General features: G+C 43.5%; 2 protein-coding genes across 7 annotated transcripts; one reads left to right on the top strand and one right to left on the bottom strand.

The window, feature by feature from the left end:
- Positions 1 to 3,942: 3,942 nt before the first annotated feature.
- On the bottom strand, positions 3,943 to 87,282 carry TASOR2 (transcription activation suppressor family member 2). 4 transcript variants are annotated; one of them, XM_089527443.1, is made up of 20 exons: positions 87,201 to 87,282; positions 81,582 to 81,692; positions 58,690 to 58,812; positions 58,557 to 58,576; positions 58,345 to 58,444; positions 55,238 to 55,338; positions 53,465 to 53,568; positions 40,500 to 40,572; positions 40,307 to 40,381; positions 37,286 to 38,056; positions 32,941 to 33,114; positions 29,876 to 30,761; positions 25,837 to 26,278; positions 19,399 to 22,575; positions 13,921 to 14,046; positions 10,749 to 10,902; positions 9,601 to 9,706; positions 7,577 to 7,758; positions 6,563 to 6,683; positions 3,943 to 4,838 (listed from the first exon to the last, which is right to left on the bottom strand). In XM_089527443.1, coding segments are annotated over exons 3-20 (6,639 nt in total). In that variant the 5' UTR covers positions 58,716 to 58,812; positions 81,582 to 81,692; positions 87,201 to 87,282; the 3' UTR covers positions 3,943 to 4,837. The 4 variants fall into 4 exon arrangements, with proteins under 4 accessions (XP_089383569.1, XP_089383566.1, XP_089383567.1 ...); XM_089527440.1 differs by lacking the exon at positions 3,943 to 4,838 and having other exon boundaries at positions 6,559 to 6,683; XM_089527441.1 differs by lacking the exons at positions 3,943 to 4,838; positions 87,201 to 87,282 and adding an exon at positions 84,585 to 84,707 and having other exon boundaries at positions 6,559 to 6,683.
- Positions 84,364 to 101,930, top strand: ASB13 (ankyrin repeat and SOCS box containing 13). 3 transcript variants are annotated; one of them, XM_089527444.1, is made up of 7 exons: positions 84,820 to 84,880; positions 87,310 to 87,537; positions 93,561 to 93,748; positions 96,269 to 96,419; positions 96,991 to 97,125; positions 98,822 to 99,013; positions 99,896 to 101,930. In XM_089527444.1, exons 1-7 carry the CDS (start codon positions 84,865 to 84,867, stop codon positions 100,021 to 100,023), a joined length of 1,038 nt encoding a protein of 345 aa, XP_089383570.1. In that variant the 5' UTR covers positions 84,820 to 84,864; the 3' UTR covers positions 100,024 to 101,930. The 3 variants fall into 3 exon arrangements, with proteins under 3 accessions (XP_089383572.1, XP_089383570.1, XP_089383571.1); XM_089527446.1 differs by lacking the exons at positions 84,820 to 84,880; positions 87,310 to 87,537 and adding an exon at positions 84,364 to 84,418; XM_089527445.1 differs by lacking the exon at positions 84,820 to 84,880 and having other exon boundaries at positions 87,416 to 87,537.
- Positions 101,931 to 102,551: the final 621 nt, after the last annotated feature.

The raw sequence follows: 102,551 nt of genomic DNA, 5'->3' as shown, positions 1-102,551 counted from the left end.
GGACAGAATATTTGTTAATATTAATCAATTAAATAATTAATATTTAATTAAGACCTATATGCGGCCCAAAGAAGTTAACCTATTTTAATTTTGGCCCCTTACTGCCAAGTGCGGGTCTGCTGTAGACCCTTTGAGACTGACTGAAAAAAGAGGTTGGTAGTATGAGCTTTCTTAGACTTCATCCTTGTTGTTATGTGCCTTCAGGTTGCTTCTGACTTAACGGCAACTCTTAAGGTGAACCTATCATGGGGTTTTCTGAGGCAGAGAGTCACCCAGTGGGTTTCCATAGCTGAGTGGGGATTTGATCCCTAGTCTCCAGAATCTTCCTCAGATGCATCTGAGGAAGTAGACTTAAGTCTATGAAAGCTCATGCTAGCAGCTTCTTTCTCTCAGGAGCTCATCATCGCACTACACTCTTAAAAGTGTTGCTGTTCCACTTTTAAGTGCTCTGACTGCCTCCTGTTGCCTTCTGGGATTTGCAATTTAGGAAGAGGCATTTAGCATGTTCAGCAAGAGAGCTCTTAAGCCTCACTGAATTACAAACTCCAGAATGCAACAGGAGATGGCCAGAGCATTAAAAGTGGAGTAGCAATGCTTTAAGAGTGGTGCAATAATCTCTTCAGTCTCAGAGGTGCTACTAGATCTCTCTGCATACTTCCTGAGATGCGTAAGTCTACAAAACCTCATGCTACCAGCTTTTCTCTCGTCTCAAAGGTGTGACAGGATCCCTTTGCATACTCATTTTCCAGCCAAACACGTCTTTGAATTCTATCACTAGAGAATAGCCTTGGCAGAGCTTGTACAAGTTACTTTTTGAGACTACAGCTTCCTAGAACTTTCCATCCAGTACTGGCCCTGCTCTTCTGGGAATTATAGTCTGGCAGAGTAGCTTTTTCCAAGTTCTGACTTTGGGCACTCATTGAAAACGTAATCATCTCCTGTCTTGGTGCATTACCATTACCAGATGGATAAAGTGTAATAATGAAAAACACCTCCCTGTATAATCATTTATCTTGGGGGTGAAGGGGGGATAAATATGAGATGATAGTGAGAGGTGAAAGCACTTTCTCTGCTGCTCTCAAAAGCTACGGAAATGGAAATGGTAGGAAGAGCAAACTGAACTGGGCAGGTTGTGCCCACACACCAGCATCTTCTAAATTGTCAAGCCTGAAGCAGATGATTCCTTCAGTATTGGTGTGTTGCTTTTCTAATGATTCTCAAAACAGCTTATTGCAACTTGCCTAACACTCAGTATTTCTAAATCAGACTTAAAAATTATTTAGGATTTTGTGTATTTACTTGTCAGCCACAAAGGAGCTTACAAATGGTTCATTTGACAGTTCCCTGCCTTGAGCGTACAATCTAAACAAGATACGATACGTAAGGAAAAGGGAATGGCGGTCAGGAAGGGACTTAAGTGCAGCAGATACCTCTCCCTCGGAGGCCAGGACAACCGAGAGCGTTTAATCTGTTTTTGCATACAAAAGTAGTATTTCTGAGTATTTGAGCAGTAGTATACAAAACCTCCTGCTCTGCTTCCCTATTGAGGAGAAGCCTTGCATTTTAGTTTCCAGTTAGTATTCTCTTCTGTTCTTGCTATAGTGGGCATCTTAGCCTGCCTTCCAGCAGTCTGCTCTTCCCGATTTCTCCTGTCTGCTGCATTTCTAGAAGCATTTCAAAGTGGCATCTGCATTGCCTCTCCACTGGCAAAGAGGACCCACAAAGTGACTAAGGAATTTTGAGGACTTAATGGAGTGTCAGTGTCCCTGGACACAACCACGTGTGGCCTAAACCCATTTTAACGGTTCGTCACAAATGATGGTTCCTTTTCTGTAACCAGAGGTTCAGCTAGCATGTTTGGTGAGAATTATGTAGCCCTTGAGATGATGTTGCTGGACTGCAGCTCCCAGCACTCTTCACCACAAGCAGATGGGAGCATCTGGGGAGCTATACAGTTCCCAGCCTATTCAAGAAATGATGGAAAATGGGAGTATTGAACAGTCGTGCAGCTATACCAGAGCCACTTGCAAGAGTAGTATTTTCTTGGCAAAATCTAGGCTGCCATTCAGTCTTCTGTGGATTGTGCCAGGGTTCTTCACACACTGGCACTAAAGGCTGATATGTACAGGTGCCGGACACATTTTGTGGGTTTTAGTCTTGCTCTGTGCCCTCAAGTGGTTTTTGACTTACGACAACCTTAATGCAAGACTTTGCTGGCAACATTCATTCAGAGGATATTTGTCATTGCCTTCATCTGAAACTGAGAGAGTGTGGCTTGCCCAAGGCCACCCAGAGGGTTTCCATGGCCAAACAGATTTGAATCCAGGTCTCCAGAGTCACAGTCCAATGCTCAAGCCACTTTGCAGCCCCTGAAATGGTCTCTAGACGACAGACATCCTAACTTAATAATAATAAATAATAATAATAATAATAATAAATAATAAAAATTTTATTTATATACCGCCCTTCTATAAAATCAGGGCGGTGCATATTTCATACAATACAATACAAGTTATACAAACAAAATTAAAATCCAATAAACACACAATAAAAACTCTCCAGCCAGCTTGCCACTGCTGACATAGAGGAGGGGGAGAGGTTAATCGGGGCTCATATCAGGGAATGCCTGTTTAAATAAAAAGGTCTTCAGCCCCTTTTTGAAATGGGCCAGGGAGGTGGCCGAGCACTTAAAAGTTTCCATCACTCCTGTTGCACCCAAAACAGTGATCTGATACTAAGGAGAGTGATGGGGAAATGCCAGGTTAGCAGGCAGGGAATTGTTGGAGGTCGCTACCTGGGCAGACCAATTGCCCATGCTGACTGGGACAGATGGGAGCTGTGGTCCAGTATAGAGAGTGCAACAAAGTTTGGGAACGATGTAGAAGATGGCTTGCTAGTCAAAGTAATGGAGTGTATATGACGTTACCCCTGTCTAAAGCTTTTTTATAGCACTCTCAGCCTAAAGGAATTACTCTTTTGACAGTTGGGTTGGGGGACTAAGGATAAATGTGCACCCAAAGGCAGTTTTTGTTTTGGAAAAATGGGCCGTCAGCAGAAGGCAAGGTTGGAGCACACCTTCCCACTGTGCCTTTACCACAGGCTGTGGTTTGATTTGGGCTTCATCTACTCTGCAAAATTCATGCAGTTTGACACCATTTTAACCACCAAGGCTCAACGGTATAAAATTCTGGGGTTTGTAGTTTTGGGAGATATGTAGCCTTCTCTAACATAAAAGCTCTGGTGCCACCACAAACTACAAATCCTGGGACTCCATAGAATGGAGCTGTGACAGTTAACGCAGTGTCAAACTTCATTAATTCTGCAGTGTGGCAGCAGCCTTTGAAGGAGGACTGAAACACCTTTCACTAAATCTGGCAAAGAAACCTTAGGACAGAGTTGCCAGAATTAGTCTCAACCTGAAGGTATATATAGCCTCAGTGAAGCAATAAACCAAATAATTGGCACAGAATTCATGAGTGCTGTGTGCAAGTTCAACATTTTCACTGAAGCAGTTAGGAACATCCCAACATCTTTTGCCCAACCAAGTATTGTTCCTGTCAATGCACATGTAAAATGTATATTTCTCTTTTGTTTTTATTAATCTGACTTACTGTAGTGTGGAGCTAGCATGGTGTAGTGGTTTGAGTGTTGGGGTTTGAATTGCCACTCAGTCATGGAAACTCACTGGATAACCTTGGCCAAGTCACACTCTCTCAGCCTCTGAGGTAAGGCAAGGCAAATCTCTGTCTGAACAAGTCTTGCCAAGAATACTCCACCTTAGGGTCACCCCAAGTTGGAAATGAAGTCACACAACACACATTTCTACTCCCCCCCCCCCCATTATATTCTGACATTGTCTGTCTGTCTTTTTTTTTTGCCCAGGCTTTTAGACTCTGCAGAGACTTTTCACCATCCTAAATAAGTCAAGCCATTTCTACATCGTCAGGCTAAAAAAACGTGTTGAGTCAGTTTTATTTATAAAGGTTAGTTACAAAAAAAAATCTCCAAAGAGGATACACCTTTCTTACAATGTTTATTAATGCAGTAATTTTACTTTAAACTCTTCACTGCAAATAACATAGACCATTAAAAAGACAGGAGGTCTTATTCCAGGATTCAAACCATGCTATCTACAAAGGGGACGGGGGTAAATAATTCTACTCATTCATTAATAGTAGACTTCTGCAAAACAAGGAAATAAAGTAAAATTCATTTCACAGTAACCTCAGATGGCTATACAAAAACGCCAGACCCTAAGATGCTTATGATTCAAGTACCCTATTCAAGTCCATTGAGGCGTCATCCTGCCCAAACTCTGCTCAGAGGAACGGGGAGCTATACAATAGTTTGGTGGTGAATGCTTCAGCAGGAAAAAGCCCAGCCTCAGTAGGCCCAAGAAGTACTGTCTCTGAAAAACAAAACTCAGCTTAAATGGACTGATGCCTAAAACCTTCAAGTAAACAGGCTTTTTCTTCCTATGATAGTTCTAATGTAACTGTGCAATTGGATAGTTAAAATGCATACTTCTATGCAAAGACAAGTGATAACAAACCAAATCTATCAATCTATATAATTAACATTTTCCTTGTGAGGTTCCACATGGTGGTTAAATAATGAGAACGCTTCTCTGCAGCTCTTAAACAAAATGGTTGCCGTTCCATTCAAGGAAAGAGGGGATTTTAAAAGAAACACATCCCATGGGGGGCTGCGTGCGCAGCCTTTATTGTGCATATTTGGGAAATGGTGTGTCTCCAAGGATTTTAAGAAAAAAGGAACAGAAAAGCAGTTTGTTGTACCCCAGGATCACGGAGAGTTCAAACGCCATCCATCCTGGGTATCTGAAATGAGAATAATCGTGGTTAGGCCCACTCAAGGAGTATTGCAGCTGGCAAAAAAAGCAAGTCCATAGGACTCGGAGGAAGCCTATCGTACTGTACAGATCTGTTTCAACAGCAGGCCTTTTGTTCAATCTCCCCTCTTTCATTCCACTTTTCAGTCTTTTAAGACCCACTTTCAAGGTAAGCCCTGGCAAACTCAAAAATATCAGCATGCTGCTTTGAAATGCTTAGGACCAAAAGTATTTTGCATTTCAGGTTTTGGAATTTTTGCATATACAATTGGCTCTCCACATTTGCAGCTTAAGACTTTTGTGGCTTTAAGCTTGTTTTCTGCTGCGCTAGACAATAGGACATGGAGCAATGGATGCAAACTACAGGAAAAGAGATTCCACCTCAACATTAGGAGGAACTACCTGATAGTCAAAGCTGGTCAACAGTGGAAGGCACTCCTTCCTCGGAGTGTAGTGGAGTCTCCCTCTTTGGAGGTCTTTAAACAGATGCTCAACGGCCATCTGTCAAGGGAAGGGTTTTGATTGTATCTTCCTGCATGGCAGAAGAAGGTTGGACTGGATGGCCCTTGGAGTCTCTTCCAACTCTGATTCTATTCTATCCATATGTCTAAGTTTCCCCTACATGTGTTGATGTCCTTTTGGGGGCACCACATGGATTGGTATGCCCTTCTTCTCTGCATGATGTCCAGTATTCCCCCTCCTAAATAATTCTACATGGCGGCTGAGGTCATCACTGTGTCTCTGGCTATGTGGGGATAGCCAGACCTTCTCCAATCCCTGCTTGCCATGAAGCACAGAATGCCTGTGCAAAGTGGCTTTAGGGATGGGAGAGGTGCATAAGGCTCAGTGCAGCAATGAATAAAGTATTGGTCCTTGGGCAAGTCACATTCACTCAGAGTAAGGCAAGGGCAAACCTTCTCTGAAGAAATCTTGCCAAGAAAACCCTGGGAGAGGATCACTCCGAGTCGGAGTTGACCAGATATATATGCAACACTCTTGGAATGTTGAACTGAGACCCTCATTTGTTTCCTGTTTCAACTAAGGCCCACACAGAGATGAGCAGCAGTTCCAAATACCCAACAGCCTGGAGCTGGATCTTTTGTGGGGCTAAGATCATAGGTCCCTTCAGCTGTAGGTCACTAGCCAGGCTCGGAGTGTCTACCCCTCCCCTCCCTCAAAATGCCATCATAATCTCTTGGGAGTAAGAGAAGTGAAACTGATAAGACGGTTCTGAAGAGAACAGAAAAATAGAAGAAGCAGGAAGAGGTGATGAAGTAGTGAATTACAATTGCTCCTCTCTCACACACCACCAGGTGGTGCCCTTTTAGTAAATGTACATGGCAAGGGCACCAAGGCTGATCTTGGAAGCTAAGTAGGGTCAGCTTCGGTTAGTACTTATACAAGAGTCCACCAACCAATACCAAGGGCTGTAGGATATCTTTCAGAGGAAGGAACTGGCAAAACCACCTCCTTGCCTTAAAAACTCTATGAAATTCATAAGATCACCATAAGCCAACAGGTGACTTGGAGGCACACACATGCACATATATGCTGCAGTGTGTGTGTATGGGAGGGTCCAATGAATTCGCCTCACTAGGCATGTAGTGTCCCCACACAACCCAAAATTTTCTGACGTTAGCAAGCATCCAAGCTTTGTGTTCAACTGATTACCACAACCCACCCACCCCAGGCACTCCATGAGGCTTTCCTTACCAATAGCTGCTGCTGCTTCTAAACGGCGCTGCTATATCTTCTGCTGTTGTAAGGAAAGTATTTACATCCAGTGCCAGGATCCCCTTGTTCTCCAAGGCCTCTCGGTTAGTGCTGAGCTTTTCTGGAAGAGGGGAAACAAAAAAGAAACAGCTAGAAGAAACCCCCAAGGGCCACTCCAGTCCAACCCCATTTGACAGTGGAACATACTCCTTCCTCGGAGTGTAGTGCAGTCTCCTTCCTTGGAGGTCTTTAAGCAGAGGCTGGATGGTCATCTGTCAGGGATGCATTGATTGAGAGTTCCTGCATGGCAGATGGGGTTGGACTGGATGGCCCTTGGGGTCTCTTCCAACTCTATGATTCTATGACTGCCATGCAGGAAGACACAATCAAAGCACTCCTGACAGATGGCCATTCAGGCTCTGCTTAAAAACTTCCACAGATGATGCTGACATAATGAAGACTTTTGCTGGACTTTTATTTTTTGTTGTATCAGTGTGTTTTAACTAGTTTCATTTTTATGATGGTTTAATTGCTTTTTAACTTTTAGCAAGTTAATTTTATAACTTCCGCATGTTTAAATATAAATAATTTTTAACTACAGTGGGCCCTTGGTATCTGCTGGGTTTATTTCCAGGACACCTCCCCCCCCTCCATAGATACCAAAATCCATGGATGCTCAAGTCCCATTAAATACAATGGCACAGTGAAACAATGTCCCTTAAATACAATGGCAAAAATCAAGGTCTCTTTTTTGGAATTTGTATTTTTAAAAATATTTTCAAGCCACAGATGGCTGACTATGTGGATAAAAGAACTGTTTGTTTCAACTGCTGTAAGCTACCTTAATTCCCAAACTGGGAAAAAGGCAAAATACTACTACTACAAAGACAACTATTTTATTGTTCTTGTTATTTCAAGGGTCAGAACATAGGAAATATGTAGCTCCAGTAAAGACAGGCAAAGCTAAATTCAAGGGTATAACAAGAAGCAAAAGCCCACATGGCTTTTTCTTACCTGTGATAAACACAGCAAACCTCTGGCTGATGTGCTGAACCTGTAAATTCAACAAGCAATTCAAATGCTCAGATCTCAAGACAGCCTTGGAGTCACACTGATGATAGTGAAGAGCTTCAGTAATATTGGCCCCCTGGCAGGATTTCAGGAGTGATTCCTTGGCGTGGGCAGCAGAATTTTCTCTGTGGGACAGAAACAACAAAAGGTCAGTCCAGAGCTTAGAAAACTTCCCTTTTTGGACTACAGCTCCCTCCCCTTCAATTCCTCATCCACCGTGGCCACTGGGGAAATCAACTTGTTCATGCAATTCACTTGTTCATGCAACTGTCATCAGTAACCAGGTGGAGAGGGCCCAATGTCTGCTGCTGCAAGGATTTCTTCTGAAGCACAACAACCATGTTAACTGGGGATGATGGGAATTGTAGACAAACCTATTTAGAGGACATCAGGTTGTAGAAGGCTGTATTAGAAAAAAAGATGGGAGGGGGTTTTTCATAGAATCATACAATCTTAGAGCTGGAAGGAGCTGCAAGAGCCATTTAGCCTAACTCCCTGACATGCAGGAATATACAGCTACAACTCTCCCTATGCATTACTCCCTCTCTCTATGTGTATTATATAGCTTGTTTGGGGGTTTTTCCCTTTAATGTTATACCCAGATGTGTCACTAGGGTTGGCGTCACCCGGTGCAGCAACTCATGGTGTCACCCACATTGACCTCTTTCTATACCACACCATACAGAATTCTTAGTAATGTTTTTTATACTAATGTTATTCATAAATCATAATTCCCATAAATCACTGAATGTAACTGTGACATAAACTTGCAAAATTAAAATTTCCAGTGTTTTAAAAGGACTCAGGCAAATGTCACAACCTGTTTCTGCCCAAAGGCAGATGTTTGGAGAGCAGTGGTGTCACCCTCCTCCCATGTTGTCACCTAATGCAGCCTGCATCCCCCCACACACACCTCCTGTGACACTCATGGTTATTCCCAATAATATGCAGTATTTTTACATTTCTACCATTTACTGGGATATAAATAAAATAAATAGAAATAAATAAAATAATTGAGAGAAATCACAGCATCATAGAGTTAGAAACTCTCTACTCAGTGCAGAAACTCCAGCTAAAGCATCCCCAGCAGAGAGCTGTCCAGCCTCTTTTTGAAGACATTCAGAGAAGCAGACCCCACCACTTCCCTAGACAATTGGACCCATTGCCAAATCGCTCTTACTGTCAAGAAGTTATTTCTAATGTTCAATCAAAATCTAGCCTCCTGTAACTTCAAACCAGTAGCCCAAATTCTATCCTCTGAGACGGGAGAGAACAAACCTGCTCCTTCCTCTTTTTGGCAGTCTCTGAGGTATTTAAAAAGTGTGATCATGTCACTACCTCAATCTTATTATTATTATTATTATTATTATTAACCTTTATTTATAAAGTGCTGTAAATTTACACAGTGCTGTACATACAATCTTTTTAATTGGACGGTTCCCTGCCCTCAGGCTTACAATCTAAAAAGACACAACACAAAAGGAGAAGGGAGTTCTCTTCACCAAGATGAACACGCTCAGCTCCTTCAACTTCTTCTATGTTTTCTTCTCCATACCTCTTACCCTCCTCATTGCCCTTCTCCAAACCTCCCCAATTTGTCAATATCCTCCTTAAAATGAGGCACCCAGAACTGAACAAAGGACTCCAGATGAGACCTGACCAGCACAGAATACAGTGGGACTATTGCTTGCCTTGATTTGGGAACTATGCTTCTATTAATGCAGGCTAAAATAACAATTGCCTTCTTTGCTGTAGCTTAGTTTATTTCACTAATTAGTAACCACCATAGTTACACAGCTTCACAGTCTTACCATCCAATAGAATTACAGAATTGGAAGAAGTGCTTTGGGGCCTACAACCAACAAACCAGTGTCTGAAAACCAAATCCTTTAGGCACCTGGGAGGGCTGTTCCCATATGACGAATCAAGGAGAGCTGCAAGTGGTCACAAACCACAGTAGTCCTCACCTTGCATCCTCTCTGAGTTTCTTCACCTCTTTGTAGTGAAGGAGCCATCTCCACCTCCCATGTCCATTGAGCGTCTCTAAGGTTTTGACCATTTCCTTCAGCTCCCCTGCATGGAGAAAAACAACAGCACAAAGCAATGGTAAAGGTGGTGACGTTTGTGTGACCTGAGTTGGCTCTGAGTTATGAAGGCCTGACTATGCACACTACTAGTACAGGTAAACTTCAGTTTAACCAAGTATAGTGGGCCCTCCATATTTACTGGAGATTGGGGCACAGGACCCTGGTGAATGTGGAAAAAACTTCTTTAACCTGAAAAGCACCTCTCTAGGAATCACTAGGTCCTCCAGTGCACCTCTATGCTCAACATTCACCAGAACTTGATTACAGAATCATTGGATGACCTATAAATGCCAAGACAAGTGTTTTCTCTAGGGATCTCTAGGTCCTCCATTGCAACTCTATGGCCAACTGCCAGCAGAGTTGCGCTGGGGAACCTAGAAATTCCTAGAGAACATATTACTCTAATCTGTGAATAACCAAATCCCCAAAGTTGAAGCCACAAATGTGGAGGGCTGACTGTACACTTTGAGTCTCCCTTATTCAAAACACTTGGGATCAAAAGTGTTTTGGATTTTGGATTTTTTAAATTTTTTTAGATTTTGGAATATCTGTATTCGTGCATACATATATCATGAGGTTATCTGGGAGATGGGACCCATCTCTAAACACAAAAAATTGTCACGCTTCATGTATACCTTATACACATATAGTTTGAAGATAGTTTTAGACAATATTTTAAAATAATTTTGTTCATAAAACAAAGTTTGTATACAATGAACCATCAGAAAGCAAAGATATCACTATCTCAGCAATGCTGAAAAAAGTTTTGGTTTGTGGAGTATTTTGGATTTTGAAATTCCAGATAAAGATGACTCAACCTGTAGATGTTTTCCTGGCCGTTCCTCCATTTACAGGAAATTTGGGACCAGAAGCAGAAATAAAATGGAAAAAATAGGGATGGGACAGAGTACCATAGAAAAGATAGGAGTAGAGTACTACACAAAAAAGAGAGCAGTTCAGCATGTTTCAGTGGACTGTCCTTTTAGTCTGAAGAGTGGCCCGTGACGATAGAAGGCACAACCACTCACCGATAGTCATCATCTCAAGCACTTTGTCATCAGACACCACAAAGCCTCCTCCTTGGAAGAGCTCTTGGTAGGTGTGCTCCAGGATGTCCTCAGGACTGTCAACTCCCGCAAAAGTCACATTGGGAAAGCGCTTCAGCCTCAGTAAGCAAGGAATCTGCTCAAAACACAAATGTGTCATTTATATGACATCTCTCGAACCATTAAAAATTGCCTACACGTGATTTACAGACATAGGGGCACAAAGAGCTGCTGGAAATCTTTATGCAGCCCCCCTCATTTGCTTCTAAGATTTTTACAAAGAAATTTAATTTCAGGGCAACTGGGCTAGAAACTTGCTTGGGGTTTCTACTAAAAAGTGCAAATGGAAGTTCAAGGCACACTGAGGGGGTGTTCCCACTCGCTTATACACCGGTTTACAAATCGAATCCAAGGTGTATCGTTCCCACTCAATCCCGAATTAACTCTAGAACTGTTCTAGATTAACCCGCAATCGTTCCCACGGCGATTCGAATCTGATTCAAATCATAACATTTAACCTGGATTAGAAGCCTATAAACCGGCGTAAAAAAATACTAGGGCCTACCCTAGTATTATCCCTTGATCCGAGATAGGAATCGCTGTATTTAAATGGGAACGTTTCGGCGTCTGATTCGGGTTCCACAGGATGGGAGGAGCAGCACTCAAGGGGCTGCCCGGGGGGTGTCACCCTCTTTGGTTTCTTTCTGCATTGCCGGTGCCATTTTCTTCCATTCGCATAATAGCCTTTCCTCCGGTGGATTGCAACCTCCCCTCTGCTCCTCATTCATAGACCGATGTGTGAGGAGAGCCACTGAACACCATTTTTAACTATTCTTTCTTTTTCACCTCTGCCTGAGCAGCAGATGGGCTTTGGAGGACAGCCCAGAAATCAATGGGGCAGGCAAAGCGAATTTGGGGAACCAAGCTTCATGGCTCTCCAGACAGCCCTGGGAGCAATCTTCCCCAAAGATTCTTTCCCCAATGAAGCCCTCTGCCTTCTCCTCCTTGATCTGATTTGGCAAAAACACAGGCATACACACTATATAGATAGATAGGTAGGTGTGTGTGTGTGTATTTATACACACACATGTTTATATATGAATGCTCTCACACACATGCATATATATATATTATGGGAATTATGGGAACTGTTGTGTTTGTGAGACATTTATCCTCCTCTGCCAGAGAATGCTGGTGCCATAATAAACTACCATTCCCAGGATTCCCTAGCACTGAGTTATGACAGTTAATATGGGGAGACACAGAAGAGGATGAATAAGCGCCTCCTGATTGGCTCTTTTAAAAAAAAAGCGAAATTTATAACGAATTAAAAACAGCCAGGTAGTGGGAACGCAGGTACAGGCTACATCAGTGTATGTTACTCCGAATTAATGTGACGTCATGATGACGTCACTTTGATTGACAGCCGAAACAAGTGAATGTGAACGAAAAAGTAACAAAAGCGGTTTAACTATACACCGATTCATCCTTGAATGGGAACGAAACGGTCAATTACAGCAAATTAAAATAAAACGTTATGTAAATGGGAACGATACAAATAAAGAGATTTGAAAAGCGGGATAACACTCGCTTTATTTTGAGTTGCTTTAAAACAAACCTCTGTATTAAAAAGCATTTCAAATCGCAAGTGGGAACACCCCCTGAGTCTCAGTCTTGGGGGGAAAGCCAGGGTATAAGTGAAATTACTGACTCACTGATTTAAGATTATCAAAAACAACAACAAAAACTGGACTCTGGACCCAATTAACACTCTGTGGTCTACTTCCTACTGTTCATCCCAACTGGAGTAGAGTCACTGAAACAACTGGATTTACTTACGTGTGATTTTTATTATTTATTGGACTTATGTCCCGTCTTTCTCCCAAAATGGGATCCAAAGCAGATCCAAGGAGCTGATTCACCACTCAACAATAGATTCAAAGGGTGTACTGAAGTTGGGACTAACCAACAGGATTCGAGCCTAGGCCTTTTTTAGAGGTACTCTGGCACACAAAGAGGTTTTAACACAACTTACTATCAAAATGAAATTAGTAAACTGGAAAAAATCTAAGGATATAAGCAATGAATATTGTCTGTTGTTTGTCCTCATGAAAAGTTTATATGAAAAGATACACACTGCCCAAGATATGAAGGCTCTATTTTGCTCTCAAGGCTGATACATATAGATAGATGTCTCCTTCATGCATTTTTCTAATCTCAGAATGGGAATGTGTAACCTTCCAGAACAGACTGCAACTCCCATGACCTCCTGCTACTGACCACACCATCTACAACTGACAAGAGCTGCAGTCCAACTCCAATCTTGTCTAATTCTTTTCAAAGCCAGCTATGGAAATTTTTATCAGCTCAGTGGCAGAATGCTTGACTTTCATTAATAGTTCACAATATTGTCCCATTATTTCTCTCTCTAGAGCTACTTCTATACAGCACACAAACAATTATTTAACAGGGTTGGCTGGTTTAAACCAGGTTGGTTTAAACCAAATGACTTAAAAAAAAAAAAAAAGCAAAACACCCCTGGATTTTAAAATATATTATTAATACAGACACATGTGTATAGAGACAGACAGACAGACAGACAGACAGACAGACAGACCGGCTCCTATTACTATTTCCCAACCTTCTTACTGGAACAATAATTGTTTGGATTTAAACATTTGTACTTTAATACTTTATTGGCAGTTGTTGATTGTTACACCAGTATCCAGGGTCAGCTGTTTCACTTTAATCACTTTATTTTACAGTGCAAAGAAATGCCACTCAGAAACAAATCCTTCAACTAGCAAAAATTCAACCAAAACAACTTGCATTAAAAGAACACTTTTTAAAGAACAATTATTATTTAAGCTAGTGGCCATAACATCTGAACTGCATTTTGCTACTTAATTTTCTATCCTATAGATTTAGTCCAATATTGGTGTCGTCCTATACATTAATGCAAAAAAGCTGGCTTAAACAAACAAACAAACAAACAAACCAAAAAGGTGTCTTTTCCCCAACCCTGCTATATATAATGTCCAAAAGGAGAGGCAAGATTAGAAGAATTCAAAAGTGGATGAAAGAAGAAACTCTCTACCTAGGATTTTAATAACTGGAAGTTTCTGTAGTGCAGGAAAGATGTGTTTGAACATACCTTATGAATGTGTGGAAATATGTCCTCGTTTCTAATTATGACCATCAGCCTCTCTGTTTCCAAGTGGTTCGCCTTACAAAAAAGCAGAGGCTCTGTTTCTGTATGTCCCGCTTTTTTCAGCAAATTCTGAAACACACATTTTTCTTTTTAAAAAAATCATCATTGCAATAGAATTGCGCTTTGGCATGAACAGTAAATGATCCCAATGATCTTTCCCCAGCTTCACCTATAAGGAGTACTAGTTCTTTTGGGACTGGCTAGGTTTCACAATGTCCACACCTGCCTTTTCCTTTTAAGGGGCTCAAGATTTTACCAGTTGTCTTTTTCAGCTAGTTAGATATCGCTGTTTTATTTTTAAAGGTAGGAAAAAAGTGCTTTGCTAAACTCCACCTTTCCTAACTTTATTATAGTCTCCTCCAGTGAGCTGTGTCTTCTCATGATGTGGCTGAAATATGACAGCCTCACTTTGGTCATCTTGGCTTCCAGAGAGATCTCAGGCCTGATCTGATCTATTACTCATGTGTTTGACTTTCTGGCTGTCCACAGTATTCTCAGCACTCCGCTTCAGTGCCACATTTTGAACGAGTTGATCGTCTTTCTATCGTCTTTCTTCACTGTCCAGCTCTTGCATCCGTACATGGTGGTGGGACATACGATGGCTCAGACTATCCTTACTTTAGTGTTCAGCTTTGTATCTTTGCACTTTAGGATTTTATCTAGTTCTTTCATAGCTGCCCTTCCCAGTCCTAACCTTCTGATTTCTTGACTGTAATCTCTGTTTTGATAAGCAGTATGGGAAATCTTTGACTAATTCTTTTTCTTCATTGTCTAGATTGAATTTATGTAAACATTACCAACTATAAATTGTCAGCATGATGTAATAGTTTAAGAGTTGGACTATGACTCTAGAGACCAGGGTGCAAATCCCCGCTCAGCCATGGAAACCCACTGGGTGATCTGATATTGGGCAAGTCATACTCTCTCAGACTCAGTAGATTGCAACGGCTAATCCCTTCTGAACAAATCTTGCCAAGAAAACCCCAAGATAGGGTCGCCTTAAGTCAGAAATTACTTGAAGGCACAGAACAACAACAGCAATAATGTACTCTACATGGGTCTGCCTTAGAGAAGACTTGGAAGAAGCAGCTTGTGCAAAATGTGGCAGCCCAACTGCTGACTGGAATACCATACAGTCAGTATATAATACTAGAATAACCTATAGACAGTATATTGTGCCAGTTTTAAAAGAACTACATTGGTGTTATGGTTTTCTGTGTCCCCCTCCACTCCAGCTGAACTGGATGGGACCCCCTGAAACCACTTTTTTAAATCTAAAACAAACCTTGCTGTTGCCACCACCTGACGAATTAATCCCTCTCCCCTTAGCAATACATCAGGACTTTACTGGGTAATTCCACATATACTTTCCCTTGCCAACTTAGGCCCAATACAAACTGGTGCAAAGCACTGGCCTGAGGTTGATTTAAGGGCTGCGGAGGACTGGGCGTCCATACGCGCCCAGCCCTACTAGAGCTGCCCGTGCACCACCTTGCCACGGCCCCGCCAACACGGGGCACACAATGATGACACACCAGCGTCCGTGCGCCCAAACGGCACTCACCAGAAGCGGCGGCATCAAGGTGTGTGAGTGCCATTATGGCTCTCCTAAAAACAAGCTGCTCTAGGCGGCTTCTTTTTAGGGAGTGTGTCAGTGCCATGTGGTGCGGTTGGTGTGGAGCCAGTGAGGGGTAAAGACAGGCAGCATGGAGCCACCCATCTGTATCCCCCCTTAGTAAAGAACTAGCTGAGCACATGAAAACAAGTGCAAAAGGCAGAGTACTTTAAAGAAAAGCTTTATTCTAACTAAAGAGTTCTAGAGCTAAAGGATATCACTACATGCAAGACGCACTTGTCCTACAGGCACAGAGAGGACAGGTTCTTTTTTGTGGTCTCTGCGAATGATACAAATGGGTTATGCCTGCGCTGTTAGCTTCAGAAATATCTAGAATCACTAGGGAAGACTTTTTGGCAGTAGCTCCACCCATCCCCTATATAAGCTCTGCATCTTCCTGCTCTTTCTCAGTTCCTTTCATCTGCCATGCTAGCTGCTTAGAAGGAACTTCGCTTGTTGGAATCGCTCTGATATAACATTTGGCCTACAGATTGTTTGACCATTCTATACAGATTTCAGACTAAACACTTCTTTGTTCATCAATCGACTTAGGTCTGTTTGACTCCGCTTTTTCGCTATGGACTGAAAGACCCTAAACTGGCTTGAAATGGCCTCCCGGTCTACCACTTTCAAATGCTGTGTTACATGAGGCAGGGGGGGGATCCTGGGACAGGACCTGCATAACAGCTAAGGCTACTTGTGGTGTGTGAAATAGCCACATGGAAATAGGCAAGGAGGGGGGATTCAACTTTTTTACTTTTAAGGGGGCAAGTGTGATGGACGTTTGGCTGTTTCCAATGGCTACATGAGTAGGGATGTTTTTAGACTTGCTGGAAACCATCAGGATGTGACAATCAATTTCTCTTCCCAGCACTGTGAATGAAAAGATATGATTTTGTGGGATCTTCTGGGTTAAGGTGGGCCATATCAAGGCTGTTTCAGCAATCCCCAGTCATTCCAGAAACTGCACTACTGAATGTGACTAAAGCGAGCAGGAAATGTCACTAAAGTGGGTAGAAAATACTGGCCTTAAATCATTTTTGTGGCTCGTTGTTAAAAATTCCGAGGCAAACCAGGAACACCCATTAAGACAAGTATTTTCCTGTTTTCTTTAACAGCATTAAACTCGGCAGAGAGCATCATAAAGCACCAAAATTCACCCCTGAAGCTGTCAGTTGCTCATGGCTACCTATCTCTCAGGTAATAAAGAATTAATAAGGGGTAGGTGGTCAAAGAACTCAAATTAGTAATAAACTCTTCTAGAACATGGCCGCATAGCCTGAAAACCCACAAAAAAACCCTCAAAATAGATTTGGTCAATTGGGCTAACGCAAAAACAATGATGGCTTATAAACATATGTGCTACTGTTATCTACAGATGTGGTGGAAATCCTGTCTTAGAAAGGATACTTGGAAAGAAGCACTGAATTATTCAGACTGGAGTCAGGACATTGCAAAAGAACAAAACTGACCAAACTGTTATTTGATTGTGATTGTTGAAAAGCTAAATGTAAACTGGAGAGGGCACTGGTTAAGATGAAAGACAGTAGGGTATCCCAAAATCTAGAAGGATACAAATAACAGCAAAAGAAAACATTGACTGAAATGCAACTAATAGAGATATTATTGTGCTTTAACAGTCTATTGTGCATCATTCTTGGGACAGTGACAAATAGGGGCTGGGTGGGGAAACGAGGGATTGCAAACAAGCTTGTAAAATGTTGGCTAGACAAGGTAACATGTGAAAGGGATCTGGAAGTCCAAGTAGACCACAAGTTGAACATGAGTTAACAGTTAACAGTGCGATGCGGCAGCTAAAAAGGCCAATGCAATTTTAGGCTGCATCAATAAAAGTATAGTGTCTAGATCAAGAGAAGTAATAGTGCCACTGTATTCTGCTCTGGTCAGGCTCCACCTGGAGTATTGTGTCCAATTCTGAGCACTACAATTCAAAAGGGACACTGAGAAACTGGAGCGTGTCCAAAGGAGGGCGACTAAAATGGTGAAGGGTCTGGAAACCATGCCCTATGAGGAACGACTCAGGGAGCTGGGGATGTTTAGCCTGGAGAAGAGAAGGTTAAGAGGTGATATGATAGCTCTGTTTAAATATTTGAAAGGATGTCATATTGAGGAGGGAGCAAGCTTGTTTCTGCTGCTCCAGAGAACAGGACCCGGAACAATGGATGCAAGATGAAGGAAAAGAGATTCCACCTCAACATTAGGAAGAACTTCCTGACAGTAAGGGCTGTTCAACAGTGGAACACACTCATTCCTTGGAGTGTAGTGAAGTCTCCTTCCTTGGAGGTCTTTCAGCAGAGGCTAGATGGCCATCTATTGGGGATGCTTTGATTGGATTTCCTGTGTGGCAGGGGGTTGGACTGGATGGCCCGTGCGATCTCTTCCAACTCTATGATTCTATGAAGGATATTTAATGAAGATCTAAATCATAGACTCATGGAATTGGCCCCCTAGGCCATTTAATCCAATCCCCCATTCAGTTCAAGATAGAGCATCCCCAGCAGGTAGCTTTTTGAAGACTTCTAGAGACAGAGACACACCCAGGCAACTGATTCCATTGCCAAACCAGTATTACTGTCAAGATGTTCTTTCTAATGTTCAGTCATAATCTACCCTCCTGTAACTTAAAACCATTAGACATGGTTCTACTCTCTGGGGCAGCAGAGAACAGGCCTACCCCCTCCTTTCTGTGACAGTTCTTGAGATATTTAAAGAGGACAACCATATCACCCTTCAGTCATCTCTTTACCAGACTGAACATGGCCAACTCCTTCACCCTTTCCTCGTATGCTTTGTTCTCCATATTACTATCATCCTTGGCAGAAATACCAGTAAATTCTATGGAAGCCCCATAATTTATTTGAAAGCTGGTTATCTTTGTCTGTCAAGCAAATGGAATAACCGATGCCTCACTTGAACAACACAAAGGCTCTAGGAAACAATTCTATTTCACCATAGCTTTTTAAGTCTTCTGCTAGTTGGTGGGCTGAAATGTTAGCTGCCTAGTCTATTCTGAGAAATGAGACAGGGCAGTTACCTTCCCAGATAAATTAACGATAAGCAAAGAGAAATCTTCAGAATAACTTCTCTGAGTGTTTATTTATTTATTAAAAGAAAGGTCCAGTAAGATAAAGTCTGTGGCTCACATCTCATCATTTTTGTCCTATCAATCCCAGAAATCATCCATCTGGTGCATCCTCCAGTGTTGTATTTCCTTGCCCTCCCTTTAATCATCCCATGGATAAACCATGAGAACATGAGCGCAAATGGTGGAGAGAAGTACAACAATGTGTAACCAAGGGTGATTCACTGTGGAAAGTACTCAAGCTCACATACTGATGTTGTCATATCAACATTGAGATCTAGGGTAGATGAATGTCCTGAGCTGCAAGTCCAGTCATAATTTTAAAAATGCATGCTCCTCCCTCTAGACTGAAGCCCTTCCATTTCCTTTGTTTAACCACAAGTTACTGCTACATATATGCAGACTGAAATCTGGCTCCTTAGCCTCACCCTCCAACCAGAATGTGAAAGCAAGTTCTTAAACCAGTTTGCACATTCTGATTACGAGGGGGTTCCTTATTAGCATTATTCCTCACCCAACACTGATCCACAGTTAAGAAGAGGAAGGTGGAAACCCACAGATGAGAGAGACAGTGTTGCAATGCAGAAGCTGCCTCCTGATTTGCAAGTGAAAATTTGTGGGGCGCCAGAGTTACATCTGCACTAGACAAAGCAAGAATTAACTTTCAGCTGTCGCCTGATATTTTTCAAAGCCACATTTTTACCTTTACTCTCCCAAAGAAAGGATCGTCATCTGTTTCCATCAGGTAAAATGCATAAGTTTTTTTGCAAGCCTCCTGGACAACATTTTTAAGTCTGGTATGTACGGTGCTCCACAGTTCAGTGAAGAGATGTTCATAGGAAGCTGTCCTCCTGGGCAAAGAAGGGACTCTGTTCTCTGGAGCGTCTTCTGAGGTAGTATTTGGTTCTCGTCCTTGGTTACTTGGCCTGTCATCCAACGTCATCACCCTGCTTAACTCTGCAAATTCATCCATGATGACAGAGATATCCCCTTGGGAATCTTTTAGCTTATTCTTGTAATTTAGTTTGTTGAGGTGAAAAGGAACAACTGGGTCTTGCCCATGATTTCTGTATCTAGCAGCTCTGGCAAGTGACTCCTGTGAGGAAGTGAGAGGAGGTGGTTCAAAGGTGTCACTGTATCGGCTTCTTCTTGGGTATTCATGTAAGATGCCATGCCTTGGGCCTGGGTTCACAATAGTTATCAGAAGTGGACTTCTGCTCTTGAGTGGTGGGTTTAAAAGAGGCATTTCAGGTACCTTTCTCAATGGTAACGCTTCACCTTTTACCGGGAGTGACAACTCTTTTGCAGAGGAGGTAGGAGGTTGTGGTTTTCTGAGGACTTCTTTTACTCTATAATAAAAACGTAAACACTCCATATCTAGAGTGCTTTGGGTGGGGCCACTCCAAGTCTTATTCAAGGAGTTTATTAGTCCCAACCCTCCTCTAAAACTTTCATGCCTGTGGGAAGAGTGAAAAGTCCTCGTACAACAAAGATCCCTAGCTTTAGCAAATGCCTCACTGAGCTGGTCTTGCCCTTCAGACATGGATGCTCTGTGGCTAGTTTGTCCTACTTCTGTTTCACACAACACAGAAGCAATGGAATTATCATCTCTTGGGTTAGCTAAACTGACCGAAGGGGATTTGTACAGTAAGCTTGTTGTGTTTGTTGTTGGCCAATCTATGCAAGAAGAACTTGGAAGAGCATCTAGTGCAGAAGAAGCAGTCTCATTCTCTTGAGGAGTCCTTTTTTCAAATGTATTCATTTGATCATACCTCATGTTTTCATGCAGTGCTGAATGACACACCTCTTGTTCTTGTGAAGTAGCTGTATCCTGGTGAGCAAAGATCCTACACTGCTCTAAATTTTCATTAACCATCCATCTTTGGTCAGTTCGAGCAAACTGGTCAGTTGTAGTATTCTCTTCCTCACTGTCAAGAGGAGTCACATACTCCAGAGTTGAAGAACTAATCCCATTTAAGCTTGAGGTCTCTTGAGCACAGGTTTCCTCACTCTCTTCACTCCTGGCACTCACAGCATCTATCAACTCACAAAGGACAGATTTGACATCTTCAGAAATGGTAAGAGATATCTGGTTTATTTTCTCATCAGATGTGACATCTCGAATGGCCGAAGTCGCTCCAATATTCTCATTTTTAACACAGCATTTTTGATCTTCAGAGTTCAAGTGAAATTTCCAGTTATCTGCCTTGAAGCGTTGCCTGGTATTCTGTTTCTCTAAGATGTCTGTACTCTGCTGTATTTGAATGGCTTCATTAGCTTTCAGTGGAACTGTGTCAGCCAGGTGGCATGCTTTCTTCTCCTGGGAAATGCAGGTGTTTTCAGCCAAATCCATTGGCTCTGGAAGTGCTGTTGTTCTGGCAGAGGTAGAAGAGTCTTCCTGGTTCCTTACCAAGTCTGTTGTTTCATGAGATGTTTGATGCACAGGACCATCTGGAAATTGAGCTGTACTAACTAAGGGGGTTCCTTCCTCTTTCTGGGGAGCACAGGAACCTTGTATCAAAACCATTTCTTTTGCAGGTGCAAGATTTTGAACTAATAGAAGAGACCTGTCTTGGTTTCCTGTAGCTTCTCTTTGAGTTAATAGGCTGTTCTGTACTTGGCACCCTTCGGAGGTTTGGAAGGCAACTGAATCTGCAAGGTGAATGTCATCCTGGGAAATATCTTCAATCAAATCCATTCGATTTAGGAATATGTGATGCTTGGTTGGCTCTGTTGAGACTTCCTGGTCCCCTAGGAACTCTACAGCTGCATCAAGAGTAGCCTGTAGTGAAACTGAATTAGACTGACTGAGATCTTTCTCTTCCATGGAATCACAGGAAATATCAGTTAAATCATCTGGGTTTGGAAACAAGGCTTTTCTCTCCAACTCCCCTTGAGTTGCCAAATCCTTTTCTGCTTGGAGCAATTCAGAATCATGCGTAGAAGCAGAATATGCTGACTTAATCCCTTTATTTTCCCATGAAATAAAGGAGTTTTCACCCACATCCATTTGACTGGCAGATATAGCAGTGTCTTCAGTTGTTGATAATTCCACTTTTTCATCTTGAACAGAGCTAGCCTGGGGAGGAACTGAATCCACTCTGTCTTGTGCTATATCTTCCTGTAATAGGCAGAAACCCTCAACCAAATTCTTTTGATGTAGAGATGTTGAATTTGCTGGTGATACTACAGAATCGTCTTTAGTGTTGGGCAAGTCTATCTGATACTCAGAAACTGTAGCTGATGTTATTACAGGAAAAAGTAGGCTCTCAGCTGGTAATGCCATGCCACCCATGCGGCCTGTTTCTCCTTCTTCTACCATACCAATTTCCTCAGTTCCCTCTTGATCCAGGTCTACATCACGGGATTCCTCGTCTGTATCATTGCTGTCTGAAAGAGCTAGATCAATTGATTCCCACTCCACACTCTCTTCATTTCCATCTTCCTCATCCATGGGAAGATCCTGTGACTTTATCACTTCTTCACAATGTAGACCACCATCTTCTTGAGCACTGGCTTCTAACCATGCTGTTTCAGAAGTACGTAGCAACTCAACTCCACCAATCCGGTGGCTCTCCCCCCTCTCCTCTGCAAGAGAAGCACTGCTTGTTTCCCGACTCTCCGCTGAAGCTGAAGCTGCAGTGTTTTTCACGTGCTGTTTGCCTGAATTGTCTGGGAGTTTGGTGTTTACAGGAGTAGCATCACTTTGAGAAATTTCACTTAAGTTAACCGCTTCACTTGATTCTGTTTTTGCATCTGCTCTCAACTTCCAATGCTTTGCACTGTCATCACTGGATTCACCCAATGCGTTTCCATGTAGGGTCTCAACAGGGATGCCAGGATCCAGCCGAAACTCTCCTTCATGTTTTCCATCAGCCACCTGACGAGGAAAAGGCACAATGTTTATGTTTCAAATCTTCAGTAGATAAAAGCAGGCACAGGCAAAATGCCTACAGAGTTTAAAATCAGCCTAGCAAACAAACAAACAAACAAGCCTAACAAACAAATAAACAAAAAAATGTGTTTTTAGCAGGCATTTTTGGAATATATTGAACCAGCGCAACCTCTTCTACACTTTAGTACAATTCTTTTTTAAGCAGGGTGACACAACTTGTCACTCGCCACACAAATACCTCACACACACTCCCATTAGCCACGCATTGTGGCTTGCAAGACACTTGTCAACTCTCCCTGCCTTTTCCATTTCCAAACTCGGTATTTGATTGGACACTGTGGGAAACCAGTCGCTGGATTAAAGGGAACTCCGGCCTCAGAGGGAGAGAGAGGTACACCAGCTCCATCTTGCCTCCCTGCAGTCCATCTGCCATCCCTCAGAGGGAGAGAAGAACCACGATAATCTTCCTCATTGCCATTCCCTTCTCCTTTTGTGTCTTGTCTTTTTAGATTGTATGCCTGAGGGCAGGGAAATGCCAAATTAACCATTTGTAAGCCACTCAAGAGACTTTGTGGCTGAAGAGTGGGGTAGAAATACTCCAAATAAATAAATAAATAACTTTGGGCTGATCCTGCAGGGTCCTTCCCATGTAATCAAATTCATTTCTGCCTTGGGAAGCACCTAAGGTTGCCTCCAAGAATTCACCACTATCTTCTCTGCCAGCTCCTTCTTAACATCTCCAGAGGCTGAAGTGAGAAGACAAGATCATTCTAATAATAATAATAATAATAATAATAAAATTTATTTGTATCCCACCCCTCTGAGAACAATCGGGGTGGCTAACAAAGTTAAAAATACAAAACATATAAAATCCCTGGTACCCTCCCCTCCTTAAAAAAGTATTAAATTCAATGCAATATTTAAAAAACAGAACAAAAAACAATAACAAACAAACAAACATACAAGTTGAAAACTGACCACAAGGTCAACAACATCTTACCAACAAGCAATCAGTGGGAGCAGCAGTATCTTTCCCAGACGTTTTTCTAAGGCTGGGTTCTCTATTCTGGGAAGGCCTGCTGGAAGAGATCCGACTTAACAGCCTTTTTAAAGCTGTCTAAGGATGTAAGTAGACGGATCTCATCCGGAGGCCGTTCCAGTCTGGGGGTGACGATGGAAAATGCCCTATGGGAGGTAGTCGAAAGCCTAGATTTTTGTGGCTGAAGTAGGCCTCTCCCAGAGGAGCAGAGTGCGCAGGGAGGATTGTAGGAGAGAAGGCTGTCCCGAAGATAGTTTGGTCCCAAGCCATTTAGGGCTTTAAAGGTGATAACCAACACCTTGTACTGGGTCCGGAAGCTAATGGGTAGCCAGTGGAGGGACCTTAGAACTGGGGTAATATGGTCCCTCCTGGATGTTCCAGAAATTACTCTGGCTGCCATATTCTGTACTAGTTGCAGTTTCCGGACCAAGCACGAGGGTAGCCCCATGTAGAGCGCATTACAGAAGTCTAGACATGAGGTTACCAGTGCGTGCACAACAGTCTCAAGATCCCTTACTTCCAGAAAAGGGCACAGCGGCGTATCAGCCGAAGCTGATAACAGGCGCTCCTGACTGTCGCATTTACCTGGTTCAACATCAGGAGCGACGAGTCAAGGAGCACCCCCAGACTGCGAACGCAGTCCTTGACGGAGAGTGTGACCCCGTCCAGGACCGGAGGTTGCAACCCAATTCTTGGTTTCTGGGGCCGCTACCATGAGCACTTCCGTTTTGTCTGGATTCAGCCTCAATCTGTTTTTCCTCATCCAGCCCATTACTGCCCGAAGACATTGATTGAGAGAGGAGATGCCATCAGAATTCAAGGCCGACGAATGAGACATGGAGAAATAGATTTGGGTGTCATTGGCATACTGATAACACCCAGTTCCATAACTCCGAATGATCTCACCCAGCAGCTTCATATAGATGTTAAATAAATCGGGGACAGAATAGCACCCTGTGGGACACCACAGGTGAGCTCTCTGTTACTGGAGCAACCGTCCCCGAGCAGCACCCTCTATGATCCACCTGAGAGAAAGGAACGGAACCACTGCAATGCAGTGCCTCCAATTCCCAGCCCCCTCAGGCGATCCTGGGCTCTCTCTAAATTATTTGTTTTCTGCAAGCAGCATGTCTGTTTGTCCTCTTGTCCTCATGTAGCCTAGGGCTAGGCCAAGCATAATTGCAACTGGTAGCATGTAACCCAGATTTAGCCCCTCCTAAAGTAAGAGTAGGAACCAATGTGTCCTTTGGACTGTATGCAAACTGTGAAAGAGGTTGCACAGAGGTTCTCAGCTCCCATCACCACTTTTTTCATCCCCTATTGTTTTAAAAAACAAAAACAGGAGCATGCCTCCGGAACACTCCCAACAGGTCAATGTGTTAGAATCTTCATTCAAAGCTTCCTTCATGAGAAGCACTGTTCTTAAAAAGCAGAAAAGGGTCCAGGTGGTTTACACTGTGTTTTGTATGATATAAATCAGTTTTGCTGAAGTCCACTACATACACATGCCTGAGAATTAGATCTGTTGGAGAGGTGCTCTTCTATGTGTCGGGGTGACAGTCTCTAGGAAGACATGGGAGAGGGCCTTCTTTGCTGTGGCACCCGGTATGAATTCTCTTCCCTAAGACACCCAAGTAGCACCAGTGTCATTTCACTGCCAGCTCAAAAGAAGGTTTTATTTTCTAAAATCCTTCAGGACCTAAGTATCCAGAAGCCCTGATGGCATAGTGGTTAAATGCCAGTACTACAGCCACAAGGTTGTGAGTTCGATCCCAGGCAGGGCTCCAAGGTCCACTTGGCCTTCCATCCTTTCGTAAGTCAGTAAAATGCGTGCCCAGCTTGTTGGCGGCAATTGGCTGACACACAGTGTCAACCACTTAGGGAGTGCTAGTTCACAGATAAACAGTGCAGAAATGTACTTGCAATTGCTATTGCTACCCCACTGGCCCATATGCTAATGTTTACATTATTTTAAACTGCTTTAACTGGTTTTAGATATTTGCACTTAAAGTTTTCTAATATTCTTAAACTGGTATAAATATTTTAATAAACAAACAAATAAATAAAACATGATATTGATGCCTTCATTGCTACACGGCACCAAGTTTATTGTGGTGTCTGACCACCCAGATACAACTTCTGTCATTCAATATCTGCCTATCTGATAAGCATGACAGATGGCCGTAGAATAAATACCCAAATCTTACCTCAACCAAAGGAGGAACTGCATCCTCACAACTACTGGCAATGGTCTGGAGAACTTCTCTTTTAGGAAGCAGATCATTGGGTTCCTTGGGATTCGTGGGCTGAAGCTCATCCTCTATGCAATTTGTTGAAGACAGTTCGTTACAAGAGAGGGGTTTGTCAGAGAGAGAAATTGCTCTCTCTTCAACTCTGCTGGATATCTGGGTAGCCTCAGAAATAGAATCTGCAGGGCATTTCTCCAAACTGTATGCACCCTCGGAATTGTCCACAAGTTCCAAAGGATCTATAATACGGTTCAGAGAGACGTATTTGGCAGGGTTGCTGTGCTCGACCACTGTCCTTACAGTAGGGGATTTAAACAGCTTGCTGTGAAACAGAGCTACCCACATGTGAAGTATGAGCTTCATTTCTTCGATGCCATCGGACAGACTGACATCCCAGGGCCTAGAGAAAGCACAAAGAATATTTCTTTGTTTTTAAGTGTGTTTTTAAGTGAGTAAGCAAAACCACAAAACAGTTTAGTTAAATAAGCAAGACCACAAAAACGCATCTCAATCCTATGAATCTCAGTACCCACATTTTTTCAGTAAGTAATCATCTTCCATATGTACCTTACCATTTGTTAGGTCCCAGAAATGGGAAGAGTCAGTGTGGTGCAGTGGTTGAGTGTCGGACTAGGATTCTGGGAGACCAGGGTTCAAATTCCTGCTAAGTCCTGGAAACCCACTGGTTGACCTTGGGCAAGTTGACAATCTCAGCCTCAGAGGATGGCAATGGTAAAACACCCCTCAACAAATCTTGCCACAACACCCCAATGGTTCACCTTAAGGTTGCCATTATCTAGCAATAACTTGAAGGCACACAACAACATCAATATCCATTCTAGAGGTTCAAATTGCAGCTGTCTGCAAAAAGGTCTTCCCAGGAATGGTACAATTGTTGCTGTGAATAAAGAAAAAAATCTTAAGGCGTATAAAACTTTTACAGGCAGAGCAATGGAATAGATGAGCCTTAAGATCCTTTCCAACCCTACAGTTCTTGTTGTGTGATATTGAGTTGGCTTCAATTTATGGCAACCTTATGAATGAGGGACCTCAATAACCCCCAGTCATCAAGAGCCTGCATCAGCTCTTGCAAACTCAGAGTTGTAACTTCCTCAATTGAGTGAATCCACCTGTAATGGGCTCTTCTTCTTCTCCTATTGCCTTCAATTTTTACCAGCATTATCAACTTTAGTACAAATCTATTATTATTACAAGTCTTCCAAATCTTGAACAACTTGGGCTCTATTTCACAGCTTACCGTTCCTCCAGCATGTATGTATATTTACATAATATGTGTGTATACACAGACACATATGCATACACTTTTAAAATCTGGTTCAGCCTTTGTGGCAATTTACAATAAACTCTAGCAAATCTTGGTGGAAGAATCCACAGTTTCATCAGTTTCCAGAGGAGGGTCTGTCTGGCACACTGACGATTAAGCCTCTGTGGAACTGGTTCCAGAGGTGCAAAGCAGAGCTCAGCTCCAAACGACAGTATCCTGGGCTCTAACCAGCCTCAAATTTTGAGGTTAAAAAAAAAGGCTATGGACTAGATAGAAAAACCTACAAGCCAAGGCCGCAGCATCTTCCATATCAAAGGCGCTCCACAGGGACCATCCCCAAAACAGGCTACACACAGAAAGCAGGAAACATAAGAGAAATGGCACAGGCCATCCACCAGAGAAGTTCATCTTGGACCTGTTAGGAAAAAGGTTGTCCCCATGGATATCAAGACAGTTGCAACTCAGTTCTGAAGAACTTCTAGAAAACCCAGATCTAAGGACTATCCCTTAAAGACCCCATACTTCCTGAAGACAAGGCCATGCCAAAGACAGAGAGTTAAAACCAGAGAGAAGGGGGTTTTCCTCCTTCTCTCATGATACAAGAACCTGAATGGTAGGGACTGAGAGATTAGCTCTACTCAGGCTTGCATCCTTCCGAGGTCACTAAAATGAGTACCCTGACTGTTGGGGGCAAATTAGCTTACTTGCTAATTAGTTTACTTGCTGTTCACCGCTATGATCTTTGGAATAGCGGTATATAAATAAAACTTATTATTATTATTATTATTATTAAAAGAAGGGCTTCCTCACACAGGACAAGTCAGAATGGTTACCTATCATCTCTAATATCAGATGCACTATGCCCTTGTGTTATTACAGAATCATAGAGTTGGAAGAAAGGCCATCCAGTCCAACCCCCTTCTGTGACATAGGAAGACACAATCAAAGTGTTTCCTCTGACAGATGGCTATACAGCCTCTGTTTAAAAAACCTCCAAAGAAGGAGACTCCACCACCCTCCGAGGGATTGTGTTCCGGTGGAATCTCTTTTCCTGTAGCATGCATCCATTGTACCGTGTCCTAGTCTCTGGAGCAGCAGAAAACAAGCTTGCTCCATCCTCAATATGACATCCCTTCAAATATTTTAACAGAGCTATCATGTTTAACCTCTTAACGTTATCTTCCCCAGGTAAATATGCCCAGTTCCCAAAGCTGCTCCTCATAGGACATGATTTCCAGACTTTTCACCATTCTGGTCGCCCTCCTCTGAGCACACTCTCTAGTTTGTCCACATCCTTCTTGAACTCTGGTACCCAAAACTGGATATTCCAAAACACAATATTCCAGGTGAGGTCTGACCAGAGAATAGAGTGATACCATTACTTCTCTCCATCTAGACACTCTATTCCTATTAATGCAGCCTAGAATTGTATTAGCTTTCTTAGCTGCTGCATTACATTGCTAGTCATGTTCAGCCTTTGATTCACTAAGACATCTAGATCTTTTTTGCATATACTGCCATCAAACCAGGTATCACCCATCCTATATGCATTTAATTTTTTTCTAAGTGTAGTACCTTACATTTCTCCCTGGTGAAATTAATTTGGTTAGTTTTGGCCCAATTCTATAATCTTTTAAGGTCGTTTTGAATTCTGATCCTGTCCTCTGGAATATCAGTAACCCCTCCTAATTTGGTGTCATCCGTAAATTTGATAAGCATGCCCTCTATTCCACCATCCAAGTCACTGATAAAAGTGTTGAATAGCATTGAGCCCAGGACAGAACCCTGTGCATCCCACAAGTCACTTCTCTCCAGGATAAAGAGAAGCCATTGGTGAGCATCCTTTAGGTTTGGCCAGTTAGCCAATTAAAAATCTACCTAATAGTAGCATTGTCTAGCCCACATTTTACTAGCTTTGCAAGAAGATCATGGTAGATTTTGTTGAAGGCCTTACTGAAATCAAGACAGACTACATCCACAGCACTCCCTTAATCTACCAAGCTTCTGACTCAATGAAAAAAAAAGAGGTAAGATTAGTCTGGTGTGATTTGTGTTTGAGAAACCCATGCTGGCTTTTAGTAATCACGGCATTCCTTTGTAAGTGCTTACAAATTGTCTGTTTAGCGGTCTGCTTTAGAATCTTTCCTGGCATTGATGTCAGGCTGACAGGGCAGTAATTATTTGTGTCCTCTCTTTTTCCTTTTTTGAAGAGGGGGAACATTTGCCCTCTTCCAATCTGCTGGGACCTCTCCTGTTGTCCAGGAATTCCCCAAGATGATTGCCAGTGGTTCTGAGGTTACTTCTGCCAGTTTTTAAAATACCCTTACATGTAGTTCATCTGGACCTGGAGATCTGAATTCATTTAGAGTTGCCAAGTATTCCTGTAGTACCTCTTTACTTGTTTTATGCTGCATTTCCCCTACTGGATCATCTGCTCTATTTTCCCCAAGAAATGGGGAAAATCAGTTGCCCAAGAGTGCACAATTGACAGTGCTGCTGCTCTCACGCTCCACTTGTGGTGGGTTTCCTACAGGCAACTGATCTTCCATTCCATGAATCCTGACCCTGAATGGGACACACACAGCCCTTATTTATATATTTCCTCTCTCCAGGCTCAGTTTTTGACAAGAGAGGACAAATGAAGACAAGGCACAATCAGTTTGGTCCAAAACACAAACAAGGCTTCCCTTCCCAAACCCGAGAATCACTTACCCATGCACAGCTCGAACAACTGTTTTCTCTAAGGAATTGTTTGTATATTTGCTATCTAAAGTGAAAAGGTAGTCTGGCTCCCACTGGAAAGTCACTTTAACAGTTCTGTCACGAAGGGTCACTTTGTGGGATTTCGAGAAGTCTTCCTTTAACCTTCCAGTCATAATCTGCACATTGTTCTTCAACTGTTTCTGCTGATGGCAAACGGTCAGCTGATGCCGGAAAGGTAACACTTTTCCGGGAGGCAATAAGGGCCCAGATTTCACATACTTCACCCCATTCTTTAAATCAGGAGAATGTGGCACTCCTTTTTTTGATGAATCTAATGCTGAAGAGGCGTATGAATGTTCTGCAGAAATGTCATGAGTGTGAATGTTTGGATCCAAAATATCAGCAGCTTCTCCTGGAAGCACTGCCTGGGACTTTGCTGAACCAGGTTTCTTGTTCCCCTTTTGTCTTGAATTTGTGCAGGTTCTCTCTTGAGAACTTGAAGGTAATTCTGGGCTTAGATCACCTTTTCCAGAAGACAAAAGAGAATATTGGGAAACTTTGCCAGAAAGGGAAGCACTTTTCAGTTTTTTCATGGCTCTGTGATATTCGTGGTCTGAAGTCTTGGGCAAAATCTTCCCATCTTGCGGATGACAGCATTCCTGTAATGGAATGCCAGTTGAAGAGGCTTGACTGCCATCGCTGGACATTGGAGAATCAGCCAGTGCAAGATCAGCCAACATGTTCAAGGCATGGGAGTCGCATTTATCCTTTTTCTCCAAAGATTCAGAATCCTGAATAGTGGTTTTCTCACTCTCAAGGTCACTCTTCTCACTAGCCTCCTTCTGGGCTTCCAAGGCATTTTCACTCATACTACGCTGGGTGCTTTGTCTTGTGACTGTTCAAGAAAAAGAAGTATCAGTAAAGCATTAGAAAAGGCACCATCAAATGCTAATTTCCAAGAGCTGCTCTGGGTTACCAGAACTGGACTGTCAGGTAAAGATCATGGTCCAACCATGAATGTCACTGGAGCTATTCATTCTATCTAACCTAACTAAGGATAAAATAGAAAGATAAAATGGTGGGCGAAGCCCTGTAGTCAGGGCTGTGAAGTCAAAGCCATGGAGTCAGAGTCAGAAGCAATTCTGAGAAGACTTGGGGTTGGAGTTGGTAGATTCCAGTTACAAAATAAAAATGTATAATAAAATATATATGGAAAATATATCATTTTATACCTATATTTTATATTTTTTCAGGAAGAAAGTTGTCTTTTTGATAGACAAAATTTCTTAAATATAAATTTAGCACACCAGAGAGGCTTCCAATGAAGCCGGCTGCATTTGAGCATTTCACCATGCCTTAAGGTGGAAAACATTAAGCACACTGACCATTCATGTGCTGCTGCTGAAATGACTTTTACGATCATTTCACTGCAGTAAATTTGTTATTATAGGTTGAGTCTCCCTTATCTGAAATTCTGAAATACTCCAAAATCCAAAATGTTTTTCATGGGCAGTTGAATTAGTGATACCTTTGCTTTTTGATGGTTCACAATGTACACCAACTTGGTTTTATGCAGTGGCATCACCTGGAGCAGTAACGCATGGAATCACACACCCCTTGACTTCCTCCCATACCACACCATACAATATCCTTAGGAATGCTTTTTGTACTAATGTTATTCATAAATCATAATTCCCATTTTACTGAATGCAATGGTAATAGTTGTGACACAAAGAGCTAGTAAATTTAAAACTGTACCATTAAATTACAATACCATAAAGACAACCTAAACATATTTACATGTACATAGTTTCATGTAGTTAAAGATGTTATGTAAAAAACAATTTATTTATTTTAAAATATATATTTAATTTTAAAAACAAAATAAAACATGGGGCCTCTCCTTTCTCTTTCCTCTGAGGTTTGCCCCTCTCACACCATCTCTTCAGCATTTTCAAAGGAGACAGACGAATGCCACAGCTAGTTTCTGCCAAAAGGCCAATTTCTGAGGAGCAGCAATATCACCCCTCTTTAGGTGTCACCTGGTGCGGTCCGCATCCCCTGCACCTCCTTAGTTACGCCTCTGGTTTCATGCACAAAATTGTTAAAAATATTATGTATAAAATTACTTTTAGGCTATATATGTAAGGTGTATAAAAAACATAATTGAATTTCACGTTTGAGTCTCATCTCCAAGATATCTCATTATGTATATGAAAATATTCCAAAATCCAAAACACTTCTAGTCCCAAGCATTTTGGATAAGATAGACTCAACTGGCACTAATTAATATATATCTGCCATTTATGAAGGAGTTGGAGCTGGACAGTAAAAAACAGAGGATAAAGAGCTGGAGCTGAATGACCGATTCCAGAATGTTTGTGGACTACTCTAATTTCTTTAGAGGAAGAGTGGGATTAAAAAGCAAGTATCAATCAATCAATCCAAATCAATTCATATAAGCTTAGGTGCCCCTCATTTACATCAACCCCTTCACTATCGCAGACAATTTGTACTGGTGTCCTAATTCTGAATTCAGAAAGTGCTAGAGATTTAAAAAAAAAAACTGGTTATGCCCTTTGGCTCACTTCAGACTATAAATAATGTAGTCTGACACTGCTTTAACTGCCATGGCTCTATCCTACAGAATACAGTGGTACCTCGGGATACGAATTACCCAGGTTACGAAATTTTCAGGATACGAAAAAAATTAATTTAAAAAAACTGTTTCGGGTTAAGAAAGTTTTTTCGGGTTACGAAAAAACTTTTGGTGCTTTTCGGCGCGATTTCGCACCAAAAAGCGGCTTTTCCCCATTAGCGCCTATGGGGATTCGGCTTGCGAAAGCCTTTCGGGTTACGAAATTGACAGCGGAACGAATTAATTTCGTAACCCGAGGCACCACTGTACTGGAATTTGTAGTTTAGAGAAAGGCAATGGCAACACCCCTTCTGAAGAAGTCGCGCCAAGAAAACCCTGTAATAGGTTTGCCTTAGGGTCGCCAAAAGTCGGAAACGACTTGAAAGCATGCAACAATTCCACAACAATTTCCAAGCCAGAAGCCTTATGATCTTACTGGGCCTCCTCGTCTCCACTTGATCCTCAGTTTTGGCCTTTTCTTCATCCTTTCTGGGTCTCAAGAGCCGCTGCTTTTTTCCCATCACAGCAAGACTTTCCGAAGGGGATGTGGCTTTGACAGGTGACTCACACCTTGCTCCTTGCACAAATTCTGCTGACAAAACTTCAGCACCTTGGTGAAAGACAGTCCTTTTTAGAGGAGGCAATTAGTCTCAATGTATTACCATAATAAATGGTGATCTATTATAAACCAAACAGAGCATGTGAACTGATATAAAGAAATGATACAGACTGCCCCATGACACATATATATCAGAAGTGAAGAAAGTGCAGCCTACAGACTACATATGGCCCCAACCTCATTTTTGCTGTCTCTTTCCCCCCAGCCCCAGACCACCCCCCACAAAAATCTTTTAAAATATTCTAGCAAATACCACCCCTAAAATGTCTCTATTATGTTGCCTTGCATCACAACACTTCCTCCTTCCCCTCAAAAGCATACAGATTGAGTCTCTCTTATCCAGAATCTCTAAATCCAAAATATTCCAAAATTGTCCATATGGGTGGTTGACATAGTGACACCCTTATTTTCTGATGGTTCAATGTACACAAATTGTGCTTCATGTACAAAATTATTACAAATATTGAATTTAAAATTACCTTCAGGCTACATGTGTGTAAGGTGTATACAACATATAAATGAATTTTGTGTTAGACTTCTGTACCTTATTATGTATATGTGATATTTCAAAATCCAGAAAACTTTGAAAGCCAAAACATGTCTGCTCCCAAACATTTCAGGTAAGGGAGACTCAACCTGTACTTTAAATATGGAAAATTAGCCAGGGGGGACCCCAGAAGTGCAAATCAAAAGTGACTTCCAGTCACATCTGGATTCGATTTTCAACATGATGGCTCTCTGCCTGTACCACACTCCTCCCACCATTAATCTGCATTAATGTTGGCCAAATGCAAATGTTATGTACCATGCGTTCACAACACTGAAGAACCCTTACTTCAAGGGTGGGTAATAGGGCAATTTTATGGCCTGTGACTAGGGTTGCCATAAGTCAGGACCTCCAAACCGGGACAAATGTAGGACAGGATTTTCAAATGTAGGACACATTTTTATAAAAAATGGAAGACACGCAAAAAAAATGATGATTTTTTTAAAAAATGTTAATATAAATGCATGGGCATTGAACATGGCTTTACTTAACATGGCCTCTTGCATCAGAGGCTTATCCCATAACCAAACCCCTTGGGTTTAACACTTAGCATGGTTTAACATGGCTATGCATATTGAACATGTCAAGGTGGTTTCACAGTTCTTGCACCAAGTGTACTTCTCAGAATTGTGTGTCAAGGGACTTTGGTTTTTCTTCACTGCACATGACTTTGTAAAAATCACAGTAATTTACATTGACCATGCCTCAGAACCAAAAACACACAGAAAAGGCACTTTGGAAAGTCACACTCTCTCGGCTTCTGAAACAGTGCCTGCATGCCTCTCAAGCTGACTCATATCATCATCATCATCATCATCATCATCATCATCACCACACTATCATTGTCAAAGCAAGGGAGATTTGTTAGCATTAAAAGCACCCAAAACACACTTTGGACGGTGACACACTCTCGGCTTCAGAAACAGTGCCTGCATGCCTCTCAAGCTGACTCATATCATCATCATCATCATCATCATCATCACACTATCATTGTCAAAGCAAGGGAGACTTGTTAGAATCATGGAATCAATCATAGAATCATAGAGTTGGAAGAGACTGCAAGGGCCATCCAGTCCAACCCCCTGTAAAATAACATTTAAAAAACTCTTGAGGCCTCTGGCCACTCACCACCTCCTCCTTCTGCTCCCCCTCCTTCTGCTCCTTCTGCTCCCTCCTCCTCTTCCTCCTCCTCCTCCTTCTCCTCCTCCTCTTCCTTCTTCTCCTCCCCCCTCCTCCATGCACCGCGCGGCCTGGGGGCGGGGCGGAGGAGGCAGAGGAGAAGAAGGTGGGTGGCACAGGGCCGTGCGAGGAGGCCACGCGGGGAGGCAGGGAGGGCCGCACAGGGCCGCGCTGGGAGGCAGGGAGGGTGGTGCGGGGAGGCGTGGGGGGCATGCAGGGTCGCACAGGGAGGCAAGGAGGGCCGCGCAGGGCCGCGCTGGGAGGCAGGGAGGGCAGCGTGGGGCCGCGCGGGGAGGGCAGCGTGGGGCTACCCCCTTTGCCTCCTCCGCCCCAGGCCACGCGGCCCTCCTTTTCCTCCTCTGCGCAGTGGAGGAGGAGGAGGGCAGCGCAGTCAAGCGCCACAACCCGGCTGCAACCGGGGTTGTCCCGGTTTTTGGCGGCACCCAGGATGGGAGGGACCAGGGGCCGCCAGAACCGGGATAATCCCGGTTGCAGCCGGGTTATGGCAACCCTACCTGTGACCCTTCCAGAGTTTGACCTATAAGCCTCCAGGAGCTGCACTTTCCATCCATCCCTCACCACACACTGCTAGTGTCTATCAAAAAATAACTAATTTTTCAAACCCCAAAAAGGCATTTTTCCCCCCAGGGGCTGCAGCATGGTACAGTGGTTTGAGCATTAACTACAACTCTGGAGACCAGGGTTCGAATCCCCACTCAGCCATAAAAACCCATTGGGTGACCTTGGGCAAGTCATACTCTCTCAGACCCAGAGAATGGCAATGGCAAACCCCCTCTGTTGAAACAGGTCAAGAAAACCTTTGATAGGCTTACTTTAATGGTAGGAAATGACTTGAAGGCACACAACACGCGCACACACACATGGTGGCTAAAGTTCTTACTCAGAAAATTGCCCCCCAGATCCTACATTGTTGCTTTCCATTGACTTACGTACACTAATACTGCTGATTTATTTCCTTTTACTGATTTTATTTGTATGCCACTTTTCTCCCCATAGGGACCCAAGGCAGCTATCAGACAAAAGCCTCCTCTGCACATCCCATCCCTATTTCACGTTATCACATTTTCACTTCCCCCCTATTTGATGCTTTTCTTGTAATGTTTTATGTTTTTAACTGACTTTATTTTTTTTAGGAGTTTAATTGTGTTTTAACTTTTGTATGAATATTTAGCTATTTTTAAAGCTATTTTTTTTCTTACAAGCAGCCTTGAATCCTGAATTGGGAAAAGGATGGGATACAAATAAATTCAGGGTGATTCAAAAAGAATGGTGCAAAACCAAGTAAAAACAGCTTTACTTTTGCACCATTTGAATTAATACCAGCTGTTATGATGGCACGGATAAATGTAGTATATGGACTACAACTCTGGGGACCAGGGTCCAATTCCCTGCTCTGTGCTGCAAACCCGCTGCGTGACCTTGGGCAAGTCACACTCTCTCAGCCTCAAAGGAAGGTAATGGCAAACATCCTCTGAACAAACCTTGCCAAGAAAACCACATGACACATTTGCCTTAGGATTATCCTAAGTCAGAAATGGCTTGAAGGCACACAACAGCAACAACGCCTACCAGTGCAGTACATTTCTGGCAAGGGAGACAAACCAGGGGCTCTGTGCATAATAAGCCTAGCCCCTGAGAAAGCTGAAAGGCCCTCCCTCCATCTTAACTGCTACTATCCTGGTCTCAGAGGGAGAGAAGGAGAGGCAGGCCCAGCTCCACCATGCCTAGCCCCAGGAGAAATTGAAAGGCCCTCCCTCCATCTTCATTGCTACCAGCCTGGCCTTGTAGGGAGAGAAGAACCAACAGGATCTGCTGGACATCATCGCCTTCCCCACTACCATTACCTTTTCCTTTTGTAGCATGTTTTTTTAGATTGTAAGCCTTAGGGCAGGGAACTGTCGGATTAACAATCTGTAGGCTGCTTTGCACTTTTGTGGCTGAAGAGTAGGTATAAATACTCTAAATAAAATAAAATAAATAATAAGCCAAGGCATTTTTGAAAAATGTGCTTTCCAAAGGCACATCAGCATGCAAAAGGGCTTCTTTCCCATACTCTGTGTCTTAGCCAGGTGATCTTTAAAGAATAGATTCTAGCCACCACAGATGTCTGTGCGTTAAAGCAGAGGTAGGCACCATGGGTCTGCAAGTGATCAATTCAAAGGACTGGCAAAGCATAATCTGTCCTTTTCCCATCAACCTGCTTGGAGGGAAGGAAGAGAGACAGGGAGAAGAGGAGAGAAGGAGGTGAAAGAGAAAGAGATAGAGAGATGAAGGAAGGACTGTATAGGGCATGGTAGAAACAGAGAGTCTGACTCTGTCCACCACTGGCTTTGGCCCTACCCAAGGCCGGATTATCTCCAAAAGCAACCCAACAAGAAAGAAAAGGTTCCCCATGCCAGGTTAGACTGCACTCACCCCTCTTCCTCCTTAGTGGATATTGGAGGTTTTTTAATTGAAGTGTGAGTTGGTTTGAATCTTCTGGAGGTTCTGGTGTGTTAGAAGAAGAGGGAGAAGGACTCTTTTTCCTCTTCTTGGACAACCTCCTAGTTTTGCTCTTCTCCAAGATGTTCACAGGCTTCATGGGGGACCACATCTTTCGTGTGCTTGCCCCCAGGAGCCTGCTGGATTTCCTCTTCCACCGTTGCAGAGGGCGGTCACTCGCCTGGCTGGTCTTTGCTGCAGCATTTTTGCTGTGTAGATTCAACTGCACAGCACGGCGAGGCCTGGTAGAAGGTTCAGAAGCCTCAGGAGGCAATGGGTCCACATTTAATCCAGAAGAACTGTCAGGATCCTGTGCATTACTTCTGCAGCTGGGAGACTGAGAACTGGGATCCAAGGAAGCGACAGCTGCTGACATTTCCAATGAATAGTTTTGAGGGTGCAACAAATAAAACTGCAAGTGGGCAAAGGAGTTCTGGGGAAACTTTTCAGAAAGAGTGTCAAGGTCAGACTTCTTTGAAAAGATATCAAAAGAGACAGGTAGGCTGTCAAGATGGTCAGAAACCGAATGCAAGTTCTTACATCGCTTTGCAAATTCTCGCATCTGCCGCTTAACCCAAGCGCCACGAGGAGGTCCTCTGTCTGGATGTTTAGCAGCTTCCAGCAAGGCATGGCGAAGGCCTGGCAGAACCAAAGTGACTTGCAAAGATCTTTCATTGTCCCTGTGTTCACATTTCTGGTCTTTTGCTACCAAGAAGACATACAATGCTTCAATAAAAGGTACATAAATTACTGCAAAAAGCAAGCACAACAACACAGGCTATGTACATTCAGTGTTCTGAAAGATGCAGGAAGAGCAATTCAGTGTAAATCTCTCATTCCTCTAGAGAGAAAACTCATGCTAAAAATAACACTTTATGTATATCATGCTCCCCCTCACAAAAAAAGATCTACATAAAAGCAGAATGCTGCTTTTTTATCATGATGCATGTGCCACAAATACACTTCTTAACACCCACCTAACTGAATCCTAGGACTAAGAATCAGGTCACATAACAAGCCAATAGGGGTCAGGTCAATTGTTCCTAAAGCTGCTTGCATGACAAAGTGGACATCCAGTGGCTCTGCAAGTTATCATACTACTGCACAGTGTAAAGTGAAGGTTGTGTACGTATGTGTGCACATGCCTGCAAAACTGTACAGCTCACTTCAGATGGTCCGCCAATTCTTGGGGAGCCATGTACGAGCTATGGGCTTGCATACTCCTCCTACCATCTATGGTAACACTTTGATTCACTTCGCTACCTCTTTTCAGTTTTGGTTTAGGAGAGGGGTGTCAAGGTGTAATTACAGGCCTCCCAAAGAGTCCTTTTGGTGCCAGACACTGACACACTTCACTGCTAAATCATACACTTTATTGATGGTAAATAAAGCAGCAGTTGGTACACAAGAGAGAAGGCTTCCAGTCCTTTTACTCATGGAATCCAACATCCCCTTACAGCCAATGACAGAACTGGGCCCTTAAACTACTTTTAACCAGACTGTCCCCATCACTATATCAGGAGCCCATGGATTGGGGTGACACACACACACATACATCCTTCCCTCAGTGAGCTCAACAGAAGATGGGATCACAAGAGATAGATAGTGCAGAAGCAAACAAAGAAAATCAAAATGTGCAAGCATGACCCACCTTCCCCCACACCACATTAATTAAGTTAGCAACAGAGAGAAAAATCACTCCCCTAGTCCATTATCGGGCTTCACCCATTTTCTAACCAGATTCAGGTTGCAAAAGGAATGCTAACAGCATCTAACAAGATCACTAATACCTTTCTGTCTTTTCCTTAAATATCTAAGTGTCTTCTTTTTGTCTATAAGGAAACAGCAGTGGAGAACAAAGGTGATGCAGTCTTGGTTTCACTTGCAGTATTCCCAACCCTGCTTGCAAAAAGGCAAAGTTTCTTTCTTTTTCTTTTTCTACTTTCATTTTTGGCTCTCCATTGGTGCTAACACAAGTTAACTCTTCCACACCACTGGACAGCTGTTAATGTTTGGCCAGGATGCTAAAAAGGATTCCAAAAACCCAGATGGCCAGTTCCCACTCATTACAGAGGTCAAGAGGCATCTAGAATGGTGGTGGGCAACTGGGCAAGGCTAGGGGACTCCCTAAGGAGATCTTGAAAGGCTGCACCCCCAGCGTTTCTACTCCTGCCTGCTCCAAACAAATGTTTTTGCTCTCGGGGGGGGGGGGGGGGATTTCACCACATTTTTGTGTCTCTCTGGGCTCCTATAGGGTGTTTGGGGTCAGCGGCGTCACGGGGGGGGGGAGGTGCAGTGGTGCTGACTGCAGCAGATGACACCCAAGAAGGGGGTGGGGCAGTTCACTATGGAGGCGGATGACACTTCTGGTGGAGACACCACTGTTTAGGGTCATCTTGAGGCAAAAAAAATTAATTGTTTTTGAACAAGTTTGCAAAGACATTGTTTTGACCCCTGGGGGGGCAGCAAAGCTCCAAACATAGTTAGAAATGCCCTCCATGTCTCATAGAGGACATTTTGGAGCAAAGATGACCCTGACAGGTTACATGCAACCTCCAGGGTGCACTTTACCCACCCTTGACCTGGAATCAGGGGCGGCACTATGAGGCATGGGGAGAATGGACTGCACTGGGTGGCACCTCAGAGAAGGGTGTCATCTTGTGTGCTGGTGGGAATGGACTGCCTTTCGGGTCCAGCTGCTCATCTGATGGTAAAGAGAGTCTCCTCCTCTCCCACCTGGTCAGCAGCTCTCACACCTGGAAACGGCTGTTCAAGAGAGGGGCATTATTAAAAAATTATCCACATTGGGAGTCTTCTAATTCACTGGAGACTGAAAGGTTAGGCATGTAGGATAGAGAAGAATGGCCTCAGGAGGGGATGGAAGAGTCAGCGAGTAGTCTGCTCTATGTTACTAAGCCTTTGAAAGATTGAGCCTGCTGGGTAAAGCAAATCTACCTGTGGAACACTGTGGCCCTGCTGAGGAAATTAGAAACAAGGCCTGAAGACATGAAGGTTCATCTAGGGCAGCATCTATGGAAAGAAGAGACAGAGTGATAAGTATTACAAATCTGATTCTTCCACAAAGAGCATTAGAAAAATTGGGTATCATTTGTTAATTTCGTGCAAGTTTCAAACCTTACGTTCTTACCTTTTTCATTTACAAAGGAAGATGAGGGGAGTAAGATGAGAGCCCCCTGGTCATTTAGATATTTCACAAGTGCCTGCAACAAACAGATAAGGTGAACATAACCTTTTCAGTTTCTTTGGTTAAGAACATTGCATTTGTTTTGATTCACCTCAGTGTTGCTTATGCTTCCTATTCATTTTAAAGGTTTATTATGTAATATTCAGGCAATTCAGATCGGCACCTTTCTTTTTTTAATCTCCAAAGAGCTGAAAGCACCATATTTGAGGGTTGTTTGAATATATTCCTGCAACTGCCCAAGGAAGAATGTAGGAATAACAGTATGTGCAGAGATCAGGGTGGGCAAAGTGTGGACCCTTCACTGTCAAAGAAATCTGAGACTGAATTTTGGATTGAGAAAAGGCCAAAGACACCAAAACCCTTGGGTGCATCTACACTGTAGAAATAATGCAGCTTGATACATGCCATGGCTCCATCCAACAAAATCCTGGGATCTGTAGTTTTGTGAGGCATCAGTAGTCCTTGGCAGAAGAGGACAGAACCCCTGTGAAATTACAAATCCTATGATACCATAACATGGAACTACAGCACTTAAAATGGTGTCAAACCATTTGTACAGTATAGATGCGCCCTTGGCCCAACCCACCTTCTTTTTGAGTTCAAACCAGGTTCTCCTTAGGCCAGGTCTGATTTCAACCCACTACACAAATGGTTCCCAAACTTTGGTCCTCCAGTTGTTTTTGACTTCCAATCCCAGAATTCCTGGCTGTTGGCCAAGCTGGGTGTTGAAGTCCAAAACACCTGGAGGACCAAATTTTGAGAATCACACACCATATAGGCATTCTCTTCTTAATGGTGGAGTGTGCTTTTCTATGATTCTCAAAACATCTCATCAACACTTGGAGTAAAGTCATTATCATCTAGCATGTACTAAACATTACCCTGTTTCAAGCTTCCCACTGACATTGTAAAGAAAGTTAGTGTTGTTATCCTCACATTGCAGATGTCACTTCATGGGTTCACACCAAGTTGATGTTTGAATCAATGACAACAGCAGTTGTGTTGCCTATTCTGGGAAGGCAGATCTCTTCCAGCAGGCTTTCCCGGAATAGATCCTGGCCATGTAATGCTCCCCCCACAGATATATACAAATTAAGACTCTGCCCACCATTATTTTATTATTGTAATATTGTTTTTAGATTTTTATCTGTAATTTTAATGGATGGAATTGTTTAATCCTTTTTTAAGGGGGAGAATTGTATATACAGTGGTACCCCAGGTTACGAATGTAATCCGTTCCGCGGCGCCGTTCGTAACCCGAAAAGCCTTCGCAAGCCGAAATGCCATAGGTGCTAGCGCTAAAAGCCGCGATTTCGTGCGAAATAGCGCCGAAAAGCACCAAAAAATTTTTTCGTAAGCCGAAAAAAAAAACGTAACCCGGAACAGTTTTTTTCTTTGGGATTTTTTCGTATCCCGGGAATTTCGTAAGGCGGTGCTTTCGTATCCCGGGGTACCACTGTACTGTATTTTTTAAAGGTTGTACGCCGCTTTGATTGTGGAAACAAAAAGCGGGATATAAATTAAAGTTTTATTTATTTATTTATTTATTTGTTTATTTATTATCCACAGAATGCTTGCATGTAAAAGAATGCCTGCCTTTTGCCTAAAAAGACACGCAAGCAAACAGATCTGGTTTCGCTTTCAATATTCACAACAGTGCTTGGGAGGAGAGTGTTTATTTTTTACTTTCACTTTTGCCTGTCCACTAGAAAATCCACATCAGTCTGCTATGCTAATCTGTTATATTTTCCTTGAAGTTCTTTGATTCTTCTTTTGACTTCCTCTTCTACTGATGTTTGTTTGGGTTTTTTACAACAGCTCTGACTGCAGACTGCATTGCATTTGCAACAATATGCCTATTCTGCCAATCCAAGTAATTTAGACAAAACGTAAATTCTGGTGTAGCTCTGGCAGAAGTGATAAATAAAGCACTGGTTCACAAACTCTGACCCTCCATTTTCAACATGCTAACTTGAGTATTACAGTAGTTACCCAAGTCCCATATTAATTCATAATCTGCTCAGTTATCCATGAGGGCAACCTCAAAAAGATCAAATGTTTGGAAGCCCAAATTGTATGAGAAGCAACTGGGGAAGTTGGGAACATTTAGCTTGGAGAAAAGAAGACTAAAACTGCATTTGCAGCGCAGAAATAACTCAATTTCACGCCACTTTAACTGCAATGGCTCTAAGCTATGGAATTCTGGGATTTTTAGTTGTATGGGATCTTTAGCCTTCTCTTTCAGAAAGTTCTGGTGCTATAACAAACTACACATGCAACCAGAAAGGTGACATAGTAGCTATCTTTAAATATCTGGAGATTTCAAAGAGAAGATGGAAAGAGCTTGCTTTCTGATGCACCTAGGGGTTCATCTACTTTGAGGAAATAATGCAGTTTGACACCACTTCAGTCTGTTGTCCAAACTTCCTTCTGTTTTTAAAGTACAGTGGCTCCTTGGTATCTGCTGGGGATTGGTTCCAGGACCCTGCCCCTCCAATACCAAAAATCTGTAATTGGCTAAGTCCCATTATATACAATGGCACAGTAAAATGGTGTCCCACTTGGATGCCAGAAAAAGCAGTCCTGAGAAAAATAATTTGAACTAATGAATTCACACATTACATTAAATTGGGTATTTAGATATAAATCTAATCACCAGCATAATGTAGTGGTTTGAGTGCTGGACTATGGAGACCAGGGTTAGAATCGATGCTCGGCCTTTGGAAACCCACTGGGTGATCTTGGACAAGTCACATTCTTCTTCGTGGTCTCTGCGAATCATACAAATGGGTTTCACTGCGCCTGCGCAGTGCTGTTCGGAAACTTCTGGAATCACTGGGCAAAGTTTACTTTGCAACATATAGAAACTTTTTGGCGGTAACTCCGCCCACCCGTTATAAGGCCCCTACCTTCCCGCTCTTTTCCCCAGTTCCGCAATTTTTCCGCCACGCTTGCTGCTTTAGGGAACTTCATTCTTGCTTCTGTTATTGGATCACTGGCTATTTGACTTCGGACCGTCCTTGACCACTCTCTTCGACGACTGCCCCCACTGTACTTTGACCTCGGACTGCTTTTGACTTCGACTTCGTCTCCTCTCCATCGCCCCGTCACGATGTCGCCTCCTTTTAAGAAGTGTGATGTCTGCGGAGGCAAACTCCCGGTCCAAGACCCTCACTCTTCGTGTCTTCTCTGTCTTGGCGGCGACCATGACATGAAATCCTGCTCGCTCTGCAAATCTATGACGTTGCAGGCACGTAAAAACCGGGAATCCCGCTTGACTTCGGCGATCGCCCAGGATAAGGTCCATGGGGAGACTTCCCGCCCGGCTTCGGCTCCTTCCCTCCCGGCTGCCGCTCCTGTCCCAGCCCCGCGCGAGAGTCCTACAAGCGCCGCTTCGGCCCCTCCGGCGCTAGCAACCCCCGCCAAAGTGGACCGCGGCTCTAACAAGCCCAGTGCCACTACCAAGTCGGCTTCTGTGGTCAGCGGCCCAGATAGGTCCAGTACCACCACCAAACCCTCAAAGAGCCCCTGCACACTGTCGGGGACCGAGGGTTCGAAGGCTTCGGTGTCGGCTGCTGGCTCCGCCTCCAAGGTCGGGACCGACCGGTCAACCTCGGCTCCGTCCCGTTAGCCCAAGCATTCCAAAAAGGCTAAGGGAGGAGACCTCACCACTCCGACGGCTGCAGTCTCCAGCCCGTCCACCTCTCTATGTCATCAGCCGGTTCATCTCGGATGAGAGAACTCCAGGAGAACCCTTTCTTTCCCCCGGAGGCGCCCAGGCCCGCCAAAAAGGCCAAACACTCTGCTTCTTCCGAGCCACCCAAGAAGAAGCCGCGCAAGGAGTCCTCCAAGTCCTCGGACGGACACAGGCAACATAAGGATGCTGAACCCCTTACTCCACAGCGTTCGGTACCAGCACCGGCCCTCCAAACTCCCACTCCGTTGCCACAGGACTCTTCCGTGCACGATGATGTCCCACACTTAGCCCCGACGCTCTCCGGGCTGGCCACCGTCCAGTTCGTGGGTTCAGACGATGATGACCTCGCTCCACCTCAGCGTTCTCTGATTGCTGCCCGCTCTCCGATTCCGGTACCATGCCCGGTGGTTGTGCCATCCGAAGATGTCGGCCAGGATGACCTCGATGTCTTCTATGATTCGGAGGTGGACCGTTATTACATGGCGGTCCCGCGAGAGACGGCACTTCGCAAGTTTGATGAGGGTCGCCATCACCGGGCCCCAAAGGACAAGGCCACATCGGTTACCTCCAAGCCTTCCACCTCATTTGCAGCTAAGCCGTCTTCATCAAGGCTTGAGCCTGGACCACGCTCCCACGGGCCCGGCCGGGACCGTCCCGAACTGGAGCACCTGGTGATCCACTCCGATACCGAGTCGGATCTTGTACCGGTACCGTCGCCAGCCTCACCTGACTCGGCCTCTGACGACGACCTGTCACCACAGGACTCCCCACAAGTCATGCACCACCCTGAGCCAGCGTCGCCTACTGACGACCGCTGATCCTTCAGCGAGCACGTCATTAAAATGTCCAGGGCTCTGGACATTGAGCTAGCTTATCCTGAGGAGGCGGCCCGGGATCTGGTCGAACAAAGGGTCCATGCTCGGGTTCTAACCCCACCCTGCATTCCTCTCCTCCCATCCCTGGAGACCATCATCAAGCGGTCTTGGGACAACCCTGCGGCTTTGGTCAGCACTTCGCGGAAGGTGGAAACCCTCTACCGAGTCTCCCAGGCCTCCTGTCCATGGCTGTCAACTCATCCAAGACAGAACTCGGCCATCGTAGAGGGCTCGCAGCTCACCTCCACCCACAAACAGGCCACCTCTCCAGTAGACCGGGAGGCTCGCAAGATCGATGGGCTGGCAAAGAAGGCCTATTCAGCTTCTTGCCTAGCTGTCAAAGCCACCAACTACACTGCATGCATGGGGGCCTATGTGCAGTCCTTGATGGAGACTATCTCCCCTCTGATTCCCGACGTCCCAGATGATGTCCAGAGGAAGCTGGTCGAGGTCAGAGACGAGGCCCATTCCATAGGTGGATGGCTCATCACCGCGTGCCGCAACATCACTGACTGTGTGGGAAGGGCGATGTCGGCGTCGATGGCGCTCCGTTGACACGCCTGGCTGCGGGGCACAGATCTCACTCCTGGAGTCAAGTCGGCTATCGAAGAGATGCCTCTCAATGAGTCTGGGCTCTTCAACACCGACACCGACGACCGCCTCAATCGCAAGTTTAAGATGAAGGCAGCCGCAAAGAAACATGGCATGTCATCCTCGGTGTCAGCCCCGTTTCGCAAGAGACAGCGCCCATGGCAATCCCAGGGCCAGTCCTACAGGCCATTTGGTCAAGACCGCCAATTCCACCAGCAGGGCTCTCAACGATCCAGGCACGCGTCCCAGTCATCCTCCTCCCCTGGCCGTCGGAATTTTCCTACCCAGCACCGAAAGCCCCACCGGCAGGATGGTGACCAGGGTAAGAAGAGAGACTGATGGGGTCTAGCGCGCTTCGTCCCTTCTCCCCCATTTTTCCTGGACATGCTCAGGCCATTTGCTACCACCTGGGCTTCCATCACAACAGACTCATGGGTGCTCAACGTCGTCCGTAGGGGATATGCCCTCGAGTTCCAAGAGCTCCCCAAGACCGGAGTCTTCATGTCCACCCCCCCCCCTCGGACACCCTTCTCGACGAAGTGCGCACTTTGCTTAGCAAGGGGGCAATCTCCCCTTTACCGCCCGGCCTGATTGCCAGGGCTTTTTTCTCCAGGTACTTTACGGTACCGAAGTCGGATGGAGGCATCAGACCCATCCTGGACTTGAGGGACCTGAATTTGTCTCTTGAATACTGGCGTTTCCGAATGGTAACCCTAGCTTCCATTCTCCCCTTGCTTCATCAGGGTCTCTGGTTTGCAATGATCGACCTGAAGGACGCTTATTTCCACATCGGGATTCGGGAGTCGCACCAGAGATTCCTCGCATTCGCCGTCGGTTCCGCTTCTTACCACTACAACGTGCTCCCCTTCGGTTTGGCCACGGCGCCCAGAGTTTTCACGAAGTGCATGGCACCGGTGGTGGCGTACCTCCATCAGAGGGGCTTCATGGTCTTCCCGTACCTGGACGACTGGCTGTTCGCCGCCGAGTCCCAACAGGAACTGCGGGAAGCAGTCTCGTTCGCCTTGCACCTCTTAGGCTCCCTGGGACTGGTCGTCAACCGAGAGAAGTCCCACTTCACACCGACCAGGCAGGTCAAATTCATCGGGGCCATTCTCGACTCCGAAAGATGCTCCGCCTTTCTCCCTCCAGACCGTTTCCAGGCCCTGACGGCGTCACTCAAACCTTTCATCTCCCACAGAAGGGTAAAGGCCAGAGACGTTCAGGTCACCCTAGGACACATGGCATCGACAACGTCGGTCACACCTTGGTCACGGCTTCGCCTCCGACCTCTACAGTCCTGGTTCCTCTCGGTCTTCTCCCCGATGGAAGACCCCCCGTCCAAGTGGCTCACGGTACCGAGACCTGTGGCGGCTTCTCTCAGATGGTGGTTGGACTGCCGCAACGTGTGTATCGGAATGCCTTTCCTTCAGCCTCAGCCCCAACTAACTCTGACAACAGATGCTTCCCTGAAAGGTTGGGGCGCTCACCTGCTTGACCTGGTCGTCAAGGACAAGTGGTCAGCCCAAGACAAGCTCCTCCACATCAACGCTTTGGAGATGCTGGCGGTAGAGAAGGCGCTGAGGGCATTCGAATCCGCTGTTGCAGGCAAGGTGGTCCTCCTGAGGACGGACAACACCACCGTGATGTACTACATCAACAAACAGGGAGGCACCAGGTCCAGAACCCTGCTTGACCTCACTCTCCGCATTTGGAATTGGTGCATCCAGAGACAGATCCTCCTCCAGGCGATTCATCTTCCCGGAGAGGACAACGAGTTGGCAGATCGCCTCAGCAGATCTCCGTCGGTGTGCCACGAATGGAGGCTCCATCCCGAGACGGTCAGCGACCTCTTCGACCGGTGGGGAAATCCCCGGATCGACCTCTTCGCGACCAGGTTGAACAGCCACTGTCCCCAGTTCTGCTCCAAGAAGCGAATGGTCGGATCCCTCGGAGACGCGTTCGCTTTCCTCTGGACAGAAGAGCTCCTCTACGCCTTCCCTCCGTTCCCTCTCATCATCAGGGTGGTGTCCAAGATGACAACGGACCGGTCGCATGCGATCCTGATCACGCCATGGTGGCCGAGACAACCTTGGTTCGCATCCCTTCTCCACCTCTCCAAGAGATGCTTCCTCCGCCTCGATCCTCGACCAGACCTGCTGTCGATCCAGGACGGACGGATTCTCCATCCGGACATCGAGAGTCTACCACTGGTAGCCTGGAGGATACGGCCCTGACTGCCCTGCCGGAGGCAGTGAGAAAGGTGATCCTGGCTGCAAGGAAACCTTCCACCCAGCGGTCCTATGCCCTGAAATGGAGGAGGTTTAGCCTCTTTCTTGATCGAAAGGGCTTGTCTCCTGCTCAGGTGTCCACTCCGGTGGTGCTGGAGTTTTTGATGGCGCTTTTGGATGAGGGGCTGTGCCTCGCATCCATTAAGTGCTATTTGTCTGCCATTTGTGCTAAGTACCATTTCGGGGGGAGGGCTTCCTTTTTCAGGGATCCTTTGGTAAAAGGGTTCCTTAAGGGATGTGCCAACTTGTACCCTCCTGTGTCGGTACCAGCACCGGCTTGGAACCTGGAGGCAGTGCTGTCTGCACTCCAATCCAAGCCCTTCGAACCGATGGCCACAGCGGACTTGAGACTATTGACTTGGAAAACCGCTTTTCTTGTGGCCATCACCTCTGCCCGCCGTGCGGGGGAACTCTGTGCCTTGCGGAGGGACCAGCCCTTCCTGAGGTTCCACAAGGACAAGGTGGTCCTCCGGACAGACATCACTTTCTTGCCTAAGGTGGTGTCTGCTTTCCACATGTGTCAGGACATTGTGTTGCCGACCCTCGCTTCCAATCCGACTTCGGAAGTGGAGCGCAGCCTGCACTCCCTTGACGTCAGGAGAGCGCTGGCGTTTTACCTGGACAGAACTGCTGCCTCCAGTCAGTCCGAGAGACTTTTCCAATGCTACTCGGAACCGAAAAAGGGGTTGCCTGTGTCTGCGCAGAGGTTTTCCAAATGGGTGGCCGGTACCATCCACCTCTGCTATGAACTGTTGGGCAAACCTCTCCCTGCCAGGGTTCAGTCCCATTCTACAAGGGCAATGTCAGCATCCTCGGCATTCCTGTCGGGGATTCCCTTGGAGGATGTCTGCAAGGCTGCTGTCTGGTCCCAACCTCTGACTTTTATTAAACATTACAGGTTGGACACCAGAGCCATCCGGGACGCAGCTTTCGGGAGGGCTGTGTTGGTTTCAGGTTTGCACTGATTGCACTACTGATGGTTTGTGTTTCAGCACTTATGTACATATGTCACTGTTTCCAATTTGTTCAATGTTGGTTTGCACAATTTCTATGGGACTGGTCTTGCACGACCTCTTATTCCCTTCTCAGGTTTAGCAATGTTATTGCTCTGTTTGGTCTGTTGATCAACAAAAAGGCTGACTCTTTTTATGGTTCAAGGTGTTTATTGTTCCAATAAATATGCCTTTGGTTTACCATAGCTTTGGTTTCAGGACACTCCCTCCGCCGCATACCTAAGCTTGTCAGTCTAAACCCATTTGTATGATTCGCAGAGACCACGAAGAAGAAGGACAGGTTGCTTACCTGTAACAGTATTTCTTCGAGTGGTCATCTGCGAATACATACAAATCCCACCCGTCCATCCCCTCAGTGTCCTGCTCTTATTGGCTCTTTCCATTGCCTGCTTGGCGGAAAAATTGCGGAACTGGGGAAAAGAGCGGGAAGGCAGGGGCCTTATAACGGGTGGGCGGAGTTACCGCCAAAAAGTTTCTATATGTTGCAAAGTAAACTTTGCCCAGTGATTCCAGAAGTTTCCGAACAGCACTGCGCAGGCGCAGTGAAACCCATTTGTATGTATTCGCAGATGACCACTCGAAGAAATACTGTTACAGGTAAGCAACCTGTCCTTCTCTCAGCTCACAGGAATGCAAGAGCAAACCCCCTCTAAACAAATCTTGCCAAGAAAACCTTGTGATAGCCTGTTTCTCCCCTTGCTCATACTTGTATGATACCAAAAGAAAACTGACAAAACTAATTTGTGGTACACTCTTCGGTTGTAGTATATGCATCGCTATGGCTGGTTGGGACTCTATACTAACAGCACTGTAACACCATAATTCTGCCTTTTCTCTGTCCCCTGTTAGTATTTTGCCATCTTCTCCAACAGCAGTCCTACCATTTCCTCCTTCTCCTTTCTGTTCCAAACATACCCCCCCCCCAAAAAAAACCCTTTTTATTGTTCTTAACCTCTCCAGCAAGCCTGAGCTCATTCTTTACTTTAGCTTTTCTGACTTTACCCTATATGTGCTTGCTTTTTGTTTGAATTCTTCTTTGGTGATTTCCCCCTTTCCCCATTTCTTATACATGCCCCGTTTAAAACTTAGCTCTGGTGAAAGTTCTTTAGTCATCCATCGTGGTTTCTTGAGACACCTCCCATTTTTCCTCCTCATTGGAACAGTTTGAAATTGTGCCTTCAGTATCTCTCCTTTGAGAAACTCCCATCCATCCTGAACTCCCTTCTCTTTTAGTATTTCTGACCATGAGATCATCCCCCAGTATTTCCCTAGGCTTACTAAAATCAGCTTTCCTAAAGTCTAGGATGCATGTCTGACTATGCCTGGCTTCTCCTTTCCATTGTATAACAAACTCCAGGAGAACATGGTCACTTCCACCTAAGGATCCCACCACTTGCACCCCATTAACCAAGTCATACCTGTTGGTTAGGATCAGATCTAAAATAGCTGACCCCCTTGTTGCCTCTTCCACCTTTTGGACCATGAATTGTCTTCCAGGCAAGTGAGAAATTTGCTAGACCTTGAGGATTTTGCTGAGTTTGACTTCCAGCAAATATCAGGATAGTTGAAGTCACCCATCTACTACATCTCTCCTTTTTGAATGTGTGGTCATCCGTTCTAGAAAGGCACCATCCAATTCCTCTTTTTGACTTGGAGGTCTGTAGTAGACTCCAACAATAACATCCCTGTTGTTTCCCTCCCCTTTCATTTTTGTCCAGAAGCTCTACACCGGCTTGCAGAATTGATGTCCTGGATCTCTTCACTAGTGTAAACATTTCTGACATATAATGCTATTCCTCCTCCTTTTTTTGTTTGGTCTATTTCTCTTAAAAAGGTTATACCCCTCTATTTCTACATTCCAATCATGACACTCATCCCACCAGGTTTCAGTGATGCCTATTACTCAAGCCGCGGGGCGTGCACGGGGTGGAAGGGGTGGCGCGTCTCATTCAATTGAATGGGTGTGCTCGCCCGTTGCGCCCCGTGCCGCCGCGCACGAGCCCCATTATTTACAATGGGGATTGAGCATAGGCGGAATTCGCCTTACGCGGAGTAGTCCGGAACGGATCCCCCGCGTAAGGAGAGGGCGGACTGTATATCATATTTGCTTAGTTTTGCTAGGAGTTCAAGTTCATCCTGTTTATTTCCCATGCTCTGTGCATTAGTGTAGAGATGTCTAAGACCATGGGTCCTCCCCACCTACAACCTGTGTAAGGTTTTTTGCCTCTCACCATTGGATCCTTGCACTACTTGACTTGTTCCCTCTATAACAGTTTGACTATTATCTCCAGCCTTTGATGAACTCCTCCCCTCCAAAATAATGTCTTCCTCCCCCACATAACTCAGTTTAAAGCCCTCCTGATCAAATTTTTGAGACTATTGGCAGAACCATTTCTGCCAACTGGTGTGAGTTGCAAACCATCTCCTGAGATATCATTAGACCCACACACCACTGTATCCCTCAGCAACAAGTCCCCCCACGACCACTACCCATCTCCTGCAAGGCTTAGCACCAGCCATTCCCTATGCTGATCCTACAGGGATCTCCTGCACTTTCATTGAGGACTGTTCCTGCTGCTCTCCCTCATCATCCCTGATAAGGGAGAGGACTCCAAATTGATTCTGTAGCTGCAAGCTCCCAGAACGATCCCTGGTGTGCCTAGTTATGTGTGTGTGACCTCCTACCCAGAAACTTCTTCCACGTGTTCCTCAACCAGGATAGTCCATTCTGTTCTGTCCAGGAAAACTTTTGCTCCCTAAGACGCAGAACGGTAGATACCCGGGCCTCCAGCTTCTCTTCCAACAAGGCTACCAACTTGCATTTGGTGCAGGTGAAGTTCTCCGCATCCATAGACAAGAAGACAAACATCCCACAAGAATTGTAGGTGACTGCAACAATTCCCTCACTGCCCATCCTCAGAGGTCTTAAATAGGCACTGAAACAGGACTGTGAACTTCCCCCTCAAAAACTGGCTATTAAACACCCAGGAAAAGACCGTTGTTGGCCTGGCTTCTTCCTCAAATTCTGCCACTGAGCTCAAAAGATGCTCTATTGCTATACAGAGAGGTCCTGGCTGCTAGCTCCTTCCCAAGGCAAGTCTCTGACTCACTTGCTCTGAGCAAAAGCCCTTCACAAGCCCATTAAAGAAATAAAACAGTTAAAAGTAAAAGAAGCCCTGAAACAAAGTACCCTCTGCTCTAAGCCTCAGTTTAGTGAGAAATTTCACGTGCCATTAGGTGCGCACCTCTGGCAGGAAATATAAAGGCTAGGCTGTTAGCTCCTCCCCAGTGACTCACAGAAGCCCCACTTCCTCAGGAAAACACACTCACAAAGGTTTGGGGGGGGGAGCTCACCCAGTCAAAATGGCTGCCAAGAAACCTCATTGTAAAGGCTAGGCCTTTTTGTGCCCTTTGACACCTTCAGACATTCCCAGATTTTTTTCTCTGGCAAAAAAAAAGTAGATTCCCTCTCCTGGAACCCTCTATGGGTAGCAATTCACTTTCCATATAGAGTACAAGCCCTATATACAATCATGCATAAAAAAAATACAGCATGCCCACGCTATACGCAGACTTGCTGTTTGTGGCACAGGAGTACGTTGCCACAAGAATGGACTTTTGCCTTATGCGTTTCTTCCCATAGGCGGGGGGCGGCAGAACAGATCCCCCCACGTATAAGAAGGGCCCACTGTATACATTTTTTTTTCAAAATTAGCAGTGGACGTCTGGACAGTTCTAAGTTTCGTTTAGGACTATTAGTCTGCTCCATAAAGTCCCAGAGTGAATGCGGGGTAGTGATTACAATGCTGGAGTGGGATTCTGGAGACAGAGATTTTAGTTTCCAGGGAAGTATGGCTTAACTAAAGCATTCACTGTCTAATCTATGGAGTTTATTGCACACATCTTGGGGAGCGCGATCGGAGCGGAACAAAAGGGGGTGGGAAAGGAACAGAACAGGCAAAGAACACATATTACCTTACGGGAGAATGCCGCCGATGCTGCCAGAAGTTCCCAATCCGTTCCCCATCCATCCCACAGCAGCCGATTTTCAAGAACAATTCTGAACAGTACTAAAAAATCAGCTGTTGTGGAACGGATGGGGAATGGATTAGGGACTTCCGATAGCATTCTCTCCCTGTTCTGTTCCCTTCATTCCGCTCTGGTCACATTCCCCAAGCCCCATGTGATAAGCTCCTACCTCACATCACTGTTGTGACGATAAAGCTGGAGAGGTGAAGATCCAACTATTCCTCTTTAAATTCACAGAAAGAAATGGATATAAATTTAACAAATAAAATAAAACACATGAAGAAATCACAACGATCTTTTAAAAACTGGGAATGATGCAGACATTCAATTGCGAGGAATAACCAGAAGACAAGAATAAGCCCATTTCACAAAAATCATGGCAGATAATGAGTTCACCAAACTTTGATGTACTTACCAGCTTTTTTTCTTTCAAGCTTTCTATTAGTTGTTCCGCTTTCAGTTCATTTTGATTTAATATTTCCACTTTGTATAAACAGAATAAAGTCTCTTGGTATCTGACTGCAAAGAAAACAAACACTTTTATGCATGTTTAAAGAGGAAAAAAATATTCAGTTAAAACAGTACTGAGTACATAATTCAATATTGTGCTGAGGCTGTAAAAGAATTAGTGTGGTTGTTTAAATAGAAAAAGAACACCACCAAAAACCACAGTAAAGGTTCAAATAAGTATACGTTTACACTGAGTATCTCTTTATACGAAGTCAGAGTATTGTGTTGAACAATGGCTTGTAACTACTTCTTACCCTAAAATGTGGAAGGCTAGAACATGGCCACAGGTTGTTCGCGCCTAATATACTAGCTCCCAAAAGTGATCTCATTTTTTTTTGTTTATGACTCAATCATTCTTGCTACCGTTAAAAGATGAATGATGACTGCCATACATTCAGGGAAAACAGGCTGACATAACATGCTAAACCACTATTGAACCAAACATATATACGAGTACAAAAGTTGGCCTCATGTTAAAGTTGAGGGCAGGGTTTTGGGCCCAAATTATTCTGATTCTGATATGGATTAAATCAAGGGTAAAACTTAGGGGCATGCAACAAAGGATGTAAAGGACGAAGCAAAGGCAACCAATGCCAAAGAATTTACAAAAGTCCATCAGGCATAACTGTTTGGGCTCACCCTAAAAGCTGGATGGATGGGGAGGGAACTATGGTAAATGGTGGCTGTGCAATGTGAAAGGGAGGTGACCAGACACAGGTGGGACTAAGACAATGGAACACATGTCAAGAACTATGAAAAAGCAAAGCCAAGAAAATGGTGATTACAGTACATTAGCAGTGATTTTAGCCTTTAACTGTAATGTGATAACTTTGCCTGATTTTAATTGAGAAAAGCTGGCGATCATACACAAACGTCTTATTCAAATCCTTCAAAGCTCGATTCCTCATCGCTGGAACAACATCGCTGAAATCCCCTTCTCTGAGTAGAATAGCAAAAAGTGAGAGCTTAGTCCATCCCAGGGGAACCTAAAAGAAGCACCAACCTCTCTATTCTCTCAATGCTCCTTTGAGGCGAAGCACCAAAGGGCTGCTCCTACTGCCACCACCATTTTGGTAGTCAGAAATTCAAAAAGACTAGATGCTCCACCACAGTGGAGAGAGTAGAAAACATTGGTGCTTCTTTTAGGCTCTCCCAGGACAGATTTAGATCTTGCCTTTCGTCACTCTACTCAGATAAGGGTATGATTCTTTTTTATATATATAAAAGTTAAGGAATAGTTCTTACATTGACCTGTGGATAAGTCGACCCAGGTTTTTTGGGCTGATTTTTTTACTATAATTTCTAGACTTAAACTGTGTATATACAGTATGCTGTATATGAGTATATACAGTATACACTTCCAAACACTGCAGAGAAGGATTTAATGGAGAAATATGTAACGTGGGGAAAGCTATCCTCCTTTCAGTGACAAAGGGTCCTTTCAAATTCCCATGCATGGTTTCCTTTTTAACTTCAAAATGTATGTGATTTTGATGCTCCAGCCACCAGAAGTTCAAGTGCATCTAATATTAATTCAGGGGAAAAAAACAGCTAAGAAGTTGCAGGATGACAAAACTAATAATATGAGAAATAATCCTAAGAAAAAAATAACTAAGCACTAAGGGGAAAAGATAAAATACAGAGCTCTCTAAACAGTACACATGGTTTTAGACTGTACCTTGTTGGTCTGAATAATTTTTTCTTCTAAATGCTGCCTCCGGTAATTTTTTTCTCAATTCAGATACACCCACAGCATGTTGTATCTCTAGTTTTGCCGGCCTAGCAAAAGGGAAAATAAGGGTTAGAAATTTTTTATTTTTATTTTATTTGCTGAATTTATATCCCACCCTTTTCCCAAAAATGGAGATTCAAATTTCAGGCATGCCCTGATGTTTCCCAGACCAATGGTAATGTTGACGTATCACAACCAAGATAAACACAGTAATATGATAACTAATTCCCCTGCTAATCCAAAAAGAACTACTAAGGAAACATTGCTACTAACAGAAGAGCCCTCCCTCCAATCCATCTGCTTTGGTCCAGGCCTCAGAGAGAGAGAAGAACCACTGGACCTCATCCCCTTTCCCACCACCATTCCCTTCTCCTTTTGTGTCGTGTCTTTTAGATTGTAAGCCTGAGGGCAGGGAACCGTCCAATTAAAAATAATAATTGTAAGCCGCTCTGATAGCCTTTAGGGCTGAAGGGCGGAATATTAATAATAATAATAATAATAATAATAATAGCTATGTTTGCACGAAACAGTCCAGAATTTTATACAATCTTAGTTTAATGTGAACATGCTGCATGGTAATGAATGCAGCTTGTTTGCTCCCAATATAAATACATTTGGCCCTCCGTTTTCACAGGGGGTCCGGAACAGAGACCCACCTATATTCAAGCCCCATAGGCTTGAATGGGGTGCATGCTCGCGAGCGTGCTGCACACCCCATTATAAAAAACAGAGGTTGCCCCTTCGTGAATATTCAAAACCACAGACCTCAAGTACGTGAGAAAGGAGAGGCAACTGTAATGTTGCTTACTGCCAGAATTCATAAACTACCAACAAATCTTGGTTTGCAATTCTGGCTTCTAAAAAGACTGGCAAGCCAGAATCTGCCCCCCTCCCACACCCACACCACACCCACACACTTTTGGTTCATGTAGTTTAAAATTGGGGAAGTGCATCCTGTATGTGGCCTCCATGACTCCCCAATTTTAATAAAAAAAGAATCTCACCCCCCAAATATTACCCCACAAATGTCCGCTGGGCTGTCAAAAGAAATTCTGGCATATATTGGGTGCCCCAGTTTTTGCCTTCCCAGGCTATTTCAGGTTTCAAAGAGGTCCCTCCTCCCCAAAAAATTGATCTGAAGTTGACCTCTAGATCACTTCCTGTTAGAAAAAAAGACCTTTCAAAGGCCCCCAAATGTAGTAAAATTGCCTCTAATGTCCACAGAGGAAAACCATTACAAATCAATTCAAGGTCTTGGGGTGCAATGTGGCCTGGAACACCCAACCGTTGGCAATCCCTCATTTAGACTAGAATTATTTCCACATGACCCTTTTTTCTCACCACAGTCATGTTAGCTAATGAAAATGGAAACACATCCATTTGAGAGCAGCCGTTATTGCACAATTCTGCCATTGCACTCCCTTACACACTCCCCCTTAACACCACCTGCCTTCTTTATGCCCTACCCAGCATTCCTTTTGGGGTTGAAAATTTTTATTTCTACCTTTTACTGCAATTCCATAGTCATGCTAATGCAATTTAAGTTTTTTTTTAAAAAAAAGAACATTTATAAACTAATAAAAAACTTATAACGATTTTTTAAATCCAACCAGCTTGGGAATAACAAGGGGAAGTGGCGATGGGAGAGAGGGGGAAACTGACACCATGTGACGCTTTGTAATGGAGCTGCTGCAGTAGCAGTGTTTTGCACATGAGAACTAATGGGACTGCAGCACAGTTGGGAGCTTATTGATGGATTTCCCCAGTCAATGAAAAGGGATGTCCTAACCACACTCCAGAAACACAGGAGCTACAGATTATAGAGGCAAATATCGTGCAACAAATATCACCAAAGGCATTATTTTCTGTCTTAAAACTGCAGTTTAAAAAGCCATGTATGATGATCTAAGAAAGAACAATATAAAACCAGCAAGCAAGTTCACACCCAAGATGAGACTGGAAGTGAAGGCTTTGAAGCTTACATCCTTGAGTATGAGTTATGAGTCTAAGGTGCAGTTGCCCTTTAGCTATGAATTCAGAAGGTGAACCTAAGGCTCCATTCGATCAGCCCTGTGGGCGTAAATAGGACAATAATAATATGATCCTCCTGTCGTTCCTTGCAGGGTTTGTGTAAAATGCATACTCTAAAGTTCTATACAGTGGACTCTAGGTATCCACTGGGGTTTAGTTCCAGGATCCCCAAAATCTGTGAATGTTCAAGTCTCATTCAATACTGTGGCACAGTGAAATGGTGTCCCTTATATAAAATAGCAAAATCAAGGTTTGCTTTTTGTAATTAGTATCTTTTTGGAATATTTTCAATCTGTGGATTCATAGAATCATAGAATCTGAATCACAGAGTTGGAAGAGATCACAAGGGCCATCCAGTCCAACCCCATTCTGCCATGCAGGAAATCCAAATCAAAGCATCCCCGACAGATGGCCATCCAGCCTATGCTTAAAGACCTCCAGGGAAGGAGACTCCACTACACTCCAAGGAAGGAGTGTGTTCCACTGTCGAACAGCCCTTACTGTCAGGAAATTCCTCCTAATGATGAGGTGGAATCTCTTTTCCTGGAGCTTGCATCCATTGCTCCGGGTCCTAATCTCTGGAGCAGCAGAAAACAAGCTTGCTCCCTCCTCAAGTATTTAAACAGGGCTATCATATCACCTCTTAACCTTCTCATCCATCCATCCATCCTGGTTTCTTGAGACATCTCCCATTTTTCTTTCTCATTGGAACTGTTTGAAATTGTGCCTTCAGTATTTCCTTTTGAGAAACTCCCATCCATCCTGAACTCCCGTCTCTTTTAGTATTCCTGACCATGGGATCACCCCCAGTATTTCCATAAGCTTACTGAAATCATCTCTCCTAAAGTCTTGTTGAACCCATGGATAGAAAATCTGTGGATATGGATGGCCGACTGTACAAATGCTACACTGACTTCACACAGCATCCTACCATGCTCTCAGTTTTCCCTCCTGCTCCTTTACACATAACAAATGGTCCAGGGAAAGGAAAAAAGGAAAAAACAATAAATACTCTTACTCACAGTTGTGCTGGGATGGAAATACTAGAAGGTGACTGGAGAACAATGTCACATACTTGCTGATCCTGAATGAAGAGCTGTCCTTTCCAGGCATGGTAGAGCACTAAAACATTTTTAAGGCAGAGAGGGAGAAAGAAAATATATTGAATAACCATAAACGAAGATGGAAACAGGGGGAAAACAAAACAATCTAAGCCAACAAAGATGGTTCTTACCTTCTGTCTTACATTCAGCTCTGCAGACATGAAAAGGAAGGGAAAAGAAAAGAAAGCTATTTTTAAAAAACAGAGGAGAAAAAACTAAGGACATATTACTTATTTTGTAGAAATATATAAAGCTATTACTTACACGTTCTTGTGGTTTAATGGAGACATCCTTCAAAGTTCACAACACTGAAGAATTATAGTTACATAGGTACAGTTTTACCAAAGATATTCAGCAGCTTCGGAACAGAAAAGTTCATAAATATAACTGGGGAAAATAATAATAAAAGGAAAATATTTAGCGCACACATGGTCCTTTTCACATAGATTATTCAATATTCCAAACAACACATACATTATCTCAATTTCAAATCAAAAGTAAGCCAGTGCTATAACCCAACACTGTTGTTGGGAAGCTCAGCAACAACTATTTGCTTAGCATCTTCCTGCAAATTCATAGCTAAAGTAGGTTTTGAACTGGAGATTGTCCAACGTGTGCTCTTAGCCACAAGACTAAGCCTTGTGGAAATGTAGCTGAAAAATTGACAAGTCAAAGCTTCAGAGAATCACCCAATCAATATGTGAATGACTTCATCGTAGAATGGTACATGACAATAGTATCACACCATCAACATTACATGGCTCACTCTGGGGCGACATATGCTGAGGAGCCATTTTATCTACTTCTCATAATATAATCCCTGACTGTCAATGGAATATAGATTAGTATTTTTAATGGCTTGCCTGTGTCCTAATAACTATGCACAGTTGATTGCTGATCATTTGTCACATTAACACAAAACACAAATATTAATACATGCTAAGATAAATATGCATATGCTTATTTTCAAAGAACATCCTGTGCTACACCTCACTAACACATTTTCATTTGTGAAGATGACCACCAGAGTTAGCTGATTTAAACCAGGTTTGTTTAAACCAGGCTTATTTTAAACCAATGACTATTTTTTTAAAAAAAAAACCCTGTTTTTTAAATTGATTATTATAATATATATATATATATATATATAGAGAGAGAGAGAGAGAGAGAGAGAGAGAGAGAGAGAGAGAGAGTGTCTGGCTGCTATTAATATTTTCCAACTCTCTTACTCTAACAACAATGACTGGATATAAACATTTCACCTTTAAGTTTATTGGCACTTACTCATTGTAAGACCAATATCCAGTGGCAAGAAAATCTGGGATAGAGTTAGCTAAACCTGAGAAAACGCTGGACTCCATCTTGCAACCACCTTTTGTACACCATGTTGGTGGAAAACAGTTCAGAATCTCAGTTGCCGTGTTAACCAGTTAAACACAATTCAACCAACCCCAAATTCTGAGAGAGTAAAATGAGTGACTTTAGGCAAATCACACGCTCTCAGCCTCAGGGGAAAGCAATGGCGAACCTCCTCTAAACCAATCTTTCCAAGAAAACCCCATGACAGGTACACCTTAGGGTCGCCATAAATCAGAAGCGACCATTTTGACTCCCTCACTGATATCTTTGCAGTTGGAGATGTATTTCATTCAGGCAGGCTTTCGAGTTGTAATTCTCTTCTAACTCCATGATTCTATGATTACAACTCTGGAGAGCATGGTTCGAATCCCTGCTTGGGCACGGACGCCAGTCACGCCCTCTCGGCTTCAAGACAAACCTCCTCTGAATAAATCTGGCCAAGAAAACCCCACGATAGGTGGGCCTTAGGGTTGCCGTAAGTCGAAAACAACTTGAAGACACACAACAACGACAACAACTAATTGCCAAGAAATCCCTCTAAGAGGGACACCTTAGGGTTGCCATTAAGTCGTTAACAACTTGAAGGCACACGTGTTGCCACACAACAATAAAATATAGACAGGGATTCAGAGAGTGTGCACACTACTTTAGAAACACACCTCATTTTTGTTGTTTGCCGTCTTGTGTGCCTTCAAGTCGTTTCCAACTTATGGTACGTATATACATACATATTCATCATATACGCGCATGCACACACACACACACACACACACAGGGTCCTTGGTATCCGGTAGCGTTTGGTTCCAGGACCACCACCCCCGCCATGGATAGCAAAATGCATGGATGCTCAAGACCCATTAAAGAGAACGGCATAGGAAAGTAGTGCCCCTTATATAAAAGGGCAAAATCAAGGTTTTCTTTTGGGAATTTACACTGGTGGATGGTAGAATCAATGGATACAGAGAAATGACCAAAGTACAAGGTGTTGGTTATCACCTTTAAAGCCCTACATGGCTTGGGCCCAGGATACTTGCAGGAACGCCTCTCCCTACATAGTCCGCCCTGCACTCTCCGTACCTCTGGGAAGAATCTATTACAAGCAAACATACATCAACGGTAGTGAGAGGACAACTGTCCATTCAGATGGCTGTTGAGAGAGAACCTTCTAGAAGGTGCTGAGGTGAAGTGAAAAAGAAGGCCTGAGCCTTTCCGCATTAGAACGCAGCAAAACGGTTTTATTTTTCTCCAGTTTTTCACCCTGGAACACATCTTTACCACAGTTTCAATCCATTTCAGCCTTGTGCATCGTATAAATAGCTGAAGCTCAAAACAGGGTGAAACTGCTCTCTTCCCCCCCCCCTTTTTTTTTTTTTCTTTTTGCCAGTGCAGACAGGCCCTAAGAGTACTTGGTATTTTTTACTGTGGATAGTCTACTACTAATAATAATAATAGTAATATTTATATATATCCCACCTCTCTAAGCAGATCAAAGTGGCTAACAATAATAAAATAACATTGAAATACAGTAAAACATCAATATATTCTGATTTAATACAAATAATAAATATATTATGATTTAATATATTCTGATTTAATAGGAATAATAAACAATTTTTTTAAATGGTCTTTTATTGAAAGATATAAAGCCTAATAACAGGATTGTAAGTGTTGGAAAGCAATAGAACATGGTTGGTCAAGCTTTCTAATACACAAAACAATGTTTCACAGTATTAATTTTCCCCCCAGTCCTGGCCAGAGATATTTATGATTTTGGATTTTTTATTATTATTATTAGTTTGGAATATTTCCATAAACATGATGTATCTTAAGAGACAGGATCCAAGCCTAAACACACAATTCGTTTATGTTTCATATTCTATACATAGCCTGAAGTTAATTTTATATAATATTGTTAATATTTTGGATTTTTTATTATTATTATTATTATTATTATGGAATATTTCCATAAACATGACGTATCTTAGAGATAGGAACCAAGTCTAAACACACAATTCATTTATGTTTCATATTATACAAATAGCCTGAAGTTAATGTTATATAATATATTTAATAATTTTGTGCATGAACCAAAGTCTGTATACATTAAACTGTCAGAAAACAAAGGTGTCATATTCTCAGCCATCCATTTAAAAAGTTTTATATTTTGGAGCACTTAAGATTTCAGAGTTTAGGATAAGGGATACTCAACATACATGCACACATAGTTAAGGAGAGGGTGAATGACCTGAGCAGCTTTTTTTGCCAGGTATTTTGGCCTTGCTGGTTTAACTGGGACATTAATGCACTAGACAGATCCGGAGGTAATCTCATTCGGGCAAGTATTTATAAAATCGATTAATTCACTTGGTTTATTTGCTCCGAAGTGATGCTCTCTGTCCTATGTGCAGGAAAAAAACATCAATACAAATCTGCTTCAAAGGAAACGGCTGTTCTGATCTGGAGAACTCTGCCTTTGCATCGTACATCAGCTTTCAAAGTCCCTACCACCACAACTAGCATCAAATACAAATTGAAACTAAAAGCGGGTGTGCAAAAGTCTAGTGGGTTGCCCTAGAAAGAGAAACCAGATTTGAAGTAAGGACATGTGCAGACGCCTGGTGGATTCAGTAAGTGTTCAATTTTGCCTGTTTAGTTACAGAGCAGTTTTTCCTCGGCATAGTCAATTACTTTTATTTGGAGAAAAGCTTGCAATGTGTTACACAGAGGAGGGAAAATACTAGCTCACTGAGAAAAGAATCAGAGATCCCTTTCACAACACAGAATTATAACACAATATTTCGACTGTTACAACCATGGTTCCATTTTATGGAATACAGCTGGCCCTCGGTATCCATAGGTTCAAGCATCCATGGCATGAACATATTTTCCTTTTTAAATTCCAAAAAGCAAACCCTGATTTTGCCATTTTATATAAGAGACACCATTTTACTGTGTCACTGTATTTAATGAGATTTAAGCCTCTAGATTTTCCTATCCATGTGTTGGGATGTATGTGTATCTGTCCTGAAACCAGACACCAGTGGCTACCAAGGGTCCTTTGTACTGGGATAACTGGTTTCATTAAGTTTTCAGAAACTACAAAATACCCTGGGATTCTGTATGAGGCTTATCGCATTGCTTATTAAAGCAACTTACCTCTCCCATCTTAAATTTTACATTGGGTGGCATCCTGATATTATCACAAGGATTTTGCCACCGAATCCGCCGCCTGGGTCCATCTCCGCTCCCGGGGGCACTAAGCGCCTCTTTTCCAAACTGGGCGTTTCTTAGGAAAATGGCTGCTGGAGGACTCCTGGGAGCAGGTATAGACCCTGGAAGGATCCGGGCAGTGGATTCGGCAGCAAAATCCTTGTAATAATATCAGGATGCCACCCAAATTAAAATATAAGCCAGGAAAGGTAAGTCGCTTTAATAAGCAATGTGATAATCTCCTAAAATGCAGCCTTAGCAATTAAAGCAATATCAAACTGCTGTAGCTGTATATTGTGAAAGGGGCCAATTTGTTTTACATTTCATGTAATGATGGTTCTGAAGAACAGCTGAGCAGATTCATCACTTCTTGGAGAAAAAGTCAGTTCTTATCCATACATTCCAAAGTTCGTGCCAAGGAAAACTAAGTTCTTCATCTTGCACCAATTCTGAGCATTATCTGTTTTGAATAATTTATTCAGCTATGTTGAACAATTTATTTTAATTTTAGTAATGTGGAACAAAATGGAATTATGTTGTACAAATTTAATTAACAAACTGCTTGTTTGTTTGTTTGTTTGTTTGTTTGTTTAAATTCTGCCCTGTACCCATGGATCCCTTAAAGCAGCTTACAATAAAATGAATCGGAACAGTTTTTAAAAAAATATTAAATGGCAAAAATAATTTTAAAGCTAAAAACATATTAAAGCATTTAATGCTTAAAAGTACAACCCCCCACAAAATATCAATGCAGATTTAAACAAACTCAGTTTACTCATACATAAGTCACAGAACTACAACTTCAGCCCAACCTTAGTGTGTTTTATCAAGTCACCTTGTCAACTTATGCAACCCCATAAATTTCATAGGATTTTCTCAGGTAAGGTATACTCAGAAGTGGTTTCGCTAGACAATTCTGATACACACGTAATTCAGTCTTTAGTACCAATATGAAATTGATGGTGAAGAGCATTTTTAGTTTTCAGAAAAGGAATGAATCACAAAAAGGAGCAAGCAGAATTGCTTTGATTCTCCAGTATGAAGCAGGTATATTTCTGCTGGGCATAGCCACCCTTGCATGCTGAGACTCTCTAGGGCTTCACATGTTTATAGTAACTTCATCTTTTTAGAACTTCCTGCAAGCACACCTTGCTTCCTGATGCAGACTCCATTTTGTCTCTAATCTCCATTTTGTCTTCAAGACTCCACTTTGTCTCCATGTTGTTAGAATGTATTTTTTTTACACGCTAACAAACCATTTTTCTTCTAAATGTCTTTTTACAAGTAACATGCAAAATTTTACTTATTTTATCTTTACCATCTTTAAATTATACACAAGATATGCGAGTAAAACTATTTTGTTACTTTTGATGAAGAATAAGGTCAGAAACAGACCAGCACAATACGCCGGCTTCCCAGTGCTTTGGCAGCATGCCATTCAGATGATGCATACTGCTGGAGCGCTGGGAAACTGCACAGCTGACTGCACATGGTCCAGCTTTCTGGCGCTGTGGCAGCGTGCGTTTACATACCACATTGCAGCAGCACCAGGAAGCCACCGCTTCCCAGGAAACGCCAGCTTTTTTCCAGCACAAAAAGGAACATCAATTTGCCAATTTTTGCACCTGAAAAAAGGCAGAGGGGGCTGCGGTGTACAGTTGCCATAGCCCCCAAACTAGCTTTTTCAGAAGCAGCATCACGCCACCCCTTTAGGGTGATCTGTTTCACCCCTCTGCCTCATCTTTTACTAGGCTGGTAACACATGTGTAGGGAAGGATTGGCTAGTATCCTGTTTCTCACTTTGCTGTGAATGAATGATCTGTTGTTCAAATTTACCCTAAACAATTTCATGTATTCCCTATTCTTCACCTTTTACATGTTCACCTGCATATGCACGTACCTGTTTTAATTTTAATTGTATTGTTTTAATCGTTTTTATCTTTTGAACAGCATTTTTTAAAATGAGTAATATGTTTTAAAACTATATCAGTTTAATTCTATTTTAATGGTCACATTTCAGAGTTCCAACTTTGGAAAAAAGTGGGATATAAATGAATATAATTAAAATAATAAACAATATTTGTACCTTTCACGTTGCTTAACAACTTACGGCAACCCACGAATTTCATAGGATTTTCTTAGGCAAGGAATACTCAGATGTGGCTTTGCCAGTTCCTTCCTGTGTATAGTGTTTCTTTATAACCCTCAAGTGAAAATGCGCAATGCTTCCCACAGCTTGAAACATCCATCCGTCGCTGTCTACCATCTACTGACTGGTTCACCACGTCTTAAGACCAGTTAGTCATCAGCTTCTCTGAACAACAGTCTATAAGCCTTGAAAGAATGGACCAAAGACCCTTCTAAACTACCTTCCTGCTCCTATGAGAAGATAGGGATGCTTCTGAAAAACTCACAAGCTAGGACTGAAGGCAATGGGCTCACCCTTGTTACATCCCTGTGTCTGAATGCTAGCTGCTATACTACTGTTGCCCATGGAAGGTGCATTTACAGTGGGCCCTCCACATTCATGGGGACAGAAACACAAAACCCCCATGAAAATGGGGAAAACGGCAAATAAAAAATCCCACTATTTTTAACCTGAGAGAACGCCTAAGAAACTGTAGGTCCTCCAGCACAACTATATGGTCAACATCTGATCACAAAATTGTTGATCACAGAATTGTACTGGAGGACCAACAAATGCCTAGAGAAATGTTCTCTCTAAGAATACCTAGGTCTTCCAGCTAAAAGGTTGAGCTGGCAAATGGCCCCATACAGACAGGCCAAAATAAAGCTGCTTCGGGTCACTTTGGAGGTATGCTGTTTAAATGATGCATGCGTCCTAAGAGTCTGGAAGCTGCGCCAAAGCTGTGCTCCAGTCCTCATTTAAATAGCATACTGTACCTCCAAAATTACCCAAAGCGGCTTTATTTTGGCCAGTCTGTATGGGGCCAAATGTTGTCCATAGAGTCACTCTGGAGGACCTAGAGATTCCTAGAGAGAACATATCAGTCAAATGTGCAAATAATCAAATCCACAAAACTCAACGCTGCAAATGGGGAGGGTCAACTGTACTTCTTATGGTTAAGACCTGCCAACAGGCCTATATTTTCCATCAATCTCTCAAATCCTTGTTTCTAAAAAAATATTTCAATTGATACCAAATTGATGCAAAAACAGAAATGATGCTGCATTCAAATGCAAATTGACACAGACTTTATGTTGAGATTATATACAAAGAAATCCACAACCAAACAATCACCTTCAGTGTAACCCCCCACATCCCAGTACAGTATTATATTTAGTTTCAAATTCAGTTGTTTTTTTAAAAGAAAACATATTCTGGCATTCATGCTGCAGTTGTTTTACTATAACCTGATAAATGTGCTTAATACTTCTATAATGCTGAGCAGCAGAAAGTGAAACTGAATAAAATAGAAACCAAAGTGAAACTATTCTCTTCCTTCTACTGTACAAATGTAACAGAAAGATAGCAGAAGCGAGGTCGATTAAAAACGCAGGCAACGATTCACTTTGTAGACATATTTACAAGTGGTTCTTGTCATTTTAAACTACAAAATACAGTTTTACAGATTCTGATCTGCCTTCTCAAGACCAATATTAAACACCAGTATTAAAACCTCTTCACTGGCTGCCAATTAGCTTCCAGGCACAGTACAAGGTGTTGGTTATTACCTTTAAAGCCCTACATGGCTCGGGCCTGAGTTACTTGCAGGAACGCCTCTCTCTACACAATCCGCCCCGCACTCTCAGAACATCTGGGAAGTTCTTACTAGAACATCATAATACCAGGTTAATGACAACCTCCCATAGGGCATTTACTGCCGTGGCCCCAAAATTACGGAATAGCCTACCAGAAGAGATCCGCTTTATCACTACCTTAGTGACCTTTAAGAAGGCACTCAAAACGGATCTCTTCTGGTGGGCTTATCCACCGGACTCCATACAAAAGGCTATGACAGTTGCTCCACTCTGATTATGATTGTTGGCTATATGATGAATTGCAATTTTAGAAAACTAATAGGAATGTTGGTTAATTCAGTATTAGTGTTTTATTGATTCTATTTGTATCATTTTAATGATGTAATGATGTAATCCCACCTCGATCCGTGGGAGAGATGGGAAATATACCATATATACTCGACTATAAGTCGACCTCAAGAATAAGTCGAGGGCAAGTTTTGGGGCCAAAATTATGTAAATAAACTTTATTATTATTATTATTATTATTAAGCTGTCTCGTTTTGTGGCTCTCCAACCAAACTGTTACGTAAACATACCAAGCTGCTGGAAGGCTGGCTCCTGTGCTATATAAAAGACATGCATAAAGCAACGTGGTGCATGAAAGACAACGTGAATAATTAGGGAACTGGGCCTAAATTAATAAACCACAGGACATGTCACAAGTATCTGCCAAATTTATCTGGCTTCTTCAGATAATAAAACAGTTAGCGTATAATAATCTGATTTTGTCATTTGGAAACCGATATCTTTTTAGCACGCACCGTTTCTAGAAATCTGCCTAGTTGCAGCCTTGTGGAATAAACAGACTAGAGCAGAAAGGCACGAGAAGAACCCGAAAGACTCCTTTTTTACACCACATAATAAAAAACCATCTTCTAGTTCACATGGATAGGGAAGCATAGACACTTTAAGGACTCACAAACCAGGAAGGATATGAAAAGACCAGATTTCTAGGCCTATAGGCAACTGATCCCAAATGTACACCAGAAAGTCATGCTCACTGGTATCATCTGCATATTTTAAGACTATTGATGTTCCTTCCTCCAATTTTCATATCTCCTTCCTTCTAATCTAAGCCTGCGCTACGCATATTTTCCGTACAGAGGTTAAGCAGATAAAGTGATAAAAACGCAGCCTTGCCTGACGCTCTTGCCAACTGGAAAGCACTCCGTTTCTTTGTATTCTGTTCTAACAGTTGTCTCTTGTCCCAAGTACAGGTTTGCTCATCAAGACAGTCAAATACTGTGGCACACCCATTTATTTAAGAGCAACCCACAGTTCTTCATGATCTATATAATCAAAGGCTTTGCAATAACCTATAAATTACAGGCTGATCTTTTAGAATTCTTTGGTGCATTTCATTATCGGCCATATGTTTGCAATACGATCCCTAGTGCCTCTTCCTTTCCTGAATCCAGTTTGGCTATCTGACATTTCTCATTCTATATATTCTAAAAGTCTTTTGTTGTCTAATTTTGAGCATCATTTTACTTTTATGGGAAATTAAGGCAGTGCTTTTGTTTAGCATGCTATAATATTGATCCTGTAACTGGAATACAGAAAGAATGTGGATCCTTACTTTTCACAAAAATAATTTACACTCATCTCCTATGCACATCTATTTGCAAGGTGCAGCCTACTGATTTCAATGGAATTTACTCCCATTTAAGTAGAGTAACAAGAAAGATCTTTGTGGTTTCAAAAACCCAAGAGACAAATTCTCTCTGCTTTAAGTCTCACAGGATTACAACAACTGCAGAAACCTATGTATATGCTGTGCTATAATGAACTCTCAAATTAATTTTCATTGCTGTGTAACAATTAGTGCCATTCCTTACAGACCATTTTCAGAGGAGTTTCAACTTGGTGCCACTCCTGATTTTCTGCAAAATCCCTAAGGTGAAACAGGACTGCAACTAACTTCTTTGAAAGAAAGATGGGAGGTCTCAGAAAGCAAGATAGCTCAAGCCCAGAAAAAAAAAGCACCCTCAGTTCCGAAGTTTCTCCTGGACCAATACTAGGTTTTTATAAACTTGTTAGACAAGTTTTCATGCTGCATAATTTTTTTCATGAGACATAGCTGGAAAGCCTGCCATGCTGCTGTTCAAATACAAGAAAGGTCACTTGGCAGATTCTAGGCTGCAGTAAACAACTCAAGAATCTCCCAGAACATTGTATGGAAAGAGCAACAGCCTTATTCACAAAATTTCTTTGTGATATTTGTTCCAATTATAAAGAAATGATGGGGAAAGGATCCTCTTTATAACTTCTGCATATTTTAATTTCTGTAAGAGGCAGGAATGGGAAACAACATGGTAACCTTCTGTTGCTTTTGTGTGTCTTCAAGTCATTTCCAACATATAACTTTAGTTTAAGATTTTATATGACCAATAACTGCTCCAACCAGGTGTCCTCCAAGGTGTGAAACCCTGATTATACGGAGCATATATAACCTCAACAGGAGGGGGTCGAAGATAGGGTGACTTGGAGATCTCTCATTCAAAGAGTCACCATAAGACAAAGTTGACCTGACAGCAGTTAACGACACCAAATTGTTTTAACTTGCATTGTTTTAAATATGTCATTAGCCACCCTGAGTTTCAATATTGGGAGAAAGGAGGAATAAAAATAAATAAAATAATAATAGTAAAATAAAATAGTAAAGCAATAGCAGGGTTTGAACCAAATTGGGAAAATCCAGGAACTGCTTGGTTTTTCCCTCCTTTTTCTGCTCTGCCCCTTAAGAGATGTTCAGGATGAACCTGTTTCCGAATGTCATTTACTGCGCTCTAAAACAAAGCAGTGGTCCCCAAAGGTTTTTTCTGACTACTGCCCCCTTTTGCTTTAGGCAACAACCCTAGCACCCACCCCCCCTGCATATTTCTTGACATTAGGTCTACTGTTCTACTGCAAATTCAAAATAACCACTTTTGGTCATTTTGCACCTGGTCACCCTGGGAGCAGCAATCAAGAAGCCTCTCACCCATGCCACCCCTTCAGCAAAAGTCAGTGCGGACAAGAGGTTGCTTGGTCGCTACTAAGCCAGCTGCTCGATTGCTGCTCCCAAGGTGACCAGATCCAAAAGGGAAAAGCTTCTCGCTGGTGAGGAAGGAGACTCAATCCTTCTTTATTGGGATGGACAGGAGCACAGCCAGTGTGTTTGTTGGGGGCTTACAGAGGCCACATGCCCTGGACTGGAGACTGGCACAGACAGGTAAATACAGGCGCTGCTCCAAGGTGAAGGACCGTTTCCAAGATTCTACTCCAAATACTTCTCCCTCTCAGTTGCTGCTTCCAAGGTGACCAGATGAAAAGGGAGAAGCTTCTCGCTGGTGAGGAAGGAGTCTCAATCCTTCTTTGTTGGGGTGTACAGGGGCACAGCCAGTGTGTTTGTTAGGAGTTTACAGAGGCTACATGCCCTGGACTGGAGACTGGCATGGACAGGCAACTACATGCTCTGATCCAAGGTGAAGGACCCTTTCCAAGATTCTGCTTCAAATACTTCTCCCTCTCAGTTGCTGTTCCCAAGGTGACCAGATGCAAAGGGAGAAGCTTCTCCCTGGTGAGGAAGGACTCCCAATTCTTCTTTATTGGGTGAACAGGAGTACAACCAGTGTGTGTGTTGGGGGTTTACAGAGGCCATATGCCCTGGACTGGAGACTGGTACAGATGGGCAACTACAGGCGCTGCTCCAAAGCGAAGGACCCTTTCCATGATTCGACTCCAAATACTCCTCCCTCTCCTTCACCAGAGTCATGTCTTCCCCACAGTTTCAGGAGTACTCCCCCCCCACACACACACACACAAGAAATTGCTTCTTGTGTTACCTCTTCTCTCAGCCTGTCCAATGAAAGAAAACAGGAGGAGCAGAGTAGCTCCAACTTGCCAGCCAAGTCCCAGCAAAGCTCACAAAGGTTAGACAGGGTCCCAAATTCTAAAGCTCCCTTTTGCCGCCACTTAACCCTTTGCTCCAATCAAATCTTTCTGTCTCAGAATGGTGCCACTGCAAGCCATAGAAGCAATGTCCTGCGCCTTGCAAGAGTTTCCCAACCACTATTGCCACCACCAGCGAAAGATGCGGCTGAGTTATCTTGTGTGGGAAGAAGAGTGGGAGACACCACCGCACAAAATGAAAAGCGAGACTGCGCTATGGTTTTAAGGAACTCTGAAAAGGAGTTTCATGCAACCCTCATACCCACCATGATCCTAAAGGCTGATGGTTCTCCTTGTCCTTCTTGAGCACCAATACTTTGAAGGGCCCCCTACTTCCCCCTGCTCCCCCCCAGATCTTTCCACAACTCCCAGGGAATGTACTGCGCACTGTGGGAAATCACCAAAGTCAAAGAATCATGGAGTTAGAAGAGACCCCAAGGGCCATCCAGTCCAACCCCATTCTGCCATGTAAGAACTCTCAATCAAAACATCCCAAACAGATGGCCATCCAGCCTCTGTTTAAAGACCTCCAAAGGAAAAGACTTCACCACTCTCTGAGGGAGTGTGTTCCACCACTGACTTTCAGAAAAGTCTCAAGGCAAACCTCCTCTGCCAATGAAACCTTATTACAGGACTGACTGGACAGCACATCATCCACCACCTTGGGAGTAGCCATCACCAAACGACAAAATTTCAATTTCCAATCCTGCTGCATAAATCAAGAGGATCCCACTGCCAACCAGTTTCCAAAATTCTGGAAGGTTGTGTCCCCATTTTTTTTAACTGACTGTTGTTATAGGGTGACCAGATGTCCTCTCTGCCAAGGAGGACAAGGCACTGCAAAAGGCAAGATGCTGAAGACAAATGGAGGACATGACAAAATGAAAGCAAAAAACACTCCTACAAATGTAAATGCATGCTTCTTAGTCATGCTCAAAATGGAGGACAAGATGGAGTTCTTCCTGGACAGAAGGCTGGGATGTAGGACATGTCTGGGGAAAGGAAGCCATCCGGTCACTCTGTGTTGTAGGGAGCCTTCTCCCCCATAAGTTACCCATGGCAGTGAACTTTTTAACACATGGCTTTCCACCACCTTCATTTTCAAGGTATGAGCAATAAACACGTGGCAAAGTCCTTCCTTCTTTCCTAGGCCTTTTGGAAAATGTCAAGCAATCTTAAAACAATGCAATTCACCTGGGGCAGATTGGGACTTACTCCCGAGTAAACCTATCCAGGGTCTTAGGGCCAATCTGAGGACCTTGCGCATTTGGAAGGGGGTTCTCTCTCTCCCTTGGAGCGCAAAGGCGAAAGAAAATCCTTCCCAACAAAGGACTCCAGAGAAAGAATGGGAAAAACCGAAACCGGTGTAAACCACAAGGATTCCGATTGAGGTTTAAAAGAATCAGCAAGAGATGCCTTTTCCCCTCTGCAGGACAGGGATTGCTTTGCCCAAACGCACTGGCAAACGTTGCAAATAATTTGGAGACTCAATATAACTTCGCGAGTTGTTCTTTGCAAATATTCCCTGCAGGTCTTGCCTTCCTCGCCTGGCCAGCTCCATAGCAGCCTCCTCCTGGCGCAGGAGCCCTTCCTGGAGACCAGAAACAGCTCAGGATCAGGACCAAAGGCTTCCCGATCCTGACAAGTCCAGACTCTTTGCACCCATCTTGCCCCAAAACTGCCATCCCAGCCTGCACCGATTCCAGAATAAACCCCATCCAAAAGCCACGTGTCTTCTTCTTAAGTTTTATTTATATAACACTATAAATTTACACAGCGTTGCTGTACATACAATCCATTAAAATAGATCAACTAAACCTGCCTATGGCTTCCCATCCTTCGGACTCCACTCACCTGGAACAGGTGTCCAAGTCCTTGGGCTTTGGCTCCAAAGTTCTCCCATGGCACGAGGGAAAAGCTGGATCTCTCCCTCCCTCCCTCCCCTTGGTTTTGGAACCCCCTGCGCTCCTTTTTATTTTGGGGGTGGAAATGGAGGGGATCACTTCCTTGGGATTCACCAAAAAAATCAAACTAAAAGGTTTCCAGTTACTGGATTTCTCTTTTTCCGAAGTCACCCCAAAGCGTGCAGTCCCTTGGCACCGAAAAGAATTGCAATCTCAGGCATCCAAACCTTACCATTTCTTTGTAGCAAAAAAAAAAATCATTAAAACTTCAGGCATCCAAACCTTGCCGTCTCTTTGTCAAAACAAAACACACACACACAGACACACAACCCAAAGCTGCAATTTAAGTCGCCGAAATCTTTGCAATCTCTTAGTAAAAATATTAAAAATTACAACTCAAAGTCACCCAAAACCTTGCAATCTCTTTACACACACACACAATAAAATTAAAATTGCAAAGATTTTTTAAAGATAGGAAGCAAAGGCGATGCTAAAGGAATTCCTAAAAAATATGCGGGTGGAGCGGATACAAAAGAAAGGAAGGAAGGAAGGAAGGAAGGAAAGAAAGAACCCAACCAGGGGAACTGTTGAGTTCCTAAAATCCTTGCCAAAAAGGAGACAGATCCCAAAGCAAAAGATTCCCCCCTCCAAAAAAACCGAATCTCCCCCTTTTGCTTCTTCAGGGCCTCATCATGGAAGCTCCTAAAGAAAGGAAGGCAAAGAGGAGAAGCAAAAGCTGCATTGCAAAAGGAGGGCTTGCAAAAAAGAAGACTGGGAATTAAATAAAGGATCCTTTAAAAAGGAGAGATGGGGAAGGGAGAAAATATGTCTGCCGCCTTCTCCTCCAGACTCCTTTGCAAAGGTTTTTTTGGGGGGGGGGGGGTTGAGCCTCCTCTTTGCCCTGGGAAGTGAAAAAAAGCCAACCCTTTGGAAGGAGAGAAAGACAGAAAGAAAGTGAAAACTGACCCGGAAGGAGTGTGCCTCTGCTTTGCCTCCCTGAGCCTTTGAACTCCCTGCCAAAGGAAGTGCTGCAAAAAATGGGGAAACAAGCATCATCATCATCGTTTGGGTTTCTTTCTTTCTGGCCCTCCAAATTGCAATAAATGGGAATGCAACCGTGCAAGGAGGGGGGAAAGAGAAAGAAAGAGATGCGTGTTTGGGAACGTGGGAATGAGCTGCTTTCCCGAGTTGCAAGGAAAAACGGGGGGGGGGGGATCAGCTGCTGGGGGAGTGCAAAAATGAAAGCATTTTCTCTCTCCATGAAGAATTGTGGCCCTCCCCATTGACATTTCCCTTCCTTCCCTAAATGTCTGCCATTGCAAAGAGTGCAACCTTGAACTAAAACTCTCAGGCTGCTGCCACACTGCAGAATTAATGCAGTTTGACACCGCTTTAACTGCCATGGCTCAATGCTATGGGATCCAGGGGTTGGTAGTTTTACTAGGTCTTTAGACTTCCCTGCCAAAGGGGGCTGGTGCCTCATTAAAAACTACAAGCCCCACAGGTCTGTAGGATAGAGCCAAGGCAGTTAAAGTGGTGTCAGACTGCCTTGTTTCTACAGATGCAACCCCTCCCAATACCCAGCAAGGTGTGCTGGTCTGAGCGTTGGGCTACGACTCTGGAGACCAGGGTTCGAACCCCCACTTGGCCATGGAAACCCACTGGATGAGCATGGGCAAGCCACACTGTCTCAACCTCTAAGGAAGCCCATGGCAAACGCCCTCTGAACAATTATTGGCAAGAAAACCCCATCATAGGGGTTCAATTCCCACTTTGCCCTGAAGCCTACTGGGGAACCTTGGGCAAGTCCCATGCTCTCAGCCTCAGGGGAAAGCAATGGCGAACCTCCTCTGAAGAATCATTGGCGGGATACAGACAGCCCAAAAAGGGCGGTCTCCCACCGCCCTCTTTTGCTGCGCAAGGGAGCCACAGCAGACAAACTGCACGGCTCCCTTGCGCAGCAAAAAGAACCCGCAAAAAGCGGGTTCTTTCTGTGGTGCAGTTGTGATGCCGTAAGGTGCCAATGGCGCACTTGCAGCTTCACAAAGGCGCCGGGACCTGCAGACACTAGGTGTCCGTCACGTCAAAATGGCAGCGCCCATATGTACAGGGCACCGCCATTTTGACGCCCTCATCACCTGCGAGGGGTGAGTCGCGTCTGGAAGCGCCGCCCCTCTCACGTAACGACAGCGCTCTTTAGGGCCTGTCTGTACAGTGCCACTGTCAAGAAAGCCCCATGATAGGGTCTCCATAAATCTTGAAGGCACACAACAACAAGAGATGCACCCCTGGTAGACTTTTTGCAGGGGAAGGGGAGATATAAAACGATATCATGATGGTAGATTTTGACATGAAATAAGAGTTATCAGGAAACAGTGTATGGTATAGTTTTAGTGAGAGAGATATGAATATTATATATATATATATATGACTATATACTAACTGTATTTCTAAATGTTTAAGGTTTTAAGATACAATGATCCCTCCACATTTGCTGGGGTTAAGGGCACAGGACCCCCATGAATGTGGAAAAAACGCAAATAACAAAAACACTATGGCGGGATACAGACAGGCAAAAAGGGGTGTATTCATGACGTCATGAAGGTAGAGCCTTCAGACTGCCCTTACCTGAATGCCGCCATGAACACGCCCCCCGCACGCCCCAAGCGGGAAGAAGCGGCATTAAAAAGGTGCTGCTTTTCTCCGCTTCTTTTCCGTTTGATGCGCAGCTGCGCAGCTCCGTCTGTAAGCTGCTGCACCGGTACGCCAGAATTGCTACGCCGCTAATTTAAGTTGCCCATTTAAAAGCTCCGTGTCTGCTGCGTCGCATAATGAGTCGGGGTCCTGGAACATGCACAGTTTGCAGTCAGGCTTTAATTGCAGCGTCAGCTGCCATGCAGGTGTGGAAGCTGCAGCACAACTGCAGCGCATTTTAAGACTCGTAACCCTAACCCTAACCCTAACCCTAGAGCAACATGTACGCATGCACTGCTAGAATCGGGGAAAGTTTGGACTTTAAAGTGAACCCCTACACACATTCCTGTGCCATTCTCACCTAACAATAAAAAACGCTAAAACTGTAAATATTTACATATGTACAAGGGAGGTGATGGGGGATGGCAGGGGGACAGCGGTGGCAGCAGCGACAGCTGTAGCTGTGCATTGCAGATTCAGCAGGAGCGCGGGGACCAAAGGAGAGGAGGCATCTATGATGCTGGTGACACTGGCAAAGTGCAAGCGGACAAGGATGCCAACACTAGCTGATCACCAGCTGGCAGGAGACCACCATTGTTCTTGGGCAGAGCGGGGGGAAAAGTTTTAAAGGGGCTTGGGCACTTTAAATGTGCCCATAGGCTTTCTGCCGCCGCTGCTTAGCGCTGCAGCTGCGCATCCGCCAGCCGGCAAAAGAAAAAAAAAGCCCCATTTTTGGCCGCCCGTGAGGAAGCTGCCTCTCTCTTTGCAGCGTCCTCCGAGGCGGCGGTTTGGAAACTGCGGGTCAGAAACGGCCCCAGGTGAGGCGTCTTCACTGCCCCCCATGTGGAAGCCCCATCTCCTGAGCCACGCCCCCGGGGCGGGCAGTCTGGAGGCTCCGTATTCAGCAGAATACACCTCCAAGACGTCTTCCCCTGCCCGTCTGTATCCCGCCTATGTTTTTACCTGAGAGATCACTTCTCTAGGAATATCTAAGTCCTCCAGTGCAACTCTGTGGTCAACATCTGCCAGACATTGACCATAGAATTGCACTAGAGGAGCTACACATGCCTAATGGAGTGTTTCTCTCTAGGAATATCTAGGTCCTTCAGTGTGACTTTTGGTTAAAGTTGACCATAGAGTTGCACTGGACGACCGTCCTAGAGATTCCTAGATAGAACATATTAATAAAATCCATGAATAATCAAAGCCGCAAAAGTCAATGCCGCAAATGTGGAGGAACGATCTAATGTCATACTTGAAATTTGGGGGATGAAGAAAGTGTAGGATTCTGACCAGGGCAGGGGGGCAATGCCCTCAATTTATGTCTCCTGCTCTCCTTGTAGCTTTGTCGTTGTTGGTGGTAACTGCCTTCAAGTTGATCCCAACTCATGGTAACCTTATGGATGAGACCTCTCCAAGACTCCCTGTCCTCCACTGGTTCTCCAGGTTCTGACCTCTTTGCTTGACTCTGTCCATCTGGCATATCATCTCCCTCTCTTTCTGCTGCCTTCAACCTTTCCTTGCATTATTGTCTTTAAGTCATTTTTTCATGACATGACCAAAGTACAACAGCCTCAACTTTATCATCTTGGCTTCCAGGATTTCAGGCTTGAACTGTTCAAGGACCCATTTGTTTATCTTCTTGGCCATCCATGGGATCCTCAGCACTCTTCAGCACCACATCTCAAATGCATTGATTTTCTTCTTATCTGCTTTCCTCACTGCCCAGCTCTCACATCTGTACATGGTAATAGAGAATAAAGTGGCTTCTACGATTCTAACTTTCATGCTCAGTTGTATATCTTTATATTTTATCTTTTCTCATTCCTTCATCGCTGCCCTTCACATTGCTAGTCTTCTTCCTATTTCTTGACTGGAGTTCCCATTCTGATCAATGTTTGATTCAAGGTACAGGAGCAAGGTACTATTTCGATTTCCTCATTGACTAGGCTGAATTTGTGTCGATCTTCCATGGTCATTATTTTTTGTAAGGCTGCCTTTGCACTTTCTTCTTTGATCTTCCCTCGTAGGTTGTTCCAGATCTGCGATGCTTTCTGCTAGTATTGTAGCTATATCCCTCTATATATGACTGAAAAAAAAGGTAATTTGGGGGCAGAGAGAGGTGTTGCTACAGAGAGGGCAAAAGTAGAGCACTGCCTCCAAATAAGAATTCTCTTTCCCCAACAACAACCTGCAGAAACTTTCCTTCATTCCCCAAACTTCTAGCCTTGCAGAGCAGGAGACAGAAAATCGTTTGTGGCTAAATTTCTTCTGTTTGCAGTGTCTCTACTCCCTCGGTCGCTCTGCCTGTCCCTTTTCTTTTGATGCCTAAACTGTGTTTTGTAATGCTCGACTGAAGTTTGAAGTCACTGCAATGTAAGAAATTTGGGGACTGGAGGGAAAAATTCTTTTTGAGGTGCAGAATTCTTATTTTGGGAAATAATGCCTTCACTTTCTCCCCCTGCAACACTCCTGAGCAAATACCTACAGCTTTAGCACTTAGAAATAAGTTAGACCAATTATAAAGGAAAGGAGACTTTGGTTTGAAAAAGAAAGAGAAACTGGTTTTTTTTGCATCAGAGATCTAGGGGCAGAACAGATGGGCAGGAAAAAGCAGCTTGAACCTGCTTTTTCCAAAAGCAGTTCAAACCCCCATTGACTGCATAGCCCACTCCCTCCCAAGGCAGCCAGAATGCCCACGGCCCAACCACACAGCATGGGGATCAAGCCATGCCATGGGGTACACACAAACACACCGGCAATTGCCTGCTGCCTTGATGGCATCCCGTTGGATGGCTTCCTCTTTGATCGGCCACATAGTCACGCCTGCAATCCTCCACCCGTACAAGACATTGGAGCATTGGTGTGCCTAGTAAAACACTGGCAAAGCACAATCATGAAGACCCCCTATATACCCCCCATCACTTCATGCCCCCTCTTACACTGCGTGGGTATGTTGCCTCCACTCTTTTTTAATGCACACCTGCACCGGTGCATTTATATGCAGCGTTAGGGTTAGGATTAGGATGGATTGCTCCTTTAAAACTGCACTGGCGCCAGAGCATTTATATGCAGGGCATTTATATGCGGGGTCGAAGGTGTACATTTTCTGGGCCAAGTTGGAATATTCTTTTTGCTCCAATTTTGAGCCCTGGAGTGCAGCTTTGATGTGGTTTCTGGCTGGATCAGAGATGTGTGTCATCTAAATGCTCCATCTCCAAAGCGGTTTAAAACCACTTTATTTAGCCCGTATGTTTCACCCTTGAGAAAATCAAGGTCACAAAATTAATCTGCTTTGGAATTCAGAGAATCATAAAGTCGGGTGGCGCACTAAAGGTCCAACACCGTAACAGTGGAGGAATCCACAGCCAAAGCATCCTTGACACTGGGAACTGAACCTTTGTTTAAGGATCTCTAAGGGAATATTTTTTCTTGAAAGAAAAAAAAAGCAGGTGTGGTATTATTACCTATTGATAGATGGCTCTGCTATTTTTAAACCATAGCAGTAGACGTAGAGGTGTGTGTGTGTGTGTGTGCACCTTGAAGTCACCTGTCAACTTGTAGTGACTGATAAATTTACAGTGTGCCCACGTCATACGCAGACGCACCATACGTGGCTTTTAGCACATGCTGAAAGCCGTGTGGGAGTGCGCGGGGCACAAGGGGCGGTGCATCTCATTAAGACTAATGGGGTGCACACCCATGGCATGCGTGCGCTACTGCACCACCACGCCATGCACGAGCCCCATTATTTTCAATGGGGCTCGAGCATACGCACTTTTTTTTTACGCAGGGGGGCCCGGAACAGATCCCCTGAATAAAAAAAGTGTGCACTGTACTAGGGTTTCCTTAGGCAAGGCATACTCTGAGGTGGTTTTGTTTATTTCACAGAATTATAGAATTTGAAGAGACCACAAGGACCATCCAGTCCAACCCCCTGCCATGCAGGAACTCACAATCAAAGCACCTCCGACACATAGACATCCAGCCTCTGTTTAAAAACCTCCAAAGAATGAGACTCCAACACACCGTGAGGGAGTATGTTCCACTGTCAAATAGCTCTTACTGTCAGGAAGTTCCTCCTAATGTTTAGGTGGAATCTCTTCCTGTAGCTTCCATCCATTGTTCTATGTCCTAGTCTCTCAAGCAGCAGAAAACAAGCTTGCTCCATCCTCAATGTGAGACCCCTTCAAATAAGTAAACAGGGCTATCATATCAACTCTTAACCGTCTCTTTTCCAAGCTAAACATCCCCAGCTGCCTAAGTCTCGCCTCAAAAGCTATGGAATTGGGATTCTTCCAGGTGAGGCCTGACCAAAGCAGAACAGAGTGGCACTATTACTTCCCTTGATCTAGGCACTATACTTTTATTGATGCAGTCTAGAATTGCATTGGCCTTTTTAGCTGCTGCTTCACACTATTGACTCATGTTCAACTTGTGGTCTACCATGACTTCTAGATCCCTTTCACATTAATATAATTATTTTTTAACTTTTGTAATTAATGTTTTAGTCTCATATTTTATAATTATTGTAAGCTGCCTTGAATCCCATTTGGGGAGAAAGATGTAATATCCCATATGTAAATAAATAAAATACTGTAAAATAAAATAAATGTTAGCTCCTTCCTCTGAAATATAGCCTCCAGCACCTGATATTCAGCATACCTAATTTCCCCCTCCCAAAATCAAATGTTTTTGACCCCAAATATCCTTTAGGTAGTTCTCAAACTGTGAGGCAGGACCCTCGAGGAGGGCATGAGAGTTGCTCAAGAGGGGAGTGTGAGACTCAAGAGGCCCAGATTCCTCCCTCTTCCTCCTCTTTCCAAAGCTTTTCTTCCCTGGAGGAAGGGCAAGGAGGGCCTTGGAGCCTCTGCCTGCAGAAGGGGAGAAGGAGGAGTTGGAAAGCTATTTCCTTATAAAATGTTGAAAGTTTTAGCCTCAACTTATCCAGGGGCCATATCAGAATCAACAATTTTGGCCTCAAAGCCTGCCCTCAATTTTTAGATGAGGTCGACTTATAGTTGAGTATATATGGTAGTCTCAAAGGTGCTACAAAGTGAAGTCAAAGGCTTTCATGGCCGGCATCCATAGTTTTTTGTGGGTTTTTCAGGTTATGTGGCCACGTTCTAGAAGAGTTTATTCCTGACGGAATTACTGAAGGAAAAAGCAAATCTAATCAACGTTTGGGCCACACAGTGTAAAGAAAACCTACACACACGGACAGATACCTACACAAGAACTCCAACCATCAGCCAGGATAAAAAAGAAGCACAATAAAAACACTGGTAGACTGGGCAAAAAGGATCTGTGAACCCCACTTCTTGGTGGATAAATTGAGGCACCTAGACCAGCCTCTACAGGCCAATGGTTATTCCAGCTCAGATATCAGAAGGGCTGCTAGACCCAGAAAAACCCAGAGGAGTGAAGACAAGCAACCACCCAAAGGGAAGGTATTTTTACCATACATCAAAGGAGTCACAGACAGAATAGGCAAAGTGGTGAAGAAACACAACCTCCAAATGGTTTACAAACCAACCAAGAAATCTAGTAAATGCTTTGCTCAGCCAAGGACCAGAGAGACCCTCTCACAGCCGCAGGAGTTTACCACATACCATGCAGCTGCGGAAAAGTCTACATAGGGACCACCAAACACAGTTTTCAAACATGAATCAAGGAACATGAGAGACACTGAAGACTGAGTCAGCTGGAAAAAATCAGCAGTAGCAGAACATGTTATAAACCATCCTGGGCATAAAATACTGTTTGGTAACACGGAAATTCTGGACCATGCCAACAACTATCACAGGGAAGTCATTGAAATCCATAAACATGTGTGTAATTTCAGTCGGAAAGAAGAAACCCTTAAAGTGAACCATGTTTGGCTACCAGTCCTGAAGAATAGCAAAATGAGGACTCAGCAAATGCAAATGAGAAACCACCCAGGGTCAGGGGCTTTCCCAGCAGATAAGGATCACCAATTAGCAGACTCTAATCCTCTTTGCATATCCTCCCACCCTGAGGCCCTGCATTCAACAACAGAATAATACACAGATTAACATGGAATTTCCTCCCTACCCAGGGTCACACAGTATATATATATATATATATCTTCTATGCCAGCATTCTCTGAAGATGCCAGCCACAGATGCTGGCAAAACGTCAGGAATAAACTCTTCTAGAACATGGCCACATGGCCCAAAAATCCCACAAAAAAACTGTGCTACAAAGTCTCTTATATACCGTACTAGTAATTTAAAGCTTTTGTCTGTCACAGTACACAGCTCCACATACTTGATCACAGTCATTAAATTTTCATCACCCTCCTTTGGATATGCTCCAACTTGTCAATATGGCTCTTGATTCTGGTGCCCAGAAGTGGATGCAGTTCAAGTTGTTTCAACCCTGCAATAAGAACAACAATAATAAATATTATCCATGTTTCTCCAGCCTTCCAAGGCTAATGTTGCTAAACACCTTCCAGATAGACAAAGAGAAGGAAAGGGGGCTGGCAAGGCATTAAATTTTGTTAAAAAGGAGCTTTACTGTCAAAAGCTTTAACACTTTGGGCTTGTTTTCACCAACAGGAAACCCCCTATTCACTCTGTAGCAGCTGCGACTGCATACCATGTTCTTTAGGATTCGCAGGTCATGCAGGGCTTTTATCTGAAAACCCCACAAACAGCCTTTTACTCCCATAAAGGTAAAAGTTAAAGGTAGTCCCTTGACATGAATGTCTAGTTGTAACTGGCTGTAGGAGATGGTGCTCATCTCCGTTACTAAGCCAAAGCACCAGCATTGTCCGAAGACGACTCCAGTGGCCTTGTGGCCAGCATGATTGCACCAAACACTGTAACCTCCCACTGAAGTGGTACCTATCTATCTACTTGCATTTGCATGCTTTCAAACTGCTAGGTTGGCAGAAGCTGGGACTAGTGACAGGAGCACACCCCATCATGCAGCAATTGGGCCTCAAACTAACAACCTTTCGATCTACTGATCATCACAATTAGCATCTTAACCATTCAGCCAATGGCAGGGAAATGTAGGGGAGAATTCCAAATAATTAGTTACAAGCAACATAGGGGATCATCACATGGAGGCACTTACTGTCACTAAAATGTTGGTAAACTGTTCCTGAAGAGTTCCTGAAGCGCAAAGGTGTGATAGCCAGTCGCGCTTCTAAATCGCCGTTGAAGCATCCTGCTTCTCTCCCATCCTCAAAGCTTTGTGGAGCAGCCATTTCTTCAATAACGGGAACTTCTGTTATTGAAGAAATGGCTGCTCTGCGAACGCTTTGAGGATGGGAGAGAAGCAGGATGCCTTAATGATGATTTAGAAGCATGACCGGCTATCACATCTTCGCACTTCAGGAACGGTAAGCCTCCATGTGATAAACTCTATAGTTATCTGGCTAATGAAGATGTACTGAAGTTACTCAAAAGTAATGTGGCAAAAAAAGCGCACATTATACAGCACGTTGCCCTATTTTGCTCATGCAACGAGTATCAGTTTCTAGTTACTTCCGAAAATTACTATTAAACATTAACTTTCCAAGTATTTATTTATTTATTTATTTATTTATTTATTTCTGTTGGGCAGTATTAATATTTGGGCAAGGCCAGCTCCTGGCGCAGTCTGGGTAAAAACCACCCAGCTACAGCCAAAAACAATGGACACAGCAGAGTATAAAAGCAAAAAAAGAAAAACCCAGCTATTGGTTTTGGCAGTGCACTGACCATTTTTCACACTTAAAAGAAACAATCACAGACAGTTTATTCATCCGAAGTTCCTGGAGGCTTTTATCTTCTGTTATAATATATATACAATATACAGTGCGCCCTTCTTTTATACAGGAGTTCCGTTCCAGACCTCCCCCCCCCCCGTGTAAAAGAAAAAGTGCGTATGCTTGAGCCCCATTACAAGTAATGGGGCTTGTGCTCGCAGCGGCGTGTGCCATGGGCGTGCATGCCATTGTTTCTTCCGGTGTGCACCGCCACTTCTTCTGGCACTGCTTTCAGTATATGCTGAAAGCAGCGTATAATGTGCCCGCGTATGATGCAGGCGCACTGTAATAATAATAATAATAATAATAATAATAATAATAACAACATATTTTATTTATATTTCCTGCTTCTCCCAGAGGATCGAAGTGGGATTACAGCAGAATATAAAACAGACAATATATAATTACAGTTAAAAATACAATTAACCATCATATATACAATAATTATTAAAAAGAATTTATAAAAATAATATATATCTACAAAACATACAGTGTGCCAGTTCTAATTGGGATCTTGCTTAATTTCTATAGAGGGATAGACTTTATAAAGAGTTAGGAGGGTACCCTAATTGGAAGAGATAAGTTCTTAACGCCTTCTTGAAAATTTCCAACATAGGGATGCAGCATATCTCTTCTGGGAGGTTGTTCCAATGTGTGGGAGCCATGGCCGAAAGTGTTCTATGGTGGGTAGAAATTAATCTCACCCTAGGGTGCTCAAGTATGAGCTTCCCTATTGTTCTGAAGGTGCGGGGCGGATTATGTAGGGAGAGGCGTTCCCTCAAGTAACTCGGGCCCAAGCCATGTAGGGCTTCAAAGGTAATAACCAACACTTTGTATTGGGCTCGGAAGCTAATTGGCAGCCAGTGTAAAGATTTTAATACCGGTGTAATATAATCAGATCTTGATGTTCCTGTGACCAATCTGGCTGCAGCATTTTGAACTAGCTGAAGCTTCCGAACCTGGTACAAAGGTAGCCCCATGTAGAGCGCATTACAGAAATCTAAACGAGAGGTTACCAGTGCGTGTACTACAGTTTCAAGGTCCTTTTGGTCCAGACAGGGACACAGTTGGCATATCAGCCGAAGCTGGTACCAAGCACTCCTGGCCATCACATCCACTTGGGATGGTAACTGTAGAGATGAGACCAGGAGTACTCCCAAACTGCGAACTTTGTCCTTTAGGGAGAGTGTGACCCCATCCAGGAAAGGATAACAAATTCCTCTGCATATACACACACACACACACACACACACACACACACACACACAGTGAGCCCGTGCCATATGTGGGCCTCACTTCCAAAGCTTTCAGGATATACTGATGCTGCGGGACAATCTAATGAATGGTATGTGCACTGTACAGCACCGCATGCATGCGCCCCATTATTTTCAATGGGGCACGAGCATACCCGATTTTCTCCTGATGTGGGGGTGGGTGGGTCTAGAACAGATCTGTGTAAGGGAAGGGAGCACTGTATACACACACACACACACACACACACACACACACACCTGCCTTTCTGACTTATAAGCAACTTCAAATTCTGCTTCACAGCTCCAAACATAATCCACACACACACATCAATAAATACACTGCTGCTTCAGACATAACACTCAAGCAAACAAACATTCCAACTGTCAACAGTCAACAGTTACCTGTCAATCAAAATATTTTTTCTGTTGTTTAAAGGCCTATTACACCAACCATTTCTTACCCACCTCTCCCCATCGATTGAAGCGGGGGACAACAATTAACAGATAGACAGCTTCGGTTAAAACACATCAGTTTGAAATGACAGACAACATATGTACATATTAAAACAATCCACATTTAAATTTAATCATTTAAAATTCACAATTTTAAAAAATCATCTGGGTAAGCCTGCCAGAAAAGACAGGTCTTCAATGTTATTTTAAATTCAGACAGCGTATTCAGCTGTCAAATCTCTTCTGGCAGGTCATTCCATAGCTTTGGGGCAGCTGAATGGAGAAAATGTCCGCCAAAGACCTGAGTTTATGGGTAGATTGTATGGGAGGAAATACAAAAGGGGGAACAAAAGGAAATGAAAAGGGACCAAATGTCGATGTGAAAGAAATATGCACTTGGAAGGAAGGAATATAAAGAAAGATGAAATTTATTTTGGGGGAAAAAAAGATAAGGATGAAGAAAGAAAAGCATGAAGGGAAGGTTGAATATGAAGAAATAAAAGAAAAAACATATTTATGGGAAAGAAAGATATATGTGGAAGAAAGGAAAGAAGGAGAAAATATATGTGGGGGGAAGAACAAACTATAGGAAAGAATAATAGAGGTTCAATGAAAGAAAAGAAATGAAAGAAAATGAAAGATGTGTTTGCGCAAGGAAGGAGAAAAATTGTATGAAAAAGAGAAGATGAAGTAAGAAGAGAAAACCATGAGAAGGTTGAATATGAAGACATAAAAGAAAAAAGATATGTAAGGGAAAGAATGATATATGTGGAAGGAAGGAAAGAAGGAGATTGTGTATGTGAAAAAAGCAGAATACTGTATAAGAAAAATACAAGAATGTTCAATAAGAAGAAATGAAAAAAATAAAATCTGTGTATAAGAAAGAAGGAAAGAAAGAAAGAGAAGAGAAAATATATGTAGAAAAGAAAAACAAGATAAGGATGAAGAAAGAAGACAAAACTATGAAAAGATTGAACATAAAGAAATAAAAACAGCATGTATGGGATATATATGGAAGGAAGGAAGGAAGGAAGGAAGGAAGGAAGGAAGGAAGGAGAAAATGTATGCAGAAAAGAAAAGCAGAACATAAGAATGCAGAAAAAAGATGAGAAGACTCAATAGGAAGAAATGAAAGAAAATAAAAGATGTGTATGGGGAAGAAAGAAAGGTTCAAGAAAAGAAAGGTGGAGAAAATTATGTAGAAAAGAAAATCAGAAGGTAAGGGTGAAGAAAGAAGATAACTATATGGGAGAATATTAAGAACTGAAAACAGAATATGAAGAACTGAAAGTCAGAAGGCTACATCTGGGAAAGAGAAAGAGAAAGAAAGTCAGAAGGAAGTATCTAGGAAAGAGAAAGAGAAAGAAAGTCAGACTCAGAAGGCTGTATCTGGGAAAGAGAAAGAATGAAGAAGAGGCAACGAGGGTGATATGCATTTGTCGAAAAACAGAAAGAAGAATTAGGAAAGAAGGAAGGAAAAAAGAAGAGAAGAAGGAAAGAAAAGAAGGATGACATGCATCTGGAGGGGGGACAGAACAAAAGGATGCGAAGAAAAATTAATGGGGAAAGGTAGAATATAAAGCAATGAAAGAGAAGAAAGGTGTAGAAGGCAAGAAAGGAAGCTGTGCCAAGAAGGAAGGAAGGATGGATGAAATGAAGGAAGAAAACTTTTTATCCTTAATATACTGGATTATCTGTATTGACTATTTTGTTTTACTTTACATTATGTCTCTGGGGGGAGGTATTGTCTCCCCCACCCCTTTTTATTTTAGTATTTTGTTACCTAAATTGCCCCACAATTGCCCTTGATAGGGGGATTAATTATTTTCTTTTATTCTGCATTGTATGTCTGTTTATTGTATTTTTGTAGTTTGTATTATTGGAATAGTAGTACATCTTTTATTCTGTAACTGTTTCTAAAGCATCATAGCTATGGATGGATCTATATAAAACAACAACAACAACAATAGACTATAAGGATGTTGGGTGAAATACAAATAAATTATTATTATTATTATTATTATATACATGAGAGAAAGAAAAATGAGCAGATGCATCTGCCAAAGGAGCAAATAATCTGTACTATCTTGTTTGATTTTGAATTATGTCTGTGGGGTGTCTTTTACTAAATTGTATTTTAATATTGTATCTTAGTGTTTTCTTACCTAAATTTCTCCACAATTGACTTTGATGCGGGGGGGGGTTAATTATTTTTCTTTTATTCTGCATTTTGTGTGTGTGCTTATTGTATCTTAGTCGTTTGTACTATTGGAATAGTTGTGTACATCTTTTATTCTGTCAGTGTTTGTAAAATACCTTGGACATGGGTGGCACTATATTATTATTATTAATAATAATAATAATAATAATAAAGTATAAGGCTTTGTGGCAGAAGAAAAAGGGATTTGGGAAGATACATACATGAGAAAAAGAAAAGTGGACTGATAGGTCTGCCTAAGAAGCAAATAATGCCTCCTGAGGAGAAGCTCCCTCAGTTTGCTTCCATCCACCTCCCTCCTTTTCCCCTCAGTTTTATTAAGCGAGCGGAGGCTCCTCGACGAACTACGACTCCCAGCGGCCTTTGCGGCACAGCCTTCCGCCTGGGTTCCCTTTGCTCCCTCAGCGCCAACCGTCAATCGATTGGCTGCGACCGCCGCCGGCTCTCCCCCCCTCCCGGTGGTTGCTGGGACTTGTAGTTTGGGGCGGGGATTCGCGATGGAGAGGACGACGGCCAGCGGCTCCTTACTGGGAGAGATTGGTGAGTCTGTGAGGGGTTTCCTGAGGGGAGCAATAGCAGCGCCGCCATTTTGGAGGCTCTGGGCCTTCGGGGCTGGAGGCCCCTTTTGCAACGGGCCCACAGCTTCCTCCTCAGGGCCACGCTTTGCTTGTGGACAGTTTCTGAGGCATAAATGCCTTTATTTATGTCATTTTAACAACAAATAAAACCTTTATTAATTAGAAAAAGTCGTTAAAAACAAAAAAACAGTGTTTTACAGCGATTCACTCTCAGCCAGAGACCCTGTTGAAATGTAGTTGACGCATACCTTTTTGTGTACACACACACACATGTAATAAAATAAAAACCTCTGGCAGATGTTGACCAAAGAACTGCATTATTTTATTTGCAGTTTGCCACATTCACGGGTCCTTCGCCCCGAACCCCAGAGAAGGTGGAGGGACCATTTATACTTCTGCATGGACACGTATTGGTGCAAAAGAGAACCACAAAACAAATAGTGATGATGATGATGATGATGATGATGATGATGATGATGATGATAGATTAACAACAATACTGATCCCTGAGGATAAACCTGCTCTTTATATGATCATTTCTGCACACAAGTTAAGCAAGTAGTAGGGTGATAATATGCACCCTTCCCTGAACTCTTTGCCAATTGGGAACCATTCTAGAGTTGGAAGAGAGCCCAAAAAGGGCCACCCAGTCCAGCCCCATTCTGCCATGCAGGAACTCTCAATCAAAGCATCCGCATTGACAGATGGCCATCCAGCCTCTGCTTAAAGACCTCCAAAGAAGGAGACCCCACTACCTTCAAAGGGAGTGTTTTGCACTGTTGAACAGCTCTTACTTAAGGGCTGTTCAACAGTGGAACAGACTCCTTCCTCGGAGTGTAGTGGAGTCTCCTTCCTTGGAGGTCTTTAAAGAGAGGCTGGATGGCCATCTGTCAATGGGGATGCTTTGATTGAGAGTTCCTGCATGGCAGAATGGGGCTGGACTGGGTGGCCCTTTTTGGGGTCTTCCAATTCTATGATTCTACTGTCAGGAAGTTCTCCCTAATGTTGAGGTGGAATCTCTTTTCCTATAACTTGAAGCCATTGCTCCATCTCTTATTTTCTGGAGCAGCAGAAAACCAGCTTGCTCCCTCCTCAATATGACACCCCTTCAAATATTTAAACAGGGCTATCATATCACCTCTTCTTTTCTCCAGGCTAAACATCCCCAGCTCCCTAAGTCTCTCCTCATAGGGCCTCATGGTTTCCAGACCCTTCACCATTTTAGTCACTCTCCTTTGGATACATGGCTCCAGTTTCTTAACGCCATTTTTGAATTGTTTTGCCCAGAACTGGTCACAGGATTGTTCCAAGTGAGGCCTGTCCAAAGCAGAATAGAGTGGCACTATTACTTCCCTTGATCTAGACACTTTGCTTCTATTGATGCAGCCAAGAATTGCATAGGTCTTTTTAGCTGCCGCATCATTCTGTTGAGCCTTGTTTGACTTGTAGTCTACTAGGACTCCTTTTCCCCCTTTTTGAAGATGGGGACAACATTTGCCCTCCTCCAGTCTGCTGGGACTTCTCCTGTTCTCCAGGAGTTCTCAAAGATTATTACCAATGGCTCCGATATTACATTTGCCAGCTCTTTTAATACCCTTGGATGGAGTTCAGCTGGTCCTGGAGACTTACATTCATTTAGATTTACCAGGTATTCCTGTACAGTGAGCCTGGGTCATACACAGGTATGGTATATGTGGCTTTAATCATATGCGGGAAGCTGTGTGGGAGCACGTGGGGTGCAAGGGGCAGCATGTCCCATTGGAATGAATAGGGCGCGTGCCCATGGCGTGCGCACCCCACCGCACCACCACATACATGAGCCCCATTCATTCCAATGGGGCTTGAGCATGCACGGAATTTGCCTTACGCGGGGAGGTCCAGAACAGATCCCCCACGTAAGCCAAGTGCGCACTGTACTATCTCTTTACTTATTCTGTGCTGAACTTCCCCTATTCTGTCCTCTGCTCCATTATCCTCAGGTTGAGCACCCTTTTCCTTTTCTGAGAAGACTGAGGCAAAGAAGGTGTTGAGTAATTCTGCCTTTTCTCTGTCTCCTGTTAGCATTTTGCCATCTTCTCCACGCAGTGGCCCTACCGTTTCCTTCTTCTTCCTTTTGCTGCGGACATATCCAAAAAAGCCCTTTTTATTGTTCTTAACCTCTCTAGCAACCCTGAGTTCATTCTGCGCTTTAGCTTTTCTGACTTTACCCTACAAATGCCTGCTATTTCTTTGAATTCCTTTTTCGTGATTTCCCCCTTTTTCCATTTCTTATACATGTTCCGTTTCAAACTTAGCTCAGTTTAAAGTTCCTTAGTCATCCATCCTGGTTTCTTGAGACACCTCCCATTTTTCTTTCTCACTGGAAATGTTTGAAATTGTGCCTTCAGTATCTCCCTTTTGGGAAACTCCCATCCATCCTGAACTCCCTTCTCTTTTAGTATTTCTTAAAACGGGATCACCCTCAATACTTCTCTAAGTTTACTGAAATCCGCTCTCCTAAACTCTAGATGAATGTACGTCTGATGATGCTTGGCTTTCCCTTTCCACTGTACAGTCAGTCCTCCTTATCCATGGACCTTTTGGGCACAGATTCAAGTATCCACGGCTTTAAAATATTTTCTAAAAATATAAATTCTAAGAAGCAAATCTTGATTTTGCCATTTTATATAAGGGACACCATTTTACTATACCATTGTATTTAATGAGATTTGAGCACCCACAGATTTTGGAACTAAACCTCAGCTGATATGAAGGGCCCATGTATAACAAACTCCAGGAGAACATGATCTCTCTCAGCTAAGGATCCCACTACTTGCAAGCCATTAACCAGATTTCTCCCTATTGTGTTCTAACAGTAGCCTCATGCCCTAAGGACAGATTCCTCTTTCGGACTACCAGATATAAATAAGATATTAATAAAGCATAATAGTCCTCTTTTGGACTACCAAATATAAATAAAGCATAATAATAATAATAATAATAATAATATAGTGGCACTCAGATGTCTTTAAGAGCATTCAATAGCTTTCCATGATCTATGCAATCAAAGGCTTAAGACCTTTCAATGTAGCTAAGTTTTAAACGAGGTATGTATAGAAAATTGAAAAGTGGGGAAATCACTAAAGAGAAGTTTAAAAAAATAGCTGTCTTGGAGTTTTCTTGGCATGGGTTATTTGGAAAGGTTTGCCATTACCATCCTCTGAGACGGAGAGAGTGTGACTTGTCCAAAGTTACCCAATGCATTTCAATGGCTGAATAGAAATTCTAACCCTAGTCTCCTGAAGTCCTAGTCCAGTTGTGGCGAACCTATGGCACGCGTGCCAGAGGTGGCACTCAGAGCCCTCTCAGTGGGCACACATGCTGTCACCCTAGCACAGAATGTGTCAGAGTTTCTTACTAGAAAGCCAAAGGGACATGGCACTTTGCAATAAATAAGTGGGGTCTGGGCTGCAGTTTGAGCACTTGGTCTGTAAAAGGTTCACCTAGTCCATCACTCCAACCATTGCACCACACTGGCTTTCACAAATGCACAAAAGCATTTGCAAACTTTATAAACAGACTAAACTTCTTAAAATGGTTTAGAAACCACAGGCAGTTAACACAGCCATTCCCCTCCCCCTAATTTATAATAACTTAGAAAGTCCTTTTTTGTACCTGTGTACTTGGAGTTCCAAGTGCAAACCTCTTCTGATGTTGCACCTACACAGCAGAATTAATGCAGTTTGACACCATTTTAACTGCCATGACTTCATCCTCTGGAATCCTGGGATTTGTAGCTTGTTGTGGCACCATAGATTCATAGATCTGTGAATCATAGTATCATAGACCAACTCTGGCAGAGAAGACCAAATATCTAGCAAAATCACAAATCCCAGAATTCAATAGCATTGAGCCATGGCAGTTAAAGCAGTGTCAAACTACATTAGTTCTGCAGTGTAGATACAGTGTCAGAAGAAAGATCTACTGAGTTTAATGCCACTTGCTCCTTTGTAAGTGTCTAAAAGTTCACTCTCTTAACAGTCCTGTGAATGACCAACAGTGTTAACCATGTGATGGTTCCCGTCAATATTTTGTGTATTGAATTTCCCTCTGACATCACTGTATACAACAGTTTCCAAACCATGATTACTTTTCTGAAATCTGATAGGACACTCGATGCACCTGATGTACTGGGCTGTCATCCATGGGAATGCATTTGTAAATCCTGATGGCAGGGGCATGTGAGGTAGAGCCTGTGGGCAACGTGATGCCCAAGGGTTTTTTTGGCAGCCCCTTGGTTCACCCCAGATCCTCCAACCCTAGTAATACTCCCAAATGGTGTATGGCCACTCCTGGATGCCTTCAGGAACAGTGGCTTAGTAAGAAACATCCTTGTGTCAAAATTACCATTTCCAATCGCAGCTAGAAGTATAGTTTCTTATCTACTGTCCGAAACACTGTGTCTCCCTATACAAACCTGCCAGAATGTTAAGAGCCAGAGGTCCTGCTACCATCATAGGCTCATTTCATAAAGTCATGGGAGAGAACCATCTCAGTGGTTTCTCACAGGCTGTGGAACTCCCTACCACAGCATTCACTTCTGTTGTGAGAGTGTGAAGTGCGGCCTACAGCACTTGCTCATTAAAAACCACCCATGAAACAACCCCAGGCAACACCAGGAGCACTATAATGCATCAGCAAATCCTTCAACCCCTCCCATTGATTTAAATAGTGAAAATTAGCTTAATACAGTCAGCCCTCAGTATCCACAGGCTTGCCATCCACAGAAATAGTCAAAACAATGAAGTGTTGGCCTAAACCAAAACCAGAACATTATGGCAAACAGAAAAGTCTAAGAAAAGGTCATCTCAAAGTAATATGTAAGAAAGTTTTAATATCTAAACTAATAGTGAAAATGACAAGGAGTGTCGTTTTTCCACTGAATAAGACTTTCAGTCAAAATGCATTTGGATATTTTTATACTTTTTATTTTGTATGACCTCTGGAAGTGCACATACTTCTGTATTTCCATGCACTTTGGATGTTGGATATTTGTATACTTTATATTTTGTATATTATTTGGAAACTCATATACTGTATATACTCATGTATAAGTCTAGAAATGTGAGTCAAAAAATTGACCCAAAAAATCTGGGTCAATTTATCCACGGGTCAATGCAAGTGCTGTACCTTAACTCAAAATAAGATCCATCTCCCTCTCTGAGTAGAGTGGCAAAATGTAAGAGCTTTGTCCATCTCGGGACAACCTAAAAGAAGCATCAACCTCCTCTATTCTCTCCACTGTGGTGCTGCTTCTGGCCTTTTTGAATGCTTGGACTGGAAAATAGCAGCATTCTTTGGCATCATTTTCCTTTCCTTCATTCTTTACATCCTTTGTTGCGTGCCCCTAAGTTTTACCCTCAACTTATACATGGCTCATATCAAAATTCATAATTTTGGCCCCAAAACCTGCCCTCGACTTATACATGAGGTCGACTTATAGTTGAGTACATACAGTACTTCCTATCTTTCATGCATATTAGTGTATACACTCCTTGTCGTTTTTGCTTTCTGGCACAGTGTATTTCTTTGTCTACACACTGTTCACCTGGATGCCCGAAAATTACTGTCACTGCCTTTATTTGAATATTTTAGATATTAAAACTTTCTTATGTATTACTTTGAGATTACCTTTTCCTAGACCTTTCTGTTTGCCATACTTGCCATCCACAGATCCAAGTATCCACGGATGGCCAGCCCATGGAACAATCCCCTGTGGATACCGAGGGCCAACTGTATAACCTGGGAAAGTCAGTTGTGGAAACAGAAAGTAGATTTCAGATCACTTCTGGATCGCAGCTTCATGCCAGTTTTCAACTGAATATGCAGCCGTGCCCAACCTGATATAAAGAGACTGGGTTACCTAATGCCATTTGGACCCTTTGGTTATTTGTCCCCGTCGTGGACATTAGCTGTCCTCAGTTTTCACCCCTGCTTCCTCCCCAGGCTTTTGGGCTGACAGGACCCCAGTTCACGAAGCAGCCAGGAGTGGAGAGACCCTGCAGCTGCAACAACTCATTGAGAATGGAGCCTGCGTCAACCTGGTCACCTACGATTCCATCACGCCACTGCATGAGGCCAGTCTCCGTGGTCAGACCCAGTGCGTGAAAATTCTCCTAGCCGCAGGAGCCCAGGTACATGTGGTTCAATCACAGGGGAAGAGTAGTGAGGATTAAGATCAATTTAGGAGCACATAGTACAAGTTTGGGGAATTTCTTTCATGCCAAGGGCCACATTCAGTTTCATTGAAGTTCTCAAAGGGTCATATTTCAGTGATGAGTGGAGCCAAAAATGAAAAGAGGTAGAACTCAAGAGCACCGTCATATTTTTGTTTCAAGCTCTAATCAACCAGGAACTGAGGCTGCTGCTACACTGCAGAATTAATGCAGTTTGACAAGCTAAACATGAGTCAACAGTGTGATGCAGCAGCTAAAAAAGCCAATATCATCCTAGACTGTGTCAATAGGAGTGTAGATCTATTCTGCTTTGGTCAGACCTCACCTGGAATATTCTGTTAAGTTCTGGACACCACAATGCAAGAGGGACACTGACAAGGTGGGGCATGTCCAGAAGAGGGCGATCAAAATGATGAAAAGTCTGGAAACTAAGGCCCTGTCCAGATGGGGCTTTGTGACGCCTTCGTCACATGCTAGGGGTTGGCCGAGGGCGCACCACCCATACGTGCCTCACCCCTAGCACATGACGAGGGCGTCAAAATGGCAGTGCCCTGTATACATGGGCACCGCCATTTTGACGCGAAGGATGCTCAGCGTCCGCATGTCGCGCCCCATTTGTGACATCGCGAGTTCGCCATTGGTGCACTGCGGCATCACAGTGGTGTCGCAGAAAGAACCTGCTTTTTGCAGGTTCTTTTTGCTGTGCAAGGGATCCGCGTAGTTAGTCCTCTGTGGCTTCCTCGCGCAGCAAAACAAGGCGCCGGTAGACCGCCCTTTTTGGGTGGCCCGTACCCCACCTTACTTATACATTCTTACTGGTTTTTTTACCTGTTTTAATAAATAAATAAATAAATAAATAAATAAATAAATAATTTTTTATTTTTATACCGCCCTTCCATAGATCAGGGCGGTTCACAGCAAATATCAATAAAACAATTAAGAATACATAAAAACACCCCTCTCTCACTGACCCCTCCCCCCTGGTAAAAAGCCACCACAGCGGCAAGATAGTCCTCCGCAGTTCTGGGGAGCTTCTTCCCAGGTGACATGCTCTTTGTAAGCCGCCATGAGAACTCCTGGTATAGAGCAGGGTATAAATAATTTAATAAATAAATAAATATGTGCTTCTCTAGATAGCCAGTCAACTTCCCTCATCATATCACTGTGCCTTGGTTTCTCAGGTTTAGTACTTTTTTCCAATTCAAAAGATAGACATGATTCTGATGATTCTGCGCTGCAGAATTAATGCAGTTTGTAGCTGCTTTATCTTCTGTGGCTCAGTGCTATGCAATTCTGGGATCTGTGGTTTTGTGAGATACCCAACAGACTGCAAATCCTTTAAAGGAGCCTTGGTGGTGGAGGGGTTAAATGCTGGTACTGCAGCCAAAAGGTTGTGAGTTTAATCTCAGGGATCCAAGGTTGACTCAGCCTTGCATCCTTCCATAGGTTGCTAAAATGAATACCCAGTTTTTGAGGGCAATTGGCTTACAGACTGTAAACCACTGAGAGTGCTGAGTTCTGTATGAAGTGATGTAGAAATGTAAATGCTATTGCTATGGCTAATACCAGGATTCCATAGGAAGGAGCCATGACAGTTAAAGTGGTGTCATAGAATCATAGAATCACAGAGTTAGAAGAGACCCCATGGGTCATCCAGTCCAATCCCCTTCTGCCATGCAGGAAGATACCATCCAAGCACTCCCTAGGACAGATGGCCATCCAGCCTCTGTTTGGGAACCACCAAAGAAAGAGACTTCAAAACAATCTGAGGCAGCACATTCCACCACTTAACAGCTCTTCTGTCAGGAATTTCCTCCTAATATTTGGCTGGAACCTCTTTTCTTGTAGTTTGAGTCCATTGCTCCATGTCCTAGTAATTGAAGCCATAGAAAACAAGCTTGCTCCATGCTCGATATGACATCCCTTCAAATAGTTAAACATAGCTTTCATGTCACTTCCTATTCCCAGGCTAAACATTCCCAGCTCCCTAAGCCGCTCCTCATAGAGCATGGTTTCCAGACCTTTCACCATTTGGTTGCCCTCTTCTGGACTCATTCCAGCTTATTAACATCCTTCCTAAATTGTGGTGCCCAAAACTGGACACAATATTCCAGGTGAGGCCTGACCAGAAAAGAGCAGCACTATTACTTCCCTCAATCTAGACACTACGCTTGGGGTTGATGCAGCCTAGAATTGCATTGGCTTTTTTAGCTGCTGGATCACTCTGCCGACTCATGGTCTACTAAGAGTCCCAGATCCCTTTCAAATAGGCTGTTGTCATGCCAGGTGCCCCCCCCATTCTATATCTGTGCATTTCATTTTTTTTTTTTTTTTTTTTTTTTGCCTAAGTGTAGTACCTTACGTTTCTCCCTGGTGAAATTAATTTTGTTTGTTTTAGCCCAGTTCTCTAATCTTTTAATGTTAAGATTATTTCCAGTCCTGGTCAAGAGTTCCTTACAAACCAGTTTTGCTTCACAGGTTGATGCTCGAAACATTGACGGGAGCACCCCTCTCTGTGATGCCTGTGCTTCTGGTAGCATTGACTGTGTGAAGGTCCTGCTCTCCCACGGGGCCAAAGTCAACCCACCTCTCTACACGGCTTCTCCCCTCCATGAGGCCTGCATGAATGGTAAGCCAACAGTAGACTTGGGGGGAATTTGGTTGGCTAAATTAGGATGGGCAGAGTGTGGCCTATGGACCACCTACAGCCTCTGGAACCTTGTTTTGTAGTTCCTTCTAGTCCCCACCAGTACACCAAAGCCCTCCATTTTAGAAGCACTTTCTGTCTGAAAACCATGCAAAAATACATAAATTCCTCTAGGGATTAATTTTATAGTTGTTTTGGGATGGGATGCAATCCAGCTCAAGACACAGAGTTCTGGAGTTCTTCACCTCCAGTGAAGCACCACAATGGATGTATGCAGAGGGATCTTGTAACATCTTTGAGACTAACTGTGCAAAAGAAGCTGTAGAATAAGGTGTCTTTATATCAAGTCCATGAAACCTTATGGTACAACTTCTTTTACACAGCTAGTCTCAAAAGTGCTACAAGATCCCATTGCATACTGATATTGCAGATTAACATGGTGATGCCTCTGAATTCTCCCACAATGGATGTGTCCGTCTTTAAAATGCCACAACTCTTTTGTTGCCCAGTCTAGGGATTTTCCATTGATTTGGCCTCTTGGCTTCTTTTCAAGGCAGTGCCGAGTGTGTACGGCTCCTGGTTGATGTTGGTGCAAACCTGGAGGCCCACGACTGCCACTTTGGCACTCCTTTGCATGTAGCATGTGCTAGAGAGCACCTGGATTGTGTGAAGATATTGCTCAATGCAGGTAAGTGGGTGCTGGGCAAGAGTGCCCTCTTCTGTCTACTAGATTCTGTTTGTATGCCACTGTATCCCAGATTGTTAAGGTGGACACTGTATCTGCAGTGCTTATTTAGAACAAGACTACATGTGAAAGGAATCTCTGAGTCCAAGTAGACCACAAGTTGAACATGAGTCAACAGTGCGATGCGGCAGCTAAAAAGGCCAATGCGATTTTAGGCTGCATCAATAGAAGTATAGTGTCTAGATCAAGGGAAGTAATAGTGCCACTCTATTCTGCCTTGGTCAGGCCCCACCTGGAATACTGTGTCCAGTTCTGGGCCTCACAATTCAAAAACGATGTTGAGAAACTGGAGCGTGTCCAAAGGAGGGTGACTAAAATGGTGAAGGGTCTGGAAACCATGCCTTATGAGGAACAACTTAGGGAGCTGGGGATGTTTAGCCTGGAAAGGAAAGGTTAAGAGGTGATATCATAGCCCTATTTAAATATTTGAAGGGGTGTCATATTGAGGAGGGAGAAAGCTTGTTTTCTGCTGCTCCAGAGAACAGGACCCAGATGCAAGCTCCAGGAAAAGAGATTCCACCTCAACATTAGGAGGAACTTCCTGACAGTAAGGGCTGTTCGACAGTGGAACACACTCCCTCAGAGTGTAGTAGTCTCCTTCCTTGGAGGTCTTTAAACAGAGGCTGAATGGCTATCTGTCAGGGATGCTTTGACTGAGAGTTCCTGCATGGCAGGGGGTTAGACTGAATGGCCCTTGTGGTCTCTTCCAACTCTATGATTCTATGAACTTCTCATCAGAAGCTTAAACATAGGATTGTGGCTGTCAGAACACAAGACTGGAAATATTGACCCAAGTGTCTGTCTCTATCAGTAATGCATGGGGATGGTTTTGCCCTTTCTTTTCTCTGAAATAGAGCCTCCAGTACCTGGTACTCATTGGTGGTCTCCCATGCATGTACTGACCAGGGCTGACCCTGCTTCAGATTCCAAGATCAGATGGGATCTGGTACCTTTAGGGTATTTAGGCCCATGTGTGTGTGTGTGTGTGTGTGTGTGTGTGTGTGTACATGTGTGTGCTTTCAAGTTGCCTGTCAACTTATGAATTTCATATGGTTTTTTTGGGCAAGAAATACTCAAGAGTTGTTTTGTCAGTTCCTTCCTCTGAAATATATCCTACAGCACCTGCTATTCCTGGGTAGTCTCTTCCACATACTGACCAGGGTTGACCCTACTTAGCTTCCAAGATCAGATAGGATATGGTGCCTTTAGGGTATTTAAATCTGTGTATGCATATGTATGCGTGTGTTCCTTCAAGTTGTCCATTGACTTATGGTGACCTCATGTATTTTGCAGTTTTCTTAGGCCAGGAATACACAGAGGCTGTTTTGTCAGTTGCACAGCCCACTGAACATTCTACTCATTCTAGGCTCAATTGAGGAAACTTTGGTCCTCCAAATGTTTGGAACGTCAACTCCCACAATCCCTTGCCATCCATGTTGTTGGCAGGAGCTTCTGTGAATAGAAGTCCAAAGCATCTGAAGAACCAAAAATGTTCCTCCATTCCTGGATTCAGCAGAACTTCAAATTCTACAAAAAGCAACAAGGAGCAAACTTGCTTGATGTTTCTTCTTTGCTCTTTCCTGGTAACCCTGATCATGTGTTTTTCTTATTTTAATTTCATTTACGTCGGTGCCATCAGGAGCCAATGTGAATGCTGCCAAACTCCATGAGACTGCCCTCCATCACGCTGCCAAAGTGAAAAATGCTGATCTAGTAGAGATGCTGGTTGAATTTGGGGGGAACATTTGGGCCCGGGACAACCGAGGGAAGAAGCCTTCTGACTACACCTGGAGCAACAGTGCAGCGGCCAAATGCTTTGAGCATTATGAAAGTAAGTGAAAACCAGATCTTGGAAAAGTGTCTTCTTTTTTTTTTTCTTTTCCCTTTTTGACTGTGAATATCAGAAATGCTAGCAAACCAAAACAAAGTCACTCTTATCAGGAGGTCCCTTTGCATTGCTGTCCCCTTGTGGTAATAAAGTTGAACGGGTTTGCTTGTGGATATTTACACTGTGCCAAGGGGATGTTGGTTTGAGGTGCGTGTGTAGACAGATTTGTGTTATGCAAACTTGTACTCTTGGCCAATAATGAAGCACCACACGAAGTACATATTTAAACCATTGTGTAAACAATCAGGGAAAAAAATCACTTTTAAAGCACTGTAATGAGTTAGAAGAACATATGATATGATATGATAGCCCTGTTTAAATATTTGAAAGGATGATATGATAGCCCTGTTTAAATATTTGAAAGGATGTCATGTTGAAGAGGGAGCAAGCTTGTTTTCTGCTGCTCCAGAGAACAGGACCCGGAACAATGGATGCAAGCTACAGGAAAAGAGATTCCATGTGAACATTAGGAGGAACTTCCTGACAGTAAGGACTGTTCGACAGTGGAATGCACTCCCTCGGAGGGTGATAGAGTCTCCTTCCTTGGAGGTCTTTAAACAGAGGCTGGATGGCCATCTGTCAGGGATGCTTTGATTTGGATTTCCTGCATGGCAGGGGGTTGGACTGGATGGCCCTTGCGGTCTCTTCCAACTCTACGATTCTATGATTCTATGATTCTAACAAAGGTAACTTGCTAAGCTTTGAACTAGATATGCCTTTGGCCAGAACCAGTAGGGCTCAGTGTGTGTTTGTGTGTGTTTGTGTGAATTTTAACCTGTATAACACTTCTTACCTCAAATGCTTCCTCTCTATTTCTCATCCCAGAAACTCCCCTGAGCTTGTCCCAGCTCTGTCGACTCAGCCTGAGACGGGCCATCGGCCAGCGAGGCTTGAAGAAGGTTGCCCAGCTCCACATCCCTCCTCGATTAATCAAATTCCTCTCCTACCAGTGACCAACAGCCAAAGTTGCCATGCTGAGGATGCCATTGCCTACATAAACACCCTCTACACATTTCTGGTCATGTTAAATCTCAGGCAACCCTCCCTTCCCTTCCCCCTAAGATGTGGCTTTAATTTAAGGGATGTAAATATTATTTATGAGCAATCGATAGTTTAAAGACTGATCAACAGGGTTCCTCATGGCATCCTGTTCCCATAGTTGCACTTAGCATTTTTATGGTGCTTTTTTGAGCACGCAAAACGCTACAGCACTCACATCTTTCTGAAGATCCCACTATGGTCTTATTATTCCAGCATTGCAGCTGGAAAAGGATACAACACTTGCATCAGGACTGGAAGCAGCGGTTCACAGCTCATTTTTACACGTGCTTACACACTACATAGACTTTGAGGGTGACCACAGAATTAATCCATCAGAGCAAGAAGCACTTAGCACCCTTTGGCACTTTTTCAGGCTGGGACCCACGTTTTGCCCCCTGGCACTCATGTTTAGACACAGCATAGCTAATAAAACAGTGGAATCTCTCATTTCCTCATATGTGTAGTTAGTTGTTTTTTCTGCCTAATTATTGCAGGGATGGACAAGGTCCACAGGCAAACTTTACCCCCGGGACCATGCCGCCTGGTACCTTCTGTGTCAGAGGGGGAAGTGAATTCGCTCGGGGTATTAGCCCAAACTTTAAAAGAGCTATGCAAGGTGCTAAATCTTATAACCCCCTCCCCTATAGACACTTTTTAGTTCCTTTAAAATTTAGATAAAATTTGTAGTTATGGTTTTTAGTGATTTTAGTTGGATTACTTAGCTGGATCTGTAATGGTGGAATACACTGAGCCTTCCCCATTCACTGGCTATGTGACCCAGAACTCTGGGAGCTGCAGGTGTGTCTGATGCCAGCTTTACAGGTGCTTCATAGAGTATATCCTAGGTGAGTGCGTTCCAACCCTAGCTGTGCATTCAGATACATCACTGGTCATAGGAGACTGGAAGCATGACTTTTGGTCACTCCCTCTTCTATGGATGACCTGGAATATGATCTGTATCAGTGTGTCAGAACAAGAATAAACCCATTTCTTTCAATACAGGTGAGCTTTTTGGCTACGTCTCATTTTGGTTATGATTCCTCTGTGCTGGCGGGGGGAGGGGGGTAAGAGGCTAGAGGTCATGGTAGCAGTGGTGTCATTAGGGGGAATGCGGTGGTGTGGCCTGCACCAGGTGACACCTCAGAAGAGGGGTGACACCCACTCAGGCATTCTCCTCACACCATCCCCGTACATGGTCCCCCATGCCACTCCTTGTCCCCCACATGCCACTCCCCACCCCTGCATACCACTCCCTGTCCCTATACAGTCCTATCCTTTTCCTAATCAGGAAAAAGACAGGGTATTACGAGAGTAGGCACCACCACCTGACACCCGGTGTGAGGACACTACTACATAGTAGCCCCCACAGGAGACCTTGTAGGACACACACAGAGAGACACAATGGCAAAGCTTTGATTGTTCCAAATACCCCCAACGCTCTCTAGGAAATGTGAGAGACATTTTTGCCACCGTTTTGTGGGGGTGGAAGGGATTGTGCCACTCTGGCACCAGGAGAGATTTTGTTTTGTTTCCCCTAACAACAGGAAGTGACCAGAAGTCTTTTCCTGCTTGAAAAAAAAAGGGCTAAATTGGATCATCTTACCACAAATGCCTCCACACCCTTACAGCCCACACTTTGCCCACTACTTCTGTTTTATTTATTTCATTTCATTTCTGTGCTGCCTTTCTCCCAGAAAGGGACCTAAGGCCTCTGTTACAATAAAAATTTAAAAGAAAATTAAATTCAATTAACTAATCGTCATCTTTATCATATCCTCCAGCTGTTCTAATTTGGCAGAGACAGTTCTGATTAATCATAGAATTAGAAGGGGCATTGCGAGACATCAAGTGCAAATCCTGTCATTCTATTTTTTTTAAGCTGCTCTTAAAATGTCCCAGTTTCTCTCTCCACCAACTTTCCCCCTTTACCCTCAGCTTATTTCTATTGCTGTAAACTGAATACAAAGTGGTAAAATCATTTGCACTCAGTTAAATCAACAGAGTGTTGAAGAGAGGGGAAAGCCTTGCCCTTTCCAGTCGACTCAGGCAAAAGCAAACTACTGCAGCCTCTCCCATCTTGTCTATTTGCCCTTATTAGTAATTTTTGCCATCTTGACCACACTCTGATATTGCTTGGCTAGACATGATCTGGTTTCCATCTCTGAAATGTTTGGCAGGGTATGCTTTATGTTTATTACTGTTCAGGAGTACAGTAGATTGGAGATGAAAGACAATTATTATTTTAATTTATGCAGTGATAGATTGTTTTTTCTCCAGGACTGGATCTCAGAAGCATATGAAGAAAAGCTTGAAGACAATGCATCATTAAATACAGAACTTTGCTACAGACAGGTGCAGTGGCAAACATTCCAGGTCCAGAGTAATCTGACAGAGAAGGCTAAATAGTTCACGATACTAGAACTTCCTGACAGTAAGGGCT

Source organism: Sceloporus occidentalis, unplaced genomic scaffold (genome assembly GCF_023333645.1).
Source record: "Sceloporus occidentalis isolate IW3139 unplaced genomic scaffold, rSceOcc1.0.p SCAF_5, whole genome shotgun sequence".
NCBI classification, from domain to species: domain Eukaryota; kingdom Metazoa; phylum Chordata; class Lepidosauria; order Squamata; family Phrynosomatidae; genus Sceloporus; species Sceloporus occidentalis.
Note: the sequence above shows the minus strand (reverse complement) of the source record. Positions and strands in the feature narration are given on the sequence as shown.

Excerpts from the sequence above, each read along its gene's own strand:
- ASB13 (XM_089527444.1), top strand. Across the intron at positions 87,538-93,560 it reads CTCCTTACTGGGAGAGATTG|GCTTTTGGGCTGACAGGACC; the intron begins GTGAGTCTGTGA and ends CTTCCTCCCCAG. Across the intron at positions 97,126-98,821 it reads GAAGATATTGCTCAATGCAG|GAGCCAATGTGAATGCTGCC; the intron begins GTAAGTGGGTGC and ends CGGTGCCATCAG.
- TASOR2 (XM_089527440.1), bottom strand. The coding sequence starts at position 58,715 with ATGTCTCCATTAAACCACAAGAACGT. Across the intron at positions 38,057-40,306 it reads AGGGCCACAGTGTTCCACAG|CAAAAGACCAGAAATGTGAA; the intron begins GTAGATTTGCTT and ends TCTTCTTGGTAG. Across the intron at positions 22,576-25,836 it reads CAGTTCCTCCTTTGGTTGAG|GTGGCTGATGGAAAACATGA; the intron begins GTAAGATTTGGG and ends TTTCCTCGTCAG.